This window comes from Salvelinus fontinalis, chromosome 26 (genome assembly GCF_029448725.1).
Source record: "Salvelinus fontinalis isolate EN_2023a chromosome 26, ASM2944872v1, whole genome shotgun sequence".
NCBI classification, from domain to species: domain Eukaryota; kingdom Metazoa; phylum Chordata; class Actinopteri; order Salmoniformes; family Salmonidae; genus Salvelinus; species Salvelinus fontinalis.
Window position 1 is genome coordinate 21,364,234 of NC_074690.1, and position 114,141 is coordinate 21,478,374.

A 114,141-nucleotide genomic window follows, 5' to 3' on the forward strand; every position below is an offset into this window, starting at 1 on the left:
TACGTAGATGTCTTTTGAACTGCAGTAACCCCATTTCCATGATATAACCAAGATATCAGATGTACAATACATTGACCAAGACTTAGGTCCAGCAAAGTGGAAGTATTTGTATGGGGGACAGACACAGCTGAGGTCACTGAGGAGGGGAAGCCTTTCAGAGACCGCTTGATGTTAATCTCTCCTCCCAGATCCACCTCTGCTTGGCGAACGTGGTGTTTCTTGGTACTTGACTTGGATTTCTTGCCACAGACTGAACTACTTCCAGCAGGGTAGGAGTATTTCTGCATAGTGCCTCCTGTGAGAAAGAAATGGTAAGTTAGGATCGAGTGAAGCAAGCTCATTGGTGTAAAGCAATGGGAGTAGTTTAGGTAGTGGTAATCCTCAAAGCTCTCCCTAACCTTTCTTGAAGAAGTAGACAGACTCAGGCCTTCTCCAGGTAGCAGGCACAGACAGGGCTGCAGTGATGGTGCCAGTCAGATCATCAAAACTAGAGGCAACAGATTTGGGGTAACCAGGCTCCATCTTGCCATTGTCCATCCTCCAGTTCGCCATCACCCTAACATGGAAAAGAGATTGGGACAAAAGTGTTGCCATTTGGTTCCACCAAGGAATCTCCACTGCCCCAACCCTCTGAACTTCTCTCAGGTTCTAGATTTTTCCTCTGCAGTTCTACAGTACCTTCATGATGTAGCTCTTACCCTGGCAGTTGGTGCGGGTGAAGGCACTGTCGATAGGGGATGGAATGCCCAACTCCTCTGTGATGTTGCTATGCTCACAATGCTCTACACACGCCCTTGAAGATGAGAATGGTTCCGTTAGCCAGAGTGGTCAGTCCGTTGATGGGCAAGTCACTGCAGAGGTCTGTGTTACTGTTGGCATCTAGAGTAAAGAGGACACACCCGTGTGGGTAGAAGCCATTACAATTGTGAAGAATATTTAGGGGTTGTCATTTACTATATAATACATATAGCTTACTGTATAATAGCTAAATATTTACTTGACAGTGATTGCATAATTGTTTTTGCCATAATCAATTGATGCAGTACTATACATCACAACAGAGCAGACGTCCCAACAAAAAAAAAGAACCAACGCACAGACTTTCTCTTTGTACATGGTCCTGTCTACTACACCATTGATGGATGACTTGGCCTGTCACATAGTTTTGAGTTTCAGGTACATCAACACATGTTTACATTCATGCATATATACAGACTCTGATGAATAACCATTCTGACTTTTAAATAAAGACATAGTAATGACATGGTAGTAGCATCAGTCTTACCGGAAGTGCAGAGAGCCTCAAAGTCCTTGCAGCACTCGTCATGAGGGAGGCAGCTGGTGTCACACTGGCAGGGCTGGCCACGAGCAAATGGCTCACCACATCTAGCACTGCAGCTGTCTGCAGGTTGGGACGACAGCGGTGGGGAGGGATGAGCTCAAAAACAACTACTACTGTACATTCAATGCTACCATTAAAAAAGGTCCAAAGTGACTTACAGAACTGTTGATATTAACAGTGTCACATATTCAGCATATAATGTGGCCCCTGTACCAGAATGGGTTCTTACCTTGAGCAGCGGAGAATGGCAGAAGAGCAGCACAGGTCTCCACCACGAAGGCAGCCAACAGTGACGATGCAGAAACAAGACTATGAAATACCTTTGTCCAACTCAGTAGGATGAACTGGAAAAAGCATCTTTCTCTTTGGTTTTATCCATAAAGGAGTGTTACAAAGTTGCATTCAAATAATCAAACCATAACTAATTATCAATGTTCTCTTCACATGTTATGCTTGGTAGGTCCCTGAAATAGAGAAAAAGATAGAAGAAAGCCAATCACCTTCACAGAAGTCAACTGCAGTCGACTCACCTTGCTCTCTCTAACTTCCTATGGGCTTTATAAAGTGTGAATAGGGCTGGTTTTGGAGTGACCGCTACTGCAGGACATTTTTATTAGTTCAAATACAGCCACAATTAAAACCACAAATGATGCAGAGACCTCCTACGCACTCTCAGGAAGTAGAACTAAACTGGCCAGGTGTGTTGAGGTGTGGAATAAGAAACTGGAAGAGCATCTGTGGGCATAGACACCGATGACATCACAGTGAGGTGACGACCTTGCTTTTCAAGGGTCCCCAAAAAACACTATGTTCTTTATATTAATAACCAGACCTGCATGGTTGTTCCCGTAACTCTGTGTGGACTCCAACAACGACACACTGATTGGTTTTTATCATCTTTATTAAATTTAAGTCTGCCTGCCAACCTCAATTGGTTAAAAGTTTGAATTGTTCTCGTGATTCACAATGTGGTCGTACCACTGTATGATCAAGCTTTCACTCTCAGGGCCCAAACTTCGAACTGATATAATAGTACTGTATTACAAAACAAAAATAACCAATTGTTTTAATGTGATATTTTAACTACATTCTGACTGTAGTGTTCCTTACAGTAAGTTAGTGGAACATGGTCAATCATGACTAAATTAATCCAATTACTCTATAACCAAGAAGAACTCTATGATAGTGCCAATATAATAGGTCATCTCTGGCTAGTACTAGGGCTCTTAAAGGTTTTGCCTTGTCAGATAATGTGGTCAGGAAGATCTCTGGACCCAAGTGATAATGTAGCAACTGAACAGTGTACAGTGATTTGAATGTATGTCATTCAGCACATCTTTATTGTGGCGTTCATCTCTCTGAGTAGGTATGTGTACAACACGAGGGGTATACTACAGCGCAGGCTCAATGAGTTAGCAAGCTAACTTGCCTAAATATTCTGAAATAACTTCTGATTTAAGCTTGAAATGGGCATGGTCTAAATGAGTCAACAACCAAAAACACAAATCTCAGTTTAGCCTTTTTAATGAACCAGAAAATCAATAGTTATTTCTGGTTGTTTATCAAAGTTAGCTGGCTAACTCATTGATCCTGCTTTGTAGTATACCCCTGAGATCTTCCAGTGATTTGATCTCGCTACAATAACAATGAGGCGCACCGAAACAGAGCACTTACTCTCACTACCACTTGGTATTTTATTAGGATCCCCATTAGCTGTTACAAGCTGCAGCTACTCTTCCTGGGGTCCACACAAAACATGAAACATAAAACAGAATGACATAATACAGAACATCATTAGACAAGAACAGCTCAAGGACAGAACTACATATCAATGCATACACAATGCATACACACAAACAATTGCTGCTTTTTTTTTTTTTTAATTGTGAGGCCGTCTGTTGATACATTTTCAGTGTTTGGAACAAAAGAGACTATTCAAGAAAGAACCGTCTTTCCTGGTTCAATTCTAAGGTAATGTCTTCTACCCCACTGACGAACATGTAAGTATTATTCAAACCGTCTCTCCGAGGCAATATGTTTCAAGAATGAAAATAGCAGTGGTGGAAAAAGTACCCAATTGTCGTACTTGAGTAGAAGTAAAGACACCTTAAAAGAAAATGAAGTGAAAGTGATATTAAGTAAAAGTGAAAGTCACCAAGTAAAATACTACTTGAGTAAAAGTCTAAAAGTATTTGGTTTTAAATATACTTAAGTATCAAAAGTAAATGTAATCGCTAAAATATACTTAAGTATCAAAAATGTTAAGTAAAAGTATAAATCACTTCAAATTCCTTATATTAAGCAACCTTTTCCTTTTTTTTCAGGGGCACACTTCAACAGTCAGACATAATTTACAAACAAAGCATTTGTGTTTAGTGAGTCTTCCAGATCAAAGGCAGTAGGGATGACCAGGGATATTCTCTTGATAAGGGCGTGATTTAAAATATTTTCTGTCCTGCTAAGCATTCAAAATGTAACGAGTACTTTTGGGTGGTGTCAGGAAAAATGTAAGGAGTAAAATGTACAATATTTTCTTTAAGAATGTAGTGGAGTAAAAGTTCAAGTAAAAAAATATTTAAATAGTAAAGTATAGAGACCCCAAAAAACGACTTAAGTAGTACTTGAAAGTATGTGTACTTAAGTACTTTACACCACTGGAGAATAGGGAGTGCTTCAAAGAGCATTCTTAAACACACCCATGTTCACACATGCGCTTTGCTTCACATAAACATCCTCTTTGACCAATAATCTTACAATCAGAATTTTACGAGTTCACTAGATCAAAAAAGTATAGCCCCACATTTACAAGACTCTCTTATCCAGAGTGACTTACAGGAGGAATTAGGGTTAAGTGCCTTGCTCAAAAGCACATTGACAGATTTCACCCTAGTCGGCTCAGGGATTCAAACTAGAAACCTTTCGGGTATTGGCCCAACCACTAGGCTACCTGCCGGCAGGTTAACATATGGAAGATGCTGAATCTTACTGAAGGTTGATGCCTACAAAGGGACTGACTGAGGCGACTCCCTGCTCTGTAACCTCAAATTCTTTCTCAGTTCTGTGAACATTATGTTCTAGTTCTTGATTTCAGAGTCTTGTAAAAGGTGGTTTGTAGGAGCTGTGTTGGAGGCCTTATTAGGCTAGTATACTACCCAGCTGTCAGCCTACAGACCACAGGAACACAAGCTGGCTTCCACAGCTAGTCATGACCTTTGTCTCTCTCTGCCTCTGGACTGGACTCACCGTGGGTGACGAGAATGATCTGGTTACAGTCTGATCTGCCCAGAGTTCCTATGAACTAATCATGATCTGCTATACTGTACAGCATCATTTAGTGCGGAACTCAAGCCAGGTACTATGGATAGGGCCAGGAGTTTGTCTTGGCCTTGAGATCTGGTAAATTAAATCTCTGGGCTCTGAGATATAGGCCGGCAGATAGCCTAGCAGTTATCGCGTTGGGCAAGTGACAGAAAGGTTGCAAGTTTTAAGCACTGAGCCATCAAGGTAAAAAATCTGTTGTTGTGCCCTTGAGCAAGGCACTTAATCCTAATTGTTCCAGGGTAGCAGTTGATAACGGCATACCCTGGCTGTGACACCACTCCGAGGATGCAATTTTTTAAATTTCCAATTCATGCATGTGTATTAATACATGTGTGAAATTGGACAAATATAAGCGCCCACCAAATTACTATTATTATAGCCTATAACTTGGGCCCAGAGTTTTTCCAAAGTCAGGAAGAACTCCTGGCCCAATTTGAGTATCGTTGCTGTAAAGGGTGGCTGGCATTGGAATGAATTAATGAAAATCAGACCGCAGTTGCTCTTGTTGCTCCAACACCCTTGAATGGACACTTTTAATAAATACTCTATAAAGGAGATGTGCAATGACTTGTTGGGATGAAATATGTGTTATAAAGAGATTAAATAGCTACCGTATGGCATTTGCATATTTTGTAACTTAAAAGAGCAATACTCAACGAGACGCACATGTCAACTTTGTGTGTAACCTAAACGTTTTATGAGGTAAATCTAATTTCAAGAGAATAATTAGATAGTACTTCACAATTTCACTAACGCAACACAAAATGAGGTATGGCAAGTGGAAGAGCTGTTGGTTGGTCCACTGACACTATAAAATAATCTGTGTTTCCATGTCTTACTACTGTTTAGGTTTTCCACGCATTTCACATACGCAGGCTTTCCAACGCTGCTTGTGCTCTCTCTTAATAGGTTACTTCACATATGCAAAGGAGATTACAATAGGACACAGAACATGATTTTACCACATACCATTGAGTTTATTGCAAGTTTATAGCATAACAAACTGACTGGGTGAGGTTCTGTTCAAATCTTTGCTAGGTTTCTTCTCCAATCCTACACATAATGTATTTACAGTTGAAGTCGGAAGTTTACACACACCTTAGCCAAATACATTTAAACTCAGTTTTTCACAATTCCTGACATTTAATCCTACTAAAAATGACCTGTCTTAGGTCAGTTAGGATCACCACTTTATTTTAAGAATGTGTTATGTCAGAATAATTGTTGAGAGAGTGATTTATTTCAGCTTTTATTTCTTTCATCACATTCCCAGTGGGTCGGAAGTTTACATACACTCAATTAGTATTTGGCAGCATTGCCTTTAAATTGTTTAACTTGGGTCAAACGTTTCGAGTAGCCTTCCACAATAAGTTGGGTGAATTTTGGCCCATTCCTCTTGGCAGAGCTGGTGTAACTGAGTCAGGTTTGTAGGCCTCCTTGCTTTTTCAGTTCTGCCCACAAATTTTCTATAGGATTGAGGTCAGGGCTTTGTGATGGCCACTCCAATACCTTGACTTTTGTCCTTAAGCCATTTTGCCACAAAAGTGCAGAGGCACTGAGTTTGAAGGTAGGCCTTGAAATACATCCACAGGTACACCTCCAATTGACTCCAATGATTTCAATTAGCCTAGCAGAAGCTTCTAAAGCCATGCCATCATTTTCTGGAATTTTCCAACCTGTTTAAAGGCACAGACAACTTAGTGTATGTAAACTTCTGACCAAATGGAATTGTGATTCAGTGAATTATAAGTGAAATAATCTATCTGTAAACAATTGTTAGAAAAATTACTTGTGTCATGCACAAAGTAACCGACTTGCCAAAACTATAGTTTTGTTAACAAGACATTTTTGGGGTGGTTGAAAAATGGGTTTTAATGACTCCAACCTAAGTGCATGTCAACTTCCGACTTCAGCTGTACATACTGTATTTACATACAGAATGTTTAAAGAATGTGGTTTATTTTTGTTGTCCTGTTTTGTAACTGCACTTTAAATATAAAAATCTAATTGAGGTTGAGAATAAAGGTTGAGTGCAAGACACAATGAATTGACCAGACTTGAAGCAATTTATTATGTTAAAAGTTGTCTTTTTATTTGCACAGATATTCTATTCTGGTGAAACTGTATTTCATACCATTCATCATTGAATAAGACTTCATGTTGCATTCAGTTGTTGCTAGATCTGATAATTAATACTCTTCTTTTTACAAAAACAAATCCTCTTTAAAATTCACCTTTGACAGTGTTTCAATTCTTAAAATACCAATAGAAACTTTTTATTTTCACATTATTAATTGTGCTCGGTACAAAATATGCAAGTGAAGAACTCTCAAGTTTGACTTCATAGCAGTTGTACTCCGGGGTACAGGATCTGGGAATTGGGTTTAGGGGGTATTTACAATGGGTAAGACTTGTGTCATGTGATCTGGTGCGGCGCTTCGAGCATTTCCATGAGGAAAGTATCTATGGGCGTATCTCCTATCAGCTTGAAGAAGAAGAGGTGCTCCAGACACTTGAGGCCGATGGAGCGTAGTGCAGGCAAACGCAGCAACAGCTTGGCAAATCTGACCAGGAGAAAGTAGATAGGAGGGAGGATTGATTACTCTTGTCTGGGGTGTAATTTTAAAGCCTTATCAAATAAGGTGTAGTAGACCTTACAGTGAAATGCTTACTTACAAGCCCTTAACCAACAATGCAGTTTTAAGAAAATCCCCCCCAAAAAGTAAGAGAGCAGCAGTAAATAACATTAGCGGGGCTATATACAGGGGGTACCGGTACAGAGTCAATGTGTCAACATGCGGGGGCACCGGTATTGAGGTAATTATGCACATGTAGGTAGAGTTATTAAAGTGGCTATGCATAGATAATAACAGAGAGTCGTAGCAGCATGGGGGGCAATGCAAATAGTCTGGGTAGACATTTGATTAGCTGTTCAGGAGACTTATCGCTTGGGGGTAGAAGCTGTTTAGGAACCTCTTGGACCTAGACTTGGCGCTCCGGTACCTTTTGCCGTGCAGTAGCAGAGAGAAAAGTCTATGACTAGAGTGGCTGGAGTCTTTGACAATTTTTATGGCCTTCCTATGACACCGCCTGGTATAGAGGTCCTGGATGGCAGGAAGCTTGGCCCCGGTGAAGTACTCGGCCGTACGCACTACCCTCTGTAGTGCCTTGCGGTAGGAGGCCGAGCAGTTGCCATACCAGGCAGTGATTCAACCCGTCAGGATGCTCTCAATGGTGTAGCTGTAAACTGGATCTGAGGACCCATGCCAAATCCTTTCGATCTTAGTCCTGTGTTGACGCTTTGCCTGTTTGATCGTTCGTCTGAGGGCATAGTGGGATTTCTTATAAGCTTCCGGGTTAGAGTCCCGCTCCTTGAAAGCGGCAGCTCTACCCTTTAGCTCAGTGCGAATGTTGCCTTTAATCCATTGCTTCTGGTTGGGGTATGTACTTACAGTCACTGTGGGAACGACGTCCTCGATGCACTTATTGATAAAGCCAGTGACTGTGGTGTACTCCTCAATGCCATCGGAAGAATCTCAGAACATGTTCCAGTCTGTGCTAGCAAAACAGTCCTGTAGTTTAGCATCTGCTTCATCTGACCACTTTTTTATAAACCGAGTCACTGGTGCTTCCTGCTTTAATTTTTGGTTGTAAGCAGGAATCAGGAGGATAGAGTTATGGTCAGATTTTGCAAATGGAGGGCGAGGGAGATGCTTTGTATGCGTCTCTGTGTGTGGAGTAAAGGTGTAATGGCATACGCAAACCATGAAGATTAATTACGATTTATCGTCTTTAAATCAGACTTAGCGGAGAAGGAATATGGGAAAATTAGAGCCTATATGGGTAGAGTAAAGTGTGGTATTTTAAAGAGCTGCAGTGTCATACAGTAGGAAGAGTCAGACACATGAGACTGTTGAATGACTGGACATTAGTGAATATGAGTGTGTCATTTACCGAGTCTAGGGATTGGATTAAATCTGTGTCGTGGGAGATCCATGTTATAGCTCGATTGTTCCCGCGTTTGCAAAGACTGCATTCACGGTAAACGCTGAATTTGTCGGCTCATTCTGAAATGTACTTTACATTTTAGAGTGGGTCTTCTGGGATACTTCCACAATAGGGATTGAATGCAGCCCCAAATGAAGCAGAAAATGTATAAGACTGAAGGAGAGTGTGACTGTGAGAGACTGACCTGCCAGGCTGCTCCGGATATCTGTGTTTAGTGTAGGACTCCAGTGAGGCGTAGACCTTCTCTCTCAGGGCTTCCACCTCTGTAGGATTAGACAGGCCCTTGGCATCTGGAAGCAAAGAACATTCATAGACAGAAACTTACCCTTGTGCACACAGTAAACAGTATGTGAAATATATTATAAGTGTATTTCTAATGTAGAATATATGGTGTTCAGTGAGTTAAAAACGTTAAATGATTAAAAAAAATAAGCTAATTGGACAACAATCTTTAATGCTAAAATTAATGAGGATGACCATCCTCCTCTTCCTCCCTGGACGAGCCGCCTCTTGTATGATGATGGTAGTTACCTGGGTTGAAGAGAACAATGGCTCGGAGGCAGCCCAGCTCAGTCTTGTCCATCTGCATGTCTTTCATCTTAGACACCAGCTCCGTCAGCACCCTGGAGACCACAACACAGCAAGAAAAGACATTGAAAACAAGTCACGGGAAAAAAACATGGTAACACTTTATTTTGCAAGTCCATCTATAGATGCGCAACAAACTATCATTATAGACATTTCTACTACTGTAGAAATACCAGGGCTACATTTCTAGCTGTGTTACATAAGAGAAAGCTATAGTGTAGGCCACAGGAGGCTGCTGAGGGGAGGACAGGTTATAATAATGTCTGGAATGGAGTGAATGGAAAGGTATCAAACACATGGAAATGTGTTTGCTGTGTTTGATACCATTCCATTGGTTCTGTTTCAGCCATTACTATGAGCCCGTCCTCCCCAAGGAAGGAGCCACCAGCCACCTGTGGTGAGGGCTATGGGTTACTATGGTATCCATATTACACATGTCAAGGGGTTATACTGTTAAAGTATTTTTCTCTGACCTGTCAAAGATGGAGCCCACCCCGGCACTGTGGGCGCTGCTGCGGTGTACGTGGAGCCCCGTGGCCAATAGGATACCATCCTTCACTGTCACAGAGCGGTGGGAGAACGAGGCAATGAGCAGCTCATTCCAACCTAACAGAGAGAGAGAAAAAATTACTGTGGTTAACTGGTGAGTTTAACTTGAATTGTGACTATGTTGTTGAGACTAGAACTACCTACGTGTCCAGAGGGGTAAGGGTGTGCTAAGGAAACCGCTCTGTGCAAAAATATACTGTATTGTTCTACCACCACTACTCATAGTAAATATTTCTATCAATGCAGTAGATTAATCAATAGGTGTCTATGGTGATTGAACAGGCATGGTGATCTGCTGTGCTGTAGCTGGAGCCTACCTGCTCGTAATAAGATGACCTGGTCGTCCAGGGGCAGCTCAGAGAAGTGTGGGATCCTCTTGGCCCACTCCACCAGGGTGAACAGCTGCTTGTCTGCTGCCTGGCAGATGTTGGTGACCGGGTCGTTCTTCTGTCAGATAGACACACATGGAATATTCAATAATCAGCTATGAAAGAGGACACTGAGTTTGGAACAAATAGACATGTGTAGATTGACCTCAAGCATTCAGGACAATGAATATGATTTGACGTAGTGTAGATCTGTCCATAGAGAGAGAGAGAGATGGGCGGAAGGATGGACAGAGGGAGGTTTGCTTACAGAGTTGCCTGCGCTCGCCTCCATGTATGCTTCAGTCTTGGGTTCGATAGCCAGCTCCGCGTCCAGTATCTTCTCAACAGGCATGTCCTCGTTAAAACTACTGGTAGACTCCACCTCGTTATCACTCTTCTCCCGACCCCGCTGGCGCTCCTCCTGCACCGCTGCACAGAGGAACACACAACCATGGGTCACACACACACACACACACACACACACACACACACACACACACACACACACACACACACACACACACCTTCTCTCTTCATGCCCATAGCCAGACACTTCTGATAGCGGCAGTACTGGCAGCGGTTGCGCTGGCGCTTGTCGATCAGGCACTGCTTGCTGTCTCGACACGTGTAGCTGAGGTCCTTCCTGATGGTTCTCTTGAAGAAGCCCTTGCAGCCTTCACAGCTGTACACGCCGTAGTGTTTCCCTGGAAGAACATTGAATATATAGAAGATCAATAATGTATCGATCAGATCACCTCTTAATGTATATGAACTGTTGTTGTGTGGTTCTCTCTGGATGTTATCATTCTGTTAATGCTGTTAGTGAGGGGATATAATATGATGGAGCATTTATTAAGGAAATGTTTTGGCTTAGTTATCCTGTAGCTATGTAGATGAAGGTGGTATGGTATACTAGTAGTAGGGACAGAAGTTCTTCCAAACCATGTAACTTGTCAAGGATGAAAACGATGGTACAGTACAGTATGGTCTAGTCTGGTAACCTGCTACAGTATAGTATGGTCTAGTCTGGTAACCAGCTACAGTATAGTATGGTCTAGTCTGGTAACCAGCTACAGTATAGTATGGTCTAGTCTGGTAACCAGCTACAGTATAGTATGGTCTAGTCTGGTAACCAGCTACAGTAGAGTATGGTCTAGTCTGGTAACCAGCTACAGTATAGTATGGTCTAGTCTGGTAACCAGCTACAGTATAGTATGATCTAATCTGGTAACCAGCTCCAGTATAGTATGGTCTAGTCTGGTAACCAGCTACAGTATAGTATGGTCTAATCTGGTAACCAGCTACAGTATAGTATGGTCTAGTCTGGTAACCAGCTACAGTATAGTATGGTCTAGTCTGGTAACCAGCTAGAGTATAGTATGGTCTAGTCTGGTAACCAGCTACAGTATAGTATGGTCTAGTCTGGTAACCAGCTACAGTATAGTATGGTATAATCTGGTAACCAGCTACAGTATAGTATGGTCTAGTCTGGTAACCAGCTACAGTATAGTATGGTCTAGTCTGGTAACCAGCTACAGTACAGTATGGTCTAGTCTGGTAACCAGCTACAGTATAGTATGGTCTAGTCTGGTAACCAGCTACAGTATAGTATGGTATAATCTGGTAACCAGCTACAGTATAGTATGGTCTAGTCTGGTAACCAGCTACAGTATAGTATGGTATAATCTGGTAACCAGCTATAGTATAGTATGGTCTAGTCTGGTAACCAGCAACAGTATAGTATGGTCTAGTCTGGTAACCAGCTACAGTATAGTATGGTCTAGTCTGGTAACCAGCTACAATATAGTATGGTCTAGTCTGGTAACCAGCTACAGTATAGTATGGTCTAGTCTGGTAACCATCTACAGTATAGTATGGTCTAGTCTGGTAACCAGCTACAGTATAGTATGGTCAAGTCTGGTAACCAGCTACAGTATAGTATGGTCTAGTCTGGTAACCATCTACAGTATAGTATTGTATAATCTGGTAACCAGCTACAGTATAGTATGGTCTAGTCTGGTAACCAGCTACAGTATAGTATGGTCTAGTCTGGTAACCAGCTACAGTATAGTATGGTATAATCTGGTAACCAGCTACAGTATAGTATGGTCTAGTCTGGTAACCAGCTACAGTATAGTATGGTCAAGTCTGGTAACCAGCTACAGTATAGTATGGTCTAGTCTGGTAACCAGCTACAGTATAGTATGGTCTAGGCTGGTAACCAGCTACAGTATAGTATGGTCTAGTCTGGTAACCAGCTACAGTATAGTATGGTATAATCTGGTAACCAGCTACAGTATAGTATGGTCTAGTCTGGTAACCAGCTACAGTATAGTATGGTATAATCTGGTAACCAGCTACAGTATAGTATGGTCTAGTCTGGTAACCATCTACAGTGTGGTATGGTGTGGTCTAGTCTGGTAACCAGCTACAGTATAGTATTGTATAATCTGGTAACCAGCTACAGTATAGTATGGTCTAGTCTGGTAACCAGCTACAGTATAGTATGGTCTAGTCTGGTAACCAGCTACAGTATTTATTTTTATTTATTTATTTTTATTTCACCTTTATTTAACCAGGTAGGCAAATTGAGAACACGTTCTCATTTACAATTGCGACCTGGCCAAGATAAAGCAAAGCAGTTCGACACATACAACAACACATAGTTACACATGGAGTAAAACAAACATACAGTCAATAATACAGTGAAAAATAAGTCTATATACAATATGAGCAAGTGAGGTGAGATAAGGGAGGTGAAGGCAAACAAAATGTATATATAAATAAATAAAAATATAAAAGGCCATGGTGGCGAAGTAAATACAATATAGCAAGTTAAAAAAAGTAAAAAAAAGTAGAGATAGTAGAGAGAGAAAAAAGTAGAGATAGAAATAATGGGGTGCAAAGGAGCAAAATAAATAAATAAATAAATACAGTAGGTAAAGAGGTAGTTGTTTGGGCTAAATTATAGATGGGCTATGTACAGGTGCAGTAATCTATGAGCTGCTCTGACAGCTGGTGCTTAAAGCTAGTGAGGGAGATAAGTGTTTCCAGTTTCAGAGATTTTTGTAGTTCGTTCCAGTCATTGGCAGCAGAGAACTGTAAGGAGAGGCGGCCAAAGGAAGAATTGGTTTTGGGGGTGACCAGAGAGATATACCTGCTGGAGCGCGTGCTACAGGTAGGTGCTGCTATGGTGACCAGCGAGCTGAGATAAGGGGGGACTTTACCTAGCAGGGTCTTGTAGATGACCTGGAGCCAGTGAGTTTGACGACGAGTATGAAGCGAGGGCCAGCCAACGAGAGTGTACAGGTCGCAGTGGTGGGTAGTATATGGGGCTTTGGTGACAAAACGGATGGCACTGTGATAGACTGCATCCAATTTATTGAGTAGGGTTTTGGAGGCTATTTTGTAAATGACATCACCGAAGTCGAGGATTGGTAGGATGGTCAGTTTTACAAGGGTATGTTTGGCAGCATGAGTGAAGGATGCTTTGTTGCGGAATAGGAAGCCAATTCTAGATTTAACTTTGGATTGGAGATGTTTGATGTGAGTCTGGAAGGAGAGTTTACAGTCTAACCAGACACCTAGGTATTTGTAGTTGTCCACATATTCTAAGTCAGAGCCGTCCAGAGTAGTGATGTTGGACAGGCGGGCAGGTGCAGGCAGCGATCGGTTGAAGAGCATGCATTTAGTTTTACTTGTATTTAAGAGCAAATGGAGGCCACGGAAGGAGAGTTGTATGGCATTGAAGCTCGCCTGGAGGGTTGTTAACACAGTGTCAAAAGAAGGGCCAGAAGTATACAGAATAGTGTCGTCTGCGTAGAGATGGATCAGAGAATCACCAGCAGCAAGAGCGACATCATTGATGTATACAGAGAAGAGAGTCGGTCCAAGAATTGAACCCTGTGGCACCCCCATAGAGACTGACAGAGGCCCGGACAACAGACCCTCCGATTTGACACACTGAACTCGATCAGAGAAGTAGTTGGTGAACCAGGCGAGGCAATCATTAGAGAAACCAAGGCTGTCGAGTCTGCCGATGAGGATGTGGTGATTGACAGAGTCAAAAGCCTTGGCCAGGTCAATGAATACGGCTGCACAGTATTGTTTCCTATCGATGGCGGTTAAGATATCGTTTATGACCTTGAGCGTGGCTGAGGTGCACCCATGGCCAGCTCTGAAACCAGATTGCATAGTGGAGAAGGTATGGTGGGATTCGAAATGGTCGGTAATCTGTTTGTTGACTTGGCATTCGAAGACCTTAGAAAGGCAGGGTAGGATAGATATAGGTCTGTAGCTGTTAGGGTCAAGAGTGTCCCCCCCTTTGAAGAGGGGGATAACCGCAGCTGCTTTCCAATCTTTGGGAATCTCAGACGACACGAAAGAGAGGTTGAAAAGGCTAGTAATAGGGGTGGCAACAATTTCAGCAGATAGTTTTAGAAAGAAAGGGTCCAGATTATCTAGCCCGGCTGATTTGTAAGGGTCCAGATTTTGCAGCTCTTTCAGAACATCAGCTGACTGTATTTGGGAGAAAGAGAAATGGGGAAGGCTTGGGCGAGTAGCAGAGGGGAGGGCAGTGCTGTTGACCGGGGTAGGGGCAGCCAGGTGGAAAGCATGGCCAGCCGTAGAAAAATGCTTATTAAAATTCTCAATTATAGTGGATTTGTCGGTGGTGACAGTGTTTCCTATCTTCAGTGCAGTTGGAAGCTGGGAGGAGGTGTTCTTATTCTCCATGGACTTTACAGTGTCCCAGAACTTTTTTGAATTTGTGTTGCAGGAAGCAAATTTCTGCTTGAAAAAGCTAGCCTTGGCTTTTCTAACTGCCTGTGTATATTGGTTTCTAGCTTCCCTGAAAAGTTGCATATCACGGGGGCTGTTCGATGCTAATGCAGAACGCCATAGGATGTTTTTCTGTTGGTTAAGGGCAGTCAGGTCAGGAGAGAACCAAGGGCTATATCTGTTCCTGGTTCTAAATTTCTTGAATGGGGCATGCTTATTCAAGATGGTGAGGAAGGCATTTAAAAAAAATATCCAGGCATCCTCTACTGACGGGATGAGATCAATATCCTTCCAGGATACATCGGCCAGGTCGATCAGAAAGGCCTGCTCGCTGAAGTGTTTCAGGGAGCGTTTGATAGTGATGAGTGGAGGTCGTTTGACCGCTGACCCATTACGGATGCAGGCAATGAGGCAGTGATCGCTGAGATCTTGGTTGAAAACAGCAGAGGTGTATTTGGAGGGCAAGTTGGTTAGGATGATATCTATGAGGGTGCCCGTGTTTACGGAATTGGGGTGGTACCTGGTAGGTTCATTGATAATTTGTGTGAGATTGAGGGCATCAAGCTTAGATTGTAGGATGGCTGGGGTGTTAAGCATGTTCCAATTTAGGTCGCCTAGCAGCACGAGCTCTGAAGATAGATGGGGGGCAATCAGTTCACATATGGTCTCCAGAGCACAGCTGGGGGCAGAGGGTGGTCTATAGCAGGCGGCAACGGTGAGAGACTTGTTTTTAGAGAGGTGGATTTTTAAAAGTAGAAGTTCAAATTGTTTGGGAACAGACCTGGATAGTAAAACAGAACTCTGCAGGCAATCTTTGCAGTAGATTGCAACACCACCCCCTTTGGCCGTTCTATCTTGTCTGAAAATCTTGTAGTTGGGGATGAAAATGTCAGAATTTTTGGTGGTCTTTCTAAGCCAGGATTCAGACACGGCTAAAACATCCGGGTTGGCAGAGTGCGCTAAAGCAGTGAACAAAACAAACTTAGGGAGGAGGCTTCTAATGTTAACATGCATGAAACGAAGGCTATTACGGTTACAGAAGTCATCAAAAGAGAGCGCCTGGGGAATAGGAGTGGAGCTAGGTACTGCAGGGCCTGGATTCACCTCTACATCACCAGAGGAACAGAGGAGGAGTAGGATAAGGGTACGGCTAAAAGCTATGAGAATTGGTCGTCTAGAGCATCTAGAACAGAGAGTAAAAGGACGTTTCTGGGGGCGATAAAATAGCTTCAAGGAATAATGTACAGACAAAGGTATGGTAGGATGTGAATACAGTGGAGGTAAACCTAGGTATTGAGTGATGATGAGAGAGATATTGTCTCTAGAAACATCATTGAAACCAGGTGATGTCATCGCATATGTGGGTGGTGGAAATGAAAGGTTGGATATGGTATAGTGAGCAGGGCTAGAGGCCCTACAGTGAAATAAGCCAATAAACACTAACCAGAACAGCAGTGGACAAGGCATATTTACATTAAGGAGAGGCATGCTTAATCGAGTGATCAATAAGGGTCCAGTGAGTAGAGGTTGGTTGGGGTCACGGCGATCCAGACAGCTGGCCGGGTAGATGGCTATCGGTAGCAAGATAGCATAGGATGGAGGTCTATTTTTAGACACCTCGTGCGTTTCCGTCGGTAGATTAGTGGGGTTCCGTGTCTTGTAGAGGGGATCAATCCAATTGGCAAAATAGATAAAGTGACCCAAGAAAAAAAATAAAAAAAAATGTCCGAAATACTTATTAAGATAGCAGCCGATAAGACAGCTAACGATTAGCGGGCCCCAGGTGAGCGTTCAGGTGACGTCGCGACGGAGGTGCCAGTTGGATAACTCCCTCGGGCAGATAACGTCGGCAGTCAATCGTGAAGGCCCGGTGGGGCTCCGTATCTGCAGCAAAAAAAAAACGGGTCCGGATAGGTGACTGTAGCCCAGGAATGGCTGATGGAACTCCTCAGCTGGCTAGCTCCGGAATAATTTAAGTTTGCTCCGGGATCAACGTAAGCCAATAGTCACACGGTTTGCAGCTAGCTAGCTGCGAAATCAAGGTGCAAATGTCCAGAGCCTGCGGCTGAAATCCGGGGAAACTGAGAGAAAAAAAAAAAAGTCCCGGTATGCTCCGGTCCGAGTCGCGTTGCACAAAAGTGCCGGTAGATTATCGAGCTAAAGGAATAGCTGATGACCACAAAACGTGGGCAGCTGAAACACCAACGCTAGCCAGCAAGCCGGCTAACTTCTGGGCAGCTTCAAATTAGCTTTCGGCTAGCTTTCGGCTAACTTCTGGTTAGCTTTCTGGCTAACTTCTGATTATCCCCTGGTTAGCTTCACTGTGGATTTTCAGATTTGAGGTAAATAATACTTTTTTGTTGTAATTGGTGAGGCGGGTTGCAGAAAAGCTTTTGTAGTTCTTGGATAATAAAAAAATATAAAAGATATGCGAAGAAGGTGTAAATATATATATACAGGACAAGACAGTACGAGGACAAAAATGACGTCTGAACTGCTAAGCCATCTTGGAATTTTTGTAGTATAGTATGGTCTAGTCTGGTAACCAGCTACAGTATAGTATGGTCTAGTCTGGTAACCAGCTACAGTATAGTATGGTCTAGTCTGGTAACCAGCTACAGTATAGTATGGTCTAGTCTGGTAACCAGCTACAGTATAGTATGGTATAATCTGGTAACCAGCTACAGTATAGTATGGTCTAGTCTGGTAACCAGCTACAGTATAGTATGGTATAATCTGGTAACCAGCTACAGTATAGTATGGTCTAGTCTGGTAACCATCTACAGTATAGTATGGTCTAGTCTGGTAACCAGCTACAGTACAGTATGGTCTAGTCTGGTAACCAGCTACAGTATAGTATGGTCTAGTCTGGTAACCAGCTACAGTATAGTATGGTCTAGTCTGGTAACCAGCTACAGTATAGTATGGTCTAGTCTGGTAACCAGCTACAGTATAGTATGGTATAATCTGGTAACCAGCTACAGTATAGTATGGTCTAGTCTGGTAACCAGCTACAGTATAGTATGGTCTAGTCTGGTAACCAGCTACAGTATAGTATGGTCTAGTCTGGTAACCAGCTACAGTATAGTATGGTCTAGTCTGGTAACCAGCTCCAGTATAGTATGGTCTAGTCTGGTAACCATCTACAGTATAGTATGGTCTAGTCTGGTAACCAGCTACAGTATAGTATGGTCTAGTCTGGTAACCAGCTCCAGTATAGTATGGTCTAGTCTGGTAACCAGCTACAGTATAGTATGGTATAATCTGGTAACCAGCTACAGTATAGTATGGTCTAGTCTGGTAACCATCTACAGTGTGGTATGGTGTGGTCTAGTCTGGTAACCAGCTACAGTATAGTATGGTATAATCTGGTAACCAGCTACAGTATAGTATGGTCTAGTCTGGTAACCATCTACAGTATAGTATGGTCTAGTCTGGTAACCAGCTACAGTATAGTATGGTCTAGTCTGGTAACCAGCTACAGTATAGTATGGTCTAGTCTAGGGCCTGTTGTGTTTTACCTGAGGATCGGTCCCCACAGATGGCACAGATGTGTTTGGACATGGACCCTGGGCTCATGCAGCCGTAGCTGTTCATGTGACCCAGTCCAGCTAGGCCTGGAGGTGGCTTGATGTCCTCACTGCTGCTCACATTGTTCAGAGAGTTAATCTACAGAGAGGGGGACATCGACAGCAGAGAGGGGGTTAACGGGGTGTGTGTGTGTGTGGGTGTCTCACTTTCACCAACTGGCCACTGTATCACAAAGGTCAAAAGTAAAAAGTCACTGACTTGCAGCTTTCCAGTTTTGTTGAAGAACAGAACAGAACTCCGCACTTCCGGGTTCAGCAAAGATCACAGTGAGTGATATATCATGTCAGTCTTTCTATGACAACATCCCTATTTAAAAAAGATATATATATATTTCACCTTTATTTAACCAGGTAGGCCAGTTGAGAACAAGTTCTCATTTGCAACTGCGACCTGGCCAAGATAAAGCACAGCAGTTCGACACATACAACAACACAGAGTTACACATGGAATAAAGAATCATACAGTAGAAAAATCTATATACAGCAGGTGCAAATGAGGTAGAATAAGAGAGGTAAGGCAATAAATAAGCCATGGTGGCGAAGTAGTTACAATATAGCAATTAAACACTGGAATGGTAGAATGTGCAGAAGATGAATGTGCAAGTAGAGATACTGGGGTGCAAAGGAGCAAGATAAATAAATAAATACAGTATGGGGATGAGGTAGATTTGATGGACTATTTACAGATGAGCTATGTACTATTTCAACCATGCATTAACTATACAGTACACAATCAGTGCCTTCCTCAGTGTATTTGTGTGTATGCATGCGTGTCAATCAATGTGCATCTTTCAAACATAATAGCCCACAGGTGTGCTAACGTGTGTTTGTATTCACTTGTCATAACGTTGGCCTGGGGGTAGGTTTATGACAGTCATAAATACCTCTTCCCCCCTTTTTCCTCTCTCTACCCTACTGATGTGACATTTGAAAAGTATTTTGGTTAACATAGAGATTCTGGGAACATCAGAAGGTGGGGGGAAATGAACTATATTCTGGTAATCCGACCAATTGAACATATGCGGTGGTACTTAATTAATATGATGTCAGTTTGGTTGTCATCTGAGACATTCTGATCAATGATAGAATGACAAACGCTACAGTGGAAAGTCTGCACATTGTAGTTATCGGAGTCACATGGAATTGTTGTTCAATTTAAATGTTTGAATATAAAATTATTGGTGAAGAGTATGCTTCACCAATAATAAATAAAGCTTCCAAATGAGAGATTTGGGTTTTCATAAGGTTAGGGCTCTGCTCAATCAGTGGCCTGCCCCTGTGAAGAAACATGGTTATATAACTTTTCAAACACGCCATCCTCTCCCTTCCTATATAAAGCCTTGACGACAATATAACCTCCTGTTTGAAGTACGTGAGGTCTGCAGCCTTTTGCGTTAAAAGGACTAACATGTCAACTACAGAACTAAGCCAACTTCAGCGTGAGCTTTGGTTGCGAATGGTATGAACTTTGAACTCTTATTCACTACAGAAGTGATACCTCCTAGCCGTTGAGTTAGCAACAGCAGCTGCAAACGTGGGCTAGGAAAGAACAGACAGAGTCTACCACACAACGACGTTACTACAACGTATCCAATTTACCACCAGAGACATTCTTCAAAGGACAAAGGACTCGGTTGGGCAACACGGCTTTCCATCTACCACCAACCTACCGAAGCGCAGGTCAGAGTAAATATTTATTGCATTTTCCTTTTCCAAATGGCCGGTAATTTAGAATGCATAAGATACTGTATTTACGATAGCATGGCTTCTCCCTTGGTTCCTCAAGTCTTCCCGCTCGTTCACTCAAACCCAGCCCCCTTTTCTTTTGTGTAACCAGCTGTCATATCTGTTCCGCCCGCTAGGAATACTTTCCTTTATGACGTAATTTGTAATCAAGGTATGATTCATTCTGTGTATATGTAATTCTGTGTGATTAGTTAGGTATTTAGTAAATAAATAATTAAACCCAATTTTGTATTGCTGATTCAACTTGTTAGCCATGATTCGTGAAGATAACCAAGAATTTACAACTTTCAGATGAGACTGAAATAAGGTGACGATTAATATTGACTGCTATTGATGTAAAATATTACTAGGTCTTTAAGAGTTTATTCGGAAGATAACATAAATATTATTTTGTGGTGCCCCGACTCTCTAGTTAATTACATTTACATGATTAGCTCAATCAGGTAATATTAATTACAGAGAAACGATTTTATAGAATAGCATGTCATATCACTTAATCCGGCATAGCCAAAGACACGACACACTCCTCCCTTGTCCATTCTGCCTCCCCCTCCCACCTTATCGGAAGTGCTTTTTCCTTTGTCATCTGACCTGTTCCCTCTAGGTGAGGAAGTAGCAGTTTACTTTGAATGTTTACTCTCAGTAAACACCCACAGTCAACATGGACACAAGGTTCTTAAGGAAGGGCACAAAATGATATCTGCTGATACCAGTTTGAATTCTAATCGAACTCAACTGAAAACACTCAATTGAAACCTGTTACATGCAGTTCCACATGAGAGCAGTAGAGGGAGGTAGTTGGTCATTAAAGAGCGACTGCCTTTAAAATCAACTAATCCCTTTGAAAATGGCCTATGTGGTATCGATATGAGCCATAAACAGTTAATATAGTGTCAAAATTGACAAAGTCTAAATAGGGTCATTTTTGTAATAAAGTCAGTCTGGTCTAAAACGGAGTTTGGAAAGATTTTGCGATACAAAGGGTAAATGAAGGTTGGGTTTTGATTTGACGATGTCCCTTTGCCCACTATTATGGGGTGACCAGCTGCGGTGATTGCTCTCTATCCAATAGCATAGACAGTAAGGCAGACCTGCCCAGCAGCTCTGACTTTGTTTACATAAGACAACACATCGTGCATTTTTTTACATAAGAACTACTGCACCAAACACCTTGGTTAGATATAAAATCGTGCAACTAAAACATCCTCAGCAAAAACGTCAAAATAAATTACAGATTTCTTGAGTTATCTTAGATTCATTCTGGGGATTTTGAGGAAGTGAAATAGGCTTCCATATCTACAGTGTCTCATGGGGTACAAACATCATTAACCAAACTGTATCGGTCAGAAAACACACGTCCAAGACTGAAAACTTGTTTTTGAAATGAGCAACAGAAAAACACACGTGCCAATCGGTGTACTCAGTTGCTCTTTAAGGCACTTTGGGCCATCTAAAGGTCTAATAGGGCTTAGTTATATTTGTCCTGTTTCACACATGTACAAGTGTTGGTGTGAAATGGAAATGTGTTTTTTGCATATCCCTCAGAGAGTGGGGTCACGGCCAGGGATCAGCCATTATAGATGCCGACCCTGGAGCAAATAGGGTTAAGTGCCTTTTTCACCTTTTCACCTAGTCGGCTCTCAGATTCAAACTAGCAACCTTTCAGTTACCGGCCCACCGCTAGGCTGCCTGCCGATCATTATCAGACCATGAAGTATTTGTGTTCTTTGAAATACTTTGAGTTTGATTGAGCCTGTCTAGAGTGCCAGAGGGGCAGGGTTTACACTTTAAGGATTATTCCATTGGTTCCATTGTGCCAGATAAGCTAAAGTATTAGAAATAGAACAAATACTATTTGAACCTGACAGTGAGGGATGTATGTGCTGTGCTATACAGGCATGCTCAAATCAAATCAAATTGTATTAGTCACATGTGTAACAGTATAACTTTAAACCGTCCCCTCGCCCCGACACGGGCGCGAACCAGGGACCTTCTGCACACATCAACAACGGTCGCCCACGAAGCATCGTTAGCCATCGCTCCACAAGGGTCACGGCCCTTGCAGAGCAAGGGGCAACACTACTTCTAGGTTTCAGAGCAAGTGACGTAACTGATTGAAACGCTAGTAGCGCGTACCCGCTAACTGGCTAGCCATTTCACATTCGTTACACTCACCCCCCTTTCAACCTCTTCCTTTTCCGCAGCAAGGTCAACAGCATCAATGTAACAGTATAACTTTAAACCGTCCCCTCGCCCGACACGGCGTGAACCAGGGACCTTCTGCACACATCAACAACGGTCGCCCACGAAGCATCGTTACCCATCGCTCCACAAAGGCCACGGCCCTTGCAGAGCAAGGGGCAACACTACTTCTAGGTTTCAGAGCAAGTGACGTAACTGATTGAAACGCTAGTAGCGCGTACCCGCTAACTGGCTAGCCATTTCACATCCGTTACACATGCACCGAATACAACAGGTGCAGACCTTACAGTGAAATGCTTACTTACGAGCCCCTAACCAACAATGCAGTTTTAAAAAATACGGATAAGAATAAGAAATAAAATGAACAAGAAATTAAGAGCAGCAGTAAAATAACAATAGCGAGACTATATTCAGGGGGTTACCGGTACAGAGTCAATGTGCGGGGGCACCGGTTAGTTGAGGTAATATGTACATGTAGGTAGAGTTATTAAAGTGACTATGCATAGATGATAACAACAGAGAGTAGCAGCGGTGTAAAAGAGAGGGGGGCAATGCAAATAGTCTGGGTAGCCATTTGATTAGATGTTCAGGAGTCTTATGGCTTGGGGGTAGAAGCTGTTTAGAAGCCTCTTGGACCTAGACTGCTGTGTACACGCACGCACGCACGCACGCACTCACGCACGCACGCACGCACGCGTGTCAAGGGACTATTGCAGGTGTGTTTGGGTAGTAACAGAGCTTTCTGGACCCGAGTCGGCCTACCGCTGCGTACTGTACTCTACTGTACACTAAAAGGCATCAGGGTCGACTCACGCTCACCCACGCACATACACAAAGGCAACATATGCACGGATGACCTATATAGTTAGTCTACACACTACATCCCATGTCTCTCACTCCACACATATCAGCTATGGGGCCCTTGTTGAATACTTCATATAGCCTATACATTATTCACAGTGCTCTTAATGCTACTGACTGTTCTATACACATTTCTCTGTTGCTTGGCTCATTGAAAGTGCCGGCTCATTGAAAGTGTCTACTTCTTTGAGACCAAAAGGGAGCTTCACTATTAGCGGCAAGAAGAAATCCAATTTTAACATCCTATTGGCAATAAGTTGATCTGAATCTGACTATTGCATATGTGACCCTATTTGCTTTACAGAAGCCTGTTGGCACAGCTGTCATTAGATGACTTCCATTTGTGTTCTTTTTTCTGCTAGCTAGCTAGCCTTCAAGGCTTTAGCTTAGCAGGCTGGGTCAATGATATCTCCCTCCGACTCACTAGCCATCACGCCTCATTAGTTTAGCTCAGTTAGCTCCGAGTGGGACAGCCAAATACAATTCCCTCATCCCCTCTAGGGCAGGCAGAGGCCCAGCCAGTGGAAAAGGCAAGGACTGGGCAAAAAACTGTCAGAAAAGGAGACATTCTAGATTCTATTTAATGCAGGACGGCAATGTTTGTTTTTTAACTAACTGAATAAAATGTTAACTTTTAAATTCACGAGAGTAAGTGGACAAGAGTAAGCCTCTATTTTCCCCATTTGTTATCTATTTGGGACTTGGACTCGTAGTAAGTGGAAGCGCTGTCTCACTAATGGAGTGGGGACGAGTGAAGTGAGCAACAGAATAGAATGAGGTTCTATTTCTAGGGCAGTGATTCAGTTGTAGTCTGTGGACATGAATGAGTCTGGGTCAGGCTAACCTAATGTAGCAGGCCTGAGCTGTGTTTCTTTCTTTCTGGTCCTGACGAGAGAAAAAAAACTGTCAGGGGAGGTTTTCTTCTGCCCTGGTCAACCAATCCAGTAAATGTGGAGGAGATGTTAAGATAGAGTGTTGCCTTGTTAACATCCAAAAGCAGCAGTTGTGTCACAGGCTTTTTTAATTTCCCTTGAAAACCGGATGCATTTTTGGCGACCTACACTAGGTTCTGTTAGAACAGTGGTCACCAACCAACTGGTCGATCTCCAAGGCATTCCTAACAATGAAGCCTTGCGTTCCTATTTGTCTCACGCTGTTGGCGGTAGGTGCACCTGATTCAGCTGCCCTACATGCCAGGTAGGTGAAGTGTTGCAATTTAGAACCATTTCATGTGTCTGAAGGTACAAACTCTGCCTTCCGGGAGGGCCCGGGGAGCAAATCGGTTTGAAGTAACGTAGCAGGTGTAAAAGAAGCTAAAGCAAAGTTGATACTGTGAGATTTCTAAACGTTTAAAACCATGACTAGAGAGACTGTCAACGAATACAGCAAAGAGCTGCTGTTTTTATGAGTGAGTTCATGTTTAAGTTTTTAACTCTTTTTATTCGACAGTTTTATAAGCCATAAAATGTGCATTCTTCCTACTTCCACCTGTGCTACAACAAGCACTTCAGCTGTAATGAATGAGTAGGAAAGTGCATAGATAGGCTTGCATTGTTATTATCAGCGGCTTGGGTCTTCCTTAATATCGAGGAATATTTCACTTTCTCTGGTCATTGAAGTTACAACATGAATTTGTGCATGAGGCAGAAATAATGCGGTGCGACTCGAGCTTCACTATCAGCTGGAAGACGGTGTCCTTTTTTGGTCAGTGGAGGAAAGGGAGAGCGGAGGGACGTTAGGAGGTAGACCCTCAGGTTGCTGCGCTCTCTCTCCTCTGAGACTGACAATCAAATGCAGGCACCATCAGCCCAATAAAATTAAAATAAAAAGCAAATGATTTGAATGTATGCTCTCTCAGCTGTGCCTCACATGTAATACAACAACTGATCTATTACCGGTGTGATCATATAGTCTACCTCAAGTTGTTTAATATAATATAAAAAGTGGTCCGAGCAACAATACATTGGCAGGGGAATTAAAGCAAAGCCAATATGCAGTGATAATGTATTGGGTCTATAGCTTACTGCACAAACCTCATTGCTACAGTACTGTTTTTAATAGGTTAACGTTGCATTGGCTTCCGTTTTTCAAGTCCTGTAAACAAAAATTCTGAGCAGTCGATCTCAACCTGCATCTTGACTCAGAATGTGATCTTGACTCAGAATGTGATCTTGCCTCAGAAAGGGTTGGTGACCACTAAGGAGTCTGAGACTGCTGTAGTATCAGCTCTGACAGAGAAACAGTTAGAAATATAACAGGCCAGGAAAGGCTAGTCAGCTGGGTGTAGAGTAGTCTCCTTCAATTGGCATGGGTTTGAAGCTTGGCATGCAAGGCTATGGCATTGAGAGACTCATATAAGTGACAATGTATCCAATGCAGTAGTTTCAAAGTTAGTTTGGTGGGTCGGCTCACCTGCTGTAAGGCCTCTCATATTTTTTGTGTGTTCGCGTTTAACAAGTGTGTGTGTATAGGCGTGAGCATAAATAATTGTCCAGGAGGCAGGGAGCCTAGAAGTTAAGAGTGTTGGGCCAGTAACCGTAAGGTCACTGGTTCTATTCCCCAACTAGGTGAAGAAAAATCTGTTGATGTGTCCTTGAGAAAGGAACTTAACCCTAATTGCTCCAGGGTCGTTGTCAATAATGGATGAGCCCTGGCCATGGCCCCTGTCTCAGGGGGAGTTGGGATATTTATTTTATTTTACCATTATTTTACCAGGTAAGTTGACTGAGAACACGTTCTCATTTGCAGCAACGACCTGGGGAATAGTTACAGGGGAGAGGAGGGGGATGAATGAGCCAATTGTAAACTGAAATATGAAAAAAATACATTTCCAATTCAAAAACAGGACAAATATAAGCAACAAATTATTATGCGTGTGAATACATTGACCCTTACCTGTGGGCTGGAGAGTGTGCTGAAGCCCATGGTGGGAGTAGGGGGAATGGAGACACCTGGGGAGCCCAGAGAGGACGAGGTGATGACGGAGTACGGCGAGCCGCCCTGCTCGTTGAACGGCGAGCCCAGGGTGCTCATGGGAGACGGGAGGGGCTGCCCGGGGTTGACAGAGGCACTGATGACAGAGGGGTGGTGGTGATGATGATGATGGTGGTGATGATAGGGGTGGTGGTGAGGGGGTCCCACCATGGTGCTGAGGGACTGAGACGGGGTGGAGCTCAGGTGCGATACCTGCACAGAAGAACCTGTAATCAGAGCAAAAAAACAGCCAATCAGAGATGAGAATGAAGGAGTTAGGAGACACGGCAATCAATAAAAGAACAGGACAGAATGGAACACAGCAGGGTTTTATTCATTAGAGCACAACGTAGAAAAACTTGTTACAACTGAAAACAGTTGTAGCAAGAGTTGGTGCCTAATGAATACGACCGTCATCTATATAAACTATATTGTCCTCAAAGAGGATAACCATTTTCATAGGGATCAATAGAGTGAAACGTTCAGATGTTGCAGGTAGAAATATACAGTGTAGAACCAACACTCTAACCTATTCTAGTCTATTCCATATGAAAATATATTGTTCATGACTACAGCAAAAGGCCTTGGTTCTGGTTCACAGACGGTGTGATGACCAATCAGACCAGAGAATAACAACTAGACTGAACTAGACCCACATCAGCCCCTTTTCACAGCAAAACGAGGTGCTTGAGTAGACAGCCAGGGGTCCAAAATGTCCATCACTCCATTTAACCTCATCATATTCCAGCTGGTAATGCACTGTGATGGACCTGATGTAGCTGGTCGCTTGGGGGTCAGTGCATGGGGAAAACCTGCATAAGGGACTTCCATATATCACCAGAATAGCCCAAAAGGTCAGTGCAGAGACAGGCTACACTGATCTGATCATTCATAGGAGCTTTATAAGGTCATATTCACATTATGCATCAACATGAGGAAATGTCAGGGGGATGTTACAGGGACGCTAGAGGGATGATAGGGCAACATCATAGAGCTTTTAGCCAAAATAACGACGGCAAACATTAGCCTACATAACGACGACAAACATTAGCCTACATAAGGAAAGTGAGACTTTAATGCTGCACAAAGATTGTTTTTATTTTGTATAGCAAGTTGGGTTGATATGAAATTGCCATGATTGTATGAGAACAAAACGAACGAACAACAGAAGGTGATAGGTTATTTCCCTACCAAAACAAACCGACTAAAACTCCCATTATAAACCTGCGTCATCAAAAAATCATACCAACAACACCATTCCAACAGAAACATAATGGAACAAGAGAGGGCTTTATCAACTATCAAATCTATTTACATGTATGTAGATTGTAGCACGGCCAGGGTTTTCTTTCTAGCTGGAATATAGAATGACAGGTTGACATTTCAGGCCCCAACAATTTAAGGTTGGGCTGTTGGGCAGAGCTGTGTGTCACAGGGTTAATGGGGGGTGGCATTTGCATGGGGCATGGTTTCAGGGTCGCCGTAGTCAGTCCTGGGTACAGGGATCTCTCTCACGTTACACAGGACAGAGTCTGATAGGTCATCCAGACCAGCAGCGCTCGGACGCCAGTCTACAGTGGTCACTGATACTAGCATGTGTTAGTGGGGTTGGGACGTTTTGTGTGGCAGTGTTAAATGACTACTTGATATTCATGCACACAGAAAGTCTCTCTCTCACACACACACACACACACACGATCATAGCCACACATGCTTCACACCATAATCCACACAGTACAATAAACATAATGCTCACACAAGTATAAAAAGGTTCTATCTATAAAAGTAGCAAGTCTAAAACAAGCTAAAGGAGGACAAAGGCACTTCCTCATATTGTGTAGTAACAGCTGTAGCTTTAGCAGTTTCTCTGCCAAACCAGACGCAGGAAACCCCAATGTATATTTAGACAGGTTGAACAGAATCTAGAAAATAAATGTGTGCGTGTGTGTGTGTACTTCTGATCACACACACACACTTTCACCAACTGCCTACTTGTGTCACAAAGGTCCAAAGACACCAACACACAGCTTACCATTTTTGTTGAAGACAGAACCCAGCACTTCATGTTCAGCAAAGATCACAGTGAGTGATATATCAGGTCAATCTTTCTATGCCAACAAATACATGCCCACATACTTCAGTTAATTCATGTATTAGCTATTGTACCTAGCATACAGTCAGTGCCTACCAAGTCAACGTATATTACTCTGGACTATATGTATGGTCAAAGTGGCCATATTGCTCCCACAATATCTATGTTACTCACTGTCAAAGTCAGGAAGGAGCATCAGGGGCTGGTAGTTTACATACATATCTAACTCTGATTGGCTAATGTCTATTAAGTCGCTTTCCTCTTTTCCTCCGGAATCTCCGACACCTGCTATGATTCTCATGTCTGCAGGCGATACCTCGGAGGATCTGCAGGGGGCTTGACCCTTCCAACGCAGGCGGCGAGCTGGCAGCCCCCGATCATGTGTGTGTGTGTTACAAGCAGCTGTAGAGTGGCACACACACACTCTCTCTCTCTCTCTCTCTCTCTCTCTCTCTCTCGGCACAGCTCCTCCTGTGATATTAATGCCTGCTAAATGTCAAATTCCAACAGCAAAGAGCCCCACACACGTACAAACACACATTAATAGGCATATTTGAGCAACACGCGTACACATATGAATGTACTTGAGTATGTCACCATACAAACATCATCTGGGTTAAGTGGTTTAGAAGAGTTTAATGATTTTTTTCTCTGACTTTTATAGAGATACCATCATCATAATAAAAAAATATGATCAGTGAGCGCCTTAGCTTAATCATGTAAAAAGCAGGCCTGTAGCCTTTTGGCCTGGTCTGGACTCCCCTGTCGTATTCATTATGATCTGAGAGCCAAAACTGATCATAGAAAAGCCCTGGCCTGGTGTGTGGAGACAGTGCCCACTCATTCCTGTCTAAATGAAGAGGATGTCTGATCAATCAGGGACCGTATAATCCTCTTAGCCTCTGTAAGCATCTCCAACCTGGTTATTTACTGTGTGTGGGGGGGGGGGGGGGGGGGGGGGGTGTCTCTGCGCAGTCTCTGTCCCTGTTCCATGTATCTAAAGGGATTTGGCCTAGAAAAGGAGAAAATTCTATGGGCTCTCTCAAATACCCAGTGGGGGATTGGATTACTTTTTAATTAAAGATGTCCCTTCTCTCTTGCAGACATGTCCCTTTTTCCTGTTGAAATTACAGAAGATGCGTTGAGCAGACATCATTAACTTGTATGGCTTAAGTATGAGAGGAGAGTGAAGTGATATAGAGAGTCCATTCAGTCCAACTCAAAGCTTCACATTCATTGGTAAAACAATTCAGTATTACATGGGAGGATACAGTAACTTTGCTAACGGTTACTAATGGTAATATAGAGTCAACTGCTGATATACTGTATTCGTAATGGCTTGGGACCACTGATGAATGGATTCATGCACTAAACCAGATATGCACTTTTTCCTTGTTCACTTATCAGGAAATCACACTGTATCAATTCCTATGGCAGAAGACATCTATATCCAAGATAATTGTTCAACGTTGGTCTGACCAATCTGAATCTATGCTTCAGAATTGTTTTGATCATGCGGACTGGGAAATTTTCCGGGTCGACGTATACACTGACTCAGTGACTGGGTTCATCAGGAAGTGCATACAGGATGTTGTTCCTACCGAGATGATTACAATTTATCCATTCCAGAAACCGTGGATAGATGGCAGTATTCACACAAAACTGGAAAGCGCGAACACCACATTTAACCACATCCAGCTATGACCTCCGTAAGGGAATCAAAGAGGCAAAACGCCAGTACAGGGACAAAGTGGAGTCGCAATTCAACGGCTCAGACACGAGACTTATGTCTCAGTGACTCCAGACAATCATGGATTATAAAGGGAAAGCCAGCCACGTCGCGGACACCAACGCCTCGCTCCCGGACAAGCTAAACCATCTTCGCCCACTTTGAGGAAAACAACATCGAGCCGCCACCGTGGGCCCCCTCCGCTCACGATGACTTTGTGCTCTAGTTCTCCATGGCCGACGTGAGTAAGGTATTTAAGAGTGTTAACCCTCGCAAGGCTGCCGGCCCAGACGGCATCCCAAGCTGCGTCCTCAGAGCATGTGCAGACCAGCTGGCTGGAGTGTTTGGGGACATATTCAATCTCTCACTGTCCCAGTCTGCTGTCCCCACTTGCTTCAAGATGTCCACCATTGTTCCTGTATCATCATGAAGTGCTATGAGAGGCTAGTTAAGGACCATATCACCTCCATCTTACCTGACACCCTAGACCCACTACAGGTTGTATTCAGTCCCAACAGATCCACTGCCCTATCCCACCTGGACAAGATAAATACCTATGTAAGAATGCTGGTCATTGACTACAGCTCAGCCTTTAACACCATAGTGCCCTCCACTAAGCTCAGGGTCCTGGGTCTGAACCCCGCCCTGTGCAACTGAGTCCTAGACTTCCTGAGGGGCTGACCCCAGTTGGTGAAGGTAGGCAACAACACCTCTGCCACGCTGATCCTCAACACAGGGGCCCCACAAGGGTGTGTGCTCAGCCTCCTCCTATACTCCCTGTTCATCCATGACTGTGTTGCCACGCATGTCTCCAACTCAATCATCAAGCTTGCTGACGACATAGCAGTGGTAGACCTGATTACCAACAACGACGAGACAGCCTACAGGGAGGCGGTGAGAGCCCTGGCGGAGTGGTGCCAAGAAAATAACCTCCCTCTCAACATCAACAAAACGAAGGAGCTGATCGTGGACTTCAGGAGACAGCAGAGAGACATGCCCCATTCACATCGACAGGGCCGCAGTAGAGAGTGATAAAAGCCTCAAGTTCACAGATGCACCATCAAAAGCATTATGTTGGGCTGTATCACTGCCTGATACGGCAACTGCACCGCGTGCAACCGCAGGGCTCACTATAGGGTGGTGCGGTCAGCCTGACACATCACCGGGGTCACCGTGCCATCCAGGACATCTACAGCACCCGGTGTCACAGGAAGGCACGGTGACCCCGGTGATGTGTAAGGCTGACCGCACCACCCTCTGAAGAGCCCTGAGGTTGCATGCGGTGCAGTTGCATGACGGGCTGCATCACCACCTGGTACGGCAACTGCACCGCCCACAACCGCAAGGCTCTCCAGAGGGTGGTGTGGTCTGCACAACGCATCACCGGGGGCAAACTACCTGCCCTTCAGGACTACTACAGCATCCGATGTCACAGGAAGGCCAAAAAGGTAATCAAGGAACAACACCCGAGCCACTGCCTGTTCACCCCGCTACCATCCAGAAGGCGGAGAGTACAGGTGCATCAAAGCTGGGCAGTCTGATGAACAGCTTTTATCTCCAGGCCATCAGACTGTTAAACAGTCATCACTAGCCGGCCTCCACCCAGTACCCTGCCCTGAACCTCAATCACTGTTACTAGCCGGCTACCACTCGGTACTCTACTCTGCACTTTAGAGACTGCCGCACTAGGTACAGAGAGTCATTGAACACTGGTCACTTTAATAATGTTTACATACTGTTTTACCCACCTTATATGTACATACTGTATTCTAGTCATGGCTCATCCTATATTACTGCTGTTCACACTTTTTCTATTCATATACTGTCCATACTGTCTATACACACCATTTTATACACTGAGTATACCATACATTAGGAACACCTTCCAAATATTGAGTTGGCTGGAAGTTCTTTGGGTGGTGGACCATTCTTGATAGGGATGGGAAACGGTGTGCCCGGTGTGCCTGGCATCTACTACCATACCCCGTTCAAAGGAACTTACATGTTTTGTCTTGCCCATTCACCCTCTGAATGGCACACATAAACAATCCATGTCTCAATTGTCTCAAGGCTTAAAAATAATTCTTTAACCTGTCTCCTCCCCTTCATCTACACTGATTGAAGTGGATTTAACAATTGACATTAATAAGGGATCATAGCTTTCACCTGGATTCACCTGGTCAGTCTGTCAAGGAAAGAGCGGGGGTTATTAATGTTTTGTACACTCAGTGTATATATTGTGTCTCATATGATTCATAATGTACTGTAACCAAGACAAAGTACCTCTCTCCTATAGCTACACACCAAACTGCACCATTTGACTGTTATCATACTACTTACAGTACATTGTGGTTTGAATTTTTAATAATTCAACCCTGTCAACCCTCAAGACATGTCAACCCTGTTACATTTAGACATGTCAACCCTGTTACATTTAGACATGTCAACCCTGTTACATTTAGACATGTCAACCCTGTTACATTTAGACATGTCAACCCTGTTACATTTAGACATGTCAACCCTGTTACATTTAGACATGTCAACCCTGTTACATTTAGACATGTCAACCCTGTTACATCTGTTATATCAATCTAAATTTGTGATTTTTATAACTGTTTTGGCTTTTCAGCAACACTGTCATTATAACATCATGATAAAAGACAATACATGCTACATACAACTGTTTATGTATTCACACAAATAGCCTTGGACATGTGACAGTGACATAAGACCATTACAAATGCATGTGGTAACATGCATGCATCTTCATGAGTCTGTTTTCTAAGCATTGTGTAACATCATATACAATGAATAAAGTCAACCACATTCTGAGTGGGTTCCCACTGTATATAGAAACCCTGATCTCGCTCTCTCTCTCTGTCTCTCTCGCTCTCTCATTCTCTCGCTCTCTCTGAGGTTAACATTTCCATCCTGGTGTCTATTTCATGTCCTGATTACCAGAGGTGGGGGGGGGGCAGTCATATGCCATGTGGCCAGGGGGTAGCAGGGGAGGGGCTCACCGTCTGTTGAGTTTGGAGAGGGAGTGTGCACGTGTGTGTGTGTGTATGTGTGCTTGTGGGGGGGGGGGGGGGGATTAAAGGGGATTATCCCCCTGGAGGAGATGGTATATTGAAGCAGCTCTATAGAGCTTTTGGGCAGGGGAGGAACCCAGGACATGGTGCTGCTGTACAGAAAACAACTGGAGCTTCTCCAAGGCTAGAAGCTTTTCAATACTGTGCCTTCACTGATCTCCATCTCTAAGAAACTGGCCACTATCTCTGACCACAATTGAACTCACACAACAAAAACAAATTCCCAAAAAGCTGATAAACATCTCAACATTGAGACGTTATGTACAAGCAGTATGTTACTGTATGGCATAGAAATAGAATCACTATTTATGTAGACACTCTATAGGCTATTCTATTAACTACAAAGTTCTGAAGTTTCCATAAAGTGTAAAGCCAACCACGAGCCCCTCTAACTGTGGAGCTGCACTGCTCTCCTATTCTACTGAAGCAGTAGCGTTGCCTACCCAGACTGGGCCCACTTCAACTGGGGCAGAAAAATTACCAATTAGATAAGGGAGCTGATTCACAATCACAAGCCTGCCGGGATACACATCAGAGCACCGCGCCTGGCCCTGACTAAATGTTATCTAATGGCCGGGCCTGCCAGCCCTGTATGTTGACACCATTTCTGTCTCTGCTATTTCTGAGTTTCCTCCATACAAAGAGAGACAGACAATCAGAACAAATGACAATAAAATTACAGAATGAAGAACAGAGCGGTGTATAGAGGATATTGGTTATAGCATCAAAGCACAATGAGTCGGGTACAAAAGAGTAGCCCACGGCAACAAGCGCGGTTGAAAGTGGAGAGCATGGCAGCAATAAGGGTATGATGAGAAGACAGACAGGGACCTGAGATTAATCCTATATGTTGGATCAGGTCTGGACATAGCCGAGTTACTCCCAACTCCACGATGTACATCACATTAAAGGAGTTGAGCGGAGACGACTGTGGGCGGACTGAAGCTACAACTACATAGAAGGTCCTGAGTAATCCAATTAGTAGGACAGAGAGACAGACAAATACACAGACATGTACACAACACACACAACCACAGAATGATCACACACATGCGCACACAAACACACACACTCACGTATTTGACGAGTACCAAGCTACATACTAATAGCTGTTAAGAAACAGGTGTCTTGTTGAATGCCAAGTAAGATCGAGGGAGGGAGGGAGAGAGAGAGAGAGGGAGAGAGACTGAAGGTGCCACTTGATCTCCCCACTCTCTTCCCTCTCTTTATCTCCTAACCCCTTTACAAACACAGCAGCACATAGAGGGCCTCTCAGTGCCCAGGACCCAACACAACACAGGCCTTGTACTACCTATTAAGGGACATCATCAAATAATTGTTAATGAAACATGAGGCCCATGTTGGGCCATCGGATCCCACTGTGTGGAGAGAGAGAGAGAGAGAGAGAGAGAGAGAGAGAGAGAGAGAGAGAGAGAGAGAGAGAGAGAGAGAGAGAGAGAGAGAGAGAGAGAGAGAGAGAGAGAGAGAGAGAGAGAGAGAGAGAGAGAGAGAGAGAGAGAGAGAGAGAGAGAGAGAGAGAGAGAGAGAGAGAGAGAGAGAGAGAGAGAGAGAGAGAGAGAGAGAGAGAGAGGAGAGAGAGAGAGAGAGAGAGAGAGAGAGAGAGAGAGAGAGAGAGAGAGAAAAAAAAGAAAGAAAAAGAAAGAAAAAGAGATAGAAAAAGAGATAGAAAAAGAGAGAAAGAGAGATAGAAAAAGAGAGAGTGACACTACATGCTATAGCACTGAATAAATCAACATTAGTGTATGTGGCTTCACCCCAGACAGACAACCTTGACTTAGTCTATCTGTCTTTCATATCAGTCGGTCTATCGATCCATCTACATGTCTGTCTGCCTGTCCATCAGCTTTCCCGTCTGCCTGTCTGTCTGCCTGTCTATGGTGTGAAGCTCCATATGAATTGATGGTGATTTATTCAGTGATATCAGGAAGTCTCAACACTGATAGTGATTATAATGAGTACTACAGAGAACACTGGTAGTTAAATCAGACTGCCATCCCAGTTCTATACAGTATGGGGGCAATTAAGAGGGAGTGCATAGGAAGGAAGAATGCAAGTGTTAATGAATAATGAACAAACTATAACTAGGGGGACCTTTTGGGGTATTTGAGGAGTCTTTTTTGACATCCTCTTCTTGTTCTACTGTTGATGAATATAATACAGCAACATCTCTTCCCAAACCTGTGTCTAAATGTCGTCATAATACAACAGCATTTTACTGTTATTTTTAAACAGACATTTATGTAACAACCTTTTCATGAACAAATATGGTCAGCGCTGAGAATTATGTCAATGGTATAATAACATATGAAGAGACATGTTCATTAGCAGGTTTAGAATTGCTGATTTACCTGATGGCTTGCAGACAGGGGAAAACAAGTATGTCAAACTACAGTATGTAGCCTGAACTGAAAGTAGGCCAAATAGTGTACTGAAGTTCATTGATCTTTGGCTGACACCAGTGGAGAGGCTGTAGACCCAGGATGCTGCTCGTGTTGACTTACCCTGTCTACAGACAAACTAAAACACAGCATGGTACCATATATAAAAATACCAGATTAACTCTCGCTTTTCATTTCCAAAAAGCCTCCGCTGAAATGGGTCATTGTCTTCTAGTCCTGCTGTTCCAACACTGACAGAATTGTTCTATTTTGGCCGAGAGAAAATAAAGTAGCTTACAGTATATTATAAACTGGATGGTTCGAGCCCTAAATGCTGATTGGCTGACAGCCGTGGTATATCAGACCGTATACCACGGGTATGACAAAACGTTTATTTTTACTGCTCTAATTACGTTGGTAACCAGTTTATAATAGCAATAAGGCATCTTGGGGGTTTGTGGTATATGGCCAATATACCACGGCTAAGGGCTGTATCCAGGCACTCCGTGTTGCCTCGTGCATAAGAACAGCCCTTAGCCAAGGTATATTGGCCATATACCACACCGCCTCGTGACTTATTGCTTAATTATAAACCCGGTGGTTCGAGCCCTGAATGCTGATTGGCTGACAGCTGTGGTATATCTGACCGTATACCACGGGTATGACAAAACATTTATTTTTACTGCTCTAATTACGTTGGTAACCAGTTTATAATAGCAATAAGAGACCTCCTCAGGCCTTATTGCTTAAATATAGTGAAGTTATCCTCACATAGCCTGGCATGAGATAACATGGACATTAGTTTAAATACACCATCAAACCCTTTGAAATGCATGAATGGTGCTAATGAAGGCAGTTGGTCAGTAATCGTATAGCCTCAAACCGTTCTCTCGCATCAAATCAAATTTTATTAGTCACATGCGCCGAATACAACAGGTAGACCTTACAGTGAACTGCTTACTTACGAGCCCCTAACCAACAGTGCAGTTTCAAAAAATATGCATATGTGAGAGGCTCAGTCAGTGGACGAGAGTGTTAGTAGGCTTGTGTTGTCAAGGGTCCGTGCTATCTGGGATCCTTGGGACATCCCTACCCAATTGAAGTTGACATTTAAAATGGTTAGGGTTAGTCAAAGGTAGGGTTTAGGGTTAGGATTTAGAGTAGGGACGTCCCAAGGATTCCGAATGGCACTGACCATAGTCAACAAGGACTGATCCCATGTCAGCCTTCCTAATCACCATTGGCAGTGAAAACCTGAATGACTTGGCCACTTCTCACTCTCTTTGACTGCTTGCTGCAGGAAGAGATCATGGCACTCACAGCCGTGACCGTAGCGCCATATGGCTGGTTCCTACTCCACTAACGTGTTCTGCCATTGCATTGGTGCATTACAGTATGTGTTACTAGTGAATTATATTTGATTGAATTGTGAACTAATGTGAATTCAATGTGAAATCAACAATAATTTCAACCATGTCATGTGATTTAGGTTCAAATTTGTGTCAAAAAAATGTCTAAATTCTCAAAATTCCTTTACTTTGATGACTTTTTGCAAATCAAATCATTTTTCCACATTGATTCAATGTCATCACATATGGGGTTTTTTTCTGACGTAGAAGTAACATTGACCCAACCAGTTTGTGCCCAGTGGGATCATAGCAGAAGTCAGACCATGCCAATGTTCAAATAAAACAAAGTCCACCGCTGCGGAGGTGACGAACCCATACAGATGAACTTGTCCCACACTCATTTGTTCACATAACTAAACCCTGGAGAGAGACAGAAAGAGTGTGAGAGAGAGAGAAGAGAGTGGAAGAGAAAAATAGAGTGAAAGAGCGAGAGAGAGAGTAGATAGAGAAGAGAGTGAAAGAGAAAAAAAAAAGAAAGAGAGAGAGATAGAGAGAGAGAGAGAAGTAAAAATAGATCAAGATGTCTCAGATTCCTGGTCCAATGTGGGATAATGTCCTCTGTAGCAATATGAGCATGTGATTACACAAACATAAAATGCTGAGGAAATAATGGATTTGAGTCCTTCAGAATCCTTTCTATAGCAGTATAATTTACTGCATGCATGGCTTCATGCTTGTTCTGGTAATAATCCCCAAAACTGATTCAGTGACATAATTGCTGTCACACTTTGTCTGTTTTTTAAATTAATTAATTATTGACAATAGTTGGTGTTATAGAGTGTAATGATCAATACTTTAACACTAAAATCAAAATATGAACAGGGAAATGATACAGTCGCCTAGGCTGAAATACAATAGAATAGAATAGAACACAATATGCATTTCCAATACAAAGAAAGAAGAAGTCTTTGTGTCCACAGGACTGCTTATTCGTGGTTTGTGTTGTGGCCTCATTGTCGTTCTTTGATTGAAAAAAAATATGATGATTCAATTACAGAACAATTTCAGCCAATTAAGAATAGCCTACTAAAGAGAAGTAGAGCTTGCAGTGAAAAAAAAAATCATATCGGCCTACCCTCTCAATGTGGTCAGCTTGACGAACTTTCCTCGAGAACAGCGGTGAGGTGAGTGAATGTATGGCTGTCGGATGGATAAGCGCTTCTCTGCCAAGCCAGACCCATAAATAAGAACAAGGCAGCGAACAGTTTAACAAGAGGCGCGTAAGAAAGGCCATAAATTACATAAGCGCAATTAAAGTGCCAACCCCTGACCCTGACTGAGGAGCAGAATCACTATCAGCTGACTTGAGCATTGGCACTGCCTCCTTGTCAATCAATACACATTAGGTGCGGGACAAGTGTTAACTACATAGATAACATTGCCACGCGGGATTTATTGCCGTCCGTATAAAGTCGGCTGTGCAGAGAGAATTCGGAAACTAAACAAACACAACACAGAGAACTGCAAGAGCAGCCTATGCGGGATATACCGCCCGCGTCTCAAGACTTGACAGAGAAACTGAAAAACATACTTACTTAGATGTAGATAAGAGTCATTGTTATCCATAACTGTATGGACGTTATTATTATTGTACGTTTTTTCTCTCCAAGATGAATGTTCTTGTTTAGCGTTCATAGAACAGCATCTCTCTGTGAACGCCGTCCCCGCCTTGACTGAGTTCTCTTCTTACTGTTGCCTGACTGGGCTACCACACACGGAGGGGCCCAGCGGAGGGGGTGGCGAAATCACGAATCCCACTGGGCAAAAACTGGTTGAATCAACATTTGTTCCATGTCATAAAAAAAAGCAATGTCATGATGCTGAATAAATGTGACAAACTGATTGGATTTGCAACAAGCCATCACCATAAGAGAATGTCGTATTTCTTTACCCAACTTTTTACCTGAATCCAATGACATGGCGATTTTTTTTCTTCTTCACAATTCAGGTTAGTTGACAACTCAAACAAATCTAAATCAAAACTACATGTTGAAATGACGTATGTGTCTAGTGGGATTCTCCCAAATGACAACCTTACTTGCTTAATTTACAAATAATAACATCTATTTACAAATCAAATCTAGTACATTAGAGGCATGCCAATTTAGGATAATGTGTCTGCAAATGTTTGTGGGGCACAGCAAAAGTCAATAAATACGCCAATATGGTATATACTTAATTGAGGAATTAAAGTGGAAATTCCTCCAATTCCAAGGGGATGCTACAGGCTATGTTTGACTACTGATGGAAGGTCTGAAGACCCCCTTGGACCCCCCCTCCCCTCAGAGTGAGGGGTCATTTAAGGGTGAGCTCCCACTACCTCTGGAGGTTATTCAGAAGTCACCGGCATTCACAGTCTTGAACTCTCGTTTAAGGGGGACGGGGACGCTCCGCGAGCACCGCGGCTGACCACTCCACCACTCCCTCAGTCCAGCCGCTCTGCTCCCTGGCTGGGAAAGACTCCCCCAGCTCCCCCTCCTTTTAAAAACAACCCACAAAAGAACACAGGAGGATGCTAACAAAGATGAATAGCTTTTCTTCCAACTCATTCCACACTAATCAGGCCCCTTTTCATTTGTCCTCCTTTAGATAATGTAAATTCATGAAAGTCAAAGAAGGGGACTAAAAGGACTATTTATCACCCTGGCTTTTATCTCACTAATGGAGCCACATGGTCTAGGACATTAGTATTGTCTGTCCCCTGTTACTCAGTATCATTGCATAGCACACGGTTTTAAGTGGCAGAAGACTATTTTGTTTTCAATCATGGTGGTTCAAAATGAAAATCGGAGGGTTGTGAATAACAATCAACATACAAAGTTTGTGTGTGCGTATGTCAGTGTGTGTGTGTGTGTGTGTGTGTGTGTGTGTGTGTGTGTGTGTGTGTGTGTGTGTGTGTGTGTGTGTGTGTGTGTGTGTGTGTGTGTGTGTGTGTGTGTGTGTGTGTGTGTGTGTGTGTGTGCCCGTGCCACTCTGTGTGTTTCTCAAAGCATGTGAAAAAAACAGGCTTGGGTGTGTGTATTTAAATCTTTTTAAATCTTTGAAATATTCAACATAATCAAATAATGTGACTTCAATCATTGCAGAAGTGGTTTAAAACATCTTAAATGTAACTAAATGTAATCAAAAATGTAATGTATGTAATTATTTATCATGTAAGCACCATAAACAATAACTGGTAATGCTGCATACTCCAAGAAAGGTTAAAATCTCACCCTTCTGGTAAAAATAGTTATAAATTGATGAGGTGTAGTCACTTTTAAGGACACAAGCTCAAGTACACAGTACAAATATGACAAAAAAATATGGAAATATGAAATATTTGATATGATATATTTTCTATTCAACAAAATTGTATGAAAAACCTTAAATGATTTATATATTTTCTAAAGATAGTATAATCAATTTACAAAATGACTAACTATAATATTTCACCTTCCTTATAAGTGTAAAATACATATTTGCATATTTAGTGTTACAGAAAATGAACGCCCCACAGAGCTCTAGCTTGGCTTCCTGAACTTGTTTCATCTCATATTAATCTTGTCCGTCTATGACAAACAAAGTTTTTTTTTGTTTAAAATTTATGAATGATTTTAGATTACTGGCTATATACACATCTCTGAATGTGCTACTGCAACGAAACCACACTCTCCTGCTGCGTTATGATGTAAGGATTCCAATCATATGCCTTGTTAGTGGCTGTGACATAGGGTTCAGCCAGGAGTTGATGGACAGTCGAAAGAGCTAATGAAATGGTAAAAGGGACATCCCAGCTTCAAGTGGTGTCAGATTTCACATCCTGCTTCACACAGGCAGAAGATACATACTTCTGCGTCCATGAGAATCAGGGCTACCGCTCAATGCAAGCCATTTCCATCTATGTGGTCCACATATCAATTTATAATCTTAAATGTCGGTTGGAACCGGTACCAGAACCATGCAGGTCCCCAAAACAGGGGAATTTACATATGAGGTTTCTAACAGGAGCAAACATTGCTGCTAGTCCACAACAATAGGCCATGTGAAACCCATTGAAAAGCACAAGGCAACAGACCCACCCTCAACACCATCTATCACCACTTAAGCTGAAGCATTAACCCAACTCAGAGAGCTGAGAAGCAAAAGTGACCACAGCTCGCCCGGTCCCTCATATAGCCCAGTGAAGCAAGCTCACTCGATAGTGTCTTCCTTAGGTAAAGTACAGAATTAACAGTTGTAGCTAAAAATGACCATTGTGCATGATGAAACATGGTTTTTTTCTTACCATCACTGCATTTGGCTTCTGCCCACAATGTCTGCAGAATAGCTTAATTTTCTCTATTGTCTCTATTAAGTTTCCATGCGTTCAGTTGAGTTAAAGATTCTGAAACAAAAACAACCATGTCAGGGATAGTTCTGTACAGCACTTTTAGATATCAGCGAATGTAAGAATGGCTATATAAATACATTTGATTTGATTTGAGATTACAAAGGTGTCAGTCAGTCTGGTCTGTTACACATCGTGAGCATATGGCCACCACAGTTGAATCACCCTCCCTCCACTGGATCTCATATGACATTATGAGATCGAGGTGTGTGTGTGTGTGTGTGTGTGTATGTTGTGTGTGTTGTGTGGATCTTCATGCATGTAGATTTGAGTGTTTTCTTTGTGTGTGTGTGTGTATGTGTGCGCATATAATTGTATCTGTGTGTTCAATAATCTGTGTGTCAGTGTGTCTTAAAACGTGTGGTATGCATCTGTGCACGTGTGTGTTTGTGAACGGTCTTCGGCTTGGTTGGCTGAGTCGTTTCCATCTGCCATGAACTAATTATCGAGGTCTCATCATGCCTCTATGAGCTCCCTTCCCTCCTCCCTCCTCCCCTCCCCTCTTCCTCCCCCATCATCACCCCCCACACTGCTGCGGAGTGCATCCCTCCCGCACAGCACCCAACGCAGGCGTGTAGAACATCATCAATCTCATACATCATCAATCTCCAAGCACAAAAGATGAAACGTGCAACCCAACTTTCCATTGTGAGCTCTTTCGTTGGCCTCATCTAAGTTTCCATGCGTTCAGTTAAGTTAAAGATACTGAAACAAAAACAACCATGTCAGGGATAGTTTCAGGCTAGGAGGTTGTATGATGAGATCCATAGCCACAGTAAAGTGTGTTGAACATGAAGCTTGATGAGGCTAATGGACAGTTTGTTTGGTTTCTCATCAGCGTTTGAAAATATGGCAGTCAGTTATCTAGGAACTCTTTCTACTTACATGATGGGACCTTTGCTCTCATCTGAAGATCTGTAAAAGGGGCCACTTTTTCATTAATTTGCTGTATCTGCCTCTCTGTGTTTGGCCAAGTCAATAAAAACTTAAAGAAGTACAGAAATACTGCCCTTCAGGGATTGGTGAGTCAACATGTTGCGTCAACATGGCCCGATGAAGACACTGGAATTTCGAGGTGAAAGTGGACATTCAAGTCTGTGGAAATTTGAAATCGCAACCAGCTTGTATCATTCTATGATCTTGACTTGATAAAAATGAGAAGATTTGTACTCGTAATTTTTGGTAAGCACCACACAGTTTTTTAACCAACAGACAGAACAGGAGACTGCGGTTACTTCCAAACAGGATCTGAACTTTAGTTTTACTGGAGAAAGCCCTGACCAACAGGAAAGACAGCTAGAGCAGCATTACCTCATGACTGGCGTATCGTTTCAGCGGCACAGGAAGTCTGTCGTAAATCTTACTCAACAGATTTGTCAGCCGGGCTCATGGGACCTGAACCATGACACACTGATCAACACATGAGAGCTCCACCATGGGCCCAACATTAAACCTTGAGAGAACCCCAAAGCAGTGGTCTAATGCATTGCATCGCAGTGCTAGCTGTGCCACCAGAGACTCTGGGTTCGAGCCCAGGCTCTGTCGCAGCCGGCCGCGACCGGGAGGTCCATGGGGCGACGCACAATTGGCCTAGCGTCGTCCGGGTTAGGGAGGGTTTGGCCGGTAGGGATATCCTTGTCTCATCGCGCACTAGCGACTCCTGTGGCGGGCCGGGCGCAGTGCACGCTGACCAGGTCGCTAGGTGTACGCCGTTTCCTCCGACACATTGGTGCGGCTGGCTTCCGGGTTGGATGCGCGCTGTGTTAAGAAGCAGTGCGGCTTGGTTGGGTTGTGTTTCGGAGGACGCATGGCTCTCGACCATCGTCTCTTCTGAGCCCGTACAGGAGTTGTAGCGATGAGACAAGACAGTACCTACTAACAATTGGATACCATGAACAAGGGGGTAAAAATCAATAAATAATAATGTTTGTCCAATTCATCACATTGGGAAATTAACTGACTTTCTGAGGTAAACATTACAAGGAGAGTGGACATCATTAGCAATCAGCTAATCCCAATGGAATCAATGGAGTTGAGAGGGGCCTATGGGCTCCCTGGCATCGAAATAAGTATTACTTCAACAACAAGAACCTTGAGCAATAATTCAGAGGCAGGGAGACAAAAGGGGAAGCCAAGTTTGCAACATATTGTGAAAGCTAGCTTAGCAGCTAACCAGATGGACAGCATGCTCTGACCATTTTATCAGCAGAACAACCATTGGAGAGATCCCATGCAGTCAAGTAGGGGAACGACCGAGAGGGTGAAATGTGTCCGCCCGGTCCTTGTTCAGGCTCACACTCTTTCAACAGCTGCTGTAACTTACGAAGCGAGCCTGTGAGTCTGGTGCGTGAAGCTAACCAACAGCCTGTCCCAATTCGCTTAATTTTCTTCCCCGTTGGCCTACCTAACCCCTCAAAATTTACAGGTCCGAAGGGTCTGGATAGGTAAAAGCAGCGTACTGGCGTAGCTTCCACCATATGGCGTCCACCTTACAGATCTGCAAGCATCGAAAGGGTCGGGACCATGAGGAAAGTGTAGTGAGGCAGGCTCACCAAAACACCTACAGTTCCAGCAAACAGACCAAACAAAGAGTCAATCTGGGAACAATTGGGAGACAAACAACAGGAAATCACCTGGCCCTTCCCTTGAGAACTCCACCTGAAGCACAGCACAGTGGCCAAACAGTGGGCTAAAACAGACATCTTCAAGAGGACATTTGACAGGAAACAACAGAGCAAAATCAATAGGGCCTGAAGAAGGCCAGAGCGGGTGACCGGGGGCACACACCATCAACTAACAGAGGAAGAAAGTACCCGCCTGCTGCCAAATTGGGGGAACACTCAAGGCTTTTCCTTTCCAAACAAGATAGTTGCCAGAATAATTATTTTTAAAAGTACAATGACAGTGAAAGCCTGCGACAACAACAGGTCCGAATGTAGCAGTGTAGTAAACAACAATAAGAGAACATGGAACATCCTGGCATTTTGGACAAAAAGGAAATGCTGTATCTTAAATATATCACAATTAACTAGGGTCAGAAGTTATTCCATGTGCTGACTGTATCTTAAATATATCACAATTAGCTAGGGTCAGGAGTTATTCCATGTGCTGACTGTGTCTTAAATATATCACAATTAACTAGGGTCAGGAGTTATTCCATGTGCTGACTGTATCTTAAATATATCACAATTAACTAGGGTCAGGAGTTATTCCATGTGCTGACTGTATCTTAAATATATCACAATTAACTAGGGTCAGGAGTTATTCCATGTGCTGACTATCTTAAATATATCACAATTAGCTAGGGTCAGGAGTTATTCCATGTGCTGACTGTATCTTAAATATATCACAATTAACTAGGGTCAGGAGATATTCCTGACCCTGCGCGATCTACACATTATGGTAAGTAGTTATAGAACAAGATCGAAAAATGCACCACAATAGTATTTTATAGCCCATTTTTCATTTTAACGGAATGTCATGTTCACTCGCCATCTCACATATTTTGGCAACTACAAGAGCACTAGTTTTATACTTGATGAATTTACATTATGTCTGTGTCATATTTTTTCTGTGATGGTATAGTGGCCAAGATGTAATCACATACACTGAGCTCTTTCCATGACAGACTGACCATGTGAATCCAGGTGAAAGCTAGGATCGCTTATTGATGTAACTTGTTAAATCCACTTCAATCAGTGTAGATGAAGGGGAAGAGACAACCTCTTAAGGATCCGACCCTTTTAAAAAAAGAAATATATCCTAAAATGACATACCCGAATCTAAAGAAAGATTTTTAACCCTTGATACAATTGAGACATGAATTGTGTATGTGTGCCATTCAGAGGGTGAATGGGCAAGACAAAATATTTAAGTGCCTTTGAATGGTTTATGGTAGTTGGTGCCTGGCACACCGGTTTGTGTCAAGAACTGCAACGCTACTGGGTTTTTCACACTCAACAGTTTCCCGTGTGTATCAAGAATGGTCCACCACCCAAAGGACATCCAGACAACTTGACACAACTGTGGGAAGCATTGGAGTCAACATGGGCCAAAATCCCTGTGGAATATTAGGAAGGTGTTCCTAATGTTAGGTATACTCAGTGTATTTTTCCTGTACATAGGCCTTTGCTATTCAAGAGTGGTGGTCAGTCCACATGCACTATCCTTTAGAAAATACATGTCTTAGAGTTTTTCTATTTCCACCCTCTCCGAGGACCAATTGTCATCTCCAGAAGGCCTCGAAAATACTAATTTTTTTAACCTGTTAATCCCTGGTTCTGTCTAGGGGGTTACAATAAATAATTGAGATGAAGCCAACCAGACCATAGATTTGTCATACCGCATAAAAAATCTATGATGTTGTTGTGGCCCAGTCCTAACTGACCTAAGAATAACCACAGCCACTATTTTGAATGATTGCTAATGTTGCCCAAACAAAAATTAGACACAAATTACACAGCAATAAAAATAATCCCACCCCATTACATCCTATGTGCGTGCAAAGAATACCGGATCTGTGGTCTGGCTTAGAGACACTTTTGTAAAAGAGACGGCTGGACCAGGGATTCGCCTAGAACACCTCAGGTTAAGCTGGACCTGTCCTGAAGGGACCAGTCAGATTACGGCCAGAGACACCTGCTTCTTCATGTCACTCTGGTCTGCTGTGAACTGTCTTTCTTTTTTTCATTACATTTTAGTCATTTATCAGACGCTCTTATCCAGAGCGACTTACAGTTAGTGAATTAATCTTAAAATAGCTAGTTGGGACAACCACGTATCTCAGTAATAAGTAAGTACATTTTTCCTCAGTAAATCAGCAAAGAAAGTGCTGGATATAATACTGAAACAAATGAATGTGCGTTCACATATGTGGTAAGATATTCATCCAGCTCATCAGTTCTGGCCACACCAAGTTTCACCATTACTGCAGCTTGGTGCATGGATGAATTTTGGTTTTAAAATGCATGTCAGTTTGGTCAAACACGGGTGATAACTGTGATTTTTAAATCAGAGCAGCTCTGTAGCCCCGAGTCCACATCAAGGCTGCAGAGGCCCTTGAAGAGTGACTCACACTTGTTCAAATGTCATCGTATCAGCTTTCACATCACATTTAAGACAGCCAAAACAAAAATTGCAGTAGTATCATTTCTAGCAAACGACACTCCATTTTAGATACTTTTTTGGGGGGGAGGGGAAAGGGCAGAGGAATATGAAGGTGCAGCATTGTATTTTACTGTCAAAATCACAGGGTCACTCCAGTGACCAAACCAGGACGAAATGTCCAAATTGGACACGGAGGGACTACTTTTCAACCAGGGCCATAAACTGAGGGTAGCCTAACCATATCGTCACACCCTCTAGGAACAGCTCTCTCTATTTATAATGTAAGTCAAAGGCTTATTGGAGAGGCTCGCTGAAACTGGAGAGCAGACATGGACTAGCATCAGAAATCTGACTTGACAGGATCAGTAAGCAATGGGTGTTGTTGAGTTCAGAGGAAAGTACAGCATGTGCAGTGTACTTTGTAAACAAATTAATATTTCATATATTTAAGCATTTCACTGTACTGTGACAATAAAACTTGAACTATCAACACTGTGACATGAATAAACTGTTGTATCATATATCTGGCTGCATCACCGCCTGGTATGGCAACGGATCGGCATCTGACCACAAGGCGCTACAGAGGGTGGTGTGTACATTCCAGTACATCACTGGGGCCGAGCTTCCTGCCATCTAGGACCACTATAACAGACGATGTCAGAAGAAGCCCCTAAAAAGGGTCTAAGACTCCAGCCACTCAAGTCATAGACTGTTCTCTCTGCTACAGCACTGCAACCTGTGCGGATGCACAATGTCTGGAAACAACAGGACACTGAACAGGTTCTACCCCCAAGTCATAAGACTGCTAAATAGATAGTTAAATAGTTAACCAAATATCTACCCGGACTATCTGCATTGACCCTTTTTGCACTAACTCTTTGACTCATTACATACGCTGATGCTACCGTTTATTATCCTTTTGCCTAGTCACTTTATCCCTACCTACTGTATGTGTACATATCTACTTCAACTACCTCATAAACCTGCACATCGACACGGCACTGGTACCCTGTTTATATAGCCACGTCTTTATTGCTCATTGTGTATTTATTCCTCGTGTTTTTATTGTTCTATTACTTCTGTATTTTTCTCTTTGCATTGTTGGGAAAGGCCCGTATGTAAGCATTTCACTGTTAGTCTACACCTGTTGTTTACGAAGCATGTGACAAATAAAATTGCAATTGATTTGAAGTAGTGTCACCATTTCCATGCATCCATTTAAAATGTATATTTGCTGCCATCTAGTGAAATAAAGATGTGAAATCACATCTAGTGAAATAAAGATGTGAAATCAAATCAAAGTTTATTGGTCGTGTACACAGTTTACGGTAGCATGTGTTATAGCGGGAGCAGCGAAATGCTTATGTTAATTGCTCCTAACAATGCAGTAAAATGTCAAACAATTAAAATGCAAGGGGAAAAAATACAAATAAGACAAGAAATCAAGAAATTTATAATGGCGGGACAAATCTGATTACAGTTTTTCTTTATCGCGTTGGTACTATTTTCACAAGTATGTGGTCAAATTTTACAACTCTTAGTACAAAACTCAAAACAGATCATAAAAAAGGCATCTTTAAGCACATTTTCAATTGACTAAGTACAACACACAAAATCACACAGTAACTTTTTCACCAAACCTTTTTTATTTATTTTATTTCACCTTTATTTAACCAGGTAGGCTAGTTGAGAACAAGTTCTCATTTGCAACTGCGACCTGGCCAAGATAAAGCAAAGCAGTTCGACACATACAACAACACAGAGTTACACATGGAATAAACAAACATACAGTCAATAATACAGTAGAAAAATCTATATACAGCAGGTGCAAATGAGGTAGAATAAGAGAGGTAAGGCAATAAATAGGTCATGGTGGCGAAGTAATTACAATATAGCAATTAAACACTGGAATGGTAGATGTGCAGAAGATGAACGTGCAAGTAGAGATACTGGGGTGCAAAGGAGCAAGATAAATAAACAAATACAGTATGGGGATGAGGTAGTTGGATGGGCTATTTACAGATAGGCTATGTACAGGTGCAGTGATCTGTGAGCTGCTCTGACAGCTGGTGCTTAAAGCTAGTTAGTGAGATATGAGACTCCAGCTTCAGTGATTTTTGCAGTTCGTTCCAGTCATTGGCAGCAGAGAACTGGAAGGAAAGGCGGCCAAAGGAAGAATTTGCTTTGGGGGTGACCAGTGAGATATACCTGCAGGAGCCCGTGCTACGGGTGGGTGCTGCTATGGTGACCAGTGAGCTGAGATAAGGTGGGGCTTTACCTAGCAGAGACTTGTAGATGACCTGGAGCCAGTGGGTTTGGCGACGAATATGAAGCGAGGGCCAGCCAACGAGAGCATACAGGTCGCAGTGGTGGGTAGTATATGGGGCTTTGGTGAAAAAACAGATGGCACTGTGATAGACTGCATCCAATTTGTTGAGTAGAGTGTTGGAGGCTATTTTGTAAATGACATCGCCGAAGTCGAGGATCGGTAGGATGGTCAGTTTTACGAGGGTATGTTTGGCAGCATGAGTGAATAATGCTTTGTTGCAAAATAGGAAGCCGATTCTAGATTTAATTTTGGTTTGGAGACGCTTAATGTGAGTCTGGAAGGAGAGTTTACAGTCTAACCAGACACCTAGGTATTTGTAGTTGTCCACATATTCTAAGTCAGAATGCATTTGCATTTAAGAGCAGTTGGAGGCCACGGAAGGAGAGTTGTATGGCATTGAAGCTCATCTGGAGGTTAGTTAACACAGTGTCCAAAGAAGGGCCAGAAGTATACAGAATGGTGTCGTTTGCGTAGAGGTGGATCAGAGAATCACCAGCAGCAAGAGCGACATCATTGATGTATACAGGGAAGAGAGTCGGCCCGAGAATTGAACCCTGTGGCACCCCCATAGAGACTGCCAGACAACAGGCCCTCCGATTTGACACACTGAACTCTATCAGAGAAGTAGTTGGTGAACCAGGCGAGGCAATCATTTGAGAAACCAAGGCTATTGAGTCTGCCGATAAGAATCTGGTGATTGACAGAGTCGAAAGTCTTGGCCAGGTCGATGAATACGGCTGTAATGTCTCTTATCGATGGAGGTTATGATATCGTTTAGGACCTTGAGCGTGGCTGAGGTGCACTCATGACCAGCTCTGAAACCAGATTGCATAGCGGAGTAGGTACGGTGGGATTCGAAATGGTCGGTAATCTGTTTGTTAACTTGGCATTCGAAGACCTTAGATAGGCAGGGTTGGATAGATATAGGTCTGTAGCAGTTTGCGTTTTGAGTGTCTCCCCCTTTGAAGAGGGGGATAACCGCGGCAGCTTTCCAAACTTTGGGAATCTCAGACCATACGAAAGAGAGGTTGAACAGGCCAGTAATAGGGGTTGCAACAATTTTTGCAGATCATTTTAGAAAGAGAGGGTCCAGATTTTCTAGCCCGGCTGATTTGTACAGGTCCAGATTTTACAGCTCTTTCAGAACATCAGCTATCTGGATTTGGGTGAAGGAGAAATGGGGCAGGCTTAGGCGAGTTGCTGTGGGGGGTGGAGGGCTGTTGATCGGTGTAGGGGTAGCCAGGTGGAAAGCATGGCCAGCCGTAGAAGAATGCTTATTGAAATTCTCAATTATAGTGGATTTATCGGTGGTGACAGTGTTTCCTAGCCTCAGTGGGCAGCTGGGAGGAGGTGCTCTTATTCTCCATGGACTTTACAGTGTCCCAGAACTTTTTTGAGTTTGTGCTACAGGATGCAAATTTCTGATTGAAAAAGCTAGCCTTAGCTTTCCTAACTGCCTGTGTATATTGGTTCCTAACTTATCTGAAAAGTTGCATATCACGGGGCTATTCGATGCTAATGCAGAACACCACAGGATGTTTTTGTGCTGGTCAAGGGCAGTCAGGTCTGGAGAGAACCAAGGGCTATATCTGTTTCTGGTTCTACATTTTTTGAATGGGGAATGCTTATTTAGATGGTGAGGAAGGCACTTTTAAAGAATAACCAGGCATCCAGGCATCCTCTACTGACGGGATCCTTCCAGGATACCCGGTCCAGTTTGATTAGAAAGGCCTGCTCGCTGAATCGTTTTTGGGAGCGTTTGACAGTGATGAGTTGTGGTCGTTTGACCGCAGACCCATTACGGATGCAGGCCATGAGGCAGTGATCGCTGAGATCTTGGTTGAAAACAGCAGAGATGTATTTGGAGTGCAGGTCAGTTAGGATGATATCTATGAGGGTGCCCGTGTTTACGGATTTGGGGTGGTACCTGGTGGGATAATTTGATAACCTAATCAGTGTTTCATCTATAAATATCTTTCATATAAAGTAATTGCCTTTCACAAAGCAATGCTAACAATAATTTTCATATTATTCTCTTCTCGTTTGTTTAAAAACGTTTGACCATCACTTAACCCAACAGCGCTTAATGGTTAATCACTTAACCGTTTGGTAAACCTATAGATTTTAAACTGGTTTGTCTACAATATATGGATTTAGAGAATTACAGAAATAAAAAGTGTAGTTGTAAAGTATTGTAATGCATGCATACTGGCGGCAGAGAAGTCAGGCGCAGGAGAGCAAAGACTGTGTTACAACGGTGCAGTTTAATAATAAAAATCACAGTGAACAAAACAATAAATAAATACAATGGGACGAAACCCTTCGCACGCCAGACATAACGTGCACAAACTCTTACAATCAACAATACCGGACAAGGACATGTGGGGAACAGAAGGTTAAATACACAACGTAATTGATGGGATTGAAACCAGGTGTGTGGGAAGACGAGACAAAACAAATGGAAAATGAAAGGTGGATCAAAGATGGCTAGAAGACCGGTGACGTCGACCACCGAACTTCGGAGGAAGTTGTGACAAGTCTAAACATCTAAATGATATGTATGATACATGATAACTATGCATAATGTATATTGACTTTGAGGGTCCTGTGTAAGAATTTCCACAATTTGGTGTCAACGAACAGGATCAGTGATTCCACCTGTGGAGCATCTCAGTGAAGGTCTGCGAGGGGGATACCGGTGCTGCATTCCCTAGTGGGAAAGCGTAAGGGAATTTCCCTTCTGATCAAAAAAGGTGACGTGGACCCGCCTGGACCCGCCTAGACCAGACTTCTACTGAGAGCTGCCTGGGGGAAGATACCCGATCTGTGAAACTCAGAGGGACATGTCTTCCGAATTTCAGTAAGTCAATTTAAATTAATTTGTATAAAAAAATACTAATAATGAAATCAAGGCGAGTAATGAATAAAATGGTACCCATAGCCTTATAGAGAGAAAACGATTCACTAGTGTTATGAGAAAACTATAGCGAAGGCTTAACGGTACCATGGAAAGTCCCACTAACAGCGGTCTGTAAGCATTTATAAGAAATGTCTATGTGGTCTGCAGCCACTACAACATAACATGAGGTACACTACTGGTCGAAAGTTTTAGAACACCTACTCATTCAAGAGTTTCTTTTCTTTCTACATTGTATAATAATAGTGAAGACATCAAAACTATGAAATAACACATATGGGATCATGTAGTAACAAAAATGTGTTAAACAAATATATTATAAAAAATATATTTTATATTTGAGATTCTTCAAATAGCCACCCTTTGCCTTGATGACAGCTTTGCACACTCTTGGCATTCTGTCAACCAGCTTCATGAGGTAGTCACCTGGAATGCATTTCAATTAACAGGTGTGCCTTCTTAAAAGTGAATTTATGGAATTTCTTTCCTTCTTAATACATTTGAGCTAATCAGTTGTGTTTGTCAGAAGAGAACTGGAAAAATGTAAGAGTCAAAAAGAGAAGAGAGAATGTAGAAATACAAGACGCAAATTAAGGAGCGCAAGCAGCAGAAAGAACGTCAGTAAAAAAGTAGCCAAGATGAAGACGATGAAACAAGCTGTAACGGGCTTCCTCCTTCTCCTCATCCGAAGAGGAGTAGCAGGGATTTGACCAAAATGCAGCGGGTTGTGAATACATAATGATTTAATAGACAAAACGGAAAAACACGACAAACACTTGAATAATTACAAAACAAATAAACGAATGTAGACAGACCTGGACACGAACTTACATACAACGTGAAGAACGCATGAACCAGGAAAACAGACTACATAAAACGAACGAACTAACAAAAACCGGAACAGTCCCGTGTGGCGTAACATACTGACACAGGAGACAATCACCCACAAACAAACAGTGAGAACCTCCTACCTTAATATGACTCTCAATTAGAGGAAAACGCAAAACACCTGCCTCTAATTAAGAGCCATACCAGGCAACCCAAAACCAACATAGAAACGGAAAACATAGACTGCCCACCCAAAACTCACGCCCTGACCATCACACACATACAAAACAACAGAAAACAGGTCAGGAACGTGACACAAGCAGCAGTGATGACAGCAATGAGGGCAGAAAACAGAAAAGATATGAGAAAGAAGACCTCCCCGGGAATGTATCTGATACCCCAATGGTGGTGGTAGCATGTTGGAAATGGATAGACCGTGTGATGTTGATGAAATTAAGGCAATAGTGGGTGATGTCACTGACCCAGCAAAAGATGCTGTAAAGTTTGAAGAAGAGGTAAAAACAATCATCTCCATGTACAACCCCTCCACCAGAGAAGTTGAAGAAATACTCTGCTGCTGTTTAAAATTTATATGGAAGGACTTTAAACATGTGATATCGCAATGTATTAGTGGCTAATCGTGGTGACCAGCTGGATGCAGTGTTCACCGCTATAAAGGCTGCTTTCCCTAAACATACAGAGTGGCAGAACCATATCCTCTACCTGTAGATAACGTAGATAATGTTATAGATCAGCTCCCACAGAACTGGAAAACTCAGTTCCCACCAGTTTATTATCCAAATTTCAGTAATTTGTGTTACAGCTTAATATGTCACATCTCACAATCACACAACTTTCACATCCACATTCACTTAGTACTATTCCCAAACACACTCGGTAATCTCCTCATTACCCCATGTGCATCTTCAACGATTCTCTTGTCGTTACTTGCTATGCACCATATGTATCATCAACGGTTATCTTGCCGCTACTTGCTCTCCATATGAATTACACCCGTATTCAAAAATACACAACCTGTCAAACGTTTTTACTTTATTTTTACTACTGTTGACTGCTTTTCCTTCACTCTGTGGTCCGACTCATCCCAAACCATCTCAATTTGGTTGACGTCGGGGGATTGTGGTGGCCAGGTCATCTAATGCAGCACTCCATCCCTCTCCTTCTTGGTAAAATAGCCCTTACATAGCCTGGAGGTGTGTTGGGTCATTGTCTTGTTGAAAACAAACGATAGTCCCACTAAACCCAAATCAGACGGGATGGCGTATCGTGAAGCATTTATTTGGGCTGCAATTTCTGATGCTGGTAACTCTAATGAACTTGTCCTCTGCAGCAGATGTAACTCTGGGTCTTCCTTTCCTGTAGCGGTCCTCATGAGAGCCAATTTCATCATAGCGCTTGATGGTTTTTGCGACTGCACTTGAAGAAACTTTCAAAATTCTTGACTGATCTTCGTGTCTTAAAATAATGATGGACTGTCATTTCTCTTTTCTTATTTGAGCTGTTCTTGCCATAATATGGACTTGGTCTTTTACCAAATAGGGCTATCTTCTGCATACCCCCTACCTTGTCACAGAGGTTCTCTAGTGCTTATTTTTCACTCTCTCTCTTCCGTTCCTGTTGTTTTTGCTGGTAGCTTTCTATCTTCTATCTTTGATCACACCTTTTGATTACACATAGGATAGATATGGAAATGTATAGATTTTCTGTAAATTGTTGTGTATTCCCTAATGTGAAAACTGTAATTTACAGTAACTTACAGTACTGCAGCACATTACTTTCAGCACTTCTAAGGGCGATTTGAAATGCGTATATTGCATTGTTTGCTATTTGGATTAACTTGTAGTTAAAATGACCAAATTTAAAATATATCATTATGTTGTGTTTTGGTGATTAAACCAATGGTCTCATTACATTTCACTGTGACCAGTGTAACCAGTTCAGTTTGTACTAAGAGTTGTGAAAGTGTACCACTCAGTAAACCGTTTGTTCACAGTTTAGCTGATGAACGCACAACTCCGTTCTCGCAAGACAAGTTCGCAATACTCATCTCAGTCTCAATATACGGAGTTGGGCGTTCCTCAGCTAACAGAGTTTAGCTGAGGAACGTTCGCCGTGTAGGAACTAAAGTGGAGCTATCTCCGGAACTAAAGTGTTCCATTTTTGTTTCCTGATTGGATACAATTAATAACCGGACCAAACAGTTTAGCAGCCACGCATTACGTTTTTCAAGCATTATTTTGTTTTAGTTATATTAAGTAGCGAGCTACCTTAGTTCTTAACAACTCACTGAAATAGCACACTTCGTTTGTAAGAGGCACGACTGATATTTTTTCCGATAAGAAGAACATTTATATTTAGGCTAGAAACTTGAGGCTGACTTAGCAGAGCCGGATAAATGAATCTAGCTAGCTAACGTTAGCTAGCCTAGCAAGCTGTGTTTAGCTATAGCTACGTATCTGTCAAAATGATCATTGAGTGAAGATTATTAATGGACAGATCATACCTCATCTATTTGTGGATAAAATATACATATGTTATATTCTAATATTCAGGAAGGAAGCTATTTAGTACAGCATATACAAACAAAATGCCAGTAGCTAGCTAACGTAGTGAATAACTTAACGTACATATTCACTATATCATATTCATGTATAGCTATGCAGACTTTTAAATGTCACATGCTAACAACAGCTGTATTTCACAGGTCTTCTACCATAGAGAAATCCTGATTGCCAAGCCATGATTCAGGTAGAGGCAGGAGTCTACATCGGGGCAGCATCTGACCTGAAAGATGCCCAGGACCTGACCAATGCTGGCATCACCCACATACTCACAGTGGACTCAGAGCAGCCAGCTTCACCTGATGGGCCATTTAGGATGAAGTATGTCTATTCCCTGGACGAGTCCTCCACAGACCTACTCAGCCACCTCGATGACTGCATACGCTTCATATGTGATGCTTGCGAGGCATCAAAATCTGTCCTTGTGCATTGGTGCGTGAGACCTATCAAATCCTGAGTTATTTAATGCATATCATGATGATAGTCTCACATGCATTTGACATGCAACGCTGTGTTTGTGTTTTAGCCACGTAGGGCAAAGTCGGAGTGCGGCGGTGGTGACTGCTTACTTGATGAAATGTCATAAAATGAACTTCGGCGATGCCTATGCCAAACTCCAGAAACTTAAACCTGATGTAAAGTAAGCAAAAAAAGCTGTGATTTTATTATACCATTCAACTGCAGGGTCTGAATTGTTCATGTTTATTAAGGACACGTTGTTACTTAAAGGAAGTACTGTTATCTTGGTCAACTATGTCCATTGTAAAATGTATTTAATTCATGTTTAGGATGAATGAGGGGTTTGTGGACCAGTTAGCACTATATGAGTCATTGGGTTGTGAAGTAGATGTCACCCGCCCCCAGTACAAGCAGTACAGACTCCAGAAACTCACAGAGAAATACCCAGGTATATCCTGCTGCTTTCCTCACCTCTTCATCCTTTCTGTTATTTACATTTAGCAGACGCACATTTTTCACCTAGTCGGCTCGGGGAATCGAACCAACACCTATTTGGTTACTGCCCAACATTCTTAACTGCTAGGCTAACCTGACACCTTTTCTTTCTTTCTTCCTGTTTCAAGACTGCTGTAGTTTATTTGACTGTACCAGGGGACGTTACTCTGTTTAACCTAATTGAAACATTCATCCATATGAATTGAATTGCTGCCAGCTCTGTTTTGTAGAGATCCTCTTAAGACTGTTATTTATCCTTGACGCAGAGCTTCAGAATGTCCCAAAGGAGTTGTTTGCAGTGGACCCTTACCTAAGCACCTGTTCTGAGGTGGAATACAGGTGTAAAAAGTGTCGGTAAGGGAACTGAATGAGTGAATAAATGAAGAATACACACACACCCTACGGTTTCAGATGCTGAACAGAGACTGAAGTGAGAGTGAAAAATAAAGGCTGCCAGCAAGCAACACAAATGTTCTTCATGTTCACCCTCTGGTGTTACCCCCTCTGTCTTCCCCTTTAGACGGACACTGTTCCGCGCTTCCAGTATCCTCAGTCACACTATTGGCAATGGACCGACTGCGTTTGCGTATAAGAAGATGAGTAACCTACCGAGTGGGGACCAGACCCAATGTACCTCCTACTTCACTGAGCCTGTCCAGTGGATGGAACAGGCCTTGTTAGGGGTGATGGATGGACAGGTAAAAATGACCATTCGCTTTCAGATGGAATAGTCGTACTTAGTTAATGCTGGCATGGAATATTCTGACATTTTGTTCAGTTTAAGTCAGTTTTAGTCACATTGTTCAGTGTAAAATGAGAATGCATATTTATCTTGGCACAATATAACAGACTTACTGAAGCGGCTCTACTATATTTAGCAGATCAATTAATAAACAGAATTCAAACTGAATGATAGGTTTGTGGGGATGAAAACCTACAAACGAGACTCCTCGATGACCACATTTGAGAATAATTAACTTAGCATTTACTTGTTATATTTAGTGTCTTCTAAGTATTTAAAAAACAATTTTTTAAATATATATATTTTTATTTTATAGATCTTGTGCCCAAAGTGTAGATCCAAGTTGGGCTCATTCAGCTGGTGTGGGGAGCAGTGTTCCTGTGGGCGATGGGTGACTCCAGCCTTCCAGATGCATAAAAACAGAGTGGATGAAATCAAACACATCAGCATAGCCACACTCAAATCATGAAAATGTAAAAATGATTCACATCTGTAATAAATTTCTCAGAATAGCTGTCTCCATCTTTCTATGTCTACCATTGATGGTTCATAGATATTGTAGGTTACCTAGACTATTTCTACTACTTGCATATTGATTGAATGAGTAGCCTGAAGGCAATTCCACGGTAACAGTGACACTGAGACTCAGATTTGTCACTTTAAAATGTATGTCAAACAATAACCAATGATTGCCAAGTTAAACAAATCATAGAACTCTATGCACGTGAACTACTCTTAACAATTTCCACTGAACATTTTACATAAACATATTTACTTGAAAAACAGTTCAGATGCAGTTTGGCAACAGAATGACGGTTTGTGTCATCATTCTGTTACTGAACTTTGCATCTTCAAGTAATTGTATTTTTGTAAGATTTTCTGTGGAAATTGTTGAAAGTAGTCCTTGTGAGTGGAGTTGTATGGTTTATTTAACTACGCAATCATTGTTTTTTGTTCAACATTTAAAATGACATTGAGTGTGCCACTGTGGAATTGCCCCTAACAAGATGGTATTTATTTTTCTATATTGCATGCAACTGAAGCAGATTGCACAAACGGTTGATGAGTTTATTATTTTTTTGCGTTGCTCGTAACTTGTTTTGTACATAATGTTGCTGCTACTGTCTCCTATGACCGAGAAGAGCTTCTCAACATCAGCACCGGGATTGCTCACCTCAAACTGGACGAAGAGTTTTTCTTCAATGAGTCGGACGCCAGGGCTATACTGTTGACACCCGGCCCTGTGATTCGCTGGAGAAGGAAACTGAGATTTCGAGGAAAAAGATCAGGGTGCCTTGTGAGGTTATTAGTGATCAGTGACCTGGCTCGCTCGGCTCATCAAAAAGAGATGGCTCTTTTGGCTCCTAAACAGCTCTTTAAAAAATATATGTACATTTTATATTCCGGGTCACGGCACCAATGTAACAGTATAACTTTAGTACGTCCCCTTGCCCCGACACCGGCGCGAACCAGGGACCCTCTGCACACATCAACAACAGTCGCCCACGAAGCGTCGTTACCCATCGCTCCACAAAAGCCGCGGCCCTTGCAGAGCAAGGGGCAACACTACTAATAGGTTTCAGAGCAAGTGAAGTAACTGATTGAAACGCTACTAGCGCGTACCCGCTAACTAGCTAGCAATTTCACATCCGTTACACTATTACACGTGGATTTAAAGTATAACTTTTTAATGTATATTAACAAAGTGCATATAAATGTAACAGTTCAATATGACTACAGTCTGAACAACATAATAATAGAATATTGCACCATATGAAAGAAAAATAAATAACAATTTGCAAAACTGCAGCATCCCACTGAAAACATTAAACTGGTCCCTCTTTTCTCTCTTCTTTGTTGCCATGTTATAACCAGCAGCACACAGCAATGCTGACCATATTTTGCTTTTATGAGAGATTTGCATTCAGAATTGCAAGCTGCCCCACTTTCGAGGGGCTGATGAGGTTTCTTCTCTCAGTAATTATTTGTCCCGTTTTCGAGAAGACCCTCTCAGAAGGAACGGATGTGGCCACTATGCAGTCTCCCTATCATAACTTTAGTAAGACATGGGTAGACAGAGGCCTTGTTCTTCCACCAGCTCAGAGGATCTGCAGATCTTTCTCTCCACTGATCTCCACAGTGACCTGCTCAAAGGGTTCCAGGACTCTGCACACCTCCCATTCCTCTTGGGTCAGAGCATCAACAGGTGCATTGACAAGGGCCAGGGTAGAGATGATGGCATTCTTTGACTCAAGAAACCACTTCAACAAATAAAATGTTGAATTCCACCTTGTAGTGCAGTCTTGATTTTACAGCTGTATCATCGAGAGCATGCTGACGGGTTGCATCACTGCCTGATATAGCAACTGCTCGGCCTCCGACCGTCAAAGACTCCAGCCACCCTAGTCATAGACTGTTCTCTCTGCTACCGCACGTATGTGACTGTCAGTTATGCGTCAATGGCTGTAAGGGAGTCAGGTGCAGAAGAGCAGCTATTGGGTAGCCAACGGAGCCTTTTATTTAGGCGAACCAAAAGCACATGGCAAAGTGAACACGAAATAACAATACGGGTTAACATAACCCAGCGCAACAGACTAACGTGCGCATAACATGAAACAGAATAAACAGTACCACACAAAGACATGGGGGAAACAGGGGGTTAATAAATACACAACACATAATGAGGGAAATGAGAACCAGGTGTGTGGGAAAACAAGACAAGACAAATGGAAAATGGATCGGCGATGGCTAGAAGACCGGCGACGTTGACTGCCGAGCCCCGCCCGAACAAGTAGAGGCATCGACTTCGGCAGAAGTCGTGACAGTGACAAATAACATTTGATTTGAAATAAGTATCTCTCTTCCAGAATACCTTTCTCTATATTTCTGTCCGTCTTACCAGTATTTCTACTGCTCACATTATTCAATGGAATGATTATTATTAGCATTTTATGCCCCCCATATCATAATGCATTGGCATTTTGAAGAAGCAGATCTCCAGACATGTACTGTAGATGTTTGCGTCAGTGTGCGGCTACTAGTTCAAATAACCTTTATCACTAGCAGGCGAGACCAGCTGGGAACTGTCATGTTATGTAAATGTCCCATCGCGGGCTCCGTACTAATAGCAGGACGTGTATTTATTCATTTATGGTATTTATAGTGGAGAGTTGACGGCAAACTAGGAAATGTGAACACTTTGTTGTGACTCTTTTGATAATTTCTAACATTAGAAATGGCAGAGTTACGTTTGGATTTAGACAGTCATCTACAATATGGGCTATTTGACAGCGATTTAGCCGATATTTGCATTGATCATGATGGCGAATGGGGTAAGTGCGATTCTTATTACATAATAATAGCTGTGTTGTAAACACAACGTGCAACTTCATTGACTGTCTGGATATAAAGAATATGCTCTACGTTATTAAATATAACACACGTTTTAATGCTCAGGTGAAGCAGTACTTGTTTTGACAGAGTGTCAATAAGCAACTTTCCCCCTTACTGTATTTTGTTATGTATTGAAGCTACTTTGGAAACTCACTGGTCTCTTGCAACATTTTTACAGGCGTAATGTATTAGAATAGATACGTTGGATTCTTTCACTGATCTGTTCCTGCTTGCAACATTGTTACAGACATCAACCTGTTTAAAGAACTTGAAAACCTAAGTGATGCAGAAGAACTGCTTCAAGAATTTGAGTTCACACCACCTGATGAAACAACACTGCAACAAGAGGTATTACATCACATTACCCCTCTATGTAATGCGATGTGTTATTATCCTACTAGGCTACATCTAAAATCGTTGGTAGTAGTAGCTGCCTAACCTACAATCAGTCTTAGTGACTGAAAGTGACAGCTAACAGACTGCATGTTTCTCAGGTGAATGACATTAATCTGTTACAATGGAAATCCTTCGCCAGTGGAGATACTGACGGTTGCTGCACAGGTAAAAATCACCAGGATTGCATCACTTTCAGTTGAACTATAATAGCCAAGCCAAGGCAAAGTAGGCTGAGTGTAGTCAACCATCAGAAACCCTACTAGAACCCTGTGTCTTCCTGGTAATAGATTCAAATCTCATACAGGAAACACACACCCACACTGTAAAGGGGATTTTCCGGTGAACAGAAAGGAGAGCATTCGTTGATAATATAAATAAAACAATCTATCCGGTTTATAGCAAGATTTCAGGGTGAACACATCCAGAGCCGAAGCAAAGAAAATGTCTCTGAGAAGGCCCTTATATATTAATTACACTGCACCAAATGTTCTGTAAACACCAGCCTGAGAGGCTTGTAGGAAGTCACAATATAGGCTGACAGAATCACACAGTGTCACAGATGCAGGTAACTGCCTAAATAAATGAAAGACCTGAGTAAACGAGGGATACAAAGTATATTGAAGGAAGGTGTGGTTCCTGAGTTAATAAAGCAATTAACATCCCATCATGCATAAAAATGCCCAGTTGCCCATTATTTTGGCTACAAGACTAGAAGTAGAGATCTCAGTGACTTTGAAAGATGCGTCTCAAAGGAGCATAGGGGGTTTAAAGGGTGTGTGTGTGGCTCAATCACCAGATCTCAACCCAACTGAACACTTATGGGAGATTCTGGAGTGGCACCTGAGACAGCATTTTCCACCACCAACAACAAAACACCAAATAATGGAATTTCTCATGAAAGAATGGTGTCACATCCCTCCAGTAGAGTTCCAGACACTTGTAGAATCTAGGCGAAGGCGCATTGAAGCTGTTCTGGTGGCTCGTGGAGACCCAACGCCCTATTAAGACACTTTATGTTACCTGTACATAATGAGTGTGTCCTCAAATCCAGTCTGGCATCAAACTTTAACCATAACATTCAACACTGGCAGACATTTAATACTGGCAGACATTTAATACTGGCAGTTAAACAGGAACATCAGTACTTGCAACAGATAATTTTTGAAAACGACTTAAATAAATATGATATTTAGACATACATTTTAAAGTCACAGTTAACCCTGTGTTGTTCATTGAGCAGTATCCGGTACATATCGGACTAACATAATCAATGGGGGCCTCCGGTCGCTAATTCGTCGATGATTACTACAAGTTTAGATACCTGGCCAGATTAATTTAGACATCTAAAAAATGTTAGCTGACATGGGCTATTTGAGTGACTGACATAGCAACAGAAAAACGGTTATGTACAAAGTTTTTTTTGTGTGTGGGGGTGCTGGAGGAATTGATCCGTGGGAATTGATCCTACAAAAGGGCCCATCCCTGCCCTAGTCAGTAGACATTATGTGGCTGTCTTGGGCGTGGGAAGGCTGAACCTGTGAGGCCCCCAAACTGTGTTGTAAGGTCAATCACACAGGAAGTGAAAGAGGATCGGCAATGTGATGCCCCTGTTTGTCAATTGAATTGAGTTCTAATTGTTTCGTTGGCAGATGTAGGAGTGCCTGGGTCCTCCCTATCATCTGGATCTGCGGTTAGTGATACCTCCTCACTGTCACCACTATCCCTGAAAGTAAGATTTCAATTCGCTCAACACTCTCCCTCTATGCGTAAATAGTAGGCTAAGTACTGGCTACTCTCACTAACTTCTGTCTTGTGCATGCCTATGCGTACCAGCAGGAAGATGATGTGTCTATGCAGCCTTTACCGACTATGTTGTCTCCTGAAAAGAAAATACACAAGCGAGTCAGCCCATCTCCCAGAGGTGAAACGTCTCTTTGATGTACATGTCACAATATGGTGGATATCTTCCAAAAAATTATTGAAAGTGTCTGTTTAGTTGTATCATAGTTCACCCCTGTATTAACCAGGGGGCTCCCGAGTGGCACAGCAGTCTAAGGCACTGCATCTCAGTGCAAGAGGTGCCACTACAGTCCCTGGTTCAAATCCAGGCTGAATCACATCCGGCTGTGATTGGGAGTCCCATAGGGCGGCGCACAATTGGCCCAGCGTCGTCCGGGTTTGGTGGGGGTAGGCTGACATTGTAAATAAGAATCTGTTCTTAACTGACTTGCCTAGTTAAATAAAGGTTAAACAAATATATATACAAAAACACTTACTTATTCTCTTACTCTTTTCCCACCAGCCAAGCGAACCGCCCACCCAAACCAGAGGGTGTCCATTCAGCCCAAACTTCCCCCCTCTGTCCTCCTCACCCAACCCTTGGCCCCTCTTCTCAAAACCAGGACCATTGTCATCCAGCCCGTTGGCCTGCAGACTGTGGTCTCAGTGGTCAAGGATCCACCGCATGTGACTGTCCATGCTACTGCACCCACTACTGGTGAGATTCTGAACTTTCATACTTTAACTCTACTCATGTGTTATCTTACAATGGAATAGTATTTAGTATGTCTACTATTATTTGGAGGGGTTTGAATAGTGTTCTGCACAGTTTTGTTGTGACGAATGCCCCTTTATATTGGTGGGTCTTATTCACTGAAGTAATTCAGGTTATATGGCTTCCTGGGGGTGGGGGGGGGGCTATGGATCTGTCCCAGTTCGAACTATGTTAGTCACATGCAATATCTCAGACCCCACTGGCCCGATTTTGACGAAACTTGGGGGAATGATGCGTTTTGCTATAGGAATCATCTGGAATTCCAAACTTTGAACAAGCATATCTCTTGCCCCATTTGAGCTACGTCATGTAATTTTGCACATATATGCATTTTTTCATGACAGAAAGGTTACCCATAAGGACCTATAAACTCTGTCGCAAATTAGATTTTGCATAATTTCTAGAGGTTGCCTTGTTACAGTACATAATGGTATTTGTAAGGTAATGAAAAGCTGAAACAACATTCTGTGAACAAAATGACAAATAGTATGTGTATTTGTCCTATGACTGCACCTGTTGTTATTGACCACAAGGTGTCCTCAAAACAGTGGCTGCTGTGCAAAGAAAGCTACTGGCTTCTCCTCAAATGTAACCTAATGTAGCAGCAAAATAAACGCCTGAAACTAGATCCCCTACATACAAGAACAAAAAAACACATTGGGGGAGGTTATCTTCTGCACTGTTCAACCAATCCAGTAAATGTAGAGGAGGAGTTAAGATGGAGTTTTGCCTTTTTAACATCCAGAAGTGGAAGTTATGTCACAGGGTCTCTTTCCATTTCCTCTGAATTCGGGAACATCCGGTTGTTGGGGACTCAGCAGAGACTACCTCAAATGTAACACAATGTCCAGTGTATGACCAGTGCATACCATGCAGGATCCTCGAGGACAGACTTTAAAAACCACTGTAGAAATATTGTTGTTTTAAAACGTATATTTCATGAACGTCAGCACAGAGCACACTCATATCAAGTACACCCGTCATAACCTCTAATTTATATACCAATGATCAAACAGATACAGTACATCCATCTGAGGCTGCGTTTACACAGACAACCCAATTCTCATATTTTTTCAACTAATTGGCCTTTTGACCAATCAGATCTGCTCTTTTGTCTATAATTCCCTGAGTTCTCTCTGAGGCAGCAGGGTCATGGCCCATTAGTAGCCAGACTAAAAGCCTTTAACCTCAGTAGGATCTTAGGTCTACTTGTATTATTACAGTGTAATTAGCATGGGAGTGTTTTCCTCTGTAGGCCCCTAATACACTCCATTAGACTTCAGTAGGCCCAGGGCTTTGAAGGTGACTGTGGCAGGGCTTTGAAGGTGACTGTGGCAGGGCTTTGAAGGTGACTGGCAGGTTTCAAGGTGACTGTGGCAGGGCTTTGAAGGTGACTGGCAGGTTTCAAGGTGACTGTGGCAGGGCTTTGAAGGTGACTGGCAGGTTTCAAGGTGACTGTGGCAGGGCTTTGAATGTGACTGTGGCAGGGCTTTATATGTTTGATAATGGATCCTTGGAGGACTGCTGAAGGTGTCTGAGGGAGGAACAGGTTCTCAGCACTAAACAAGACTCAGGGACAGGGAGTGGGATGGATCTGTTGTGTTGATGAGTTTATGGGGGGTCAGTATCCCATACAGGTGACCTGACATCCTTAGTGATCGCGGATGAGAAAAAAAGACCACAGTCTGGATTAGAAAGAAAGCAAATTTTATCTGAACCCAGGACTGATCAGTGAGATGAACATTGTGAAGAGCAATTGTACATGTTCCTCAGCTCTAAGGATGCTGGCTACTCTGACTGTTCAGTCAGTTATGTTACAGTGATGTACACTGACTGTATTCAATTAGGTATGTTACAGTGACGTACGCTGAGTGAAGAAGACCCCAGAGGGACATAGGATGATCTCAGACCTGGATGTGCTTTAGCCAACTCTTCTGACTCTGTTATGCCTTATGAGTTATTCAGAGATGGCTAACATCCAGGTTTAGGACAAGGCTAAAACAGACAGAAGGGTTGACCTCTTTCTTAACTGTATCTGGTCTTTGTCAGCAGCAGTTCCCACGATGCATCTCCAGCCGAGACTGTTGATTGGACCCCAGATCGCTTCCCCAGCTCCTCCCCTCCTTGCTGTCACCAACCAGGTGTTCACCATGCCAATTGTACCCCATCATGTTACCGTGGGGACCACTGCTGTTTCTGGACCCACCCATCCCATGGCAATGACCTATCACAACACAGCTGTGGACACTGAGGTATGTTTGAAATGCATCTGACCTCCGCACCGCACCTGTCTGCTTTCTCTCTTGACCTTTTTGGAGAGGAGCCTTCAGCATTGTGTTCTGTCTTATTCCATGATTTATTCCCTCAGATTAAAGGCACACAGTGCGAAAACATCTAGCCTAAAGTAACATCTTACCCCAGTCTTCTTAGGTGCTCAATCTCACAAAAATAGAGGACAAGCTGGGGTCTGCCCAGTGTCCATCCAGACATCTGGAGAGAGGTGGGAGGAGTGGTTGGTAGTTATGAGGGCAAGGCCGCTTTAAAAGCAATAGGCCCTGAGGGTGGTCAGACAGACAGAAATTGAGTACCTGGCTTTTTACTGTGGTAACACTTACCTGGGGTAGTATGTCTCACGGATGGAACATTTAGGGGGTAGAGTGGTGGGGTCGGTCCTTATGTGTTTGCTAAGTTAAATATTTATAAAATTTACGTTTTGCAGCTTATAATATGTGTTGAGAAGAGACAAGTTATTGTTATAACAAAAGGCTACCTGGATCTTTCATTTAAAGACCATTGTTCCCTTCGGTCTCAACATACAGTGCCTTGCAAAAGTATTCACCCCCTTGGCATTATTCATTATTTTGTTGCATTACAACCTGTAATTTAAATTGATTTTTATTTGGATTTCATGTAATGGACATATACAAAATAGTCCAAATTGATGAAGTGAAATGAAAAAAATAACTTGTGTAAAAAAAAAAAAAAAGAAATCAATACTGAAAAGTGGTGCGTGCATATGTATTCACCCCATTTGCTATGAGGCCCCTAAATAAGATCTGGTGCAAACAATTACCTTCAGAAGTCACATAATTAGTTCAAATAAAGTCCACCTGTGTGCAATCTAAGTGTCACATGATCTGTCACATGATCTCAGTATACATACACCTGTTCTGAAAGGCCCCAGAGTCTGCAACACCACTAAGCAAGGGGCACCACCAAGCAAGCTGCACTATGAAGGCCAAGGAGCTCTCCAAACAGGTCAGGGACAAAGTTGTGGAGAAGTACAGATCAGGGTTGGGTTATAAAAAAATATCAGAAACTTTGAGCATCCCACAGAGCACCATTAAATCCATTATTTAAAAATTTGAAAGAATATAGCACCACAACAAACCTGCCAAGAGAGGGCCGCCCACCAAAACTCACGGACCAGGCAAGGAGGGCATTAATCAGAGAGGCAACAAAGAGACCAAAGATAACCCTGAAGGAGCTGTAAATCTCCACAGCGGAGATTGGAGTATCTGTCCATAAGATCACTTTAAGCCGTACACTCCACAGAGCTGGTGTCACGGTCGTGTGTAGAGACGGACCAAGGCGCAGCGGAGGTTGAGTTCCACATCTTTATTTCTAAGTGAAACTTAAGCAAAACAAAACAATAACAACGAAATGTGACTAAGTGGTGCACAAAACACAAAATAATATCCCACAAACACAGGTGGGAAAACAGCTACTTAAATATGATCCCCAATTAGAGACAACGATTACAGAGCTGCCTCTAGTTGGGAATCATACAAATCACCAACATAGAAAATAAACTTAGAACACCACATAGAAATAAATAAACTAGATCACCCCCAGTGACGCCCTGACGCAGTGACGCCCATAGAGAAACAATGGCTCTCTATGGTCAGGGCGTGACAGCTGGGCTTTACGGAAGAATGGCCAGAAGAAAATAAGCAAACATATGGAAGAAGGTACTCTGGTCAGATGAGACTAAAATTGAGCTTTTTGACCATCAAGGAAAACGCTATGTCTGGTGCAAACACAACACCTCTCATCACCCCGAGAACAGCAGGTTCAAGATCAAGTCCCCGAGCTGACAAGGTAATAATCTGCCGTTCTGCCCCTGAACAAGGCAGTTAACCCACTGTTCCTAGGCCGTCATTGTAAATAAGAATTTGTTCTTAACTGACTTGCCTAGTTAAATAAAGGTAAAAATAAACACCACAGTGAAGCATGGTGGTGGCAGCATCATGCCGTGGGGATGTTTTTCATCAGCAGGGACTGGGAAACTGGTCAGAATTGAAGGAAAAATGAATGGTGCTAAATAATCTGAAATTCTTGAGGGAAACCTGTTTCAGTCTTCCAGAGATTTGAGACAGGGACAGGGGTTCACCTTTCAGCAGGACAATGACCCTAAGCATACTGCTAAAGCAACACTCGAGTGGTTTAAAGGGAAACATTTAAATGTCTGGCCTAGTCAAAGCCCAGACCTCAATCCAATTGCGAATCTGTGGTATGATTTAAAGATTGCTGTACACCAGCGGAACCTATCCAACTTGAAGGAGCTGGAGCAGTTTTGTCTTGAACAATGGGCAAAAATCCCAGTGGCTAGATGTGCCAAGCTTATAGAGACAAACCCCAAGAGACTTGCAGCTGTAATTGTCGCAAAAAGTTGCTCTACAAAGTATTGACTTTGGGGGGGTGAATAGTTATCCACACTCAAGTCTTCAGTTTTTGACAGCTTGGCTGTCATTATAGTCTGATGAAGACAGCTTGTCTGTCATTATAGCTTGATGAAGACAGCTTTGGCTGTCATTATAGCCTGATGAAGACAGCTTGGCTGTCATTATAGCCTGATGAAGACAGCTTGGCTGTCCTTATAGCCTGATGAAGACAGCTTGGCTGTCATTATAGCCTGATGAAGACAGCTTGGCTGTCATTATAGCTTGATGAAGACAGCTTGTCTGTCATTATAGCCTGATGAAGACAGCTTGTCTGTCATTATAGCCTGATGAAGACAGCTTGGCTGTCATTATAACCTGATGAAGACAGCTTGGCTGTTATTATAACCTGATGAAGACAGCTTGGCTGTCATTATAGCCTGATGAAGACAGCTTGGCTGTCATTATAACCTGATGAAGACAGCTTGTCTGTCATTAATGCCTGATGAAGACAGCTTGTCTTTCATTATAGCTTGATGAAGACAGCTTGGCTGTCATTATAACCTGATGAAGACAGCTTGGCTGTCATTATAGCCTGATGAAGACAGCTTGGCTGTCATTAATGCCTGATGAAGACAGCTTGTCTGTCATTATAGCCTGATGAAGACAGCTTGGCTGTCATTATAACCTGATGAAGACAGCTTGGCTGTTATTATAACCTGATGAAGACAGCTTGGCTGTCATTATAGCCTGATGAAGACAGCTTGGCTGTCATTATAACCTGATGAAGACAGCTTGTCTGTCATTAATGCCTGATGAAGACAGCTTGTCTTTCATTATAGCCTGATGAAGACAGCTTGTCTGTCATTATAACCTGATGAAGACAGCTTGTCTGTCATTATAGCCTGATGAAGACAGCTTTGGCTGTCATTATAACCTGATGAAGACAGCTTGTCTGTCATTATAGCCTGATGAAGACAGCTTGGCTGTCATTATAGCCTGATGAAGACAGCTTGTCTGTCATTAATGCCTGATGAAGACAGCTTGTCTGTCATTAATGCCTGATGAAGACAGCTTGTCTGTCATTATAGCCTGATGAAGACATCTTGGCTGTCATTATAGCCTGATGAAGACAGCTTTGGCTGTCATTATAACCTGATGAAGACAGCTTGTCTGTCATTAATGCCTGATGAAGACAGCTTGTCTGTCATTATAGCCTGATGAAGACAGCTTGGCTGTCATTATAACCTGATGAAGACAGCTTGGCTGTCATTATAGCCTGATGAAGACAGCTTGGCTGTCATTATAGCCTGATGAAGACAGCTTGGCTGTCATTATAACCTGATGAAGACAGCTTTGGCTGTCATTATAGCCTGATGAAGACAGCTTTGGCTGTCATTATAGCCTGATGAAGACAGCTTGGCTGTCATTAAAGCCTGACGAAGACAGCTTGGCTGTCATTATAACCTGATGAAGACAGCTTGGCTGTCATTATAGCCTGACGAAGACAGCTTGGCTGTCATTATAACCTGATGAAGACAGCTTGGCTGTCATTATAGCCTGATGAAGACAGCTTGGCTGTCATTATAGCCTGACGAAGACAGCTTGGCTGTCATTATAGCCTGACGAAGACAGCTTGGCTGTCATTAAAGCCTGACGAAGACAGCTTGGCTGTCATTATAGCCTGATGAAGACAGCTTGTCTGTCATTATAGCCTGATGAAGACAGCTTTGGCTGTCATTATAACCTGATGAAGACAGCTTGTCTGTCATTATAGCCTGATGAAGACAGCTTGGCTGTCATTATAGCCTGACGAAGACAGCTTGGCTGTCATTATAGCCTGACGAAGACAGCTTGGCTGTCATTAAAGCCTGACGAAGACAGCTTGGCTGTCATTATAGCCTGATGAAGACAGCTTGGCTGTCATTATAGCCTGATGAAGATAGCTTGGCTGTCATTATAGCCTGACGAAGACAGCTTGGCTGTCATTATAGCTTGATGAAGACAGCTTGGCTGTCATTATAACCTGATGAAGACATCTTGGCTGTCATTATAACCTGATGAAGACAGCTTGTCTGTCATTATAGCTTGATGAAGACATCTTGGCTGTCATTATAACCTGATGAAGACATCTTGGCTGTCATTATAACCTGATGAAGACAGCTTGGCTGTCATTATAGCCTGATGAAGACATCTTGGCTGTCATTATAACCTGATGAAGACAGCTTGGCTGTCATTATAACCTGATGAAGACAGCTTGGCTGTCATTATAACCTGATGAAGACAGCTTGGCTGTCATTATAGCTTGATGAAGACAGCTTGGCTGTCATTATAGCCTGATGAAGACATCTTGGCTGTCATTATAACCTGATGAAGACAGCTTGGCTGTCATTATAGCCTGATGAAGACAGCTTGGCTGTCATTAATGCCTGATGAAGACAGCTTGGCTGTCATTATAGCTTGATGAAGACTGCCTGGCTGTCCACGCGTTGGTATTCAGTTATTGCATCTGAGCTCCTAGAGTGTGAGGCTCTCCTTTTCTTTTCAAGGATAGAAGAGAAACATCTAGAACATTGTTTTTTCGGAACGCAAAACGTATACCTAAAACATATAGCTGTCTCGTTACTCAATTGGGATATTTCAGTTTGTTCTTGTTCTCCCTAAAGTGAACATATGTTTAGATTTGGCCTGTTGGCATGTGTGTCTTCATCGTAGAGTAAATGTTAGTATTACTGGGGACAACTTGTGCCTGGTAGGCATTGTAACATACATTTTAAAAGACCCAACTACTAGGTAAACCCAGCATGAGAGTAGAAAATACCCAACTGATGGCTAAAGTAACCCATGTTTGGATTATTCAAGCAACCCAACTGGCTGGGTCAAAATAACCCAGCGTGTGTTCTGTTCACTATTTATCCAGTGCTGGGTTAGAGTGTAGGAAATCCCTCCGAGTCTACTTAACCATTCTGTTCACTATTTATCCAGTGCTGGGTTAGAGTGTAGGAAATCCCTCTGAGTCTACTTAACCATTCTGTTCACTATTTATCCAGTGCTGGGTTAGAGTGTAGGAAATCCCTCTGAGTCTACTTAACCATTCTGTTCACTATTTATCCAGTGCTGGGTTAGAGTGTAGGAAATCCCTCTGAGTCTACTTAACCATTCTGTTCACTATTTATCCAGTGCTGGGTTAGAGTGTAGGAAATCCTTCTGAGTCTACTTAACCATTCTGTTCACTATTTATCCAGTGCTGGGTTAGAGTGTAGGAAATCCCTCCGAGTCTACTTAACCATTCTGTTCACTATTTATCCAGTGCTGGGTTAGAGTGTAGGAAATCCCTCTGAGTCTACTTAACCATTCCAACACTGGGTACAAATAGTATTTAAAATAATTGTAAATACTTAAAATGGGCTTGATTGAGCTTGTGTGGTGCAATGGGACCAATAGAACAGTTGCAAAACTGCAAATCCCACCCATCTGGCACACCAGGCAGGCTGGAACAAACGGTACAAGTATTTGACAGATTTCAAATAGTAGTTGCACTCAGGTCTGCATAGGAAAGCCCCTTCACTTTACTTAACCATTCCAACAAGGTGACATAAGGACAGCTGGAGCGACTGGTTTATTTAGCCTTGTCTTGAAGGAATAATAACGTATAACAGTTAATCACTGTTTAGGACCATGTGTAGCACTGTGTTCATGACTCGCTACATGCAATACTATTATTGGACTTTTCTCAAATTGAAGAGAGTGGAGTGGATAAGCCAACATTAGAAGAATAAAAATATGATCTTATTGTTTTGAGGCAGAGGTTTCTCCAATAAAATCTCTTTAATTAATGCTACGCTATTTGGGTTTTACTGTGGTAGAGCTTGGCAAAAACATTTGACACAGTAGCCCTGGTAATAAATGTACAGTTGTGTTGGCTCAGTCAGTTTGTTAACAGCTTGTAATCAATTCGAGAAGTTTAATAGTTTTTCGAACTTGGCTGGAAAAATATGAAATTGAAATATTGATATGGTAGCCCAACAGAGACATAAAACAGTCAACAAAGAAAACATAATTTCATAATTATTTCCTACTTTCTCAATATGACAGTGCTATTTTCAGACCGCATCATGACCTAGGTTGAACTCTTAGACAACCTCAGAAAATAGTCTCTAATTAATTGCAGTGAAATGTGTTTTTTCCGCCTTGATATCCAAGAGCTGTACACTAAAAACAAATGGTTCTATATAGTGCCAAATAAGGGTTCTTTGGCTCATAACGATATAACCCTTTTTTGAAGGTTCTATAAAGAACCATGCTCATACGGTTCTAAATGGAACCTTTATGGTGCTATTAAGAACCCTTTCCTAAGGTTCTATAAATAACTATTTAAAAAATGTTTGAATGGTTCTTTATAGAACCTTTATGGAGAATGGTTCTATTAGGAACCTTTTATCAATGTCAAAGGTTCTACAAGGAACCTTTTGAAGAACCATACAGATTTATTTTTTCTGGTCAGATATATTATATGGTTAAAATGCCATAGGTGTTAATTGACGAATTGAATCAAGTGTGCTAGCTCTCTACACAACACAGCTCTCAATTGACAAGATACCATCGCTGGCCATAAGTAAGTAACATTGCGAGGTGCGAGCAGGAATGAGTCCTGTTTCTGTACCATGAGACAGCTTGATGTAGACCACCTGGACAGGACGCTAGTCTATCGCAGGTCCGTACCCCAATGTTGAGAGCTAAGCAGAGATGTACCAGGTCTCATTTTTACAGTCTTCGGAATGACTCAGCTGAGGTTTGAACTCCTAACCTTCCAATCTCAGGGCAGACATTCTAAACACAAGGCCACTGTCGTTAGAATGGGAAGGCATAACACAACAGATTAGATTAGATAAACTGGAATGGCAATCACACTCACGGTTGCACAAAAAGAGCTGTGAGCAAACCACCCCCCAAAATATTTTTGATTCCAGACCTTCTTTGAGTCTCTGCATTAGCCGTCTCCAAAGCTTCATTGCTGTGTGATGGCAAGAATTTAGTGCTGGGAAGTTTCTTTGAAAGATTAGCATTTTGCTGTGTCATGGATTGTCACCTTTCTAGAAGACAAGGATGGCTTGTGTGTGGGTGTGCCTGTGTGTGAATCTGCGTGTGTGAGGAAGTTGTTTGTTTACGATGACGGACCAACCATTAGGCCAGGGAGAAGAGGTCATAGTTTTCCTCATCCAGTCCCAGGGGACTCATGTCTGGCTGGTAATGAATTATGTTTGACCTTTATCCCCCGTGGGAACCTTAGCAGGGCATAGTGTCTGAATGGGTCTTTTGAAAGTCCTATCTGTCTGTTCCCTAGGGTGGAGGAGGCCCATAGGATGATAGGTGATTTATCTTTCTGTCAAACCAAAGAGAACATAAAACAATCGTGGACACCACTGGTAAAACATGACAGTGGCTTCTGGCTTCGCCTCGTACCAAATGACACCACTTAGCACTGATATATTCACAGCCTATCACAGACTTTCACAGACTTTTTCTGTTACTTATCCTATCACACATGACCGCATGGCATGGTTTTAGAGCTATTCAGTCATCTATTTTAGCCTCGTAAATACCAGACTGATTACCCCTGCTTGCCAGATCAGGCGGCTTGCGATGCTAAATCTATGTAGGACGAATGTAGTTTTGCCACTCAATTCTGGTGGACTCTTACCAATCATTTGTTTTAGACTGGTAACAGCTACTGAACGGGGATTATTTTAAAGAACTCCATTATGCAGTCTGGCTGTATGTCGAGGAGGTTGACGTTTAGTGTCATGAGTCTTGTCCTGGAGGAAGAATTGAGCGATTTCCCTATAGATACAGTTGAAGTCGGAAGTTTACATACACTTAGGTTGGAGTCATTAAAACTCGTTTTTCAACCACTCCACAAATTTATTGTTAACAAACTATAGTTTTGGCAAGTCGGTTAGGACATCTACTTTGTGCATGACACAAGTAATTTTTCCCAACAATTGTTTACAGACAGATTGTTTCACTTATAATTCACTGTATCACAATTCCATTAGGTCAGAAGTTTACATACACTAAGTTGACTGTGCCGTTAGACAGCTTGGAAAATTCCATAAAATGATGTCATGGCTTTAGAAGCTTCTGATAGGCTAATTGACATCATTTGAGTCAATTGAAGGTGAAGTCTGGTTCATGCTTGGGAGCAATTTCCAAATGCCTGAAGGTTCCACATTCATCTGTACAAACAATAGTACGCAAGTATTAACACCATGGGACCACGCAGCCGTCATACCGCTCAGGAAGGAGAAACATTCTGTCTCCTAGAGATTAACGTACTTTTGTGCGAAAAGTGCAAATCAATCCCAGAACAACAGCAAAGGACCTTGTGAAGATGCTGGAGGAAACAGGTACAAAAGTATCTATATCCACAATAAAACGAGTCCCATATCGACATAACCTGAAAGGCCGCTCAGCAAGGAAGAAGCCACTGCTCCAAATCCGCCATTAAAAAGCCAGACTACGGTTTGCAACTGCACATGGGGACAGAGATTGTACTTTTTGGAGAAATGTCCTCTGGTCTGATGAAACAAAAATGGAACTGTTTGGCCATAATGACCATTGTTATGTTTGGAGGAAAAAGGGGGAGGCTTGCAAGCCGATGGAACACCATCCCAACCGTGAAGGACGGGGGTGGCAGCATCATGTTGTGGGGGTGCTTTGCTGCAGGAGGGGACTGGTGCACTTCATAAAATAGATGGCATAATGAGGAAGGGAAAAGTATATGGATATATTGAAGCAACATCTCAAGACATCAGTCAGGAAGTTAAAGCTTGGTCGCAAAGGGGTCTTCCCAATGGACAATGACCCCAAGCATATTTCCAAAGTTGTGGCAAAATGGCTTAAGGATAACAAAGTCAAGGTATTGGAGTGGCCATAACAAAGCACTGACCTCAATCCCATAGAAAATGTGTGGGCAGAACTGAAAAAGCGTGTGCGAGCAAGGAGACCTACAAACCTGACTCAGTTACACCAGCTCTGTCAGAAGGAATGGGCAAAAATTCACCCAACTTATTGTGGGAAGCTTGTGGAAGGCTATCCAAAACGTTTGACTCAAGTTAATGCTCAAGGCAATGCTACCAAATACTAATTGAGTGTATATAAACTTCTGACCCACTGGGAATGTGATGAAAAAAATAAAAGCTGAAATAAATCATTCTCTCTACTATTATTCTGACATTTCACATTCTTAAAATAAAGTGGTGATCCTACCTGACCTAAGACAGGGAATATTTACTAGGATTAAATGTCAGGAATTGTGAAAAACTGTATTTGGCTAGGTGTTTGTAAACTTCTGACTTCAACTGTATATACCATCTACAAAGTCAAAATTGTCTATATTGTAAAAATATTTAATTTAAGGTTACGGTTAGCCATTAGATTTAGCAGTGTGGTTAAAGTTAGCGTTAAAATCAGATGGTATGATTTTGTGGCTGTGCTAGCTAGTGACTACTTTATAGACCTGCCTCCAGAACAAGATTCATTACGAAAAATGCTAACCTCTGGATATGAGCGTCTGCTAACTTACCAAAATGTAAATGTAATTGTCTAGTGTCTATTGGATGTTTTCCATGAAACCCTTTACCCCAGCAGATCTTACACATCAAACCTGTGACATCCCCTTTCACTGACCAAATCCATGTTCCCTGTTGTGATGTACTGTAGTAGTATCACTGGCTTAGCTGCACCGAAAAACAAACAGACAAGTACAGTAGGAATAGATAGATAATTTCTATGGCTCATTGGTGGAGAAGGCTTGAGAACCTTTGTTGGATTTGGAATATAATTTACTGTCTTTGAAAAAATACAGTTTACAGTGCATTCGGAAAGTATTCAAACCCCTTGACTTTTTCTACATTTTGTTACATTACAGCATTATTCTAAAATTGATTAAATGTCCCTCATCAATCTACACACAATACCCCATAATGACAAAGTAAAACAGGTTTTAGATTTTTTTTGCAAGTTGTGAAAGTGTGAAATATCACATTTATATGTACTTACTCAGTACTTTGTTGAAGCAAATTTGGCAGCAAATACAGCCTTGAGTCTTCTTGGGTTTAAAGCTACAAGCTTGGCACACTTGTATTTGGGGAGTTTCTCTCTCCCATTCTCTGCAGATCCTCTCAAGCTCTGTCAGGTTGGATGGGGAGTATTGCTGCACAGCTATTTTCAGGTCTCTCCAGAGATGTTCGATCGGGTTCAAGTCCGGGCTCTGGCTGGGCCACTCAAGGGCATTCAGAGACTTGTCCCGAAGCTACTCCTGCGTTGTCTTGGCTGTGTGCTTAGGGTCGTTGTCCTGTTGGAAGGTGAACCTTCGCCCCAGTCTGAGGTCCTGAGCACTCTGGAGCAGGTCTTCATGAAGGATCTTTTGCAGCGATGCTCGGTTCATCTTTCCCTCGATTCTGACTAGTCTCCCAGTCCCTGCCGCTGAAAAACATCCCCACAGCATGATGCTGCCACCACCATGCTTCACCATAGGGATGGTACCAGGTTTCCTCCAGACGTGATGCTTGGCATTCAGGCCAAAGAGTTCAATCTTGTTTTCATCAGACCAGAGAATCGCGTTTCTCATTTTCTGAGAGTCCTTTGGCAAAGAGTCCTTTAGTCTGAGAGTCCTTTAGCAAGCTCCAAGCAGGGCTGTCATGTGCCTTTTACTGAGGAGTGGCTTCCATCTGGCCACTCTACTATAAAGGCCTAAATGGTAGAGTGCTGCAGAGATGGTTGTCCTTCTGGAAGGTTCTCCCATCTCCACAGAGGAACTCTGGAGCTCTGCCAGAGTGACCATCGGGTTCTTTGTCATCTCACTGACCAAGGCCTTTCTCCCCCGATCACTCAGTTTGGACGGGTGGCCAGCTCAGAGTCTTAGTGGTGCCAAACTTCTTCCATTTAAGAATGATGGAGGCCACTGTGTTCTTGGGGACCTTCAATGCTGCAGAAATGTTTTGGTACCCTTCCCCAGATCTGTGCCTTGACACAATCCTGTCTCTGAGCTTTACGGACAAGTCCTTTGACCTCGTGGCTTAGTTTTTGCTCTGACATGCACTGTCAACTGTGGGACCTTATATAGACAGGTGTGTGCCTTTCCAAATCATGCCCAATCAGTTGAATTTACCACAAGTGGACTCCAATCAAGTTGTAGAAACATTTCAAGCATGATCAATGGAAACAGGATTCACCTGACCTTCATTTTGAGTTTCATAGCAAAGGGTCTGAATACTTATGTAAATAAGTTATTTCTGTTCTTTATTTGTAATACATTTACCAAAAAAAACTGTTTTACTTTGTCATTATGGGGTATTGTGTGTAGATTGATGAGAAAAGAACAAGGCTGTAACTGAACAAAATGTGGAAAAATTCAAGGGGTCTGAATACTTTCCGAATGTATTGTATGTACAGTAAGTCAGGGTACAGTATGATGACTTGATCGCTCAATTCAATCAAACTCGCATCTCGATATTTACTGTATGTAGTAGCGTTTTCGTGTGATCAAATAAAATCCCTGAATGGTTTTGGGTACTGTTAAAACCTATTCTTTAGGACTACCAGGTAGACATCCCTCTCGGGTACTGTAGATGCCAATTCTCAGATTAAGAAGTGTGCATGCATGCGTTTGTAAACAAAGGCACTGTATAAACATTGCAACGGCAAGTTCTCCACCGTAAAACAATAATTTGATGGTTCTGCAAGCCTTATGTTATCTCACTGCACAAAAACTGCTGACTTTTCCCCCCACCGCCCAATCAGAGTGCAACATCAACAAACCTGCAGTCAACAGCTGAAATCTACATCTCTAGAGAGTAGAGACTCATATGCCGATTCATATAGCTTCATATCAAACTCCTTTTCAGCCTCTTATTCAGGCTCCCCGTTCTCCCAGTTTACACCAGAGCCAGTGAAGCGCCAGATTGCTGATTCTGTCTACCATTGTGGAGGAGGGGTGGTTTGTTCTGTTGACTATACAGTGGTTGCTTAATGGCAGGGTTTGACTTTCCCCTTGCAGGACGTGTATCCCCTACTCCCCCAGCATTGGGTAACCAGACATGCTCTTTTTGATTTCTCAGGACCTGGCAGGTCTCCCCCCCCTCGGAACAAATCTGTTTCTACGGAGACCAAATAAAACAGTGTAGTCTGAATTTGCATAGCTCCAAAAGCCGCGCTATGCGATATGTTAAGAAGCATGGCCTCAGAAATGGGGTGCAGAGCAGAAAGCAGTGAAAGAGCTGGAGCAGTAGACTTTAGCGGGGTTCTCCTACATTTACATTACATTTAAGTCATTTAGCAGACGTTCTTATCCAGAGCGACTTACAAATTGGTGCATTCACCTAATGACATCCAGTGGAACAGCCACTTTACAATAGTGCATCTAAATCTTTTAAGGGGGGGGGGGGGGGGGGGCAGAAGGAGTGCTTTATCCTAGGTATTCCTTGAAGAGGTGGGGTTTCAGGTGTCTCCGGAAGGTGGTGATTGACTCCGCTGTCCTGGCGTCGTGAGGGAGTTTGTTCCACCATTCTCCTGTGGTCTATGGCTCAGTGGTAGAAATACTAGTCTCAGAGAGGGCATTGGAGGACAACAGAATGGATGTTAGTCAACTGCTACTGCTAGGCAGTGTTATGAATGTTCAATGTCTAATTTTGATATACATTTGGTTGAGTTGTGAACTAACGTGAATTTAAAAAAAATATATATATATATATAATCAACATGTCATTGAATTTAGGTTAAAAGTTTTGTCAAAAAAAGACGAAATGCCCTTACGTTGATTCAACATCATCACATAGATTTTTGGGTTGAACGGATGTGGACACAACATTGATGTTTTGGGTTGAACGGATGTGGACACAGCATTGATGTTTTGGGTTGAACGGATGTGGACACAACATTGATGTTTTGGGTTGAACGGATGTGGACACAGCATTGATGTTTTGGGTTGAACGGATGTGGACACAACATTGATGTTTTGGGTTGAACGGATGTGGACACAACATTGATGTTTTGGGTTGAACGGATGTGGACACAACATTGATGTTTTGGGTTGAACGGATGTGGACACAACATTGATGTTTTGGGTTGAACGGATGTGGACACAACATTGATGTTTTGGGTTGAACGGATGTGGACACAACATTGATGTTTTGGGTTGAACGGATGTGGACACAACATTGATGTTTTGGGTTGAACGGATGTGGACACAACATTGATGTTTTGGGTTGAACGGATGTGGACACAACATGGATGTTTTGGGTTGAACGGATGTGGACACAACATTGATTCAACCAGTTTTTGCCCAGTAGGTAGAGACTTAGTCTAGATATAGAATTAATCTCTATATATGGGTCTGGATTGACATAATCAAATGCTGTGTGCTTTATACAAATGAGATGGAACTGATGCTGTTTTAAATGTGCATTGTTACTCGTAAAGTTGTTTATTTTATCACCTAAAACATTGCAAGAACATTCCTCTTTTGGTAATTTAGTTCACTTTGATAATGCCCTCCCTCCCTCCCTCCCTCCCTCCCTCCCTCCCTCCCTCCCTCCCTCCCTCCCTCCCTCCCTCCCTCTCTATGTATGGCTGTCATTAAATAATCCCACCACTAATCCAGCTCTCAGTCCACTCAGAGATGGAAAAAGGCAGTGCGTGCGTGTGAAGTCAGTTCTGCAGAAACATGCTGGAGTCATTATCAGCTTGTAATTGATGATTCTGCGTCAGTTTTTCCATATTTTGCAGCAGTTGCACCTATTGGGTGTGACTGAGGGAGTAAGTGACTGAATATATGTGCTGTTAGACAAACAAGTAGTTTAGAGCTGCGTACTGTAGGTGCTCTGTCTGGGCAGACAAGATGGCGACCAAAAGGTGTTACTGCCGGGTATGGCTTATGTCTGGTGTAACTGGCGTAAACAGATTGGTTTTGTAAACCTACAGCCAACATCATCTGCATGCCCAAGCCAAGGCCAATGTACTCATATTATATAATACTCAAGCTCTCCTGTGTTGTGGACATCCATTTTGAATTGTTAATGTGTTCTGAGTAGGAGGAGTCAGCTGATGCATGGTATTTGCAACATCCATGCTGAAATATGTATTAACTTTGAACTTTCCCATAAAAGCATCTCTGTATGACCATGTCAGTCACATTATTTTATCAATCCCTCCACTAATCCACCCTCTCCACCTGTCCAGGTGTGTGTGGAACGGCGGCAGCAAAGGATGGTGAAGAACCGTGAGTCGGCCACGCTGTCTAGGCTGAGGAGGAAGGAGGCGCTGCAGGCCCTGGAGGCCCGTCTCAGGGGGGCGCTGTGTGAGAACCAGAGGCTGCTCGAGGAAAACGGATCCCTCAGAACCCAGCTGGATGGACTGCTCACTGAGGTGAGACGGGATAGACACACAGGGCCCCTGTGTGAATACTTTCCAAACATATCCTTACTTCCTCGCTTCCTGAAGCAATGACTGATCTGACACAAATTGATAGGTTTAAGTGAGGGTTCCATTCCACTGCTTTCACATATGCACTGACTTCAGACACCAGATCACCCACTCATACAGATGTAGGATCTTAATTTGATCACCCTATTGCAGGAGAACTTTCCTGCAATGCAGGACGTTTTAAACTTGTAGTGTATTTGAGGTTTAAAAAGACTTCTGAAGTGTGCAATTTCCACTTTCCCCTACAAAAAATGTATCAACCCCTACAAAAATGTCCATTAATCTTAATCCACATAATAATTCACATTTTCTGTTGCTGCAGCTTTATTTTCCTGCTGTAGCAAACTGGTTAAAATTAAGATCCTACATCTGTACAACACATCCATTTCTATTTCTCGCTTCTTTGATGTGCAATAATCACTGATCTGGGATGATTTGATACAGTTGCCAGTTCAGAGCTTGTACTGATCCAGTCTGGTAATTTTTCTGTACTTTTCTTCACAGAACACTGTGCTAAAGGTGACAGCTCCAAAGAGACGGGCTGTGTGTCTCATGGTCGTCCTGGTGTTCTTCGTGCTCAACACTGGTCCCCTGAGGTGAGCATTTTGTCTGTCTGTCTGTCTGTCTGTCTGTCTGTCTGTCAATCAATCAATCAATCAATCAATGGGGGGCTTTTATGTCAGCCAGCCAGCCAGTCAGTCATCTTTTTGCCATGTCCAGAGCCCGATAATTCACTAACATGCTGTATAAATTACACGTTTTCTCCCAATGTCTCAGAAAAAGGGCCAAATCCAAGCCTTTTCTTTCTCACGGAGGAAGGCTTCGGAAAGTTGGCTGAGAGTCGGGAGAGGAGAAGGGCTCTCTTGAGTTTTCCATACGCTCAGGCTTCCCAGAATTTTAGAACTAGGAACGGGGGAGCATTGCTTCGCTTCCACGCCGGCCGGTTCGAAAATGAAACCTGGAGATCAGCTGCACATACGTGCTTATTTATAGACTCCAAATGTATTCTATCACTCCGTTCCGATTGGACATGTTCCTTTGAATCCTCTCAATTAACCCTGGCCAGGGACAGCGAACTTTTGCTAATGTTTCCAGTCATAGCTCAAGTCAATATCAAATGTTTTTTCAATTATTAAGGTCCTGCTGAGTTTATCTTTTGTCACTTACACGTTTGGATTAATTTCCAGGCATTTAGAAAAAGGCATTGGTTAGGGGTGTGTTTTTTTAAAATATGGGGTGTGTTTTCATTTGATACTACTGCACAAGATTTTGACCACTCTTTGGCATTGTTGTGTTGAGTACCTCTGTCAAATCTTACTGGGTCTTGTATTGTTTTGGCTCGTGTAGGAGGCCACAAGTTTATTATCCTCTTCTGTGTGTGGGTGTGTGTGTCTGTGTGTCTGTGTGTGTGCAAGTGTGCGTACATGTGTGTCTGTGTATATGGGTATGTATGCTTGTGTGTGTGTATACATAGGCTTATGGTACGTGGCCTTCAGATTGCAGGCCTGTCTAAGACTAAGGCAAAGCAACTGGCAAGGTACTGCTCTGTTTCAGCAATTATGGGCAGCCTAGCTGGGTGGAGAAGGTACTTTTTGTATCTTAAAGTGCCCTTGTATCCAAGAACTTTGAAATGTTTTAATCATTCCTTGATGTAATATGGTTTGTGGATTCAGATAAAGTATTTAAAATTTAGCCTACAGCGTAAATTAAAATCTTTGATTTTGTTCACACACAATGGATTTAAGTCATGCCTCTCCTAAGCCAGGTGAAGTCTCTGTGTGGTTTTAAGTCTGTAGTCTGGCCACAATGACCAATCCTCTACTACCTGACCTTATGTTGTGATCACTCTTCTTCTTGTCTTCATCACCCGTCTTGCTTGTTTCAAGCTTGTATGCATTTTGACCTTTTTTATAAAATGTTTTAACTTTTTGAGAAAAATGTATGAAGAGCCTTTATGGATTTATAACAAATTAAACACTACCATGAAATTGGAAACTTTTTTTGATCTTTGTAATGGCTTTAGCCACCATTGTATGTGAATGCGTGTCTGTGTGTTTGTCTATGTTTGTGTGTGACTGATTCATTGCAGAACAATTCGGTCCTCAAAGGGAAATGCTCTAAGGTCTTTAATGCTCTAATGTTCTTGAACATGTGTGTGTTAGTCCATGATTTTTTTTGCCATGTTTGGCATGGCTTATGTAATTGAAGACCCTGTCCCTCTGGTCTCAGTGTGTGGGAGTCAGAGCCCAGCAGCTCCAGTCTGTACACGGAGACGCCACAAAGCAGCCGACATCTGCTCAGCTTCTCCCCCGACCAACAACAGAGGAGAGGGGAGGAAACACCAGCCCCCCAGTCCCCATTGGATCCGATGGACGCCCAGTACCCACAATCCCACCAATCCCAGGACAGGTAATTACCACAACAAGAACATGAGGGTCCTCGAGACTTTCTGGCCCAATATACATATAATGCTGTGTACTGCATGCACACACCGACAGACGGACGGACTGAGGGGGGGAGAGGGAGAGGGAGACGGAGAGGGAGATGTAGAGGGCGGGGGACAGGGAGAGGGTGGGGGAGAGGGCGGGGGAGAGAGAGAGGGTGGGGGAGAGGGAGAGAGAGAGAGAGAGAGGGAGAGAGAGAGAGAGGGCAGGGGAGAGGGAGAGAGAGAGGGAGAGGGGGCCTACTTGCTTTGGTGCAGCGCTATGTAACAAGGAGATCCAATGATTTTCTGCTAAATCTCTCACTGACTTCTGATTAACAAGTCTATTTACACATCGAGTGCATTAGAAGAGTTAGGCACAGGCTTGGATTGATAGGCTTTAAAGTCACATCTGTGCCTTTGCAAAATGCTCACGAACCAGGAATAATATTTTGTTTTTTAAAAAGGACAAAAAAGCTGAATTAAGGAGAAGTGGGTACCCTCAAGTGTTGGCTTCTGGAGGAGAATCGGATCCATCCAAGAGAACTTCATTCTGTCCAGGGAACCAGAACTGTAGAGGAATTGGCCGGTCGTTTCAGTTTGACTAAGCATCTATTTCCAGCCCTGTTTTCTTTGTTGGAATGGAAAGATTGCTCATTTTATCTTGGTGATAATATTTACATCCATGTATTTATTTATGTATTTATTTATTTATTTATAGGAGACAGTGCACATTAATCAACATCAATATTACAGTAATTCAACATCCATGTAAATGTGCCGGGGTTAGCCAAACGCTTATACAGGACTCATATATTTACCTTATTTAGACTCATCATTCTGTGGTGAAAAATCACTGTGTTGAGTTGGAGCGTTGCAAGCAGAGCACAATATGAACCAACTTGGCAAAATCAAACTAATGTTGTCTCGCAAGTTTCCTCTTTAACATCAGTGTATAATTTCAGCACTAGTTATACTTGTGTTGTGTATACAGCTGTAGGATCTTAATTTGAGCCAGTTTGCTACAGCAGAAAAACAATCCTGCATCAACAGGAAATGTGAATTATTATGTGGATTATAATTTATGGACATTTTTGTAGGGGTTAAAACCTTTTTTGTTAGGGCAAATCAAGAAAAACATTTCTACGTGGAAATGAGAAATACACTACAAGTTTGCATTTCATTCTTATAAACAAAATAGTGATGAAATGAAGATCCTACAGTATCTCACTCAGTCAAAGATTTTGACCTTGCTGTGTACAAGTCATATAGTTGACTGAGTATTTATTTTGGCACGAGTGATACAAAGCACACAACAGAGGCCTTAAGAGATGACAGACATATTTGCAGAAAGCATGCGCTGTGCTGTGGATGAGCCCTCCTGTATATCACTCCTGCAAACAATCTATTGATCTCCAGATTGACAGACTCTTTATATATTCCTGGCTCACCACCGGTTGTCCCCATGTGTCCAGCTGTCTGCTACAAAGTACTACATAACTTCACTACAAATACCTTGTGGTAGTACAGCAGTAGGCTAACTGGAAGGCTTGGAGAAGGTTACACAGTCTCCCACTGAGAGAGACCACTGAAGGAGTGGAGCATTATGTAACCGATAGCTTGGTCATCTGGGCCCAGGCTATAGAACACAATACTGAATATCATCAAAGTATATGTTCACCAGCACAATGTGTGTGGACTCCTCCTTTTTGGTTTATGGGCCATTTTAATGCCCGTTCTCCACCCTATTGTGTTGTTCCGATCTGGAGCCTAGGGCTCATCCGGACAAGTGTATGTTCCACACAGATTTCAAGAACAGACCATTTATCTAACTATTCCCAGGAGAAATCCAGTCCAACCTCTCTGCTCCTGCTGTGTGTCTGTGCCTACCTGCGTTTGTGTGTGTGAAGAAGATCCCACTGGCTCTGCTGGTTGTTGTTGCAGCTGACTGAGCAGAACTCTGCAAAACTTATCAACTCAACCCGTTATTTAGTTTATGACATCATTAATCAACTCAACCCGTTATTTAGTTTATGACATCATTAATCAACTCAACCCGTTATTTAGTTTATGACATCATTAATCAACTCGACACCTTCTTTAATTTATGACATCATTAATCAACAACCCCTTCTTAATTTATGACATCATTCATCAGCCCAACCCCTTCTTTAATGTATGACATCATTCATCAACTCAACCCCTTCTTTAATTTATGTCATTCATCAACTCAATTCCTTCTTTAATGTATGACTCCATTCATTAACTCAACACCTTTAATTTATGGCATCTGTAAGAACCGACGCTGGAGATGAGCAGCAGGTACAGGGAGGACACGTTTAATGAACGGACAAGTGACAGAACAGGAAGAGCGTCAGAACAGGGGGAACAAACGACATGACATTATGCTGAAGTCGGAGAACAACCTCGGGAACAGACAGATATAGGGGGGGTTATGAAAGCAGGTGATTGAGTCCAGGTGAGTCCAATGAATCGCTGATGTGTGTGACAAGGGAAGCAGGTGTGCGTAATGATGATTTATGACTTCATTCATCAACTCAATCCGTTCTTTAATTTATGACTTCATTCATCAACTTGTTTTGTCTATTGAGTCATTGCACAGTTTTTGTTCCAGATGCTTGTTTAGAACTGATGAACACCTGGGACGTCCAGAGTAAGTGACTGGTATTCCAGTTAATGCATTAAGGTCCATAGACCACAAGGAAAACCCACAACGTACCGCAGCATGGTCCTGTAGCATATCAGCTGCTGAATCACAACGAGATCACAGAGCGGAGGGGAATGTGTTGTTGATGATTAATGTCTCCCTCGCTTCCTGTCTCTCTCTTTCGCTCTCTTTCTCTACCTCTTTGTTTCTGTTTTCTCTCTTTCTCCCCCTACCTTTCCTCACCCCTCCCTACCTCTGCCCCTTCCTTCCTTCCCCCCCATCTCTGTGCTCTAGGTGGGAGGACTATGCTCCAGAGAAGATGGCTTCCCACTCTCCTGTCTCCAGGACCAAGTCCCTCCGGTCAGTACTAACCAAGTCAATCTGATCAGTAGCCTTCTACCAGCAGACAATTCAGTTCTACAACTGTAGGATCTTAATTTGATCACTCTTTTTTTGCTGAGAATTTTTCTGGATCTTAGTGTGAGCTTCGCGATTGACATATATTCACTGAAAACCCACGGTTATATTATCAGTATTGTACTTTTCATGTAGCCTACTTTTGGCCAGCTAATAGCCTCACCACCGTTCAAGCAACATTATGGACTAAACGTTCAAATCCAGTTGCTGCAGGAATATTTTGCTGTGACAATATAGGTCAAATTAAGATCTTACATCTGTACTTAGACTCAATCTTCCAGCCTTCTTGTCTATATCGCCAGTATGAAAGCAAGATTAGAACATCCGGTTAGGTAAGACTTGGGTACATTGATTTTGAGAATTTGAATTCCATATTGAAATCACGGTGATAGCTACCTCAGTTGAGTATCAATGAGTCCACTCAGTATTCTCTGAAGAGCTAGACTTTGTCCTCCTCATTGTTAAGTAGACTCCAATGTGATCCATGTGGACCACTCATCAAACCAAAGTGTTCACCAGTCGTTTTGACGCCGTCACAATTGACTGAAAAGATGGATGGTGCTCAGTATAAAAACTGATTGCCCACACTTTAGCTCCACCCAATTTTCAAACCGTCATTTGAGAGGGATGAGGTTCATACTGTATGAAAGCCAGCAGCAGTCTTCAACAACTTTTACATAGAAAAATCCCTGAAAATCAAAGGTTTTAGAATTCCGTCATCATAAAATACAATATGGCTACCAAGTTCACTCCCAAGATGAATAGAAAGCACATTTTCTTTCAGGCAATCAAAATAAGTTAATAAAGTATGATTTCTAACTGAATATTGGTTCTTCCCCTCCACTCTAGTCTGGCTCAGAACCTGAGAGGCTGGGTTCATCGACACGAAGAGGAGAGGACCAAGTCCACACGTTCTACCACCGATCAATCCAGACATACTACAACTGATCAGCACACAACCAAAACTGTCCTGGTAGGTTAGACACTCTTCTTCCCTACAAAACAGGGGAAAAGCTACTAACTAGGTCCTAGGTTTTCCCTGGTCAGGCAGGTTACATGGCCCTAATAATGAAGACATTTTAAAGTCTGATCAAACGTCAGTAATTCTCATTGCTGATTTTTGGACAGGTTAAGCAGTACCTCAGAGGCTATTTAAACTGTCAGTACGTAGGCCAATGTGTATTCCAGTAGAGGTTTCAGGCCCGTGTCAACATGTCTCTCCGTGATGGCCCATTAAGTAGAGCTGCCACAGCAACATAAACAGTTTAGTGAGAATATGTGTATCTTTCTTGTTAAGAGGTCACAGCTGCCGACATCGGACACCATTTGACTAATATTGTAACGATGTACGCTGAAAGTCGGGAAGCAAGTTCAGGGAGTGAAAACATTTAATAAATAAAAGAACAAAACAAGAAACACGAACAGCGCACCGACATAGAACAGAAACAATGACGACTGGGGAAGAAACCAAAGGGGAGGGACATATATAGGGCAGGTAATCAAGGAGGTGATGGAGTCCAGGTGAGTGTCATTATGCGCCTTACGCTGGTGACAGGTGTGCGCCCTAACGAGCAGCCTGGTGACAAATAGCTTAATATTTATGTTTTTGTTGTTAAAACTAACACTCAAATTTAACCTCAGGTTATAAATCCTTCCTTAGGTTAGATTCTGATATTAGTTGATGGCATTTGATTTGTTTTTGATATAGCACTTTTTATTTTGTTTTTGACATCTGGTATGTGTTGTCTTTGACAGCTTAAATAGAGAGGTAGACTACTGGGAGCTATAGGTGAAGAATTACAGTTTCAGACTGGCTACCATTTGAACTCAGATCCAGTGAGTCAAGTCTGTAGAATGTGTTCTCAATTTGCCTACCTGGTTAAATAAAGGTGAAATAAATAAATAAATAAATAAATTAAAAAAGTCTGTAGTCTGCTGTGCTGCAGTCAGAATGTGAGGAGCCCAAATCATTAAATCAGTTTTACAGGCCTAAAATTTTGTCCCCACTTGGAGACAAAGTCCTTTTGAATTTTTGTTTTTTGCTCTTTTAACTTCGATTCAGAGAGTTCACACAAGGCTTTTAACAATGTCTTCATACAGTGTGAGCTTCACAAAACCGCCTTTTGGTTCTCACGTTCAGCCAGTACTCAGCAGTGTGTCAGGCTCAGTTACATATACAAATGGTTTGAGGACATTATTGTTGATATATTGTGTTACTGTATGCACCACTTACTGTAGAAAGAAAACAAACTAGTGAAAACACCCAAAGAAATGGTGCCACTAACATTAGTTGACATGGGAAGCAAATGATAACCAATGGTGTTTCTTCTCTTTGGGAGAATTCCACGTGCATCTCTAGCTTCCTGTGTAAGACATTTTTAGGGGTTGCCTAATTGGAAGCGGGGAGTTTCCACTGTGTATGACACCCTCAGGGAGTTCCAGGAAGTTAGGGAATTATCTGTGATGATCGTGGTAAGTAAGAGGAGGAAGAGGATATAAATGAATGTTTAATAATGTTAGAGGTTACAGTGTTTCATGCACTGCGCCCGGCCCGCCACAGGAGTCGCTGGAGCGCGATGAGACAAGGATATCCCTACCGGCCAAACCCTCCCTAACCCGGACGACGCTAAGCCAATTGTGCGTCGCCCCACGCACCTCCCGGTCACGGCCGGCTGCGACAGAGCCTGGGCGCGAACCCAGAGACTCTGGTGGCGCAGCTAGCACTGCGATGCAGTGCTCTAGACCACTGCGCCACCCGGGAGGCCTATAAGTTTAGTTTTTTAAACACATTTGTAAAAGTTTCTAAAAACCTGTTTTCGCTATGTCTTTATGGGGTATTGTGTGTTGATTGAGATACATTTTAAAAAAAAATCCATTTTAGAAAAAGGCTGTAACGTAACAAAATGTGGAAAAATACTGTATATGAGATTTAGTGCGGACTAGAATTCGACTGTCTCAATGGAATCCTTATACTGGGGTGTGGTGTACATTTTAGGACACCCTCAGCCTCATGCCTCACTCCTCTTGAATTAAGTCAATAGTCAACTCTCCTTGAAGCGTGCGGCATGATGATTAACTCAAGGAGGGTTGTTGATTGACTCATTGAGGGGTGAGTTTTGAGGCTGATGGAGTCCGAGAATTTACATACTGATCTTCATCCACAGTGAAACATGTTTTCTCAGCCGTGGGCCACTCATGCAGTGACCCGTTGAACTGGCATGCCTGGATTCTGTCATTGCCTTTGATAGGCATTAGTCAATTGTTTTTAAAGCGTTACTTTCATCCCATCCATGTTGGTTTTTACGGTAATATTGCATGTGTCATCCAACGATAACGCTTGTATACATTTTTTTTTCCGATTTTTCCTTCAAAATATTTTTTAAGAAAATATTTCAGCTTACATTTATTTTGAAGGTTATATACCTGTGCTTCTGTTTCACATGTAAGTCACAGGATATGTGTAGAGCAGAGACAGGATGAGGAACAGTGCTTTTTCAGGTCAAACACATAATACTGTGGGCAATGCATGGGTAAATCCATACTGGCATACTGGCTAAGGAAATGGTCAAGTACAAGAAAAAAATGGCCACATAAACAAAATGTCTCTTTAAGTTCCACTTGATTTTTTGTCATCAATCAGCCAAGACAAAAGACACAATGATATAGTGTTTTTCATTCAATGATTCAAGTTTCAGAATGGAGCAGTCTGGTTTAATAGCAGCGACTCACTGACCACCATTCTATAACTTTAATTCACAGAAGTCACCTGAGGAGACGACCCAGTCCAGTAACTCGGTTGTAACAGTCAGCTACGACACTGAGTAAGTATTCATAAAAAATGGCAGAAACAATGTGTGTTGGACCCTAGAGTATTTTCAGTGTCTTACTTCAAACTCTTCAAAATTATTTTATGGTCATGTTTTCCCTTTTGGTTCCACTACTGTGGAGAATGAGAGGCCAAAACAGTTGTGTTGCTATTTACCAGCCCAACTACAAAAGTAGCCTTTGCTACCAAGTCAATGGTAGACCTATGATACATCGATGCCCCACACTCATACAACTTGTGTTACACTGTGAGCTAGAAGTGGGAAGATGTTCCTCTAGATTCAACAGGGGAACTTAGAGCACTATTACTAGATTACTTATTCATTACTTATTCACTTATAACATAGTAATAGCATGGTAATAACTTTGTAATAATGTTTCATGTGAAGGAGATGGTGATTATAGATACAGTACATTTAGTTACAGTAAATGTAGTTACATTTAATCAAGATCTTCTAGGTCTCTTTCTTTTAAATTCACTGCTGACACAGCAGGCTGCAGTCATAAATATTGTCAGACTTTCTTTAAGTTGTCAACTTAATTAACCTTAATTACATATCAGATTTATATTATGTTAGATTTAGTTTTGATGTCATATAGTCTATTTCACTGCCACCTCTCTCTCTCTTTCAGCAGACCAGGAAGTGAGGTTCTGGTGTACTACTCACACCATCAAAGCTACAGCGACTTCTTCGATGAGTTAAATCGACGAGGCGATACTTTCTATATGGTGTCCTTTCGCAGGGTGAGTCACTCCATGCATATTCCATAGCATATTCCGTAGAAGCAGGCAACCATGTATCCTTCTGGTTGTGACAATGTGCTGATCTCAAGGCCAAATTCAAATCTGGTCTGTAACTGTTTCATGACACAGTTTTGCCTTCAGCAAGTCTTCAGCGGATGAAACTGATAAGTAGGGAAGAAATGGAATCATGAAGTGGTTGTGAAGCAATTTTGAAGAGCATACTGAGCACTAATCCAGGGCACAAATTTTGAGTCTTAATTGAAGAAGGAAAGCCCCAAATTCAAGAGCAGATGGTCTTTTGAAGCTAAAGGAAATATTTGTTTTTCTTTCCTTCCTCTTTTACCTCCCAAATGCATGAATGAATGAGGTTTGAAAAATGTCTGGTGCTGCTGATTAAACATGTACATTAGCGTTTCAATCTTCACATATGAGCGTATGTAATACATTTATATGTGATTTGTACAGTTAATGATTCACTAATTGACCTTGACACAAATTGCATTTGTGTGTTTGATGTAGGCCTTTTGGATTCTGAGCGAGCACATTCGGAAGGAATGTTATGGCTTTCAGAGACCTAAGGCGTGTAGACCTTATGAAATCGGTGTCCAAATTCAAACATCTAGAACAATAAAGAAGATGATCCTTGATGCTGTTCTTATATTCCTTTCATTCTGTGTGGTGTTTTGGCTGAAATGACCATTTACGGTAACCAATGGGGTCCGTTTCTGTTAAGCTACCAGATTGGAATTTCACTGTAAATTTTATTTGATGTAGCCTAACCACTGAGAATCTTTTGATGTATTGATTGAGCACATTTTCCTTCCGCCCCACACATTTTAAAATCTTTTCTCTGGTGAAGTGGAATGATGTAGTTAAACATCTCCAATACATTTACATTAAAGTGAACATTTAAATAATATTCACAACTGTTTATCGGCAACCTCTGCCAGGAAAGTCTTTTCGATGACGAGAATGCATACCTCCATTTTCATAAAAGACACACTAAACTATGAGATCCTTATATCTGTTATTCCGTCTCCTCTGATATGTCTCCAGACATTCCTTTATACATTTGATGGAGCGTTTTATACACTTTTGAGGCTTTGTGAAAGCATTCTCATGGTGCTAATCGGCTGAATCCCTTAGTTCTGTCTGTTTTATTCTCATTCTCAACCAGCAAGAGAATGACTGACTGTCTTATTTCATTGCACCCCTAAAGCCCCTTACACCGCCCTATTCATTTAGCCATCTATTCAGACAGCCCCTCTGAAGTCTTGGTCTGATTTTCAACGTTATTCTAACCTGATGACTGGTCAGGAAAGTTAGCAGGGACCATTCTCTCTGATGGCCTGCCAACGTCTGTTTTGTGAGAACCTGAGAGAGAAAGAGAGAGAAAGAGACGGAGAGAAGGAAAGTGAGCTCTGATTGCAATCTCTCAACTCAATTAATTCAGAGCATCAACGCCAAGGGGCCCCTCTTCAGCTCTTTTGTGTGCCCATCAGCTCTGCTCTCTGAGGGCCCTTTATCCAGGATCAGATATCTGTTTCCTGAAGGCCCATTAACTGAGCCCCAATGGAGGCATCAACCCACCCACCACCTGCCTTCAGACCTGCCTGCATCATTCAGTCCGGATAAGAAGCTCTTGTACAATTGCCATTGTTTTGTATCATGGCCTCAATAGAAACCCTTTGCTGGCAAACCAAGTATGCTCCTTTCCAGAAGGTACTGTACATAAGCCGTACATTGAGAGCTGTTGTCAATGTGTCAACCCCACACTCGATCTTAAGCTGAGTATCACTCACGTACAGTAATTGCATGAATTGCACCTGGTTTAACTGCAAACAAGAGTTGTGATGTCATTGGAAATGGCAAGTGATGGAAAGAGCAGAATGCTAACTTAATGCATTGGACCATGGCTGCTGTGGGAAAGAAAAGCTGAGCCCAAAGCTAAGCCCAAAGTTTTGTAGGTGAACATGATGATCAGGAATATATTCATACAGTATTTTACTGAATCACTTTTGATGATGATAATTGGCTCGCTGGGGTACTGTGCAAAGGGCGAAGAGATTTTCGGACAAAATGGTAGAAATGTTTCCCAATATTGTTTTCCCGAAGCTCATGGAAATGTTCCATCTCTCAGAGTTCAGGGCTACCCGCTTTTACAATCTATGCCAAAGAGAATTCCAAAGGGAATTTCATTAAAATGTTCAATTTAAAACATTTAAAAGGTATCCTTTTTAGATAAAACTATACTAAATATAATCACATCACTAAATAATTGATCAACAGCACTCTGTAGGGTAGCACCATGTTGTAGCCGTAGGACAGCTAGCTTCCATCCTCCACTGAGCACATTGACTTCAATAGAAAACCTAGGAGGCTCATGGTTCTCACACCGTTCCATCGACTTACACAGTAATTATGACAACATCCGGAAGACGTCCTCCAACCTATCATAAGTTACAGCTAGCTAGCACTGCAGTGCATAAAATGTGGTGAGTAGTTCACTCAGAGAAAACATTTTTTTTTTAAATTCATTATGCCTTTTTTTCACTTACAGTTTCACTTACTTAGCTAGCAAATGCAGCTAGCTAGTTTAGCCTCCTGCTGGTTATGTCTATCCAGCACAATACTGAAACTCTTCCAAGTCAAGGTAAGCTTTTAGTTTTACAAATGTATTGCCACTGGGGCCCTCCGGTGTAAAGTAGATGTGAGAAGGAATACAACGTGGCTGCTATGAAACTGTGAACTGTGTTTACGCGTGATCAGGGGTGTATTCATTCTTCCGATTCTGTTGAAAAACATTTCTTAAACAGAAGTAAACGGAACAAAACGGGGATAAACATACCTGAATTTGTCCAATAGAAACTCTCGTTTGTAACTGTTGGACTAATTTCACCCACTGTCAGCTAGATGCAGGCAAAAGTGTGCAAGTCGGTATTGAATGTCACTATCTGTCACATTAATTTTGTCTCTCGACCTGTGTGCACCTACATTGTAGATTTTCATTCATAGGCTAGGTTGTAGCAACCTCATGATGGGTATAGGGAAAATTTGAGTATCATGTAGTAGCCTAAACGTATCGCTGTTACATTTAACTGGGTGAATGGAAAATGAATGTCATCCAATATGCTGTAATAGAAATAAAGCCCTACTCATGAAAAAAAAATGTTCCTCCCTCATCTGAAATGGCACTGACCGCCACTGACATAGACAGCTAGCATGTGCCATTTTGAAGACTGCTAGCACTATCCCTTGAAGCTTTTACTTCCTGCTTTGCTCCTATGGCTATACTTGCAATAGCCGCCAGTCCACCCATTATGCCATCATTGATTTGAATGGGGACACCCGTTCTATTCAATCTATTTCTATGTGTTTAACCCTGTATCAAAGCTCCATAGTTTTGTCAGATGTTTAGAACTGGTGTTATCTGAAGTGCTGGATCAGAACCATAGTCTCTCTCAGTCTATTTCAAGTGCAGTTGTCCCTGGCATCCATGTGTTAAAGCAGTGTTTCCCAACTCCTTTCCTTGAGTACCCCACAACAGCACACATTTTTGTTGTAGCCCCAGACAAACGCACCTGATTCAACTCCTTGAGGGCTTGATGGTTAGTTGAATCAGGTGTGCTTGACTGGGGCTACAACAAAATGTGTGTTGCTAGGTGTTTTCAAGGACTGTCTTAAGCCAGAAGTCTCCTCAATGTTTATCTCTACCTACTTACACTGTTATTGACACACTGTATTGCGCTGATCCAACCCGTTCTGTACTGGCTCAGATATTTCGCTCAGAAGCAGACTAATCATGTTGATAGCTACCTTTAGCACATGCTAATGTTTACCTTAGCCAGCTATGTCGATCTGAGGCACAGTCACATGTGCTTCCAATAGTGGCAGCTGGCTTCAAAACAAAATATTTACATCTGTGCCGTCACTCTACACTGTAAACGTCTGACTTTTTGAGACTTTTGGTATGAAAACTAGTCCTTGAGAGCCCTAAATTCAATGGAGTGTTTATGAATCCTAAGGGACCTCATAGCACTTCAAAGCCTACAGTATAGGCCTACTTTATAGTATATCTGTGCTACATCAGTGAGCTTCGGGATTAAGTTCCTAGATTGTCCATGACTTCCTGTCTTTTCCCAGGGACAGCTCCGTTTGAACCAGACCTGGGTTCAAATACTCCTTGAAGTATTTTCAAATACTTTAGCTGGGCTTGATTGATCGTGCCTGGCGCTTTGGAACCAATAGAATAGTCACAAAACTGAAAAACCCACCACCCAGGCAGGTGAAAACAAACATGGAAAGTACTTTTACTGCTGCTCTATTCCAACTGGGAGAGGAACCGTCTGGTCTGGTCAAACTGGTGACAGCGGTCTCTCAACCATGCCTGGATCTCCTCTCCCTGACCACCAATATTTAGCAAGATTTTTAGTTACTGTGTTTAAAGGCTAATATAGGCTAGGGCTCCTTGGAAGGGACCTAGACGACTAGCTCAATCCGCCGCATCCGCCTATGTCGCACTTCCGCATCTGCGGTGAAATGTGACAGAGCTAGAGCAGTGTTTGTCAGACCATGAGACATCCCGAAAATTGGTCTTCTCACAAAATCGTCTGTAGCGTCCAAATGAACACGATGCTGTTCTCCGTTTTGCCCTACGACACCTAAACGGGTCTTAGAACTCGTCTGAAGTTGGTACAGCCGAAGTGGTCCGATGACGCGTCTGCTACGCTACAAGACTAATTTGCTAGCGCAGACTGGAATATGTTTTCCGGTATTCATCCAATGGCATTGAGGAGTATGCCACCTCAGTTACCGGCTTCATCAATAAGTGCATCGACAACGTCGTCCCCACTGTGACCGTACTTACATTCCCAACCAGAAGCTATGGATTACAGGCAACATCCGCACCGAGCTAAAAGCTAGAGTTGCCGCTTTCAAGGAGCGGGACACTAAGCCGGACGCTTATAAGAAACCCTGCTATGCCCTCAGACGAACAAGTGACGGCAAAGCGCCAATACATGACTAAGATTAAATCCTACTACACCGGCTCTGACTCTCGTCAGATGTGGCAGAGCTTGCAAACTGTTACAGACTACAAAGGGAAACCCAGCCACGAGCTGCCCAGTGACGCGAACCGACCAGACGGGCTAAATGCCTTTTATGCTCGCTTCAAGGCAAGCAACACTGAAGCATGCATGAGAGCACCAGCTGTTCCGGGCGACTGAGTGATCACGCTCTCCGTAGCCGATGTGAGCAAGACCTTTAAACAGGTCAACATTCACAAGGCCTCTGGGCCAGCCGGATTACCAGGACGTGTACTCAGAGCATGTGCGGCAAGTGTCTTCACGGACATTTTCAAACTCTCCCTGACCGAGTCTGCAATACCTACATATTTCAAGCAGACCACCATAGTCCCTGTGCCCAAAAAAGAAAAGGTAACCTGCCTAAATCGCTACCGCCCCGTAGCACTCACGTCGGTAGCCATGTAGTGCTTTGAAAGGCTGGTCATGGCTCACATCAACACCATCATCCTGTAAACCCTAGACCCACTCCAATTCACATAACGCCCCAACAGATCCACACACTCCACACTGCCCTTTCCCACCTGCACAAAAGGAACACCTACGCTACCGTTCAAAAGTTTGGGGTCACTTATAAATGTCCTTGTTTTTTAAAGAAAAACACATTTTTTGTCCTTTAAAATAATTTCAAGTTGATCAGAAATACAATGTAGACATTGTTAATGTTGTAAATGACTATAGTAGCTGGAAATGCCAGATTTTTTATGGAATATCTACATAGGCGTACAGAGGCCCATTATCAGCAACCATCTCTCCTGTGTTCCACTGGCACTTTGTGCTAGCTAATCCAAGTTTATCATTTTAAAAGGCTAATTGATCATTAGAAAACCCTTTTGCAATTATGTTCGCACAGCTGAAAACTGTTGTTCTGATTAAAGAATCAATAAAACTGTCCTTCTTTAGACTAGTTGAGTATCTGGAGCGTCAGCATTTGTGGGTTCGATTACTGGCTTAAAATGGCCAGAAACAAATAGCTTTCTTCTGAAACTCGTCAGTCTATTCTTGTTCTGAGAAATGAAGGCTATTCCATGCGAGAAATTGCCAAGAAACTGAAGATCTCATACAACTCTGTGTACTACTCCCTTTACAGAACAGCGCAAACTGGCTCTAACCAGAATAGCAAGAGGAGTGGGAGGCCCCGGCGCACAACTGAGCAAGAGGACAAGTACATTAGAGTGTTTAGTTTGAGAAACGGATGCCTAATAAGTCCTCAAATGGCATCTTCATTAAATAGTAACCGCAAAACACCAGTCTTAACGTCAACAGTGAAGAGGCGACTCCTGGATGCTGGCCTTCTAGGCTGAGTTGCAAAGAAAAAGCCATATCTCAGACTGGCAAATAAAAAGAAAAGACTGAGATTGGTAAAAGAACACAGACACTGGACAGAGGAACTCTGCTTAGAAGGCCAGCGTCCCGGAGTCGCCTCTTCACTGTTGACGTTGAGACTGGTGTTTGCGGGTACAATTTCATGTATTTACTCATCAATCTACACACAATACCCCATAAAGACAAAGTGAAAACAGGTTTAAGATTTTTTTTTATGTATTAAAAATAGAAAGACACCTTATTTACATAAGTATTCAGAACCTTTGCTATGAGACTCCAAATTGAGCTCAGGTGCAACCTGTTTCCATTGATTATCCTTGAGATGTTTCTACAACTTCATTGGAGTTCACCTGTGGTAAATTCAATTGATTGGACATGATTTGGAAAGGCACACGACTGTCTATGTCAGAGCAGTGCATGTCAGAGCAAAACCAAGCCATGAGGTTGAAGGAATTGTCCATAGAGCTCAGAGACAGGATTGTGTCAAGGCACAGATCTGGGGAAGGGTACCAAAAAATGTATGCAACATCAAAGGTCTCCAAGAACACAGTGGCCTCCATCATTCTTAAATGAAAGAAGTTTGGAACCACCAAGACTCTTCCTAGAGCTGGCCACCTGGCAAGGGAGGTGACCAAGAACATGATGGCCAAGCTGACAGAGCTCCAGGCTTCCTCTGTGGAGATGGGAGAACCTTCCAGAAGGACAACCATCTCTGCATCATTCCACCAATCAGGCCTTTATGGTAAGTTGGCCAGACGGAAGCCACTCCTCAGTAAAAGGCACATGACAGCCCTGCTTGGAGTTTGCCAAAAGGCACCTAAAAGACTATTAGACCATGAGAAACAAGATTTTCTGGTCTGATGAAACCAAGATTGAACTCTTTGGCCTGGATGCCAAGCTTCACGTCTGGAGGACACCTGGAACCATCCAGAGGGTGAAGCGTGGTGGCAGCATCATGCTGTGGAGATATTTTTCAGCGGCAGGGACTGGGAGACTAGTTAGGGTTGAGGGAAAGATTAACGGAGCAAAGAACAGGGAGATACTTGATGAAAACCTGCTCCAGAGCTCTCAGGACCTCAGACTGGGGTTCACCTTCCAACAGGACAACGACCCTAAAGCACATAGCCAAGACAACGCAGGAGTTGCTTCGGGACAAGTCTCTCAATGCCCTTGAGTGGCCCAGCCAGAGCCCGGACTTGAACCCGATTGAACATCTCTGGAGATACCTCAAAATAGCTGTGCAGCGACGCTCCCCATTCAACCTCACAGAGCTTGACAGGATCTGCAGAGAATCATGGGAGAAACTCCCCAAATACAAGTGTGCCAAGCTTGTAGCGTCATACCCAAGAATACTTGAGTCTGTAATCGCTTCAACAAAGTACTGAGTAAAGGGTCTGAATACTTATGTATTTGTGATATTTCAGTTTTGTATTTTTCTATAAATTTGGAAACATTTCTAAAAACCTGTTTTTGCTTCGTCATGGGGTATTGTGTGTAGCTTAATGAGGGATTTAAAAAAAAGTATAATACTTTTTTTTTTAGCATAAGGCTGTAACGAAACAAAATGTGGAAAAAGTCAAGGGGGTCTGAATACTTTCTGAATGCATTGTCTATGGAAACTGTGTAGTACCACAAAATACATTAAATAAATAAAATCCTGATCTTTCTTCTATCTCTCAGATATAGAACTGACACTTCAGAACAAACTTCTTTTAGATTTTTCTTCTGTTTTTCCATGTAGTGAATTTGTTATTCAATGTGTTTGTATGGACTAAAAGCAGTTAGGCCAAATAGCATTTTTATATATTTTTTATACTTCAAGGGATGTTCAAATTCTAACTCAAATAGCAAAATGACCATTGATATGACCTTCTTCTTAAAACAATTCCATATAGCTCAAGAGAACCCCCACCCCCCCTCCTCCGTCTTAGACTATAATGGGTTAAGGACCAGTTCAACTTAGTTAATGCAGTTAGTCATTAGTTATCTAACGCCAACTCTTTCTTTCCTTGTAGGATCACCTTCTGCTCCCTGCGACCAACCACAGCAAAGGGAGAAGGCCAAAGATGTCCTTGGTGTTACCAGCTATTAATGTGAATGGTAAGGACTAGTAACCGATGGGAACTGAGCAATAGCAAGCCAAATGTAACCATTTGACTCTAAACTCTAAGGAAGTTTATTGATGTACGTTTTGGAGAAGAGCTTTCACGAAATCAGAAGCCACAGCCAATTTACATCTCCACCTTCATACTGTGTATAAACAGACAACCTAAACTAGTCACCAGTTTAGTTACAGCTTGAACCAGCTTGAACAAATGACTGTTATTGTGATGGATGAATGCTCACTTTTTCTTTTCGTCTTGAAAGCTTTCCTCTGTACTTACTTCCTATTGTATTAGTGACAGAAATAGCTTTCAGGTGTAAACTAAGCTATTTTTACTTCTGTCATGTGCAATGAATTAGGCTATTTTGCTAAGGGCAATCGTATTGGTCTGTTGGTACCCCTTCTACCCTGAAGAAAATAAGTAGAATACAGATTTGACATGCCCTTTTAAGGATAGAATGTACACTTTCGGAAGTTCAGAGACAACACTACTGTACGGCACATTTGCTTTTCTAATCTTAGGTGATTTACTGTCTCTTCAGTAGCAGGGGAGGGTTAAGCTTTAGAGAAGAGCTTGTCTGGGGGAGCCAGATAAACAGTTTGAAAATACGAGTTGGATTATACTACATATGTAGGATCTTCATTTGACCAGTTTCTCACGGCAGGATAATTAGTCTGCAGCAGGAGGAAATGTGAATTATTCTGTGGATTATAATTCATGAAAATTGTTGTCGGGTTGATACATTTGTTGTTAGGGCAAATCAAATCAGAAGTGTGAAAGTGGAAATTACACATTTTAGAAGCCCTTTTAAACCTTATATGCACTACAAGTTTGCAAGTTTTCATCAAATTAAGATCCTACATCTGTAGGACATGGGGCTCACCATTGAACTCACCCTCTTTTGTTTGGGTTCTGTCCCCCTCAGTCTTCAGAATTCGTTTTTTTGTGTGGGTTATGATAAATTATTAATGCATTTAATAGGTACAGTTGAAGTCAGAAGTTTACATACACTTTAGCCAAGTACATTTAAATTCAGTTTTTCACAATTCCTGACATTTAATCCTAGTTAAAAACTCCCCGTTTTAGGTGAATTAGGATCACCACTTTATTTTAAGAATGTGAAATGTCAGAATAATAGTAGAGAGAATGATTTATTTCAGCTTTTATTTCTTTCATCACATTCCCAGTGAGTCAGAAGTTTACATACACTCAATTAGTATTTGGTAGCATTGCCTTTAAATTGTTTAACTTGGGTCAAATGTTTCGGGTAGACTTCCACAAGCTTCCCACAATAAGTTGGGTGAGTTTTGGCCCATTCCTGCTGACAGAGCTGGTGTAACTGAGTCAGGTTTGTAGGCCTCCTTGCTCGCACATGCTTTTTCAGTTCTGCCCAATCTATAGGACTGAGGTCATGGCTTTGGGATGGCCACTCCAATACCTTGACTTTGTTGTCCTTAAGACATTTTTCCACAACGTTGGAAGTATGCTTGGGGTCATTGTCCATTTGGAAGACCCAATTGCGACCAAGCTTTAAGCTTTAATTGCGACCAAGCTTTTTAGCTTTCCTGACTGATGTCTTGAGATGTTGCTTCAATATATCCACATAATTTTCCTACCTCATGATGCCATCTATTTTGTGAAGTGCACCAGTCCCTCCTGCAGCAATGCACCCCCACAACATGATGCTGACACCCCCGTGCTTCACAGTTGGAATGGTGTTCTTCGGCTTGCAAGCCTCCCCCTTTTCCCTCCAAACATAACGATGGTCATTATTGCCAAACAGTTCCATTTTTGTTTCATCAGACCAGAGGACATTTCTCCAAAAAGTACAATCTTTGTCCCTATGTACAGTTGGCTTTTTTATAGCGGTTTTGGAGCAGTGGCTTCTTCCTTGCTGAGTGGCCTTTCAGGTTGTGTCAATATAGGACTCGTTTTACTGTGGATATAGATACTTTTGTACCGGTTTCCTCCAGCATCTTCACAAGGTCCTTTGCTGTTGTTCTGGGATTGTTTTGCACTTTTCGCACCAAAGTATGTTCATCTCTAGGAGACAGACCAATACTGTCTTTCAGAGCTCAGCCCTTACAGACCAGGGCCTCCGGCCAAAGGAAAACCTCCCTCCCTGGACACCTCTGGGGATCGGCTGCCCTCAGTGCAGGAGCCTCGCCATTATGGCCTTGAGCCAGGCCCCTGTAAACATACTTTAGTGAGTCCCAGAGGCCCCACAGTTCAGAACATTGCAAAGGCCGCTATTACCTGCCTCACACTGTTAATGGTCCTGAAACATTCCAAGACCTGTTTCCTGAGACTTATGGATCAAGTCTGTTATGCAAACACGCATCATCCTACAAAACAGAACTTTATGCTGACTGCTTGTTGACAGCAGTTTTGCTTTCTCTGAATCCAGACATATAAATCTGAAGTTTGGCATGTTTTTGTAGGGATTAATTTATTTGTTTAAGGTCTAGGTCATTAGCTCCCACAACATTAGCCAACATGTTTTGGATCTGCCATTATGCAATCTCATAGATGGGTGACAATATCTAGATTACAGCTTTAGAGTGATTACGAGGAGAAGAAAGAAAGAAAGTGGGATAGAGGCGTTGGTGGAATACAATGCAGTCCTGTCATGGGAATGCTTTGGTTTATTTCTTTATCTCTGTTTCTCTTGCTCCCACAGTCTCTGTTTCTCTTGCTCTCAAAGTCTGTTTCTTTTGTTCCCACAGTCTCTGTTTCTTTTGTTCCCACAGTCTCTGTTTCTTTTGTTCCCACAGTCTCTGTTTCTTTTGTTCCCACAGTCTCTGTTTCTCTTGCTCTCAAAGTCTGTTTCTTTTGTTACCACAGTCTCTGTTTCTTTTGTTCCCACAGTCTCTGTTTCTTTTGTTCCCACAGTCTCTGTTTCTTTTGTTCCCACAGTCTCTGTTTCTCTTGCTCTCAAAGTCTGTTTCTTTTGTTACCACAGTCTCTGTTTCTTTTGTTCCCACAGTCTCTGTTTCTTTTGTTCCCACAGTCTCTGTTTCTCTTGCTCTCAAAGTCTGTTTCTTTTGTTACCACAGTCTCTGTTTCTTTTGTTAACACAGTCTCTGTTTCTTTTGTTCCCACAGTCTCTGTTTCTTTTGTTCCCACAGTCTCTGTTTCTCTTACATTCAGTTTTTTTGAGGTGCAGAAGTGGATGCCAGAGAGGAATTTGTTTGATGTGCTTATGGCTTTGTTGAAAGGATATGCTATGCTTATTACATATCATTAGATAATATCCTTGGAGAGGCACAGTGGTGGCTGCATATAATTGCCAGGTGATTGTAACGGTAGGTTGTAATTTTCCCCAGCCACAGAGTGTGGTTGTTTAGAAAGACCTATTCTTGCCATAAATAGCTTCCATCTGTAGAAATCAGTTTGATATTCCTCACTACTTGAATAGAAGATTTACCATAGTTTTGTCCTCAGAATCACTCTTCTGGGCTACAACATATGGTGCAAGAATGCCAAGTGGCCTTTTGGGTAACTTTATCATAACCAATTGGCCTCAGTTGAAGGCTGCATGGTATGTGGAGGATAATGAAGGGCAATTTAGTATTTTCGTTCTCATGATTTGAAATAAGCCATTTCACTGTGTTGTATTGACAGGCCAGCATATTTTCTCATGTTCACATAGTTTAGTTTATGGTTGGTCTGACGCAAAGACTTCCACCATTTGGAATGAGCTATTCTCAGGTAAGGGCTGTGCCATTTGGAATTAGCTATGCTCAGGTAAGGGCTGTGCCATTTGGAATAAGGTATGGTCTGTATGAATACACAAGTGTTCCATTGGAATTAGCTATTCTCAGGTAAGGGCTGTGCCGTTTGGAATAAGGTATGGTCTGTATGAATACACAAGTGTTCCATTTGGAACTAGCTATTCTCCGGTAAGGGCTGTGCCATTTGGAATAAGGTATGGTCTGTATGAATACACAAGTGTTCCATTTGGAATTAGCTATGCTCAGGTAAGGGCTGTGCCATTTGGAATAAGGTATGGTCTGTATGAATACACAAGTGTTCCATTTGGAATTAGCTATGCTCAGGTAAGGGCTGTGCCATTTGGAATAAGGTATGGTCTGTATGAATACACAAGTGTTCCATTTGGAATTAGCTATGAAATAAGCTGTGCGTCTGTCTTCCAAACCAGTCAACACATTCAAGTTCCAAGCCTTAAAACTGTCTATCTCGAGACAATGCAGGTGTACACCTGGCAGCTAAAACAGATTCCTTGCACAGATATACTGGCGGATTCAGCTCTCATAAAAAAGAACAGTAACAAAAGTGTTAAATTCTATTTATCTTTAGTGGGTAATATTTTGTATAGTATATTATATACAGTAGTGTATTCAGGTACTATGGGCTTATCATATTAGTTTTCATCAAACATACAGTAGAAACACACATACTTTGAATGTCCATGTGTTCACAAAATGTGATCGGTTGCATAACCCTTTCAATTTAATTTCCATATGCATTAATCACCTTTAGATCCAGAGCCTGATCCCTACATGTGCCAGTAAATTCCTCCCGCTGGCTAAGCCACATGGACCTGGCATTACTGGCCAGGCTGATGGCTTCAGCCAGTGTTCTTCCAGGAGCTGGTGTTCACCCTCCAGCCGTCCTGCAGGCTCCTCAGCCACCTAATACCAGACAGGGTCTCTGGGAGAAGGCAGTGAACCAAATAATGACTATTGCATTTGGGCTCTAGAGCGCTAAGAGGACGGACTTCGCGATTGGATCCTCACAGAGAGACTCTATAAGGGGATCCCCTCAAGAGATCCTCATTGGATGTCTTGACCCAAGATGACTGAATATCATTTAGATTTTGATTATAACCATATTTTTTTTACTTATTGTATTTCATTACAGACTCTGTCATCAAGGACGACACATTTGAGGTGATGATGCAGATTGACTGTGAGGTCATGGACACCAAGATCCTCCACATCAAAACCTCCAGCATCCCAGAGTTCCTACGTGCTAACACCACTGACTTCCAGGCTGCAGCATCGGTTGGTGTTCTATCAGACTCTTCCTGAACTTCACTTCAACCAGAATACCTGGCAATCTGAAAGCCTATAATTTAGCCAACATTTTCAACTGTGACAAAACATTTAACTTTGTTGTATCCTCTCTGGAAATGTTCTGCATCAATTTCACACATCCTCTGTCTTCCACATTTCACAAGTCCTTGTACCTCCGATGTTACAAATCTATCAAGACGTATAAAGAAGTTGTCCAGCAACTGTTTGCCTCCATATTGCTTGGTTAAGAGCATCTGGTTTATGTTAAATTGACAGGCTGCCAATGCAGGCATCTAGGTCATTTGTTAGAATAAATATGGGACTTAATATTGAACCCTGTGGAACCCCTTCCAAAAATTCCTTCACTCTCTTGACCCTACAGCTATTGCGCTCTTTTAATTGAGCCATAATTTTACCAAATGTAACCTAATACCTTTATACAAAACAGTAATTGATTCTGGACCCTATTGATGGAACCAAGCCATGTTAACAAGATCCTTTTCACAGATATTAAAGTTGTTAGACATATAGACATATCTGGTGGAGTTATGATTCGTACTTTTTATGAAGCCATGTTGAGTGAACAAAATGACTTACTAAAAACCCAAACAATGTAAGCAATACATGAAATTTTTTGTCATTTAGCAGATGTTCTTATCCAGATCAACATACAGTTTGTGCATTCATCTTAAGATAGCTAGGTGGGACAACCACCTATCACAGGCATAGTAAGTAGGCTTTCCTCAAAGTAGTTATCAGGAAGGTCAGAGCCTGAAAGGGGTGGGGGGTCAAGTTTTTTACTCCTTAGTATGTGCAGTAGCAGTATCACACAAACATGATGTAAGTTATGTGCCCATTATTTTCAGAAATGTGTACATTTGGGGTGTAATAATGAATTTGTTTTGTTTGAGTTGCTTAATGGTTTGTCATGGTTTTCAGAAAAAAAACATGGACAGTAACATGTTCTAATATTGATGACTAGTGTGTCAGCATTCATGTTTGGAGGCATTTATTTTAAATTACAGTATATACAACATACACTTTAAACTTCTAACAAGCAGTAAGAAATAACTGTCTTGCTTTGCTGAATGATCTTGCCTGCTGCCATTTGGGCAGTTAAAAACAGTGACCATTAAATATAAAACTACAACAACATGCGTTGGGACAAAATGGGAGACATTTTGAGAAATAAAACACAAACAGAGCAACAGAGATTATAAAGTGCAAAACACAACGGCCCTGTAGACTGATCTACAATCCACTAAGACATCAAATGTTATGATGCGCTATGATGAAACTGGCTCTCACGAGGACCACCACAGGAAAGGAAGACCCAGAGTTACCTCTGCTGCAGAGGACACGTTCATTAGAGTTACCAGCCTCCGAAATTGCAGCCCAAATAAATGCACAGACATCTCAACATCAACTGTTCAGAGGAGACTGTGTGAATCAGGCCTTCCTGGTTGAATTGCTGCAAAGAAACCACTACTAAAGGACAAAAGAAGAGACCTGCTTGGGCCAAGAAACACAAGGAATGGACATTAGACCGGTGGAAATGTGTCCTTTGGCCTGGAGTCCAAATTTGAGATTTGTGAGACGCGGTGTGGGTGAACGGATGATCTCCACATGTGTATTTCCCACTGTGAAGCATGGAGGAGGAGGTGTTATGGTGTGGGAATGCTTTGCTGGTGACACTGTCTGTGATTTATTTAGAATTCAAGGCACACTTAACCAGCATGGCTACCACAGCATTCTGCAGCGATACGCCATCCCATCTGGTTTGGACTTAGTGGGACTATCATTTGTTTTTCAACAGGACAATGACCTAACACACCTCCAGGCTGTGTAAGGGCTATTTGACCAAGAAGGAGAGTGATGGACCTGGCCTCCACAATCCCTCGACCTCAACTAAATTGAGATGGTTTGCGATGAGTCGAACCGCAGAGTCTAGGAAAAGCAGCCAACAAGTGCTCAGCATATGTGGGATCTCCTTCAAGACTGTTGGAAAAGCATTCCAGGTGAAGCTGGTTAAAAGAATGCCAAGAGAGTGCAAGGCTGTCATCAAGGCAAAGGGTGGCTATTTAAAGAATTTCAAATAAAAAATATATTTTGATTTGTTTAACACTTTTTTGGTTACTACATGATTCCATATGTGTTATTTCATAGTTTGGATGTCTTCACTATTATTCTACAATGTAGAAAATAGTAAAAATGAATTAAAACCATGAGTAGGTGTTCTTAAACTTTTGACCGGTAGTGTATATATTTAGGATCTTTTATACAAAAAAGTGCTTGTCCCTTTATATATATGTATATATATATATATATATATATATATATATATATATATATATATATATATATATATATATATATATATCACTACTCGTCTGCTTTTAATATGCAAATATAACATTGTAGGTCACCTGGTGACCGTTGTCCCATGCGTACAGCTTTTTGTCCTTGGGGTTGTAGTCGATTTGCGTCGTGTATGTGTAGTTGTTTGTGAAAGGTATTCTGGGGATCATCTGGGTGTGTGTGTGCGTATCGAAGGCGTAGGATATATTGGCGAGGGTGCGTTCGTAGTTGTCCACCGCATACAGGACACCACAAATGACAAAGGAGTTTCCGTAGAAGTGTCTCCTCAGGCCCGTTCTGAACGTACTCTGGAGGCTGAGGTCGGTCGGGTTCACACGGCTTAGGATGATTACTTCCTGATGGAAGCCCTCCTCATCCAGAGCAGGGTACACTAACCACAGGCCGCTCTCATCCACCGCAAAGTCGATATCCGAGTGTCCTCGCCGCCTCCAGGAGGCGTCCTCCTCCTCTAACACGGCGTCGTGCAGCGTCGTCCAGGCCGCCACGTAGAGCAGATGCAGGTCGAACTTGATGATGTCACGGGAAAAGGCGCGGTTGTAATAGAAAGCTCCGTTGTACACCACGTGGCCTGTGCCGATCCAGTTGTACGGGAACTTGTAGGAATTGGTGAAGTGTCCTGACAGGAAACAGACCAGAGAAACAATAGAGTATTCAATACTGAGCAGCACACATTGCACAAATCAAATGGCACCATTACATGAATCTATTGCCATGTCTGTCTCGTAATCATGGCATCTAGAACCAAAGCAGTTACTTGGTTTTGAGACTATTCTATTGTGAAAATACCTTGTTTGAAGTTGTCCATGTCGTGGAATTCCAGTAGGTGGTTACCATAGTAGTAGTTGGTGACATATATGACATTTCCGTTGCCCTTTGGGTCCTTCATCCAGGCCCCTTCCTTCCGGCCGTAGGTGTTATGGGTCACTGGGTCCGAGATGGAGGCCAGAGTGTCTTTGCACATGCCTGTAAGTAAACATACAAAGATAAAGATAATCTGTACTCCCCTCAGGTATTTAAAGATCAAACAAATAACACTATTTCCGTCCCAAAAAGATCAATGTGGTGTATAATACAAATCAGGCCTTTTTCAGCATCAAATTTGAATTTCACTTTGGAAAATAAAAAATCTGATCAACCAAAGATATTTTTTACCAGGGACTTTAGGGGTCGCCGAGGGGCCCTCTGTCCAGCCGATGTGATGCTTGAGTTTGGGCGCACCCGTCACCTTGCTGGGTGAGGCTGTGGTGCTGTTGACCTGTCGCACTGCAGCGGTTGGAGACGTGGTCAAAACAGACAAGGTTTCAGGTTTCCTAGTGGCCGCTGGCTGAGTGGTGCTTGCGCTTGTCGCAACCATTGTAGTAGTGTTGGTTGCTGCGGTCGTAGTTGTGGTTGGAATGGTTGTGGTTGGGATGAACACAGTGGTTGATGGTGTCTCGGTAGCTTTAGGGGCAGATGTGGTGGGATTTCCTTGGGGACTATTGGTTGTTTTGGAGGCACGAGTGGCCTGGTTGTCTGGGTTCCACTTCCTGTCTTGCGATGTTGGTGTCGCGGTGCCTGCTACAGGTCTGGGCTGGGTGGGTCTCAGGAGCTGGTCATCGATGAGCAGGTCCATGGAACCATCACCGCTCAGGGCTTCGTCTGCTGCTGGTGAATGAGCAGCACAAGCATCATCTACAGTACACCAATATACTCAAGAAGCCTCTCCAATCTCATATTAAACCCCAGAACAAAACATGTCTATAGGCACAGCCCCAATATAGAGACCCCCAAAAAGAAGCCGTCGACATCACTAAAATTCCTGGGAAGATGTGCTGTATGTTCTGAACTGGATAGACCACTGCTATGTTAGTTATTCTAGTATATGTCCAGTATTTTAATGGACTTACTGAGCTCCCCAGCGGCTCCATCGTCCACCGTGTTGGCCTTGTAGAAAGTCACTCCTCTGATGACCATGCCGTTGAGTCCCACCTTGCCTTTCAGGGGCCCCTCCCTGTTTTGCAGCTGGCTCCTCTTCAGCATGGGCCTGGTGGTCCCCTGGCCCTTGGCCCCAATGTAGCGCTCCTCATACTTCTTCTATAGGAGGATCCAATCACAAAGGACCAAATGTTACCATTGTGTTATCGTAAAGCTTTTAGTGAGACAACTGTACTACATACTATACCTGTTGATTTTTAGTTACAATAAGTTCTTAGCAACCATTTGTTGCATGGCAGTAAAGTTTTCTGTTTCTGATTTTAAATTGTAATACTAGGCTACAGAAACAAATGCTATGGTTTTGAACATATTGTTTTTCTGGAAACGTATGCAGTCGAGGTTCAAAGTAAGAAAGAAATTTATGTCAAATACTCTGAAGTCTGAGGAAAATTAATTGTTTTCTGAGACATCTGGAAACTGTTGTAGTCCAGAAAGCAGACTAGTTTTTATCCCGCCACACTGTATTAAAGAGAGTGCCAGGCTACTGGCTACCTTAATGTCTTGCCAACGTTTCCACTACAAGTCCAAAGAGACTGACTGCCTTGGTTAGCATAGACTTTGTGTGTGTATGTGTGTGTCCTACCTCTGTGTTAGCATAAGCTGCAGCTGTATCCTTCTGCAGAGACGGCTCCAGCTCAGTCAGACGTTTTCTCTTTTCCATCCTCTGCTGGGCTCTTCTCTCCTTCTCTCGCTCCTTTTCCTCACTAGAGGGGCTCCTCACACTCACTTTATCCTTCTCCGTGTGGTTACAAGAAAAGGTCTGGACACCCACAGAGACAAAGCAAAATGGTGAGAAGCCAGTACCATGACCATAGACTCTAAGGCAGGGCTCATCGACTAGATCCAACCGGGGGCAGATTCTTTTCTTGGGCGGATGGTCAGGGGGCTGGAACATCATTACAAATAACTTGTAGACTGCAAATTGACCACAAGGAGCACCAACAGCTATAATATTTGACTAAAACATTATAATTTCAAACCTTGCTTACATTTGTATACGATCAAATATATCTCGCTATCATGTGTGTGAATACTTTGGAACAGATTTCCAAAATTAAAATCACTTGGAGCTGATTTGCTGGTGTTTTTACAGTCTTTTATGACAAACCTTTTCTATATTGTCAACCCGGTTGAGGAGTTTGGTTGTAACTGAGTGCAACTTTAACAGATCCATCCCGTAAAACGCTCCCTCCAATAACTCCATTACTGTTGAGAGCTGTAAGAGAAAGTGATCAGAATCATTGCAGTACATTTTTGATAACATACATGTACATGTTGTAGTCCTGTCTCACGCTGTTTTCAACCACATCTTTTCAATCACAGATGATGTGGACATTTCATTCAGATCAAATAAAGTTTGAGGAAATATTCCCTTGCAAAGGGACCTGGCTAACTCCTTGTTTTACAAAGACTATGGGTTATTTTATGATGGACCAGTGTAGTGTTTTTTGTCCTTAGAGGTAGGCGCTTGTGTTTTACCTTGATGTCATCTTTCCCCGCCTCCTGCAGCTTCTTGAACCTGTAATCTCCCTCGCAGGGATTCAGAGCAGAGGGTGGGGCTATACACGCACACTTTTTACAATTGGGCCCCGATGTCACAGTCTCCACTGTGTAAAAGTCTTCGGCTTTGGCGGCGCCCTCCTCTATCCGCCGGCAGGCACTTCTGCTCAGCGGTCTGACAACACATTTACAGCGACAGTCAGAGCCTTCCGACAGCGTTTTCACTTTGTCATAATCTCCCAGCAGCTATAATTGAGAAGAGATGGGTAGAGCATGGGTAGTCCACCAATGAGGAGCACAGCATTTCAACAATTCACACAGACACATGCATTGGTTACAGTTCAGTGGAGGCTGGTGGAAGGAGATGTAGGAGGACAGCCTAGTGGTTAAGAGCGTTGGGCCAGTAACCGAAATGTTGCTGGATCGAATCCCCGAGCTGACAAGGTAAAAATCTGTCATTCTGCCCCTGAGCAAGGCAGTTAACCCACTGTTTCCAGGGCGCCGTGGATGTTGATTAAGGCAGCCCCTGCACCTCTCTGATTCAGAGGTTAAAGCGGAAGACACATTTCAGTTGAAGGCATTCAGTTACCTAGTCAGTACAACTAGGTATCCCCCTTTCCTTGTAATGGCTGGAATGGAATAAATGGAACTGAGTCAAACATATTGTTTTGATGTGTTTGATAAGTTCTCTTTGTTCCAGTTCCATTCCAGCCACTACAATGAGCCCGTCCTCATATCGCTCTTCCCACCAGCCTCCTCTGGTGCAGTTACTTATAGGATGGATTCAGAGGTAGCTGAATAGCATATTAATGAGAATGTATACATTTATCACTACATAGGAAAAACTACCATCTCATCTCTCTGATACCAAATATTCTATGCACATTGCACATTGAAAATGGTTTAACGACTAACAATCGACTAATGTAGAAAAATACTGCTTTTTAACCCTTTATATGGGTATGAAAAATATTTTTGTCTTACGAACATATTTCACATTTAGGAGAACATTTTAAAACTAAAGTAACTATATACTAAAACGACAACGCTCAGTGTGCGTGCGTAAGTACGCATGATAAGTGCTCAACGTAATAGGTTAACTTTTCCAAGGCCAGTATTCATAGACCATGAAGTGTCCATTATTAATATCCTAAACTAAACGGAATTATAATGCTTGGGAAAATTAATTATTCTTCCTCTTAGTTATTCTCATTAACTGTCGCACTTGGCTTTAGATAGGTATAGGCTGTGCGTAAAATTAGGCTATCTAATCAATCCTGTTACAAATACCGAGAAAGGTCGTAAATACCTGAGTTAAAACGTTTTCCTGGTTGTCCATCTCATCATCTAGCAGTGGTCCGTCGGTCTGTTGTAGTTCCTCTTTTATTCCATTATCCATTACGTCGCTGAATGCAACTTGTGCCCAAGTGAGAGGGACCGCACACCACAACAAGAGCAATATCTGCAACCTAGACACCATCTCCTAAATTACCAGGTGCACAATTGATAAATTGCAAATCAAAAAATGATGTATTTGAAACTCTCTGCAGCGAATTTCAAAAATAATAAAGTAGTTTGAAATATTCAAATGTTATAACAAGAAATATTCAAATGTTATAATAAGATGTTCATGATAAAAAAAAGTGATCTCGCAATGGAATTTAATCCGAGATGTATTTAGAGTCCTCAGGTGGAAATTATTGTGTTGCCCTCGCTGTAAGTGATAGGTATGACCACTGTTGATGGTTGGAGGTGAATGAACAGGCAAGTGAACGTTCTAATGGTTGGTTATGGATAGGTGGGACGGACTTTATCATTATTGGATACAGGGTGCAGTCTGTCTCACAGATTGGATGTGAAACAATGTTACAAGAGATTCAACAATAGTTTTCAAACATAATATTTGGTCATTAATGTTCTTTCTTCTTAACTGTATAGTTGTATAAATGCCTCTTCTGGCCATTGGGAAATGTTTGCTATAGAATTCCTGACTAGTAGGGTATTATTATAGGTGATATTATTTGATGGACTGCAGAATGAAGCTCATAAATCGGACACAATTTTAGAATAGGCTATTTGTGGTTGAAATAAAGAGAAAATGTGAGCCCCACATTTACCCGATAGCGCCATCTAGGGGATTATTTCTGTCATCGTCTGTTTATGTGATGGACATTATTCTCCCACCATTCCAGCAATGTGGAAATCAAGATAAATGAGTATTATCCGTTATATATTATTTAGAGTGAACAGCCATTATACATAGTGTATTTCATAATAATGTGCATTTCCCTCGCAGAGAGGATCCTGTCATAACTGTTCAGCAGTTATTTACTGGTATACTGGTCTTGATACACAAGCCACAGGTCTTGCAATTGTTCCTTAGATCAGTAGGTGGACTATAAGTGAACTTTTCTAATGCAGAATATTGTACTCAAATGCCTAAAGTATGAACACAAATGCCAATATTGTATGTTTTACTTGCATCTTACTTTTGATTATCTTGTTTGGGGCTAATGCACTTGTTTCCCAAATATTTCATCCTGGGGCCAGAAACAGTCAAATATGTATTTTCAAGTAATTTAATCTCACCTTTGCTCCAACTTAGACACTTTATTCTGTGTTCGGTAGGTAGTTCTGAAAGGTTCTCTTAAAAAGAGAATAGAAAGGTTTAACAGCCTGTGCTCCTATTAACATCTCTCACAAGCCACTCAAACCAGTTACAATAACCTCCTCACCCTCTGAAGGATAGTTCTCCTGGTTGAGTAATACTTGATTAATAATTCCCTGTGCTATGGAATGTGTATATGCCAGTGTTTATGTAAGGGTGAGAGGTGCAGATCCGTGTTGCTTGGCATCCCCCATTCAAAGCTGTTAGGACAACAGTCTATTGTGTAGGTACAGAGCCCTCCAGCAGTAGCAGTATGTGGCAGCTCGGGAGGTTGAAGTTGTTGCTTCGACAGAAACCTACAACTATGCCACAGCCGCTAGAGGTCCTCTTTAATGGGTACAATGTGTGAGTGAAATCACAGATCCTTTTTGTTTAAAAAATACCTGCAATAGTATGACAACATGCCAGGGAGTGCAGCTACTAATCTCAGGGATACTATTTTATTTTGTCGTTGGGGTTGAAGAAAAGTAGAAAATGTAATTGTGTATTAGTCAGCGTAGGAGGTCAGAGTTGTTTGTTGGGTATAAGGTCTCACTGATTTACCTCTTTCTTTTTAGAAGTAATAAAAAAGTAAGGTTATGGTCAGCATGGTCAAACACTTGGTTGGTTTAGGACTGTTTTACATTTGATACAGTTTCCTTTCTTCCCAAAAGAACTTTGAAGGTTATAGATTACTTTTTAAGTATTCCATATGATCAAATCAAATCAAATGTATTTATATAGCCTTTCTTAAATCAGCTGATATCTCAAAGTGATGTACAGAAACCCAGCCTAAAACCCCAAACAGCAAGCAATGCAGGTGTAGAAGCACGGTGGCTTGAAAAAACTCCATAGAAAGGCCAAAACCTAGGAAGAAACCTAGAGAGGAACCAGGCTAGGAGGGGTGGCCAGTCCTCTTCTGGCTGTGCCGGGTGGAGATTATAACAGAACATGGCCAAGATGTTCAAATGTTCATAAATGACCAGCATGGTCAAATAATAATAATCACAGTAGTTGTCGAGGGTGCAACAAGTCAGCACCTCAGGAGTAAATGTCAGTTGTCTTTTCATAACCGATCATTAAGAGTATCTCTACCGCTCCTGCTGTTTCTAGAGAGTTGAAAACAGCAGGTCTGGGACAGGTAGCACGTCCGGTGAACAGGTCAAGGTTCCAAAACAATACTGGTCCTAAAACGGAACCTTGAGGAACACCGAAATTTACAGTTGATTTGTCAGAGGACAAACCATTCACAGAGACAAACTGATATCTTTCCGACAGATAAGATCTAAACCAGGCCAGAACTTGTCTGTGTAGACCAATTTGGGTTTCCAATCTCTCCAAAAGAATGTGGTGATCGATGGTATCAAAAGCAGCACTAAGGTCTAGGAGCACGAGAACAGATCCAGAGCCTCAGTCTGACGCCATTAAAGGGTAATTTACCACCTTCACAAGTGCAGTCTCAGTGCCATGATGGGGTCTAAAACCAGACTGAAGCATTTTGTATACATTGTTTGTCTTCAGGAAGCAGTGAGTTGATGTGCAACAGCCTTTTCTAAAATGTTTGAGAGGAATGGAAGATTCGATATAGGCAGATAGTTTTTTATATTTTCTGGGTCAAGGTTTGGTTTTTCAAGAGAGGCTTTATTGCTGC

General features: G+C 42.4%; 4 protein-coding genes across 16 annotated transcripts; 2 read left to right on the forward strand and 2 right to left on the reverse strand.

Annotated features, from left to right (window-relative positions):
- Positions 1 to 6,729: 6,729 nt before the first annotated feature.
- LOC129823909 (retinoic acid receptor RXR-gamma-A-like) lies at positions 6,730 to 38,748 on the reverse strand. 3 transcript variants are annotated; one of them, XM_055883004.1, is made up of 10 exons: positions 38,584 to 38,748; positions 26,250 to 26,554; positions 18,477 to 18,624; positions 10,701 to 10,880; positions 10,445 to 10,605; positions 10,126 to 10,255; positions 9,733 to 9,865; positions 9,203 to 9,294; positions 8,856 to 8,961; positions 6,730 to 7,227 (listed from the first exon to the last, which is right to left on the reverse strand). In XM_055883004.1, the coding sequence occupies exons 1-10, from the start codon at positions 38,681 to 38,683 to the stop codon at positions 7,080 to 7,082; spliced, it is 1,503 nt and encodes a 500-aa protein (XP_055738979.1). In that variant the 5' UTR covers positions 38,684 to 38,748; the 3' UTR covers positions 6,730 to 7,079. The 3 variants fall into 3 exon arrangements, with proteins under 3 accessions (XP_055738979.1, XP_055738980.1, XP_055738978.1); XM_055883005.1 differs by lacking the exon at positions 38,584 to 38,748 and adding an exon at positions 38,124 to 38,297; XM_055883003.1 differs by lacking the exon at positions 38,584 to 38,748 and adding an exon at positions 28,594 to 28,797.
- Positions 38,749 to 54,782: 16,034 nt separating this feature from the next.
- On the forward strand, positions 54,783 to 57,387 carry dusp12 (dual specificity phosphatase 12). Of its 2 annotated transcripts, none has more exons than XM_055883017.1 (7): positions 54,783 to 54,932; positions 55,323 to 55,611; positions 55,706 to 55,819; positions 55,968 to 56,086; positions 56,400 to 56,487; positions 56,654 to 56,831; positions 57,192 to 57,387. In XM_055883017.1, exons 2-7 carry the CDS (start codon positions 55,358 to 55,360, stop codon positions 57,342 to 57,344), a joined length of 906 nt encoding a protein of 301 aa, XP_055738992.1. In that variant the 5' UTR covers positions 54,783 to 54,932; positions 55,323 to 55,357; the 3' UTR covers positions 57,345 to 57,387. The 2 variants fall into 2 exon arrangements, with proteins under 2 accessions (XP_055738992.1, XP_055738993.1); XM_055883018.1 differs by having other exon boundaries at positions 54,783 to 54,925.
- A 2,168-nt stretch (positions 57,388 to 59,555) lies between these two features.
- LOC129823911 (cyclic AMP-dependent transcription factor ATF-6 alpha-like) lies at positions 59,556 to 104,607 on the forward strand. Of its 9 annotated transcripts, none has more exons than XM_055883011.1 (16): positions 59,556 to 60,207; positions 60,516 to 60,616; positions 60,763 to 60,829; positions 62,314 to 62,393; positions 62,501 to 62,585; positions 62,967 to 63,161; positions 65,268 to 65,470; positions 80,120 to 80,305; positions 80,867 to 80,958; positions 82,592 to 82,771; positions 85,747 to 85,812; positions 86,719 to 86,842; positions 89,629 to 89,690; positions 90,328 to 90,439; positions 98,862 to 98,946; positions 103,836 to 104,607. In XM_055883011.1, the coding sequence occupies exons 1-16, from the start codon at positions 60,111 to 60,113 to the stop codon at positions 104,003 to 104,005; spliced, it is 1,905 nt and encodes a 634-aa protein (XP_055738986.1). In that variant the 5' UTR covers positions 59,556 to 60,110; the 3' UTR covers positions 104,006 to 104,607. The 9 variants fall into 9 exon arrangements, with proteins under 9 accessions (XP_055738986.1, XP_055738987.1, XP_055738988.1 ...); XM_055883012.1 differs by having other exon boundaries at positions 62,314 to 62,354; positions 62,498 to 62,585; XM_055883013.1 differs by having other exon boundaries at positions 62,314 to 62,354.
- A 1,756-nt stretch (positions 104,608 to 106,363) lies between these two features.
- LOC129823910 (olfactomedin-like protein 2B) lies at positions 106,364 to 111,584 on the reverse strand. 2 transcript variants are annotated; one of them, XM_055883007.1, is made up of 8 exons: positions 111,153 to 111,584; positions 109,823 to 110,089; positions 109,452 to 109,559; positions 108,927 to 109,103; positions 108,256 to 108,442; positions 107,522 to 108,010; positions 107,156 to 107,332; positions 106,364 to 106,985 (listed from the first exon to the last, which is right to left on the reverse strand). In XM_055883007.1, exons 1-8 carry the CDS (start codon positions 111,321 to 111,323, stop codon positions 106,387 to 106,389), a joined length of 2,175 nt encoding a protein of 724 aa, XP_055738982.1. In that variant the 5' UTR covers positions 111,324 to 111,584; the 3' UTR covers positions 106,364 to 106,386. The 2 variants fall into 2 exon arrangements, with proteins under 2 accessions (XP_055738982.1, XP_055738981.1); XM_055883006.1 differs by having other exon boundaries at positions 107,522 to 108,013.
- Between the last annotated feature and the right edge of the window lie 2,557 nt (positions 111,585 to 114,141).

What these genes read in the sequence shown, in the direction of transcription:
- LOC129823909 (XM_055883003.1), bottom strand. Translation starts at nt 28,720, where the DNA reads ATGAGAATCATAGCAGGTGTCGGAGATTCCGGAGGAAAAGAGGAAAGC. An exon ending in GTGGGCTCCATCTTTGACAG is followed by an intron (nt 9,295 to 9,732) that starts GTCAGAGAAAAA and finishes TGTGGTCTCCAG; the next exon opens with GGTGCTGACGGAGCTGGTGT. An exon ending in TATCCGGAGCAGCCTGGCAG is followed by an intron (nt 7,228 to 8,855) that starts GTCAGTCTCTCA and finishes TCTCCTGGTCAG; the next exon opens with ATTTGCCAAGCTGTTGCTGC.
- dusp12 (XM_055883017.1), top strand. Translation starts at nt 55,358, where the DNA reads ATGATTCAGGTAGAGGCAGGAGTCTACATCGGGGCAGCATCTGACCTG. An exon ending in ACTCACAGAGAAATACCCAG is followed by an intron (nt 56,087 to 56,399) that starts GTATATCCTGCT and finishes TCCTTGACGCAG; the next exon opens with AGCTTCAGAATGTCCCAAAG. An exon ending in TAGGGGTGATGGATGGACAG is followed by an intron (nt 56,832 to 57,191) that starts GTAAAAATGACC and finishes TTTATTTTATAG; the next exon opens with ATCTTGTGCCCAAAGTGTAG.
- LOC129823911 (XM_055883008.1), top strand. Translation starts at nt 60,111, where the DNA reads ATGGCAGAGTTACGTTTGGATTTAGACAGTCATCTACAATATGGGCTA. An exon ending in AAACAACACTGCAACAAGAG is followed by an intron (nt 60,617 to 60,762) that starts GTATTACATCAC and finishes CATGTTTCTCAG; the next exon opens with GTGAATGACATTAATCTGTT. An exon ending in ACCAGCTATTAATGTGAATG is followed by an intron (nt 98,947 to 103,835) that starts GTAAGGACTAGT and finishes ATTTCATTACAG; the next exon opens with ACTCTGTCATCAAGGACGAC.
- LOC129823910 (XM_055883006.1), bottom strand. Translation starts at nt 111,323, where the DNA reads ATGGTGTCTAGGTTGCAGATATTGCTCTTGTTGTGGTGTGCGGTCCCT. An exon ending in CGGGGAAAGATGACATCAAG is followed by an intron (nt 109,560 to 109,822) that starts GTAAAACACAAG and finishes TTTCTCTTACAG; the next exon opens with CTCTCAACAGTAATGGAGTT. An exon ending in TGGAGCCGCTGGGGAGCTCA is followed by an intron (nt 108,014 to 108,255) that starts GTAAGTCCATTA and finishes CTCATTCACCAG; the next exon opens with CAGCAGACGAAGCCCTGAGC.